The sequence below is a fragment of the Copadichromis virginalis genome, linkage group LG10, assembly GCF_057382275.1.
Source record: "Copadichromis virginalis isolate Kocher_CV1m ecotype Utaka linkage group LG10, C_Virginalis_male_GT1.1, whole genome shotgun sequence".
NCBI classification, from domain to species: domain Eukaryota; kingdom Metazoa; phylum Chordata; class Actinopteri; order Cichliformes; family Cichlidae; genus Copadichromis; species Copadichromis virginalis.
The window spans coordinates 30623886-30760766 of record NC_140627.1 but is presented as its reverse complement, the minus strand read 5'-3'; the positions used below and the strand labels follow the sequence as shown (position 1 = coordinate 30760766).

The window sequence follows — 136881 nt, the reverse complement described above, 5'->3', positions numbered from 1 at the left end:
TACGATCCTCTGCGACATCAGGGATTAAAGAAGACATTTTGTACTGTTCATATTTGTCACACTAACATGTTTCAGATCATCAATAATATTTTAATATTAGACAAAGATAACCTACGAAAAAACAAAAATACCGTTTTTAAATGGTGATTTTATTTATTAATGGGAAAAATGCCCCTATGAGAATTAGTAATCGCCCCCTAAACCTAATAACTGGTTGTACAACCCATGGTAGCGAGAACTAATAAGTCTTTCACATTGCTGTGGAGGTTTTTTTTTTTTGCCAATTATTATTTGTAGAATTAATAATAATAATACATTTTATTTGAAAGCGCCTTTCAAAAACACTCAAGGTCATGTACACCATAGGTGTCAAACTCTGGCCCGTGGGCCAAATTTGGCCCGCAACCTAATTACATTTGGCCCGCGAAGCCATACCAAATTACTATTAGAGCTGGCCTACTGGTATTATACAGCTAATATATATATTGTTTAGTATTAAGCTTTGCATGTTCCATATTCAGTTTTTCAGCAAAACGTGTTTGAGTCCATAAGAAAAGATTCATTCTTATATCTGGAGGAATAAATATATTTCAATAAATATTAACGTTAGCCCTGTTCCAGTTTTGAATTTTGGCCCACTGTGTATTTGAGTTTGACGCCCCTGCTGTACACAGTAGAATAAAAGCAACATAAAAGCAAGCAGTTTACAGCAGCGGTCCCCAACCCCCAGGCCTTGGACCGGTACCGGTCCGTGAGTCGTTCGGTACCGGGCCGCGAGAGTTGAGGCTCAGGTGTGAAATGTGTAGTTTTCAGGGTTTTTATCGGTTTTCAGCGTTATTTTGTTATCGTTTTTATCGTTTACTCGGTTTTCCTGGGTCTTTTCACGTGTGTTATGAATAAATTTTCTTTTTTTCGGTACGGTACTAGTTTTATTTTGTTGTATTTATCCGCGACACCTTAAAGGCCGGTCCGTGAAAATATTGTCGGGCGTAAATCGGTCCGTGGCGCAAAAAAGGTTGGGGACCGCTGGTTTACAGAATTGTTTTAATGTAGTCAGATTGGAGGGTTTTTGAACCTGAATGTCCTGTTTACGGTCATGCCAAAGCACCTGAATCTGGTTTAAGTCTGAACTTTGACTACACACTCTTTGCCTTCTTCTTCTTCTTCTCCTTCTTTTTTAGCCTTTTAGAGGTGGACTTGCTGAGAATCAGAATCATCTGTCTTTGGCCAAGTTTGTGCACACACACACACACACACACACACACACACACACACACACACACACACACACACACACACACACACACACACAAATAGACAGTACATGCAGTATATATACAAACTATAGGTTTTTTATGGCAAGTCTTCCAGGTGCTGAAGCAGCAAAGTGACCCTAAACAATCACACTACCACCACGATGTTTGATTATTGGTATGATATTCTTTTTCTGAAATCTGTTAATTTTACACCAGATGTAACAGGTCTTAAACCTTCCAAAAAGTTCATCTTCTGTCTCCTCAATCCACAGAATGTTTTCCCAAACGTTTTGGGGATCATCAAGATGTTTTTGGCAAATGTGAGACGAGCCTTTGTGTTCTTTTGCAGTGGTTTCGTCTTGGAACTCTGCCATGGATAGCATTTTTGCCCCCAGTCTCTTTCTTATTGGTGAATGACGACCTGACCTTAACTGGGGGAAGTGAGGCCTTCAGTTCTTTAGAGGTTATTCTTGGTTCTTTTGTGACCTCCTCGATGACTCGTTGATGCTCTCTTGCAATAATTTTGGTGGACTGTCCGTCCACTTCCTGGGAAGGTTTTTTCATTTGTGGATCATGGCTGTTACTTATTGATGTGTTACACTAATGCAAATTTTAGCATTGATCCGTATACAAATATAGGTCTAATATTGCTGATGCCAATACTTTTACCCTATAAAGGCAGCATATGTAGAGGAGAGCAGTGTGTCATGATTTATGAGATGAATCATCATTAATTAGACACGTATGTGAGAATGCTGTTTGTAGATTACAGCTCAGCATTCAATACCATCGTTCCCTCGAAGCCGGACAGGAAACTGCAGGATCTAGGACTGAGCAGCTCCCTCTGCAGCTGGATCCTTAACTTCCTGTCTGACAGACGCCAAGTGGTCAGACTGGGCAGTATCACCTCATCCCCCATCACACTGAACACTGGTGCTCCAAAGGGGTGTGTACTGAGCCCTCTCCTGTACTCACTCTACACCTATGACTGCACGGCCACTAACAATTCCAACATCATTGTGAAGTTTGCGGACGACACTACAGTGGTGGGTCTTATCACCAACGGTGATGAGACGGCTTACAGGGAGGAGATCAGCGCACTGACCCACTGGCGCCTCCGGGAACGGTGCCCAATCGAGGAGGGCAGGGATAGCTCAGTAGGTAGAGTGGTTGGGGGTTGGGTCAAATGCAGAGAAAAACAAATAATTTCCCCACGGGGATCAATAAAGTATACACTATTATTATATATACACACACGTAGAAAAACATATTTAGTATACACATTCAGTAATGCATACACTCTTATATTGTACATATATTTATTCATATAACTCTCAGATTTAGCCATTCTTATATTTTGCTTGTTCTTATGGTATTGTATTTTTGCACACCTCTGTTGCTTGTGAAGCTCGCACACAAGAATTTCACTCGCATGTCCTGTACCAGTGTACCTGCACATGTGATGTGACAATAAAAGTGATTTGATTTGATTAAATTAGCAAATTCTGAACAAATTTTAATGACTACTGTATCACTGTCAATTTCCCCCACAATAATTCATTAATACAACAAAGCACACTTTTCAGCATTTGACACATCCCACACAAAAAAGCTCACATACAGAGAAAAATAATAGTGAACAGGACTCAGGTCAACTTATTCTTGCAGAACCTCCACAACAGCCCCAGGTTCTCATGCAACACCACCCCTGTGTTAAAGAAAATCTTTCCATTCAGGAGTTGTAATCTGTAGGAAATTGAGGGAAAGTAGGTTTAAACTATAGTTACAGGCCAGAGAGTGATTCTTCATTTACACCAGAGCCAAATAATGTGGGGTAGAAACAAATGTACTTAAAACACAAGAGTGCTGGGGATTTGTAAATAGGGCAAAACGTGCCAGTCCTGGTGGTCAGGACGACTGTTTACTGCTTTATCGGGCAAGTTGAGGCACGTACAACATGGGCACACACACACACACACTCATACACACACACAGTAAAGGGTATCTGTGGAGACAGTTGTGTTTCAGCAGTGGTCACTTGTAAACAGAACGAGAACTGCAGCAACGACAGGTAAGAACGCAGCACATTTTAAACATGACTAAATTCTTTCTTTTTCTACTTTTTTTCAGTAAAAATATTTTCCAAGTTTACTTAATCCATCCAGTTGTGTCAAAGTAATGATTATGCACTATACTAAATGTGTAACATGACTGACATGCCAGTTGAAGAGTTTGTTTTGGAAATGGAGGATGGAAAGGCCATCAGGCTCAAACCTCAACCCTTTTTGGATCTTCACTCAGCAATAATAATCTAATTAGAGCTTTATGTCCCTGTCTTCCTTTTCCCTGCAATGTGGATTTTCCAGATTTGTAGATGTGGATAAATAAAAAAGTTAAAAATCCTTAACTGGAGTGGGTATTGTTATTTAATTTTAACTAAAATTACGTATTAGACTTTGTCTTTACATCAAATATTAACTTTTTAAGAAGTCATTGCTTTATAGAAACAGATTAAAACATGACACAACCTGTTTCTTGCACATACGCACACACAAAAAGTATGGTTGTGGTGCTAAGGCCCATACGTTGTTACCAAAGACCAAGTATAAGAGTGAGAAAAGTTGTCTTAGACAGTGTGACTGCTTTTGTTGTTCTAATAATGATCTCTTACTGCATGTGACTCATTCAAACTTTTTTTTCCACGGCAAAAATGCATTAGAAGGCATAGACGTGGCTTTGCAAAGTGGTGACTTCACTCTTTTACAGAAGTATAGGACTAGTTTATTGAGCTCCCTCCTGGAGTGTCTGAAGGTTGCCTGGTAACTGCTCAGAGCTAATCACATGAAAAAAAGGCTTTTTGCACTTCTGCTTGTCGGGATTTATAAAGTGCGTATGGATTAAGTGGTGGATTTTGGATGTTTTGATAAACAGATCCGGCACCTTCTGGTCAGAACAGGGTTACAGATTCCCTGTTTTTCCAGTCTGAGTAATCTGCTCCCTGTACCCTTACATTTACTAAACATGAAAATGGCATTTGCTAATGCTTCAAGCTATTTTTGACACACACTATTACATTGTAAAACTGTGTTGTAATTTGCATGTACTCATTTGCCCTAAACAACATATTTAAGCTACTTCTGGCTGCTCCTTTGCCCAAAGGTTCACTACAGGAGCTCTGCAAGTTTGATTCAAATAGTTTTATGCCAGATACGCTTCATAATGAATAATGAAGACATTTTTGTCTTTGGCCGGAATTGAACCAGCAACAGTTTAATTGTAAAACATGTTAACCACCAGAACAACTTCCAGATAAACATAATCTGCTTTCTGGGATAACCACTGCACACCATTGGAGGATTTAAGAAAAAAAATCCTGTCAGAGGAAGCATTGGTTATTATAAGAGCTTGAAAAAAGTGGGCAGCTGGCTGCTTGAGATTGTGAAGACATTTCACTTTGTATCCAAAACACTTCTGTTCTAAAAATAAAAGGCAGACAGTCCCAGGTATTGGCAGCTCGTTGACCTGCTATTCATCATGCGAGTCATCACATGAGCCAAGGTCTGGGGGGAAAAAACAAAATCAACAAACAAAACAAAAACGAGTCATTACCGTCACTGGGGGTTAAAGGTGAAACCACTGTGAGACTTTGCCCCATCCCACGATGTGCTTTATTGATGTTACCTGAAGGAAGGTGTGAGTGGGGGGTTTTGTTTGTTTTTTAAGAAGTGGGAAAATCACATGTGGTTCCATTTAACTGACTGAACTAAATTAAATACAAAGTTACAAAATATAACAAAAATTATAAAAATCTCAGAATATTACGCAGATTATATATATATATATATATGATTGACATTGGAATTGTAACTATATAACTATTTTAACTGTAGAGGATGTGCAAATGTTAAGGTTGTGCATCTATTGCACGCTCTGCTTAGTTGGATGGGTTGCAGAGAGAGATGGCCGAATTCAGGAATGATTTCCTGTGCCGTTCAGTGATGCAGATGGGCAATCTCGTAAGGTATCAGAAACAAGGTTTATGCAAGAAAAGGGTCTCCTGCACTTCTGCTAAAAATATTGCAGGTGTGACACCAGGACCAGACACTGCACAAGGGCCTTCAATGAAGAGTAAAAATGAAACTGACAAAAGGCAAGCTAAAGGGGACAAAAATATACATTTTATTACAACAAGCATTTACTGCAAGATTACAAGTTTCTGATGGTCAGTGTGATTGGGGTGGCTGTATAGGCAGTGTCGTTAGCTGATTGTTCTTACACGCTAATCACTAACTACACTACCAGTACAACCACCACACACACCAGCGCAGCTGTATTTCCTTCCAGACTGACCCGCTTTACAGGTAAATATAGATTCAGTGTTTTTCAAAGAACTTTTGGATGTTTTATCTAAAAGTCCTAAATGTTAGGTTAACTAAAACTGTTTAAGAGAGGGAGAAAAAGCCAAAACAAGACATGTTATGGCCAGTAGAGCTGGCATGAATCTATTTATTTCTTTTCAATGACAGGTCAATGTTACTTTATTCACACTTTAATTTAAAAAAGACAATTAGAGTGAAGAATTATTTAAAATATCAATTTTCACATCTTAAAAACATACTTAAACAGCATTACTTTAAATCAGGTACAAATAAGCTTATCCTTTAAAAGATGTACAAAGTGTGTGGCCTAAATCCGACATCAGCAGGAACCAGATTCTGGTTTGTAGCTTTAAGGCTAGGATCGCGATTTGCTGACCCAGTGGTACTTGTCAACACGAGGCCCAGTGAAGGTGAACGTGGCTCGATAGGATCTGAAGCCTTTCTGGCTTGAGAAGTGGGCTCCAGCAGGAGCGCCATGAGGTGGGAACATGTCTCCTGGAAAGCCTTTCCGCTTCTCCCTCAGCCAGCTCTGAGGGGCACCTGGAGAGAACTCGCTGAACTGAAGACAGGTACAACAAAGTCATTTAGAAAACCTGAGATCTCTTAGAGAAGTTACTAAAAATACTTTGCAAAGCTCTAGCTTTAAAAATGTTATTCAGCAGAATTACATTTTATTTATTTTTTTGGCTAAAAACCTGCTCCTGAAGATGGTCAATCAACTTGCACTTTCAGGAAGCCTACTTTTTCCAAGTCTCATGTTAATGAGCTTACAGAGAATGAATATGTTAAGATATAAAACACTACCATCATCATCGTCATAAAACAAGCTTGGGAGGCTTTAAATTGTCCTGCATTTCATATATTGAACTCACCCTGTAAACACTGTTGGGGTTGCTAACAGTCGGAATGGTTTTGGGTTCACTGTTCATGGGTGGGATTTGAGGGCAGAGGGTTGAAAGGCTGCTGCTGCTGGTACTCATGCTCATGCTGTTGTCTCCACCTCCATCTTCATCCTCATCTGATGAGCTTCCTGATGGGACCTCGAGACTCGCCCGTTCCACAGCTTCATGGATGCGGCGGGATAATTCCCCATCACCGCGCCGACAGTTGTCCACCACTGAGACGCAGAATGGACTGCTGTGTTCACCATACCTGCAGGGATTCAAAAGAAAATTAGAAACTGACGGCAAATTCAGGTTTCACGATTTCTTTGTACATGTACAATGACAATAAAGGGCTTTTCCATTATGAGGCCAGAAGTTCCACCTTAACACTGCTCTAAACATTTGTTCCCCCACCACTCCTTGTCCTAATGTTCTAGAAACCTGCCAGAGCTGTGACAACATCAGCCCGACTCATGTGCTTCACATATCTTTAGTTTAGTGGCAGGAAATCAGGACAAAAAAAGCTCCAGTAAGGAAGCCAAATCAGCCCTTTTCAGTCACAATCCATTCCTTCCCTTAGCAGCAATGATCAAGTACACAACTATGAATATATTAGTACATGCCCATGACAAACTTAATTACAAGTAATCCGATGCTTATTTGTAAAAATGAAATTACAACTATAGGTGTGGTAGATGCACAAGGTAAAATAGTTAACAAAAAACAGGTCATTTTATCTTCGTGCTAAATGGTTGTCAGCCAATGCAATGGTATATTGATATAGATAAGAACCTTCAGTTTGGCTGTTAACTCCTGGTGGTCTAGGAGAAGTTGAGATAAAGATTTTGTGTATTATAGAAAGACACTCGTTTTATTGATTCAACATTAGGTTTGTAACTCGCTGAACCACTTGTTAGCTCTAGCTTTGGCATGAAGACACTGCTAACTAATCATATCACCACCTGTTTGAGCCATATAAAAAAAAAAAAAAAGTTGATTAGACCAATTTATTTGCACTTTTCCTCAAGTCTTGTCACTGTGTGGATGATCAATAATTAGATTATAATTAAGCATTTACTTCAAACTCTGCTTTTAAACTGACATTAAAATAAATGGTTATTCATGTCTTAATGATATCACCATCTGGTTAGTAAGTTAGATGTGAAACCAAAAAGGACTGAGGACTTTGAAACAATGTAACCTGCAGCGTCGCACAAATGCAAGGTGACTAATGATTAAAGCAAACCTGCAGGACACCTCTCCAGGGTCGACCCACACTGTCAGCTCCTGGGGCAGGCCCAGGTCCTCGTACCTCACCCCGCTCCGCTCGCAGACCTGCTCCAGCACCGGGTCCTGTAGCCGAACACTGTTCATACGCAGACACCTGAAAAACACCGGGCAGCTCAAAGAAAGTTTTTTGTTTTTGTTTTTTTTAAATAGTGTTGCAATTTCACATGTCACCAAGATATCAAGTCCAGTAAAAATCCAATTAAAATATAGATGGAAGAGTAGTAGTTGGTGCCAGTTAAAGGTGGTTTAAAGCCAGACAATTAGGAATAGCATCAGCACATTAGTTCTTTAAATGGTACAAAAACAAACTGAAGATCTCTTTCATGAATCCTAAAATTGTACGATTTCTTTATGTCCCGAATCAAATGAGAAAATGCAGAATATTGAACTATAGAGTCGCCTGTAGTGTGCAATGCAAGCCCCATTTATTTTAATTAGAGCACAAAAAGAGGGGGGGGGGGGGGTATTTCCCACAACAACACCTAATATTACAGGGTCTAGCACCACTCAAAGTGAGCAGTGGAACGCAACTTTGTGCATTTACTCCAGTACTTTACTTAAGCACAGCTGCAATGCAAATGTATTTCTATTGTGCTGGTTTCTACTCCCTGCACCACCGTAAGGAGTCTTGTACTTTGAGTCTTCAGACCTCTCCTTTGGTTGCTCAGATAAAGTGAGCAGATTCTAAGTCAAGCATTTTTCTGAGCAGCTGAGCAAAGCTTAAAATTAACCCGCCAACATTTAGATTGATATCCATTATATTCCTGTGAATAAACCTGAGAGCTGCAGTCCTGCTTCTTACTGAGGCCAGTAGAGTGGAGCATTACAAGTGTTTTTCCAGGTGTTTTGATCATTTACAAGGTTAAATAACTCAAGTATAACAGTTGGTATTTTAAGTAAAGAATCAATACTTTCAATTACAAAGTGGGTTCATAATATTTGTTGCATTTCTGAAGGCAGAAAGAGTTTCATAACCTTACAATTTTAAAGATTTGGATACTTTATAGCCAAGTACATTTAATACAATCAGCAGCTGCAACATTAAAGTGACATTCATTAAAAATAAAATCAGTAATTGTATCAAAATATACAAAATAACATAAAGTTACTAAAGCAAACATATTCATTAAGAATTTTGACTGAGAAACATTTAACATTATTTCAGCAGCGAGACCTTTACCTAAGGATAGATACTTTACAAAACAGCTGTTCACTACAAAAAGGTTCTCAGGCTCCAACTCAGCCACTTCATTTTTATCTATACAGCACCAAATCACAACAACAGTCACCTCAAGGCAGTTTATGTTCAAAGTTAACATGCCTGCAATAACACTCTGGATGCAGTACATGTACATAAGCCACCAGTCTGAAAAATACTTAAATCATTTTATTTTTAACCATTTATTTCTGATCAAATAATCTGATTTCCTGTGGGTCCCCGACCAACTTGTCTTATAGTAAATCCATACAACTTAAAAGGAGAGTGCCAAATGGATACACATTCAAGCTTTGAAACAAAGTTTTTCCTCTTAAATTTAATTGAGTTTTAATTTTTAATATTATGTTTGGTTAACTTTTCATTTTTAAAAGGGAAGCAGGACCTTCAGCCATTTTGAAACAACCAAAAAAAAAAAAAAAAAAAAAAAAAAAATTGCTTTTGGATTACTGACCTGTAGGCCTGACCCCTGGCGGGTGCACTTGGGTGCCAGTGGTTCTTGTAGTTCTCAAACAGAAGGGAGGTGAGGGAAGCAGCAAAGCGCTCTCTGCTGTCATTGTCCAGACATCCGTATCTCTTCACCAGCCGAGCCAAAAAGAACACAGCGGCAGCAATTTCCTCCTTCATGGCGACACACTTACCGAGCACAGCAAACTGAAACCGTAATTTTAAAAAAATTATCTCTTCAGATAAAACGCATGTAGGGATCCTAGTACCACAGAAAATAAAAACATCCAGAGCAAACTGGAAACCAAACCAAACAATTCAAGCAAACATATTTGCTGCTGAAGCTCAACAGAGAACTCAGCTTGAATTGTAAGGCAGCTTCATCAAAGACACCAAAACACAAATATATCCACATGCATCTAAATGTGCAAACGCAGCAGCACCCTTCTCAGCAGTGAAACCTCACTCAAATCAAATTCTAAAAGAGTTTTTAATAAAACCACCGTTCAGCTGTGCGACCAGCTGCCACAGCTGATGCTGATTTACTTAATGACTCCTTTCAGGGTTAAAATGTAAACAACGCCCTGTCTGCACTTCTTCAATGTTAAAATGCCCCAAATTCAATGAAATGTGTGAACAGTTCTGTGCAGCAGGAACAGACTTCTACATTAAATCTGTCCATAAAGCCCAAGCAGAGAGAATATTTACATTTCTCAGCTCATCAGCACATAAGAAGAGAGGCATTTCTGATGATGGTGCAAGACTGAAAAAGTTGTTTTTACAACTTATATTTATTTTGTTGAGTCAGTTTCATTTAAAATCACTTTCACTTATTTATGGTGATACTGTTGTGCAAGACGGTTCTTAAATGTATTTTAAATGTGACTCTAATCATGCTTGTAATTGATTATTTACTTTTATACAATAAATATGTAGCTTGCAAGGAAAAAGAACAATACATATATTTTTGTTATTCATTTGTTTGGCGTTCACGAACAGCCTATTTTGTCACCTGACTATATACGGTGATATGATGAAGATGAAAGGAATAACGTGATAAATTAACACGTCTGCCACGTCATGTCTTTTCATACATGAGCGAAGCAATTGTGCCACAGGCCTGGCAAAAACCATTACAGTGCACAGAAAGCCAGAGGCGGGGAACACAGCTGTGAGATACCAATGTAAGTTTTCCAAACAGTTTATCAGACAGGTCCAAGGTTGTTGCCTCAATTTTGGGAAAATGAGTGAAACAAACATCCTTTTTTTGTACACGCAAGTGAAACCTTCCTCTAAGTAGGCCTGGAAATTATTCTCTTGATAAACTGATTAATCGGTCAACTATCCTATTAACAAGGAAATCTGTTTTTGTTTTTTTTCAGGTTTCAACATGACAAATAGTCATGCAATCTACTTCAAACACACATTTTTGCTTTTCCTTTTAACCTCACTAATAAAACAGGGATTGTCTTCTTGTTAGTTTTTTTCTGCTTCACTTACCCCATCCCTCATCCAGTCCTTGAACCTTGAAGATGTATCACTGGGGACCTAAGTAAGCTTCACAGTTGTGTGCATCACCATTGGGGTTTAGTCTTTTCCATGTTGCTGATCCTTTGATATTGCTCTCTTGCTCGCTATATAAATATCTCTTCTCATATGTGCAAAAGTTTTAGGAAGGTGTGAAAAAATGCTGTGAACAAAGAATGCTTTAAGAAATATAAATGATTGTTTATTGGCCCCAAATGTATTCTGCAGTAGGATGACAACTCCAAACAAACACCCAAAGCCATTAAGAACTATCTTCAGCATAAAGAAGAACAAGAAGTACTGGAAGTGATGGTACGGCCCCCACAGAGCCCTGATCTCATCATCGAGTGTGTCTGGGATTACATGAAGAGACAGAAGGATGCAAGGAAGCCTACATCCACAGAAGATCTGTGTTTAGTTCTCCAAGATGTTTGTAACAATCTACCAAACAAGTTTCTTCAAAAACTGTGTGCAAGTGTACCTAGAAGAATGCAAAGGGTGGTCACACCAAATATAGATTTGATGTAGATTTCTCTTTTGTTCCTTCACTGCATTTTGTTGATTAATGAAAATAAATGATTAACACTTCCATTTTTGAAAGCATTCTTTGTTTACAGCATTTTTCCCTCACCTGCCTAAAACTTTAAATATCTAAAAAAATCTCTCTATATAATTTTTAACTCTTAGATGTGGTATTAATGTGACAGCACATAACTTTTCTCCCCCAAGAGAACAAATGATATTTACCAATACTAATAAAAAGTTACTGTTATTTACTTATATCATCTACTTTTACATACATTTTTATTCATCATAAATTTTTTTAAAAATCCATGAAATAGATTTTATCAACTGACAAACACACAAAATTAATAATCACAGCTTATATTTTAATAATAAGTGAACAGTGAGTTTATATTCTGTCAAAAAAAAGAAAGAAAGGAAAGAAGAAAGAAAGATGTCTTTATACAGCAATGATACAAGCTAATCACAAATAAATGTGCAAATGATCAGTGGGAGTGAAGAGAACACTTACAAAATAAAGATTTTCTTCTGCTTTCAGACTTTAAAAGAAGACGAAAATTTGGCAGTTACAAAGTTTCATAATTAAGTTACTTTAAACAGTAAAATGATGAAATTTAAGTGTGTCAGGACCCATCAGGACAAGAAACATTGCCTTTAATAGATGAAATCCAGCCTTCAATTACATGTTTTCATGAAGTATGACTAAACAATAAAAACAATACACTACGTGTCCAGAAAAACCCATTTCCCCTGCATCACAAAGATCATTGATGCCAAATGCTCAAAATTTAACACTAAATTATTGGCCGTTAAGTCAGTGTAACAGTGTTTTAGTTTTGTTAATAAGAGTAAAAATAAATAACAACATGGCACACACCGGTGGGAAAAATTACTAGGCCCGAAAATGTGAAATAATGTGGTTGACACATAGCACCTGAACAGTCTAAATAAAATCACCCAAACAAATAAAATAAACATGTCTTGACTTCAGGTTAACTGAAGACAGTCGAATAAATAGACAAATCTACAGATTGTCACATAAGATCAGCCAAAATAAAAAATAAAAAAAAATGAAAAAATTGAAATGTCATCTTCAAACATAAAATGACCCTGTACAATCATGATTCTAAATATTTGACAATCAGAAAAGAAGAGAAACCTTTGGACATTTAAAAGCTGAACAGTTCACAGAACATTACAGTGAATTTCCAGCTCCGTGGTTTTACCGTTGGACTGTACTAGAGTGGATTTACACAGTTCTCAATTTCAAATGATCCCATTTATCTTAGACTGGACACTTGCTCAGCCCCTCAATTCATCCTGTGTCTGAATCAAACCCTCTAAATTGGCTGTCCATGACACACACGCAGCATGTGGGTGGGGCCTCTGTGGTCACAGCCAGAGCCCTGTACCTAAGATGACCATATTTGGGGTATCCACCCTGATTGACATCATTCATTTAAATTTGAGGAGAACACCCCCTCCCCCCCCAAAAAAAAAAAAAAAAAAAAAAAAAAAGACTTGAAACTTGCTGTTTAGAGCAATCTGAAGCCTGGGGTTTTGAATTACAGGGATTATTTCTATGTTGCTGATGTTTATTATGAGCATTCATCATCTGAACTGTAGACATATCACAGGGGAAACTGGAAAGCAGAAAAACAGGTTGAGCAGTAAGTGAATTACCCCACTGTGACATACATTTGTGGAAACATGAAATATGAGAGCGAATGTCAGTCAGCACTCCTGGTTTTACAGAACATTAGAAGGAGTGAGATGAAAACGTGTTCTGTAAATTTAAATGAGCTGACCTTCAACTGTTATTTATGAACAGAGCTGAACTGAACAAGTACACGACAGAAAGCCTCATCATTTACCTGTCCGAGTATCACAATCACATTTACATTCACAACAATGTGCAAAAAGTAGCCGTTATACTCAGATTTAATAAATAATTATGTTTTTGTGTACCATCCTTTACCCAAGTTAACAGCTTGAAAAGGTTTGTCCAAAGAGAATTAAAGTTAAAGTTCTTCAGTCCAAATGACAATTTGGTTTTCCAGTAATTTCATCATTTTAAAAAAAATATTAGTTTACATGTATGATGTTGAATGAATCGAAGACAATTGTATATTAACTAAATGTTCAATATTATCCACATTTACATGGATACATCTGAAAATGCTGTTTGCACATCAAAGGTTTCCATCCAAGAAAAGCATTATAAACATATACTGCAGCATATGTTTATAGTACTTCAGTATATTAATGGAAGTTATTGAGGAGGAAACAAAACAATTTAATTTAACAAACAAAACAAAAACCCAAGTTTGAAATCAGGCAGGTCTGCACTTTTTCCTTCTGCCTAGAATTCCCTGCTGATATTTTTTAATAAAAGAAATTATTAAACAGACTTAGAACTGCAGCATTGTTACTTAAGTGTGGACTGAAGCCAAAACTGAAGACACATCTTTGTTTTCAGATGTACCCATGTTATGAAAAACATCCCTGTGTAGCTGCATCTCCACCTGAGTCTTTAACCCACTCCGTGGATTAAACCTTGTACTCAGATTACCAGTGTGCAGACAAAAAATAAAACTGAAGTGCAAAAATCAGTACTCCGTACACTCAGTGCAGTGATGAGCTGTCAGAACAGGACTGGAAGAATATAATTACAGAATATCATCTCTAACAGGTGATTGATGTACAGTGTAAGGCTGTAACAGCACAACGCTCCCAGGACTCCAGGAAAACCTATTTTAAAGTGACCTCTGAAAGCAGCACGTCACACTTAGACGTACAAAGACGCAAAGTGAAACGGCTCACTACAAACTCTGGAGCACAAACTGGAAAAAAAATTAAACGCTACAGCAGTTTGAGGACAGGTAAAACCTACCAACTCCTCCTCGGAAAACTTTATTCACCATTAGTCACTTTAAAAACTGTGCACAGGACGACAGCATTTACACTGGAAGACTGTCTGTTTTACTTAGGATTTTAAAGTCAGGCTCAATTAAGGAGAACTCAGTGGGTACCATGTGCCCCGTTTGTTTGATTAGCATCATTAGAGTACACAGAGACCCAGGCTTAAGCAGGGCACTTAAACAGCTGCCTTTATGAAAATTGTGTTACGCAGTTAACAAATTGTTCCAATTAAACTACAAGATGCATAAAATTATGATCCTAATGCTCCTATGGAAGAGTGCTGCCCAAAGGTGTTTGAAAGAGACAAGCAAGCATGATAGAGAAGAGTTGAGATGCTGAGACAAAGTAAAGCGCTCTCAGGGGCAGATTATTAAGCACATGTAATTAAAGGGCAGGAAAGGAGGACTACTGTACGTAGTGCAAATGCAGCCTAAAAAAACAAACAAACAAAAAACAAAACCCAGACATTTCTGCAGCCGCAATGATTCAGTACCAGTGGACACCGTGTGCGTCTTTTAATCAAAACTAGAGGAGACTGGGTGATGCAATTAGAAGAAGAAACAGATTCACAAAATCCAATCAGGTTTTTTTTTTAAGCATTTGAGAGAAAGATGGCACAGCTATGTGGATGAGTATGACCAACGTGGTGCTGGTTTATGAAATATTAGTCAAATATAACCTAAAGAGCACGGCTGCCTATAACAGTGCTGTTAAAGGATTTTGATAAATTAAGCAAAAAATAAATAAATAATTAAAAAAAAACTGAATTTGACCAGCACCCAGACACAAAATGAGGAAGAAAAAAATGTTTATTTTAAATAAAATTTAAACAAGCAGTTAAAAATAAATGTAAATATGTCTGGTCTGTTTTACATGGGTGGAGTTCAGAGAATGTGATTTACAAATGTGCACATGTCACCGAGTAATCTACATCAACTACAGTGACTTATTACAAAGACCAAGTGCAAGTTCGGGACGGGACGCAATTTGGCACAGGAACTGAGGTTAAAAGAGGAACGATAAGGCCTTGTATGTACAGGAACATGCCTCAGGTAAAATACATCCACCTCTGAGTGTGAATGTGTCTGTACATACATTTACACTATGTACTGATTGTTCTCTTGTTTGTGTGGCAGCAAGCTCTTTGCCCACCACCGACTACATCCTAATACTGATTCAGATGGATGTGAACAGAACTGAAAAAAATAAACAAAACAACCTTTTTGTTAAGGATTGGCTGCTGCTTTGAATCAAGTACTTCTTAATAAGAGCTGATGTGCTATTTACTCTTCACAGGCTCAGATGGTTCAGATTTCTGACTGTAAAACAACAGAACAAATGAATAACAAAAACCTTTAGATGAACACAAAGCTCACTGGAAGAGCCATCATCTCTCTGTAACAGTGTCAACTCTGTTGTACCTTCATCTCTCTTATTACTGTGACTACCAGTAACAGTCACTTTGTCACGTGTACCACTCATTCGCGCCATTCCTCTGTTCAGCAGTTAAAATGAGATTTTCTGAGCAAATTTCATGCACCATCTTTCCCCTAAAACAAAGCTTTCTACACATTCTTTTTAAAATCTAACACCCTTTTTCCTCCGTACGTGCATCAGCTGTGTCTAAGAATCCTGAGCAAATAATTAGAAATTTTCACTCTGTCCTCGGAAAGCCCAAGTTTAAAAATCCAGTCATGCAATCCACACTAATCTATTTCTCATCAGCTGAGAAAAACAAAACAAAACACATTGTCCTCTAAGCTTTCCCTCTTTTGCTAGAACTACGCATTTAGCTGCCTGAGGAGTGTGAAATGGTGAGCGAAATCATTAACCACAGCAGTCTTTAAAACAGAATCAGTAACAATAAAAAACAAACAAACAAACAAACAAAAAAAAAAACCACAAACAAACAAAAAAAACAACCTTGAAATGAAACTGGTTTTCGTTCAAAGGGAGTGTGAATATAGATTTGCCAAATCGCCTGGTGCCATGCTCATGCCCCACTTATCTCTGACACAGTCCAACCGACCCACACAGTCGCACTACCGGCTCTTGTTAAAATGGGAGCTTCTTCAGCTGCTCAAAGGTGATGAAGAACTGAGAAGTATGTTAAGGAAACAGACAGTGGATTGGCAGATACAAATACTTCAATGCATTTACCTTGCAAAAAAAGTTGGTATTCAAATTGCACCAATGAAAACACTGACAGAGAGCATCATTGCCAGCACTACGATGGTTCATGGGGTAGGCTGAACAAACTCACCAAGTCCATTACTTGATTGCCATACAAGTCAATTTAATTTGTACTGTGCAAAAGTCTCAAGCCTCCTTTAATTTCTTTATATTTTTCGTTCAAGGAGCCAGACTTTCTTTAAAAGTACAGCCAGTGGCCAGCCGTTACCAAAAAAAAAAAAAAAAGTTATTTAGCAATACAAAACAAACAAAAAGAAACATACTTCACTCATAAATATAAACTGATTAGTGTGTAATTATGTTCTCTAAGAAACTGATGCATTCTCATAAATGCATAAAATGAATCCAATAAAAATACATAGGAGTGGGCACTGGTTTTGAACAGTGGCTGAGATGGACATCATCCTTCTGCTTAATGGAGTAATGGAATGCAAAGGTCGAGGAGAGGAGAACTCATAGGCATTTATGTGACATGGAGGCAGTGAAATTAATTAAGTTGAGGATAAAATAAGCTTTCTATACATTTGAACCTTGAATACAGGAGGAGCGATGCAGTTTTCGTCCTGGTCGTGGAACACTGGACCAGCTCTTTATCCTCTCGAGGATACTCGAGGGCGCATGGGAGTTTGCCCAACCGGTCTACATGTGTTTTGTGGACTTGGAGAAGGCATTCGACCGTGTCCCTCGGGGGGTCCTGTGGAGGGTGCTCTGGCAGTATGGGGTGTCTGGCCCATTGCTATGGGCCATTCAGTCCTTATACGACCGTTGCAAGAGCTTGGTCCGCATAGCCGGCAATAAGTCTGACTCGTTCCTGGTGGGTGATGAGCTCCGCCAGGGCTGCCCTTTGTCTCCGGTTCTGTTCATAATTTTTATGGACAGAATTTCTAGGTGTAGCAAGTGGCGGAAGGCTTTCACTTCAGTGGTCTCAGGATCTCATCTCTGCTTTTTGCAGAGGATGTAGTTCTGTTGGCTTCATCAGGTGATGGCATCCAGCTCACCTTGGAACGGTTTGCAGCCAAGTGTGAAGTTGTGGGAATGAGAATCAGCACCTCCAAATCTGAGGCCATGGTCCTCAGCCGGAAAAGGGTGGAGTGCCCACTCCGGGTCAGGGTCTCGTCCCTGACCTGGAGGGGTCTTGTTCATGAGTGACGGGAGAAGGGAGCCGGAGATCGACAGACGGATTGGTGTAGCGGTTGCAATGATGCGGACGCTGTACCGGTCTGTTGTGGTGAAGAGAGAGCTGAGTGTAAAAGCGAAGCTCTCAATTTACCGGTCGATCCACGTCCCTCCCCTCACCTATGGTCATGAGCTGTGGGTAGTGACCGAAAGAACGAGATCGCGAACACAAGCTGCGGAAATGGGCTTCCTCCGAAGGGTGGCTGGCCTCTCCCTTAGAGATAGGGTGATAAGTTCGGCCATTTGGGAGGGGCTCAGAGTAGAGCCACTGCTCCTCCACATCAAAAGGAGACAGTTGAGGTGGTTCGGGTATCTGAAAAGGATGCCTCCTGGGCGAGGTTTTCCAGGCATGTCCCACTGGGAAGAGGCCCTGGGGCAGACCCAGATCATGCTGGAGAGATTATATCTCTCGGCTGGCCTGGGAACGCCTGGGTGTTCCCCCAGATAAGCTGGAGGAGGTGACTATGGAGAGGGAGGTCTGGGCTTCTCTGCTTGGGCTGCTGCCCTCGCGACCCAGCCCCGGATAAGTGGAAGAAAATGGATGGATGGACAAAATAAGAAGTGGCAGGCCTAAAAACTGGAAGTCATGTCCACTGGGATTTATAACTACCCTGGTATACCATAACACCATGATATAGCCCGAGTCTAATAGGGATGGCCAAATGCTAAATTTTAAAGTACTAGCAGTTTTTTTCCATATTATATATCTAGATTTACTATTTCTGATCCTATTCCAGGTCTTTTATGGAATTAATTATTTTTCTAAGAACTAGAAATGATCCAAGTTCAAGTTTTGTTTACTTTAAAGGATACAATGATGTTCCAAGGTCCCAGTCGTAGCCAGTTAGGCCAAAATCCCTTGTAGAGAGCAAAGAAGCCTTCATTCCTCCACGTCTGCATCAGTCCATCCAATGTTCCTTTGTAAATGGGGTTTCCAGACAAAACTCGCTGGTTCATCATTCGAGTTCTGACCACATCTACAGGATTGGAGGCCAGTGCCCCCGCCAAGCCACATGCAAAACTTGAACTGCAGAAAAACACAGAATGCAGATTAACTACAGCTGTTGCCACTGCACAGCTAAAGACAGACTTTAAGAATAGTTTAAACTTACATGAAATGTGCTAAAATAGTGTCTCCCATGAGGCCGGAACGAAGGAGGTGCTTCTTTGTTATGTCATAGACAGGAAGTTCCACTCCGACAACAATAGCTGCTCGCTGTGCTGTGGGGATGACACCCTGAAGACGTGAAGGATGGAGAAAATGAATCAGACCGTAACACACTTACAGTGCAACTCAGTGAACAGAATGAAGCAAGATGGGTGCCTATTTTCCTTGGGGGCATAGAAAAGTTGCTTTTAGGCTTTGTGCTAAACTGTGGATAGATTGGACCAGATTAATTTGTAAAGAAATCACGTGAAGAGCTAGACCAGACCTTACTGTAACTTTTATGGTCAAAAACACCTTGACCTAGCTATACAGCGAAATGCAGCACTCACTCTCCACAGCCCTCTGGTGCCCTCTGTCTGGTAGATGTTGATGAAGTTGGACATCATGCTGCCTTGGAGCAGGCTGCCCTGTGCCTGCATTCTGATCTAAAACAAATGGAAACACAAAACAGTTGCTAAACTTTTGGCTCATGGATTAGGTTTAAAAACAGAAAAAGGTTCAACTATAAAGTTACTAGTATTATGTTTCATGAGTGAGTATTTCTCAGCATATCAGTGTCACAACTGCTGTTTAATAAATAATAAAGCAGTGCTTTGATATTGACAGCACACACATTCCAATATCCTAGGGCTTACTGCCAACATTAGTAGTCACCTTGAGAACATCTGTAGGGTTGGCCAAAGAGGACGACAGGACTCCAGACACGACACCGCAGAAGACGTTGATGACCATCGTCTCATCTGTCACAAAATTACACAAATTGAGTCAAGGCAGAGCCAAAACCAACCAGCAAACTAGCAAATACTAGATCATCCTATAATTAACTATGAATTGATGTCTAAAGGGTTATTTCTAGAGATAACGTAAATTTTATGAACACTTAATTCTTGCTTTGTGTATCAGTTTTGGTACACTATTGCATCTTCTCTGGGTCTAAACATCAGTGTAATTATTTAGAACAGCAACCGAGACAACTCAGTACAATTATTATTATTCTTCTTAATGTCTGTAGATTACAGAACAAAGTGTTAATTTTGCAAGGATCCAGTTACTGTATAGTGTATACAGTTTAAAATATAAATACAATTTCTTTAATGCAAACTAACTTAAAGTGTTGACTTTTTGTGACATTAACAAAAAAAAAAAAAACCCACATATTGGCATTATTTTAGGGCCTGTTTTGAAACATCTGTTGAGGAAGAAAAGTTCAATTGTTTTTGCACCTTGTACTTTCAACATCTCACATCAACGTCTGATCACAATGAGAAAAATCGACATATCAAAGAATCAACCCTTTTAAATATCTTACATCCTTAAAAAATGACAAATCAAGAGTAGAGCTCAACTGATATATCAGTCTCTCTCATTTCAGCATTAGTGTAAATGTTGATGTTGTTGTTCACACTTTTTTTACATTTCTTATAATGCTGAAAATAATCCTCATGAAAATGTATAAATGGTATTATCACAGTTCAGTGTTTACAGCTGTTTCTAGACAGATATGAGAGTTTTCTTGCAGTCCAACAGTACTAGCCATTAAAGTCTGAGCATGCGCTAAAAAAAAACGAAACCCAAAGTTGCCAAAAATAAATTTAAATTAAAAAAAGGAAATGGCCTGAAAACAACAACATAAAGCAGAATGGAGTAGGCAACACGGCTAAGCAGACAATGCATAGTCAAGTGACACCTTAATGGCAAGTTGCTAACTAACTTGTAAGATCTTTTGCTAGTAGGTGAGAACCTACCCAACCTCTGACTATTTTTCTCTTTAAATGCATACTACAGAATATTGTGTATCAACAGTAGCAAATGATACACTGGAATTATTTGAACTCCACAGAAATCATTATTAGCCTCAAAAAGAAACATTAGCCGTTAGCCTGTCTCTTAACTAGAGCCTGTCTGAAATGAAGTTCTCTTAATTTTGAGTAAAAGCTACAAAATTAGGATAGCTATTTCTGGAAGGTGGAAAGGTTAAAAATATGCTAAAAGGCACCAAGTTGAAATTACAGATTCCTATTCAGAGCTCTTATCAAGCACACAGTACTTCACAGTCAGTTTTAAGAGAAGAGAGAAGGAGAAAATCAAAGGCGTAACCATTGTTTGGCTTATCTAATTTTCTCATATTTTCTATAATCTACATTGTGCATACTGGCTTAAAAACATTCAGATGGTTGATCTCATTTGTAGTAACCAAATGTGGTGTCTACACTGGATCAAGGAATAGAAATCTGACATTAGCAGTACAACAGTGTAATCGCTGTGTTGCTTATTAAGGACAGAAATGTACACATTTCCCTGTGATTTGTGGTCTCAAATAAGGTCAGTGCAAGTACAAGCTGGCAAGTGTGCTGACAAATGCCATCTAAATTCAATTTTATTATATTTTATACTGACTTTTGTTATTTAGCATCAAACCACAACAACTATTGCCAAGGTGGCTGGGATGGTGCCTCCCCCCCCCTCCCACTTATGTCTTTGGATGACAGTTACTTAAACTAAATTAGGCAGGTGCATAAATTTGGACACCCCAACAGAAAAATTACATCAATATTTAGTAGATCCTCCTTTTACAGAAATAACACCTCCAAACACTTCTTATAGCTTCCAATGAGAGTCTGGATTCTGGTTGAAGGTATTTTGGACCTTTTGTCTTTACAAAACATCTCCAGTTCAGTCGGGTTTGATGGTTTCAGAGCATGGACAGCCCGCTTTAAGTCACACCATAGATTTTCAATAATATTCAGGTCTGGGGACTGAGATGGCCATTCCAGAACATTGTACTTGTTCCTCCTGCATTCGTCTCCCATACAGCATCTCCTTGTGCAAAGTGCGCTGAATAGTTGAACGATGGACAGTGACACCATCTGCAGGAAGATGATGTTGTAGGTCTTTGGAGCTGGTGTGTGGGTTGACTATGACCGTTCTCACCATCCTTTCCCTCTGCTTATCTAAGATTTTCCTTGACCTGTCACTTCCAGCCTCAATTACAATTGTGGTCTTCCATTTCCTCACTATGTTCCTCACAGTGGAAACTGACAGCTGAAATCTCCGAGATAGTTTTTTGTATACTTCCCCTAAACCATGATGTTGAACAATCTCTTTGAGAGTTGTTTTGAGGCTCCCATGTAGCCACTCTCAAGAGAAGATGCAAAGAGGAGAAAAACTTGCAATTGGCCACCCTAAATACCCTTTCTCGTGACTGGATTTACCTGTGTATGTAGGTCAAGGGTCAATGAGCTTACCAAACAAATTTTATGTTTCAATAATTAGTGCTAAAGGTATTCAAATCAATAAAACAACAAGGGTGCCCAAATTTATGCACCTGCCTAATTTAGTTTAAGTAACTATTGCACACTTTCTGTAAATCCTATAAACTTCATTTCACTTCTCAAATATCATTGTGTTTGTCTGCTATAAGATATATTTAAATGAAATTGCTGATCCAAACAACCAATGATTTATGAAGGAAAAATGTGAAAATTATCAGGGGTGCCCAAACTTTTGCATACCACAGTATATAAAAAGGAAGCCAATTTCAGTCTCAAACAACATCACTTTCCTTTTCTGGCAAAAAAAAAAAAAAAAAAAAAAAAAAAAATTATGCAATTTTGTGCTGTGCACACTTAATATCAAATATATGTTTGACAAATGGATAAAAGCTTATCAGAGTATCAGTATCAAAACAGCCTCTTTCATAGTTTCCTGCCTTTTCCATCCCCACTCATCTTTCTGTCCCTTCCTTCCTTCCTTACTGGACGCACTTTGCCTGTTGTTTAGCTTGCAAATTACTGCCGGGATGTTAACTCACTCACTTCCAGATGGGTCAACACAGGTGTTGTACTGTCGCTCTATTCAGAGGAAATATGTTGGAAAAAAGAAATGTCCAACTTAACCTGGGTAAAATGTTGGGACCTCAGTGTGTGTTTATCAAGGCTGATTTTGATTTTTAACAAATAAAGGACATCCGCTCAGCTAAGGTGAATGTATTTTATTCATTACCAGGGGCAAATTATCATATAACTGCTTTACTTTCAACCATTTCCAACAAACATACAAACATCATTAACCTCTTTTCATCCACTTAATCTCAAACAAGTGACAACACAACATCCAATATTTTGCAATCCAAACAAGGAAGAAAAGATTTGCAAGGGGTTTTTTCATGTTTGATGCACAAAACTAGCATTGATTGCAAACAAAGAAAAAGAATGAGCATGAAGAAATGAAAAGCAAGAGAAGCACGGTCATGCACAATCAATTTTTGGTTCACCTGCCATGGAGACTTTTATAGTTATGAAACTGCACCAGCCCCAGATTTATCGAAGGCCAAGAGCATTTTAGAAGCCGAATTTTGTGTTAATTATTCCACACTACAATGTTAAATGACTCTGATATTCTGCTGTTTGGTTTGCTGTCCTAGAAATATGACTTGCATAGTAATAAAAAAAATAAAAAAATAAAAAAATACTGGCTTTAAGTCAAATTGAGGTAAATCAGTGCACTGCAGCTTTGGTTATGCTCTATTCCTTTTCAATGTCAGTATATCTTAATGATCAACTCAACACTTGGCAAGAAAGAAGAAATGGCTGTTGTGTCTCAGGGAGCCGTTAGAGAAGGACATTTATTGATATTCACTCTGGACTGTTTAACTGAGCTTCAAAGTTCGCCTTAAAGATCATGGCAGGCTTGTAAAGAGCTCGCTTTGTGTAGCAGAGTTTTTACCATTTAAAAAATAAATAAATAAACAGCAATATTAATCTTTTCCCCTTTCTCCTGTCTAATTCCATCATGCTTCTAGTGCTAACACCACAAACCTCTGTTACATCCGTGCCCGCACCACTAAATTAGATATTGTCAGACAGTGAATACTAGCGAAGAAGACGACGACGAAGAAGGATCGTCAATAATAATGATGCCGTTGCTGGGAAAAAAATGATCAAACATCTTAATGAGTGTAGTTGTAACACATTATCTTTGCCTTACTTGGTTCCCTGTTGCTGTGCATATGCAGAGCTGCCTACATTTTAACTGTGCTGATAAAGTCCAGCACAGAACCTGCGTGAGCAGAAAATAAGCAAAGGGAGTCTGTTTAAAAACAGTTTTTCTGGAGCATCTCTATTTCAACCTCATCTATGTTTGGCCTTTACCTTTGTGACAGATCCCTATACTCTCCTGTACTATATAAGCCAATAACATAGTATGTTTAAACCATTTGGAGTTCATTTTGTAAGCTTACTGATCCTCAAGATGCAATGCAATATTACTTCAAGTATTCCAACGGTGATTTGATTCCAGTTGGAAACACAAATCCCCTTTGGAGGGGTGTCAGAAAGGGCATCGGGCTCAAAACTCTGCCAGATCAAACCATGAGCTACTTGTTATGGTGAATCCTTGTAGAAAAGGAGCCGCCGAAATATCCATTTAGTCATCATTACTGGGTATGCTGAATGGAAGATGGTCCTTTAAAAAACAAAACAAAAAAAAACAACAACAACAACAAAAAAGAAAACCCTTTACAGCAGGGGTGGGTAACATAAGAAGGGGAGGGCTGCACCATAAACAGAACCCAGTTCAGCTTTTTAGCCTCCACAACAATCCCAGATTTAGACTTTTTGTTTTTATTTCACTTTATTTTCAGTTAGTTTACTTGTCTGTGTTCAGCTTTTAATTATTTGAAAATGTTTAGTTTTAGTTTTCTATTGTTTCAGTGGTAGTTTTAGACTTTCTCATTAGTACAGTTTGGAGGGTGTTTAGATATTTGGAGAAATTTAGAAAAAGAAAAAAAAAAAATCACAACAGACGTCACAATACAAATGCACCTCTGTGTAAAGCAGGGGTAGGCAACTCCAGGCCTCGAGGGCCAGTGTCCTGCAGGTTTTAGATATCACCCTGGGTCAACACACCTGAATCACATGATTAGTTCTTACCAGGCCTCTGGAGAACTACAAGACATGGTGAGGAGTTAATTTAGCCATTTGAATCAGCTGTGTTGGATCAAGGACACATCTAAAACCTGCAGGACACCGGCCCTCAAGGACTGGAGTTGCCTATCAGTGCTGTAAAGAGATGACCAAAGTGCCACATAACTGCTTGGGTTTTCTTTTTTATTCCCCTCCCAAAAAGTCAAAGTTCTATTTATTGCACAGCCCAGTGTCTTTATATTAACACATTAACTAAAATGCTTTACATAGTTTTTCCATTTCATATGTTAAAGGGGTCAAAGATATGACTCTGAATAGCAGCATCAGTTAACCAGCTAAAATGCAAATGTAAGAAAATGACTCTCTGTCCGTTCTGTTTTTATTATGGAAGATCCAAGATAGCTTAAAAAGCATTTGCTTACTGTAATCTCTGGTTTTGGCTGAGCCCAAACTAAAATCTTACAAATCAAATGCATGTTAAAGGACATTGTATCAGTTTACTGTGAGGACAGAATAATTGTTATTCTAAATTTTATGCCGTATTAAAACACCTACATGGTTGGCCAGTTGTCTGGTTTAGCTGATTAGAGTAAATGTGAGAATACTATCAAGTTTTCAGCTGGGTTCTGTGTAACTAACTAATGAAACCCTGTGAATTAAAGACAGTCTAAAATTTGCCTTTTAAGGAGAACTTAGTAAAGGGACACAAAAAAAAAAAAAAAAAAAAAAAGAATATTAGAGTTAGAAATAGTGGTACCAACCTTCTGGCTGACTGACAAATAGCCTCTTCAGAGAATTGTAGGTTCCTATCTTGATTGTCCCATAAGAAGCCTGTCTCAAAAGAGCCGGGGAAATTCTGTGAGGAGAAGATTAAAAAAAAAAGTTTGATTCAAGTCAGTTCCTAAAGCGAGTATATATATCAAGAACTTACTTGCGTGGCTATGAATGCAAGTCAATACCATTTCGGCCTTATTAAGGATTGTGAAATTCTAGCTATTGTCTGTTACACAGAAAGTGCTCTGAAAACACCTGAATGCTCTAAAAACAAAGAGAAGCTTGTTTTTAAATCTTTTTCAGAATGGATTGCATTACTTTCCCCACGGGGCTGTCAGCTGAATTCAGCTCAGCCGCCCACAAAGTGTAGCAGCTCTGCGTTCAGTCTTTATTACTGCATATTGTAGAGCACATCAAGGCTCCAGACTAATGTTCAATTTTTTTCCCTCCCCACATCAGTAAACGTAAAAGAGTATTCACAGTGTCTTATCATGTTCAAATAATCAGCCTTTACTTGTCATGAAGTTGTTGCTGTGGCACATTCTAAACTATTTGTTCTGATGATTGCAAACAGTTAAGAAAAACCACATGGTGAACAACCATCCAGCTTTTCTCCTTCAGAAGGTGAGTACCAAAGGGCTGAAGATGAGTGTGGCTGATAAATGAGAAGCGAATGAGTCCCACACTTTCCCACACTTTTTGCTTTTCTCAGACTGCAACATCCTCAACTTGTGTCTTATTCCACCCACGAGAAATGTGAGCAGAGGAGTGGAGGCAATATGAATTTAACAGAATGAGAACATATTTGCCTCTGCGCCTCAGTTAAAGAGGGCATGTGGTGCAGCTTCATCATAAATTGGTTTGTTACTGCCCACCTACTGATGTATGCTACGATCTCAGATGTAACAGCGCTCATGACATGGTACCATTTAGGACTTAGTTAAATTGAGAAGGGTGCAACATGACCAAATGTGAAATCATACACACAAGAGCAAAAAGTCTGATTAGCAGCTTCCCCTGTATGCCTGTTCTCTATGCTCTCCACACGAATTTTAAGAATTCAAACATTTTTCAGTATGGTGGAAAAAGACCGATTTCCTGGTCACTGGCAGGAGGATAGAGGACAGAAGAGACAAGGAGGCATAATTTAGAGAACTCAGAGGACTTTAGGCTTTACTTGGGCAGCCAACCCAAGTATATTATTAATTCTTCCCGCCTTGTGGTTTCCCTAACAGCTCGCCAGCTAGCTACTCTGGCAATCCATGATATTACTGACCTTCCACCAGCTCCAATCCAAGATAGTGGAGTTGGAGTTCATCCACAGGGTGAGAGACAGCTGACTACATTGTTCAGGTATTTATGGCCACAAAGTACTTCACAAATATTTCCACTGGAGAATTTATTAACTGTGTTATTCAATAACTCATTTAAGAAAATGTGTGCAAAGAAAGGAGTCACAAATGTGAACACAGGGTTGCTTAATTATGGGTTTTTTTGGTCAGTAAGACTATAGATATTCATCACGATCACTCAAAAGGAAGGGATTTATTGAATAAGAAAAGAGTTGTTTAACTAGATTTCCTATGAACCCGGACCTCGTGCATGTGTACAAGTGGCAAATAAAATATTTTATCTTCATCTTTCTTAAACTTTTATTATACCTTACCTAACAAAAGCTAAATAAACTAAACCAAACATACTGCAGCATGGCAGGGATTTTTATTAAGGGGTAAAAATCAAGGAAAGAGATGTGTTGAAGGCCAAAAGAGAAAATTATTTCAAAGTAGAAGCAGCACAAATATTGTTTAGGCTGAAATTCAAATTCATTTATTGCATAGCCCTGTGTACAGACCCCTTGCAGCTCATATAGTTATATTTTTTTGCATATCATATATTTTTACTATATTTCTCATATGCTGTCTTTATACATTTATTATTCCTTTAAATGATCACTTATTCTATTTCTCCATTTTATATGAGCATTTTTTGCATCTGTTGTGGACAGCAAAGGAAAAATTTAGTTGTACAGGGAAACATGTTGGGAAATATTTTGTTATATGCAGATATTTTGTGCATATGACAATAACACTTTGAAACTTCAATGTGAGAAACACTGACAGTGGTGAGTTTATTTTTAACCAGTGGAGTGCATTCATATTTACTGAGGTTCATATCCCGACCAACCTAAGCTGCTGACCACTCTAACCATACGTGACCCGACTCCCTTCTACCCCCCTTCCACAAAATATCATGAAGCTAAAATAGAATACTAAACTGCTTTAACAGAGCAGCCAGCAGCAGCCTGCGTCACCCATATATGATATCAGAAGTGAGTAGCAAGTAAGACTATTTGACTGCACAATGAGAGAAAAGAAAATGAGATCTCCCTGTCTTCTAGGAACAATAATTTACCTGGGACTGTATGCACACTCCCTGGAAATAAGAGCTGGTAGGACTGAAATTCTAAGGAAATCTTTATTCAAATAACCCCCACTTAAACTTACAGCGGAGTCTTATTTCAAAGTGTATTAGCTCTCAGTAAAGCTCAAATGAAAAACACTGGCGAGGGGGGCAGTCGCTTCTCTGCAGCACAAGCAATGTAGACAGGGAGATAGCAGAATTATTTATAACATTAGAGAAAATATTAAATACAAATGGACTTTCCTACATATAAGAAATGATGGAGCCAATCAATGAGGTTTTGGCATTCCACCAAAGAGATATAAACCAGATTTTTTAACATTGTTGCTACAGAGTTAAATTTATTAAGACTTTTCTGTACATCAAATGGCCCAGAAAATACAGGAAATGCTAAGACATCCGTTAGGTAAAGCAACACAGGCTCTTTGCCAACACTGCTTATGTGCACAGTCAGCCTACAAAGGCTCAGCTGAGTCAGAAAACAAAAACGTATTAAGCAAAGACAGGAATTTTTAATCTTGATCAAGCAATAGCATTCTTGTAAACTAGAGAGATGCATCACGGAAAACCTTTCTACAGTGAAACTATGACATGTTATGCAGATCAAATGAGTGGCCTAAAAGATAATATTCCATACCCAGAGTAGAGCGCCCGAATGCCCTCCTCCTTCCCGATCCTGAACAGAGCATGGAACATGCCTCTGTAGCGCACCTCTGTGTACTGAGACTGACCTTGGACCTGTAGTCTGGTCTTAGTAAGGTCAATGGGAAATGTGCCTGAGAATGAAAAATAATGATAAATAGGGATTAAAAACACATTTTATGTGGTTTATTATTTTATTTTATTTATTTTATTATTTTAAAAAGACTCAGAATACAGAAACAAATGTATATCATGTAGCTCTATGTTCATATCATATACAGTAAACATCAATCATGTTAAAAGAGAAATCTTCTACTGAAGTCAATAGATGAGTTCTACAAGAGGAAAGATAGTGGTAGAAGCATAACTTCCAGAAAGTTTATTTTTGGCGTTTAAAAAAACAAACAAAAACAAACAAACAAAAAAAGATTAGTCTGAAATGAACGCCTCAAAATTACATATTGATTATGACAAAACTATTATTAACAGTTACTTTAATCAGCACTCAAACCACAGATTATTCAACAGAATTAAACATTTACTTATTGTTTATATTAAAAAGAAGCATGTATTTTTTAGTTGCAGAACTTCTCATTCAGTTGCAAAAAAATAAACAAACAGGTCCATGTAAAATGGACTAACCCTGTCAGAACCGAGCAGAGAGTAAATCTGAACTTTTATGGAGACATTTGAGTGAAAGAATATGATGGGCTGAAAGCCAAAGTGTTGTTAAAATTTAAGTTTGAATGCCTCCATGGCTCTTGCTACTGGTTACTTGCTCTTAGAATGTCATTGTGTTATTAGTTTTACAACCCAATTCTAAGCAACATGTATTTAAACACAGGAAATGTATTTTTCTTCATTCTTTAAGACTCTAAATAGAGCAACAGATGAAATGTTTTAATTTTGTCTCATGTTCTCTGGGGAAAAAAAAAATAGAATAGCCCTTTATTGTCACTGTACATGTACAATGAAATTGGAGGTGCTCCACACCAACTGTACCGGAACAAAATATATAAATAGTAGACAATAGGATTAAATAGCAAAGAGTAGCTGATGAAGAGTGATTTAAATGGGCTTTTGCATGGAGCAAAAAATCTAAATATGATTTTGAATGTGATGATTGTGTGAGAGACACAAACTGAGGCTAAACACCAGACTTTTGTCAGCACTCAACAATCTGGACTGAACTTTGTGAATGCCACACACCTACGATTGCAGAATGGGGAACACAATTATCACCAAATGGCTTTGACATTTTCTCTGCTACATGCACCATTTCCCTTTTTGGAGCCAGTGTTATCTGTAGTGATGCATTTTCCTACAATACTGGCGGTTAACCATTTGCATACAACGCGCTCTACTCGTGTTACATTAAAGCATATACCCCCGACTCCCAAAAAAATATATACAAAAAAAAACCCAAAAATACACCTGATGGTCAATGTGTGGATATTGCGGCGCACCACGTACCGAATTCTGCGACAATCGAGGCCATCCCTCCGTAGATAAACGGCTTCCAGTTCAAGTTGGCCATCTCCGTGGCGGCGGCTGCTGCTTCCACCTGCTGCAGCCCCGCTAAAAATAGAAGAAGACCACCCAGACAGAGGTCAACGCAGTGCTGCCACCTCAGACAATACAACATGTCGACAAACATTGAGGTAAAAGAGGATGCTACAGATCAACGAAGTGCCTCAGCATCAGCATCCCAGCATACTGCGCCGGAAAGAGACGCCCCGCAGTATCGAACGCGGTGAGGAGAGCCGTCATATTTGTTGTGACCCTACTATTGGCTTATAATAAAGTCAATAACATTTTCGGCGTCTTGATTGGCTGGGGTGCAAGAGGCGGGCACGGAATGCGTTACCGATAGCAACAGTGCCAAGAGAAATAAATGAAGTTATTTATTATTACTACTAGTCATAGAATGACAAAGAAGCTATTTTATTAATGAAATCTAAATCATATGATGATATATACAGTTTTAATCATTTTATAAAATGGTCTTTTTTTTTTCTTTTTTCTTTTTTTTTTACAGAGATGATCGCCCACCTGCTTCCAGCGTTCCGCCTCGAAACAGATGGCTGCTGCTAGGCTAAATGCTACTTCTAAAAAATTACTAGCCGGTCTGTTAGCAAATTTACCAACTGGCAACCAGTTACTGTCAAACTGAACGTACCTGTGCTGTAGATAAAGTCCGCGACCTTCTATGCAGCTTGGTTTCCCATGTGTCAGAGAATAACTATGCATTGACTTTAATAAAATGCCAGCGGAAAACTTCTCACCTTTCGTTAGCTTCCCATTTACGCTAGCGCCAACTGTGGCAGAATTTGTAAAAACAGGATTTCCGTTAACACTTTCAAAATAAAACGCCTTTTGTCTAACTAAAGTAATCAAGCAATGTAATTTATGTCGTTACGGTTAAAGCAGTGTTTACACAAATAAAACATAAATAAACAAAGTAATGCTAAATGTAATTTCAGGTGGCTAAAAATGAAAACAGTGATCTTAAAATAAAGTTTCATGGAATAAACAATTTTAAACTAGTGATTTAGCTAGGCTACTGATGGTTTACTGTTGTTGCACTTATTTCTAAATGTTTATTGGGTGTTCATCTATACAAATATATAATTAACCACCACAGCTGATAGATCTTCAGGAAAGCTGAATTTGTTTTATTGGAGTTGTACTGTGGAACAGGTCTTCCCCTGAACAGTGTGAAACACGTAGTCATACAAAAGTAAGAAAAGTACATAGTTTTCTAATATCTTTTCAGGTAGCACATTAAATTAAAATCCATCCACAGCATTCAAACTGTGATATATTTAATCACACCCTAGCGTTTTCATCATCATATTTCTTTAATGAACCCTTACTCCTTTATCTTTGTGCTCTCAGTTGTATGGCAACACATATTCGGCATTTTTTTTTCTTGCGTGTTTGCAACAGATGAGAGACTCCATTCTCAATAAAACATAAAATCGGCAACTTGAAACAACCCAAGTTTTTATTTTTTTCCGATTTCTTAATGAAATTGATTTTACATACGATGCAAAGTTTTCTTTCTTATTTTATTATGATTTCCTGTTGGATTCTTTCACACCTAACTGCTCTAATGCTAAAGTGTTTGTTTTCTTCTTCTTCTGGCTGCTCCAGAAGAAGCAGCTTGAGGTTGACATATCAGATCATCTGCCCCCATCTCACCTAATCCATATCCTCGTCTTTGACGCCAACCCTCTACACGTCCGCCTTCACTACCTCCTCTGCAGTCTTATTTCCCTCCTGCCTGGCAGCTCCATATTCAACATCCTTTGTCCAGTACTTGCACTATCCCTCCTCTGTACATGTCCAAACCATCTCAGCCTTCTCTTTGTAACTTTGTCTGAGCTGTCACTCTGATTTACTCATTTCTAATCCTTTCATTCCTGATGTAAATCTTCAGCTCTGCCTCCCGGCAGTGCTACCATTTCAAAACTGTACATCAGAGTAGGCCTCACTACCATCTTGTAAACCTTCCCTTTCACTCTTTTTGCTATCCTTTAGCCAAAAATCACCCCTGACAGTCATCTACGCCCACCTCCTCGACTCTGCCTGTGCTCTCTTCCTCACCTTTCTTGTGCATTGTCTAATGGCTGTTGGTTTGCATGGTTGACCCGTTGTATTTAAACTTACCCATGCAACCTAACTACCTTCACTACCTGCAAGTGTTACAAAATAAATTCACTCCCATTACTTTAGCATTAAAAAAAAGTACCCACCCCCCTCAAACTGCATCTGTTTGTTGCTTTAAGCACCTGAGAGTTGCTCATCAGGTAGCTGCACAGCATGAAAACATACTTCCATTAGGGACACAAATAAAAATGCTGTGCACAAATGACATTACCATTCAAAATATGACACCTGAAATTTTTCATATGATGAAATGTTGATCTACAGTTTCACTTATGTAATAGGAGTAAAGGGCATAAGGGCAACATGGTTCAGCTAACATGTCTAAGGCTTATGTTTCTTGTACAACCGTGGCACATATTTGCAATGAATGAGCCAAGTGTTACTGCAGTGTTTAAGCTTTAGTAGTTAGTCCAGGTTGCATTCACTGGGTTTTGATTATGATCTACTGTCTTGTTTTTATCATTCTCTTTCCTTTTCAGGAGCATCATGCTCCTCTGTTTCTTGTGGATTTTCCTGCATTTTGAACCTGTGAAGACAGCACTTACATCACAGGATACAGTAGAAACAGAACACAAAAACAGCTCTTTGGTAGTTATTAGCAGAGGGAAGAAAGTTTGCGCTTGCATTTCAAACATTACAACTCACAGAGCCTCCCGGAATTTAAATCAGCAAATTTTCGGCTACCCAGATTCTTTTATGTAAATAAAAAAAACTGCAGTAAACCCCTTAAATGCTTTTAAAAGAGGACTGCTGATGTCCTTTCCACATCACTCACATGTCAAACAGCAAATATCCACAATGCTAAACTTCATCAGTAGAAAAATATACATTGGCTAGGTATTCTTCTCCTCTACATTTAAAATATAGTTGGAAAATATCAATAATAAACAAAAACGGGCAGTTGGAGCCAAATTCAAGGGAAACTGAGTGAATGGAAACACTGCAGTCCGAAAGTTTAGGGATGCATTTCCTCTGTTTCTTCTTCTAGAGGGCATTCTTGATGAAATCCAGCCTTACTTGTTCAGGCACAGGAAGTGGTGTGGAATCACAGAGTGGTGCGCAGCAGCCGAATGGCTCGCTGGTAAAGCTGTTGGACAACTGACACCAGATTCCTAAAGGAGAAAAGACTGAGTTTGAAAAAAAAAACAGGATGGAGAGAGAATCGCTCCAAAATTTAGTGTAGATTCACTTCTTTAACACTACGTCGTACATACTGGTGACCTGTGCTGCTCTTTCAGATCTACCATCTGAACATCTGTGTGATTTTTAAATTGATATACAAATTGTCATGACCAGTGACCACTGATCAGTAGTCACGAGTACCATTCACAGAGAGTTGGCTGCAATCACACCATTGTAGGATGGTGAAAGATGTACCCTTTGGCCCCCTCCTCGATTCAGAGATGGTCTTTCCCTTTTCACGTAAATGGCCTCCTTGACTGTCCGCTCAAACCAGCGTTCCTCCCTGTCCAGGATGTGCACATCCTCACCACTGAAAGAGTGTCCACTGCCCTGTAGATGTAAATAGACTGCAGAGTCCTGGCCTGACGAGGTAGCTCTTCTGTGTTCTGCTATCCGCTTAGCCAGAGGTAGTTTGGTTTCCTCGATGTATAAAACACGGTTTACAATTTGCATATTAATTATCATGACACTGACCTCACAGTGCATTGCTAGTCAGTGGGCTGGTTTCAGTCATTATGCAAATGTAGTTTATAAGGTTGGAAACCTGCAGTCAGCAGAGACTGAAGAAGTCACATGGATGAGTGACGAAACGTTTTCCTACTGAAACCGCTACGTCCAGATCAACAGAATCAACCTTTTGTGATTTCCTTACCTGGATGATTGAGCATAGTTGTTAACAAAATTCTAACGATACCATCTGAATGTCACAGATATTTAGACTCATCAGACCAGGCAACATTTTTCATCTTCTGCTGCTGTGTTGTGCCTTTCGGGATGCTTTGCAAACCTTTGTTGTGATGAGTAGTTAGTCACGTTACTGTTGCCTCCCAATCAGCTTGTAGCAGTCTGGCCTTTTCCTCTGTCTGATATCAACAAGGCATTTACCCCTGCTTTTTCAGACCATTCTCTGTAAAGTCTAGACACGGTTTTGAGTTAAAATCCCAGTGGATCAGTAGTTTCTGAAATAGTCTGACAGCAGCAACCATATCATTCACCTTCAGAGTGACTTAAATCACCTTTTGTCTCCATTTTACTGTGCGCAGAATGCTGCTACTATGTGATTGGGCGATCAAATATTTGCAGTGATGAGCAGTGAGTAAACAGTGAGTGTATGTTTTATGGATACTCACTGATGCAATCCTGCGGACCACCAAGCGTCTTTGTCTTTCCTTTGCCTTATTCCCCCCCTTCCTTTAGCACTCCAGCATGAAGGCAGTTTATAGCTTAAGCAACTATTTTATTCAGACCCACAGTGGAGTGAAGATTACTTATTTACTTTTTTGTGTGTTTCTTTAGAGATTAGTCTGGATTAGAAACTGAGCCTACAGCTTAGCTGCTTCTAGCACAGGCTATAAGGGGTGAATCAAAGATTAAGCAAAATCCTTTGACATAATGATTAATATGTAAAGCTTGAACTTTTAATTGCATTCCTCTCCCTCATTTCCTGTCATTTAGCTACTGTCTGGTTGTTGTAAAGCCATAAACATGATTAAAAACATTATTTAAAAAAATATGTATGAGGTTACTCCGCTGTTTTTCATCTATATCAGGGGTCAGCAACCTTTAACACCCAAAGAGCCATTTGGACGCGATTTCCACGCAAAAGAAAACACTGGGAGCCGCAAATACTTTTTGACATCTAAAATGAAGATAACACTGTATATATTGTTTTTTTACCTTTATGCTTTGTGTAAACAATTAAGGTGTGTTGCTTAAATCCATGAAGTACAGAGAAAATTACATTTTATTTATGTAATTAACACATTTTGAACTCTTAAAGAAATATAACAAAAGGAAAGACACCCAGCTGAACTAAAATAATCCATGTAGGAAACAAAAACTGTTGTGAGCCGCCACCCTTATATCGCCTTTGGGCTTTTGGAGCCTTGACTTGACTTTTAAAAAAATGATTGGGAATAATTAGCACAGACGTTAAGGCGCCTTGTCGCCTTAACGTCTGTGTTATCTATGCTGTTGTGTTGGTATGTATTGGGCTGTGCGCTTTAACACCGGCTGTATATATACCGGCTGTAAATATGCTCTCTCTGTATAGAGAGAGCATATTTCTCCTGTTTTGGCTTCCCTTCACTGGTTTCCTGTTAAATCCAGAATTGAATTCAAAATCCTGCTCCTCACATACAAGGTCTTAAATAATCAGGCCCCATCTTATCTTAAAGACCTTGTAGTACCATATCACCCTATTAGAGCACTTCGCTCTCGCTCTGCAGGCCTACTTGTTGTTCCTAGAGTATTTAAAAGTAGAATGGGAGGCAGAGCCTTCAGTTTTCAGGCCGCTCTTCTGTGGAACCAGCTTCCAGTTTGGATTCGGGAGACAGACACTATCTCTACTTTTAAGATTAGGCTTAAAAATGTCCTTTTTGCTAAAGCATATAGTTAGGGCTGGACCAGGTGACCCTGAATCCTCCCTTAGTTATGCTGCAATAGACGTAGGCTGCCGGGGATTCCCATGATGCATTGAGTTTTTCCTTTCCAGTCACCTTTCTCACTTACTATGTGTTAATAGACCTCTCTGCATTGAATCATATCTGTTATTAACCTCTGTCTCTCTTCCACAGCATGTCTTCTATCCTGTCTTCCTTCTCTCACCCCAAGCAGTCGCAGCAGATGGCCCCGCCCCTCCCTGAGCCTGGTTCTGCTGGAGGTTTCTTCCTGTTAAAAGGGAGTTTTTCCTTCCCACTGTCGCCAAAGTGCTTGCTCATCGGGGGTCATATGATTGTTGGGTTTTTCTCTGTATCTATGAAGCGCCTTGAGGCGACTTTTGTTGTGATTTGGAGCTATCTAAATAAAATTGAATTGAATTGAATTGAATATACATACAGCAACCGTGTGTGAAAAGTAGTCAATAAAGAGATGCTGAAAAGCATGTTCATGGAAACATCGTCGGGTCTGCCGTGATATGTTTACAACGGGACTTCTGCTCCTGAACCTCTGCGCACAGCGTCTGCAAATCGGGGCTGTACGAAGTCACTTTCATCTTTACGCAGAACTGTAAGCTGTCGTCTGTGAGGCGTGAGCGGTGTTTGTTTTTAACATAGTTCACGGTGGAGAACAGCTGCTGACATAATGTGGATCCGAACATCCAGAATTGTCTTACCTGGGGTTGAAAGTCTCGATAAATGCACGGCGTTTCGGTGGGTATATCGGCTTCCGCAAGTGTGACGCTTATTTTGAGCGATCAAAAAAAATAATAGAATATAATTTTATATTTATATTTCAATATCACAATAATCTTCCAGTTTAGAACTACAAGTTAAAAAAGTACTAACAGAAATAAAATACACTTCAGCTACTTACTTAAAAAAAAAAAAAATTATTTTCCCAAACCACGCAGAGCCGCACTAAAAGGACTAAAGAGCCGCATGCGGCTCCGGAGCCACAGGTTGCCGACCCCTGATCTATATGAAAACGCAGACTTACCGAGCTCCGGCAGAGAAGCAGTTGTTGCGGTTTGGATGGAGGCAGAAGAGCGAGGCCACGCAGTAAACACAGCACAACAACATGGACAGCAGGCGCCTCTTTAAAGACATCTTCAGTCTGGCAAAACACAGAAGCAACAGGTAACACTTGAAAACTTGGCATTCACCTCCAATATGCTGTTTACACACGGGGTTAAAAATTGCAACAAAAAAAGTAACATTATTATTATTATTACATTATAAAGTGTTTCTTCTTTAGAGACTCTAAGCTTGTAAAACCTGTTCAAATATCTAATCTTGAATGCTACATTCTATAATTCATTCACGTATTACGGGTTTTACGGAAGCCCCAAATGCAATTTCATTGTTCTCTGACAATGACAATAAATAAATAAATAAATAAAAATAAATAAATAAATATTAAATGATGGAGGGAGTGTGAAAAAATATATGTGACAAATGTTATATCATGAGCTTAATGCAGGAATTCAAAGTCTACTGAAGGTCACACTGTTGTGTATTAGCCCAAAATCCCCTGTCCTCCATCATCCTGACAGCATCACTCACACAACACCATCCTAACCTTAAGAGTTGTTCTCAGAAGAAATCTTTACTGACAGACTGATATTCCAAAATTTAGAAAATCCTTGCTTTGGTTGAAAACAAAAAAAACTCTGAAACTCCTTCAAATCAAACCCCAGATGGAGAAAATCCCTCGCTGTGACTGTAGGAGTATAAACACAATCAGAGCTCCCTGGGCGGGAGGGCTGCTGGGCACTGGGCACAATTACTGCTGACCCACGCTTTGTTTTTGAACGGTCCTGAAAGGTCTAGCAGGAGTGAATAACATTCTCACATTGTGTGTGTGTTGGAGCTATTTTAGTGTGTTGAGAGGGAGGGTTGCATGTGATAAAAGAGAGATTCTTTCCCCTCAGGTTGCTGTGGACTAAGCTAGTTGAACCTGTGTCCTGCTGGTGTGGGCTCACAGACGAGGTGTGACAGCAATCAGGCTGGACTGACATATTCAAATCAGGTTTTGCAGAGTACATATAAATAGTTTTACAGGACTCCTGTCCTGATCTCTCTGTTAGCTTCATTTGTCATGTATAACATGAGACTGTTCACACTGGACATATGGAAGTTGTAAGATGATGATTTTAGAATCACTGATTTGTCGGCCTTGGAAGTATCAACAGAGGCTTTTGAGGATAACAAAACAGTATAGACCCAGTGATTGTGTCACATTAGGAACTCTGCACTGCTATTGGTTCTCTGTTCTGATCCTGCAGGAGGTTTGCAACTGTGTCTACGGGCTCTTATGTCTGTCACATGTACTTAGTGTAAATATGCGCTCATCTGTGAAGAGAACAAGGTGCCAGTGGCACACCTGCCAGTTCTGGTGTTCTCTGGTTGATGCCAGACAAGCTGCTCACAGACCAGTATGATGCAAAGGTCCCGCTAAAGGATGCTGGGACCACAAGCCAAGCTTATGCAGTTAGTTTCCTACAGTTTGGTTAGAAACATTCCCATGAGTAGCCCACTGCCGGTCATTTTGTAGGCCTCTGACAGTGTGCCTATGTTCTTCCTTGCACATAAGAGCAGATATGGGTCTAGGCCTAGCCTTGTTGCCTTGTGTATTTATTGTTTGAGTCTCCCCTTTCTCTTTGTTTTTACTGTGTATGCCCTTGTTCTGTCTTCCTTGATCCCACAATTTAATTCTTTCTTGCCCCATTCCCATCTTTTTCTTAGACTTTGTTTATTTTCTCTTTTGTCATCAATAACGTGCTTTTTTCATTAAAACTGTCTGAAACTCATTGCCTGCTATACAATGACGAGGCCACAAGCAAAAAGCAAAATTAGAAAGAAAAAAAAATCACTAGGAATAAGAAAAGAGCAATGGTCTTTGGTCACTGCTTGTGAAACCATTCCCCCTTTTGGGGGTTGGCTTCTTGTTGCTTCTGTGGCACACCTGTCATTAATTTCATTTACATTAAAAGCAGGTGAAGTGGATTCATACTTGTTTATGCTCCCTAGCTGGACAGATCCCTTTATCCCTGAAGCTTAACCAAACATTAATTTTCATCTTCCTGGATATGAATGTCAGCATGCAAATGTAACATGCAATAGATAAAACAGGAGCTTCAATAAAGAGGCCACAACAGATTGTAGGTTAACTGATTATAATTAATAAAATGTATATTAAACACTTAACTTTCTTATTTCTTAAGAGTTATCAAAGTCCTTTGTTTTCCAGCCAGAACTCCAATAAACCAAAACTAATAATCTGCAGAATGAAGCCCAGCAGCAGTCTTCACACCTGCTGGCAATCAACCTACTTCTCAGTTTGTGCCTCTTATCTGATTGGCTGTTGCCTCCTGTCCGGTTCCCAGTTTTCCCAAGTCACAGCAACATTTTCCTGTTAGCAGAAAACACAGGGTACTCATCAGTATAAAAGGAATTTGATTAGTTTTGCAAAAACCATAAACAAAATCTGACTTGAAAAGTCTTTGGTGCTAAAGTTGTAAAAAATTGCAAGAAAAAGTAATAAAAATAGTTTGAAGTGTTACAAGACAGGCTGAATGTAAAACTCTGTACTAAAAATTTCATTGCAATCTATCCAACAGTCACCTTGTTGTAGTCTAGACCGAAGGGGTGGATGGATCAGCTGATGTAAATATTTCATTGCATGCACGGTACCCCCCTTCATCCCACACCCCAAAAACATGCATGGCCCTTGGTGGACAAACAAAGAAGCAAATACTTGCATACTAGCAAATACTGCACAGTTGTGAAAAATAAACTATGGAGTCACTTTTTTTATTTTGATGTTTTCCCTCTCTAAAAACTCTGTTGAGTAAGGTGAAAGCTCAAGTGGGGTGCTGTTTCTGGTGACTGATAATATGTCAGTAATTGTTTTTTTGTTTTGTTTTGTTTGCATAAGGAGACAAGATTTATTCCATCCATATATTCTGGCACTGTCAGGGTTGGTTGAAGGAGGACTCAAATGCATGACTTTCTGAATGGAAAAACCGTGTTTACCATGAAAAGAAACTATGAAACAGTGCCAATAATCCACAGTGCATGCGTTCCTAATCTGGATGCCATGATTCTTCTCGTTGATACGTGGTGATGCTTTGTCCTCCTTGGTGCCTATGTACAACAGTGTGCTGCTCCCACCACACATTTCCGCAATCTACCTAGAAACAAGAGATGCCGCAGTGAGTACAGTCCCATCCACCGGCTGACAAAAAACACTCTAACCAATGCAGCTTAGTAAGGCATTTATGGAGACAGATAGGGGAGAAGAAGAAGAAGTAAAACCTGAACGTATCATGGAACAGGCTGTGCTAGTTTATCATCATGACACTGTGACTTGTTTTTCATTAAACATTATTTGTTTATATGTATAAATCTATGACTCTTTGAATCTTGGGAACAAAAGTACCATAAGATCACCCCATAAGGAGGAGATTGGACTGAATGAATGTGAAAATAAATTTGCCTAACTTAACATTTAAGTTGCACTAATAAATTTTCAATAAACAAAATGACTAATGAATGTGATTTGGACATATCATTGTACACTGAACCTTTCTATCCAGTCTTTCTATATATCTAAAAGCTCCTGCAAATTCTGATGCTAACTGCAAGTCTGCAGCTGAGTCACTTACACCTCTCGTCTCCAGAACTTTTAATGTGTACAGTGCCTGCTTTCAAAATCACTGCATTGTGAAAAATGAAGCATTATTTAATGAAAACTCTCATCAGCACATCTGAAAATGTAGACTTTTATATATATATATGTATATATATGTGAGTCACACTGAACTCAGCTGCAAACTTAAAAGTGATAACTTCTACACTTCTACACTCAAAAATATGATTCTGCACCCTCAATAAACATGCAGCAATAACTTTGATTAAACACAGCTGAAATATATAAAATCTAACGTTAATATATTTAAAAATAATAATAATCATTAAGGAAATGTGCCTTTTTGGCAGTACTTTATTAAAAACATGAAGCCTGTTACACATTAAGCATGGGTAACAGGTAAACAGACTATGAAGCTAATCATTACCATATTTTGATAAGATTTGATCGCATTATAGTGATATTTTTCTTCAGCTGGATATAGCTGCCATTTGCAGGTTTTAGAAGCTGGTGTGATGCCAGGTACTGTTTGAAGTGTGTGCAGAGAGAAAGCATCATTAGTCTGATCTATTTGTGTGTGAATCCTAGTGGAAAATTGTCCCATCAAGCCAGATGTCTCTCCTGGGGACTCTGGAGCCAAAATAGGATGCTAGCCAGCAGGGTTGGAGTTCAACTAAGCCCATTCAGCACTGCACATTAGCTGCTTCTGCTTTTAATGTTACCGCGTCACAGGTAATGATCAACAGAAAAAAACAACAGCTTAATTCTTAACACAAAAGTCTGAAAATGTGTCTCTTTTCAGCTCCGCTGTCACACGTCCCCGTGTTATTGCACTTCTGGACACTCAAACAATAAACCTGCAGTCCACAGGGCAAAATTTGCTTGGATACATGTGGTGATAATATGCTATCACAGTACTCTGAAATGTAATATAATGTATGCTGCTGGCTTTTTTATGGAGGAGCAAACTGGATGAATCAACATAATCCAAACCATTGTTTTGCTTACATTTTAACTGAAAAGTAAATATCTACTTTATGTGGTTTGTTTTGTTTTATTAATGTTGCTCACAGTTAATTTCCACATGTGCATCCTTTTACTCTCTGTAACACTATCACCAAAAGGGAAAAACACCCCAGGTGCTCAGCAAAACAACACATTCATTTATTAAAATAGGAAAGATATTTACCATTTTATGTGGTAGAAAGTTTCATTATAAATATGTTAGGAATATTAGCATTTTTACATACCTATGATATCTATAGTTACAGTTAAATTGTTCAAATTTATGGGAACTTTTAAGGGTCTGTTTTAGGTGGAAGCTCGTTTCCTCTGCCAAAAAAACCCCAACCTTGTTTTTGTTTTTTGCACCTCATTTTTCCCTCAATATTGTCAAAATTATCTACACTGATTTACAGATGTTAAGCCCAAAATTTGTCTGGTAGATGCCCCAATAAATGTTTTCTTTTCCACCCATGAAAAGTTTCCATACTTTAAGATTTTGTTTCTGAAAAAGCGCTGTAGCAAAATAATAGTTATTTGATGTAACTCCAGTTCCGGCATGTGCTACAAAATGTAGCTGTTTGCTGTCACCAGAGGGCAGTGCCAAAAATATGTGCAACAACCAGTAATGTGTGTTCCTCTTGTTCATGTTTGGAAGTCATAGGCAGAGAACATCTGTATGAAACCAAGTCTTAGAAACTCTCTGCTTTTGGCAAGTGATTGAGCATTTAATTTAATTCCATTGTATTAGTTATTTAGGTTGGCACCAAGTCTGGCTCCACTCCTCCAATAACCACAAGTAATAGTGAGCAATAGTACTAATACCCGAGCCAACAAATTTACAGAAGTACAGAAGTTTTATACCTTAGCTTAGCTTTGACAAATGTGCTTCACAAGTAGCGATAAGGTGGGAAAGCACAGTTACTAGGATGTGTGTTTTTCCTTTAGTTGTTTTTTGCTATAAATAGTGATATATATAGTTTAAAGTTGAGTTAAAAGACTGTATTACACAGCCTCTTCTTACATGTTTCTCACAGTCGAACTAAAAAGCTAAATCTTATTTGGTGGTTTACTATTATTAGTTACTCACCCACTGTAAATGATTTATGTCTTCCCTAAAAGGAAGCTTTAGTGCTAACCTGCCCTAGTTAAAAAAAAACAACCCTCTCGATTAAAGATGATAAATACAATAAAGTGATTATGAAAGTAGGAATCTTCCGGCATGGAAGAGAGAGAATGAGAGAAGAGGGGAAAGCTGGGACAAGGTTCAACCACAAAGAGGCAACAGCAGCAGCGGATGAGCAGTGAAGGGGATATATGTGCTCTCTACGATGGTGTGTGTGTGTGTCTGCAGACTGTGTGTGAGAGGGGAGGGGATAAGAGAGACCTGCTGATATTGTTGCATTTCTGTCCTCCTTCCATTAGTTGAAAGGATTTTAAGGATACAGCCGAGTTTGCCGAGATCCAATGGATGCTTTTCAGAACAAGCTAACTCTCTTAAAGTTCTTTACTGCAAGCTAGATTCATTTAATGGGGAATTGTTGAGAAGATTCTTCTGCTTGCGGTGATTGAACGCACGCTTCTTCAGTTTAGTCACATTTTTAGCCACTGGACTGAGTACTGTGATATCTGATGTTTCATTTGGTACGTTAAACAGCCTAAAAAAAGTTCAAAACTTGTTTTTAAGGATCTTTGCGAATTTTTTTTTTTTTTGCTAGATTCACGTTTTGTGTTTTGACGTACAATGACTGTAAGAGTTAAATCTCTGATTGTGATCACAACAATATTGGCCCATTGCAGCTATACACTGGCTTTGTGAATTTAACCGGACAAGCATACGTCTTAGCGCCTTTTAGGATGACTCCTGACAACATAGGCTCCAACCAACCCACAGTGACCTCCTTTGACCACTCCCCTTGGGTGATGGGTATGATGCTCAGCGTCGCCTCTTCCCTCATCATCTCCACAAACCTGCTCGTGGCAGCTGCTTTACTTAAGCTACTCCTCAAGAAGTGTAGCCAGAGCTGGTGCTTTGTCCTCAACTTGGCACTCGCTGACAGTCTGGTTGGCGTAGCCATCACTGGCCTGGCCACAGAAGACCTCAGCAGGAATGTCAGTCTTGCTGATCGTCCCTCAAACACTACGCCTTCCACTGGCCAGGACAAGACCCGCTGCCTGCTGCGAATGGCATTTGTGATATCACCCTGCATAGCATCCATCATGTCCATGTTTCTCATCTCACTGGACCGCTATGCTGCCATCAAGATACCCCTGCGATACTCGCTGCTGTCTGGGAAGGGGACGGCAGCTGGAGCCTTGCTGGTTCTGTGGATCATTTCACTCACCATGGGATTCATGCCAGGTGAGAAACAGAAATGATCAATCAGTGTGTTGAAATATGCAGAGGACTGTGCTTTTATGTAATCTAAAGGCATATGTAAGAAGGGGCTATACAAGGTTTAGACTCTGGATTTGACCTAAGAGTTCAAATGCTCCTCTTTGAAATTTCTACCTGGAAAAGAAAAGGCCCAGATTTAGTCACTGCTCCAAAACTGTAAGTTCAAATTATATACCACTGGACTTTACGGATGAGAAACACAAATCACAAATTTACTTTGTATTCACCTCGAGAGTCCTCGAGGAAGGCTTTTTCAGGATGTTGCAGATCACATTGAGATTGCCTGTGTGCACTTTTGAGTGTGGCTTCCTTTTGACCGATACGTTTCTATCATATGAGTATTCAGGGTGTTTTACTCCCGTAATGAGAGGCCTACAAGCATGCACGGTAAAATTTGAACAGCTGCAGTCCAGTGAGACAGATCATGTAACTCCATTGTTTCATTCCTCTCCAATGGCAAATCTAATAAGTGGCCTCTTGCAAGTGTTCCATTCATCTAAACTGCAAAAGCAACAAAAACTGATGTCACTGCTTAATATGAAACTCTCAGTCCAAGCTTTTGTTTCTGCATGTTCTCCTCGTGTCTTCTTCTTCTTCGGGCCTTTATGGTCGCCACAGTGGATCATCTCTCTGAATGTCCTCCATCACTACATCCATGAGCCTCCTCTGAAGCCTCCTCCTCCTTTCCTCCTGCACCACTGACCTTTCCTTACCACCTTCTCTTCCCAGAATTTCTCCTTAGCAGTCCTTTGCACTTCCTGATTCATTAACTCCTCCATCCATCATCCACTCTTTCATTCATCAGAAACGAGCCTTCTATTTTCTCAACACACTCTCTTTACTTGTTAGCAAGTTTATCTCTATTCTTAACCACACTAACCTGTTACACGTCCTTTGCAGCTTGATGAATCTCTCCAGAGAATCAATGGAAGCCATTTTTTTCCTTCCTTGAGGTCAAGTCTCAACTCATTTAAGCCTTTTACTTTCTTTTTTCCACCACTCTCTTTGCTTCTAATTCACCTGGTCTCCTGCACACACAACAGCACCAGAGGCAGTTATTAATCCAAGTCCTGACCGATTTGTGGAAATCTCATTCTGAATGATTTGCATGCTTGATTTGACCAAGATCTTATGCCCGATGCTCTTCCTGACACAACCCTCCACATTTACCCTGGCATGGGATCGGCACTGGGATTACACTGGCTTGTGACCTGGTTGTTTGTACTCCTGGTGCGGTGCTAAGTACCTAATTTTTTAGTATGAGCCCTTAAATACTGTTTTTCTACCCATCTTTTAACACTGCTAGTGTTGTTTTGAACAGATAGCTTAAGGAATACCAATTAGATGAATGCCTAATTAAGGCCCTGGCTGGTGCGGACCTGCATGTAAGGGTTTGTACTGGCCAGATCAATCAACCTGATGCAAATACACAAAGTTAATGTGATGCAAAACCCTGCCAAAGGCTTTTACATTCTATTGCATTACATTCAGCCGGCCTACGTTTGGAGGTAATGCACCAAGAAATGCAATTATGTGCTGTTAAAGGGAGAAAAAAAAAGACTCAACAAATGTAGGCAATGCAGGGTTGAAGTATTTTTATAGAGGATACTTTTTCATAGAAAAAGTGCAGACTCATTGTACTGCACATATATTTTTCCCTTCAAAACAGTCACTATTTTCTTGGAGCCAGTGTAGTGTTGTCTCCAGGGTCAAGATACGCTGCAATACTATAAAAAGAAAGGAAATGAGTTATTACAGTCACCTTGTTATTTCTAAAATGTATGAAGTTTTTGCATTGTTTGATTTGTAATCTGAGCATATCAATATATAAAGAATATATTAAAAAAACACCTCATGTCCTCTTGTCCTCAGTTATGGTGCGGCAGCTGCAGGTGGAATCAAGCTATGATGGCTTCTGTGCCTTCTTCTCTGTGATTCACAATGTGGCCATCGTCATTTTCCTCAGCGTCGTCTTTTTCCCAGTGCTCGCCATCTTCATCTACATCTACCTGGATATCCTGAAGATCGCCAGCAACCACCAGAAGCAGATCTGCCGTGTCAGGCAAGCAAGCTCCTGGAACGGTGACCACCACAGGCAACATAGCCAGCATCAGCCTCACCATTCATATCTGAGGATCAGTTACTGGAGTCACGTCAAGGCCCTGAGGACGGTGGCGGTGCTCGTGGGCTGCTTCTTAGTCCTCTGGTGCCCCTTCTTTGTGGTGTCCATAGTGCACATTCTTTGTAAAAGCTGTGCTCTCAAAGCTGTGATTGAGAATCATATATGGCTGCTGGGACTCTCCAACTCACTAATCAACCCTATAGTGTATGCCATTTGGCAAAGGGAAGTGCGGCTGCAGTTGGTAGCCATGTTTTCCTGCATTACAGGCAGCTCATTGGCAGCCAGAGCAACTGTCACAGAGAGAGGCGACCCACAACCAAATGTGCAGACTCAAGCCTCTGCTTCTAGAAGAGACACACTAAACCCTGCACTCTTGCAACCAATCACCAATGATGAAGCTCATGCAGGACCACAAACGGCCACAACAAGTCTGTGAAATAAACTGGGAAACTCGAGATATACTACAAAAACACATGTGAATGATTCTCTGAGGGATAAAGCATTGATTAATAGGCTTTGTAACCCCTGAAGTACATTATTATTATTATTATCACTAAATATGATGCTTTTTTTAAGTACCATATTTGCACCTCAGGCTTCAATGTGATTTCACCCAATTCCTTCAAGCCTGACTACGAACAGGCCACGGAGCTAATAAAGTTCAAGTCAAAACTTTTGCTTTCTTTGTTTGTCTAATTTAATTATTTGAATTATGCTATAGTTCTGATGCATATTTGATCTGCTTAATCTGTATAATATTTTGGCAGGGAAAAAAATCACAAATATCATCTGACAGTAAAGGGGAAATCAGGTTTATTATGTCATCGGTTTTAACCATATATTTATTAGTTATGATAAATTATGAAAAACCAGGGTAATTCCTGAAATATTTAGGAGTGAGGCCAGTACTTCTCTTTGGTACTCCCTGTGCTGAATGACTGTAGGAGGGAGAAATGTGAGCACAACAACATTTATGTATAACTTGGATATTTATTCCGTTGCTCCATGTGAAACGAGGGGTCAGAGGTCAGTGATAGCAGGGGGCAGGAAGTTCAGTGCTTCAGTTCACAGACTTTGACGTGCACTCCTGATAAGTCTGGAGGGGTTCAGACCAGTCCCAAGATTAGAATGACTATAATTACCGAATATTTACGCCCTTTATGCCCACTTACTGCAAGCCTGATATTCCACAGAGACTCACAGAGGACATTGTCTGTGTACAGCCTGGAGAAATCCCACAAGGACGTGGGATGAGAAGCCTGTTAGAAAGTCAGTATAGAAGTCTCTGGAATCTCCTGGCTCTCTATAAATGACTTTGATGTCACACCGTGGTTTGTGGAGCCATGTTTTTACTTTGATAATTTCTGCCAACATCCATGTCAGTTTCTTTAGCCAGAAGTGTTCATATTTAGATGACGGGGTGGAGTGCTAAGTTATCAGACTAACTGATAATTTGTCAAAATGCTGATAAAATACTGGAATTTCACTCACAAACTCTGGAGCACATCACAGTGGTCTGGTTAGGTCCTGGGTTCAAATCCACCATGTAGCTGGGGCCCTTCTGTTTCGAGTTTGCATGCTTTCCTGTGCCTTAATAAGCTTCTTGAATTGGATGGGCAAAAGAAGGTGGATGGATGAAACTGCAGCACAGAAAACTACAGAGCAGACCTTAGTATTACACAAACAGTTGTCCCACAGGTAGGTCCTGGCAGGAGGGACATGTGTGCAGTAGCTAGCACTACCACCTCACAGCAAGAAGGTCCTGTTCTCCCTATATCGGTGTGGGTTCTTGTGGTGTACTCAGGCTTCCTTCCATCAACTGGCCCTTGATGTAAATGTGATTATGAATGGTTGTATGTCTCTGTTAGTTGGCCCTGTGATACAACCAAGGTCAAGAGGTCGACCAGTGATACAGTGTTTACACTTTACCTTTCACACAAAGCAGCTGTACCAAAAGGACATTAGCTTTTTACATCAAAACTTCACTACAGAACTTGGGATAACACAACAGTGTTGTGTAGTGGGGCTCAGGTGATCGATCCCAGTCTGTATGTCTCGGGCAAGATACTAACCACACGTTGCTCTCCGATGCATCCATCGGAGTATGAATATGTGTGAATGTTAGATAGGAAGCACTTAGAAACAGCGTAGAAAAAAGTTCTTGGGTGAATGTACAAGTTGAATGTACAGCACAAAAGCGCTATATAAGAACAGGTCCATTTACAACCAGAACATGTAGCAGTCTTCAGTTACAGTGACCACACAGTCAGTTAATGAGCTGAAGTGCTGCCACTGTTATTACACAAGTAGTGCAGTTAGCTCTTAAGTGATTATTAAACTGGCAACATTCACAAGAGTCTGAAGAATTCTCATCTTTTTAGGACCTAAATACTCTTAGTTGCTATAAAATCCTTTTAACCATCATTTTGATCATTTTACTGACAAAATCTTCAACTGGATAAAGATGGAAATTTCCAGATTTATCACAGGAAAAAACAAAATTGACAACCTTATCTTGCATTTAAAATTACAGCCTATGGCTTTAGATATGCAGCATCTCTTTGGTGAAAAGTAAACTGAAGTCATACGGATCATAAACAACATGCAGCTGCATGTCTGGAAACAGGCGGAACTGATAACGTTATCAATTCTCTCGGACACATTTTGTTTTCATCCTCTTTTATTACATCCATGTAATTTCAGCTGATGACTCTCAGATAGCCGATGAGCCGGCTGTTTTTCGGAGTAGCAGCTATTGCAAATGTAACATTTCATACCTGGATAACTGTTCAGTCATGGAGACTTCCTTGTCTACTTAAATCTTGAAATTACCGTCCACTTTACATGTCAGCAGTCTGTATCAACAAGGCAGTTACACCAGCAAATGTCAGAGATTTCAGCATGAGCTTAGATAGCTGACATTTACTTTAGACTGATAGGCTGCAGCATCTACATTAAGCATAATAAGCTCAGCTAAAAATCGGAACAAATATTTGTCATTACATCATGCTGCTCTGTGCCAGCATGGTCACTCAGATTACTTTTGCCGTAGACATCACTCATTATAGTTACAGTGAATGTTAAAAATGGTCATTGGTGGCTGACTCTGAGAGACTCTGTCAACGTCCTTTTTTAGTAGCTCTAAGGCCCAAATCTCAACTACCACAAACTTTAGTTCACCCTCCTTCTGTTCAAAACACATAAAATTCCCACTTTTTTAAGTTTTTGTTCTTTACATACCGAGTGTGTTTTTCAAATGCGAATTTATCGTGTTACGTACTTACACACCCAAACATGAACTTCTTGATGAAATAGGAATCTCCACATTCTTCCTTTTTTTGTTTAGACATTATGACCAACTTATAAGATAAGATAAGATAACCTTTATTAGTCCCACACGTGGGAAATTTGTTTTGACACAGCAGAAAGTGGACAGTGCAAAAGTTATATAGCAAAAATTTGAATACAATACAAATAATATACTGTACACAACTGTACAGAATAGAATGGAATAAAATAAAATACTATATACAGTAGAATAAAATAGAATAGAATATACAATAGGATAAAAATAGAATACAAATTCTATATACAACTGAGTAAAAATACTCTTTCTATATTATTATTATATTATTTATATTAATATAGCTCGATGACTTTATTTTTTGTCTTTTGAGGATGAAGTTGCTGCAAAAAAATGCAATCCTTTCAGTGTGTATACACACTGTAGTATGCAAGTTTGCATCTGAAAAACTCTGAAAAAACAACATTTTGTGTTGTTTTTTTCTTTAGACATTAACGTGATTTCACATGAGCAGAAAGTACTTTTACAAAAAGAATATTAATTAATCATATAAAACAGCAATTCTATACTGGGGACCTCTCCGGGGTTTACACAGATATTCTCCGCCCATTCCTGCAACCCTGAATGGGATCAGCAATCAGGGACAGAATAAATTTCGGACACATCAAATCTGAAATCTTTATTACAAACAGCTGACAAAAAAAAAAAATCAAAAACATGGAATTAAATACTGTGTGGATTATAACATCATGGTGGGATTATTTCAAACAGGAATGCTCTTTGAATCTATAAATACAGCTGAAAATTCAATTCAGAATTAAAAACCAAGCAATCAAATAATCTGCACTCTTTAGTTAGAGCCTGAGGTAGATGTTTAGTGCCTCTTTGTATGTTTGTGTGTGTGTGTGTGTGTGTACATGTTAAAAGATCTTTGTGAGGACAGAAAATTGGCATGCCACTGTACTTGTGAGGACGAACAGTCACTTATGGAGACAAAATGCCTGTTCACACAAGTTTGAAGGTATTTTTGAGGCTCAAAATGTGGTTAAAGTGTCAGGGTTACTATTAGGTCATGGTTAGGTTTAGGCTACGGGTTATAGTATGGTATTCATTTTTGATGGTAAGGCTAGGGAAAGCATTATGCCAATGAGAGTGAGGACCTCTAAAGTCCTCCAAAGTAATCCGATTACTTTTTTAAAGTAACGGGTAAAGTAAGGGATTACTATTGCAAAAAAGTAATGAGATTACTGTTACTTTCCCGTAAGCACGCTGCATTACTGCATTACTAAACTGTCGTGATTTTGTTTGTTAGAGTGTCACATGACAATGATTTACGAGCGACATCCGTGGCAGCAACAGACGTGTGTAGATCAACAATGGATAATATGGAGTGCAGGAGAGAGTTTGACCATGCAGCATTTAAAGCATGGACGTACTTACATTACTTTAAGTTTTATTCCGTAAAAAGTGACAAAAACATTAGCGTCTGCTGTACAGTCTGTGTGGGAAGAAAGCTACTTTCCACAGCAAAAACTTGAACTTCAAATCTGAGCAAGCACCGAGCACGCTGCCACGGGAACGTGAAATTCACAGAGAAACCCCCGGATCCTCCCACTGACGTGACACTGGTCCTCACTAAGATATGAAAACATTTGTGCGTGTGTGTGTATGCATGCATTAGCTAGCTGCACTGCTGCTGCCTCTACGTCCTCAGTGGGCTGAAGAACGGGTGCCACAGTGCCTCCTCCAGGGTGATCCGTCTGGACACATCATATTCCAACATGCAGCTGAGCAGATCGAACAACTGCCTCTCCTCCTCGTTCTGCGTCTGCATGTACAGCTGAGAGACAGAAATAATCAGATTTCCTACAGCTACCAGTCCCAGCTCACAGCTGAAGCTGACTGGTTGATGTGAGTGCCGGGTACCTTGAGAGGTCGACAGTGTTTCCTGATGTATTCATCGTCCCAGTTCAGACACTCGCTGTGCACATAATGCTTCTTCCTACACAGATTACATGCACAGTGTTTATATTCAGTTGCAGACAAAAACACTCTGTCAACACACACAACACACTACTTCAAATTACACCTGGAGCTGAGGAGAGCATATTCACAAAAGAGATCATGGATAAGCTCTATATCACCATTTGGAGACCCTTGCTGCTAAATTTCATTTTCCTGCAGATGCACAATCTTTTTAATCAAAGTGTTATTTTATATATTTTTTGTTCTTTGTGCACAGTTCCTTGGACAGTTCTTTAGAAAAATGCTGCATATAAGAGTTGTTTATTGGCACATGCACAGTGTCTGTTTGCACAAATGAAATGCAGCATTTCTGCCATGTTTAATATGATTTCTTTTGGATTTCACTGAAAGTGTCTCTGTCATCATCTGCATCTGTGGGTGCAAATATGCATTCATTTGCAGACTATGGGGAAATTCAGCTGAACTTTGTGCTATATGAAAAGTTACATTCAGAGTATTCACCTCAGTGTTCAGGTGTATGTAATGAAGTGCTCTTTCAGTATGCAGTGCAGGCTGAGTGCAGGAGTGCCAGTTAAGGCACTCCTGCACTTAACTGGGACTCAATTAGGGATGCTTTTATGCAGCCTCCATGGGTACGAACGACCTATGAGACCCTGAGAATGGTGCAGAAAACCCTTTGGGAAGGATCTTTGTAGGGGCAATGCATAATTAGACTGCTCTATGAGCCCTTTTGTCTAGTCATGGTTTCATGCCATGTTCTCAAATGTCCTTAGTTATCATTTGTTGCTCTTCTTTATTCGCTCTCCTATTATTAGTTCTGTGTTTTCTCTTGTAAGTTGTAAGTATGACTTTTCAACAACCACAGTCCTCCAGCTTCTTGATTTCATTTGTCTTTGACATCAAAATACAAGAACAATTGATTCACACGTGTGTGTGTGTGTGTGTGTGTGTGTGTGTGTGTGTGTGTGTGTGTGTGTGTGTGTGTGTGTGTGTGTGTGTGTGTGGCTATTTGTGTAGCTACCTGGTCTGTTTGAGCAGATGTGGAGGGACCGGTCCGAGGACTTTCTCCATCATGGCCAGATGTTCTTTACTGTCATGGGTCTGAAACAAAACCAGCAGTTATACTACTGTGTGTGCGTGCACGTGTGTGTGTCTGTGTGCGTGCACGTGTGTGTGTCTGTGTGTGTGTGTGTACCAGGAAGAGTGCGCGTCCTAGGTAAAACTCCATCATGACACAGCCCAGACTCCAAACGTCACATGACTGGTTCCAGCCCAGACCTGAAATGTAGATAACTGAGCTTAATTCTCTGAGTGTTCATGTAGGAGTGTGTGTGCATGTGTCAGTTGTTTGTGTACCAAGTATGACTTCTGGAGCTCGGTAGTAACGCGTTGAAACCAGGGATTCATGGGGTTCGTGGTCAAATGTGGCATTGCCAAAGTCCACAACCTTCACATCAAGACTCCTCAGCCTCTTCTCCTTACACTCCTGACATAAAAATGGACGCATACACACAAACAGGAACACACACACACACACTCTCTAGTAAACATCCTTCATCACATAGCAAACCTTAAAATAAAACCATGACGTGATATTGCACTCTTACCAAGTCCTCATTATACTCCAGGTCATAGTCAGAGCGCACAAACAGGATGTTCTCTGGCTTCAGGTCTGTGTGGGTCAGTTTGTTACGGTGCAGAACTGCAAAACACACAAAAATACACAATACAATTGTGCATGAAATCAACAATTTTTTAAACTGAGCAACACAGTGTTCGACTGTCCCTGTAGAAGGCAAAAAAACCCTTTTTTTTTTAATGAATCAGTAATTTTGCCTGTTTGTCAGCTACTGTTGATCAAAATAGTGGCAGACAAGCTAACAGGGTTACGCTTTGTTACACTACATTAGTTTTGATTTCTCTCCTAAAATGATGTAAAAACCCACAAACAATAAAAAAGTCTTTAGAAACTAAGAGATGTTTCAGTCCCAAGATTGCCAACGTAAACAGTCACCTACAACGCCCAGTCTCACAGAAGTAAACACCCGACTCACAGCACACAGCTTTGAAGATCTGGAAGGCCATGCGTCTAATCTGCTCCACGCTGAACGGCAGGAACTCATTCTGTCGGAGAAACTCAAAGATACTGAGGCCGAGCAGCTCGAACACGATGCAGACGTGGCCTTCATGCTCGAACCAGTCCAGCATCCTCACGCAGGCGCTGTCAGAAGACACGATAAATCACTTTAATAACGCAATCGCTGGAGATTAGAATGAGAAATGAATGCAAACAGCAATAACACAGCTATTCTTTCCTGCAGCCCATCAGTTAAACAAGAAGAAAAAAGATTTAACTGAATGCTGTCAAGGAAAAATGTAACCCCCTGGATTTCATGTAAGCTACACTTACAATCTGTTATCATCATCCAGGCAGTTGATTTCCTCCAGCACAGCGATCTCAGACCTCGCTACTTCACAGAAACACTCAATGTTCCTCACTATCTTCACAGCTACGTGCTCATCTCTGTTGAACAGACACACGACATGCAGAGGTGTATATGAGGTTTAAAGCTGATATGGACCTCTGAATGTTGAAAACAAAAAAAAACATATAATCTCGAAGCACTAGAAATACCCAGCAATTCCAAGGATTTTTCAGCATGCGTGCTTACTTCTCTCTGTCTATACACTTCACTACTTTTCCAAATGCTCCTTCTCCAAGTGCAGAGACAACTTCATCTGGAAAGGACAGACAGATATTTATTTGGATCACCAGTGCAGTCCAGAGCAGAGCACTTTTAAAACACTCTAAAACACACTTCCTGCAGCTTCTGACTTGTCACAAACACATTTGAAAAGTCAACTAGTCGCTTTCCTTTCATTCTTCTTCCACAGCCAGACGATTGTGTGATGCTTCCAAATTATGGCATAAGGTTCAGTTCAAGTTTAATCACAAACCATTTGGTTAATTTTCAGTAATGCATTCCAGCAAATTAAAAAGTGAAAGGTTTAGCATCCTGGACTAAGTGCCTGAGAGTACATTTATTGTACAAAAGAGGAATTGAATTAAATAATAAGCCAGTTCCTCTGTACCAGTGAAAGTAGTCAGGTGATCACGGTAACAGGAAACTATTTCTAGAGTTGCTATTCTGGTGTCAGTTGCCCTTTTAGAAGAAAAAAAGCATAAGGGGAAAGGGGGGGGGGAATGTGATAAGTACATCTTTCTTTCATCACGAGGCCGATGTGGTAGGCCAGGTGGCCCTCTTCATCATCCTCACAGCTCTTTCCCCTCTGACCCTCCTCCACTTCATCATCATTGGCGCTGCCAGCGTTGTCATCAGCCTGAGCGTTGGTTGTGTTTCAGTCAGATATATGGATAAGAAGCAAAAGAGAAAAACAGAGTGTCAATTTGAAAAATGTCCATTTTTTCATAGAATTTAATTCCAATAATGGGATAGTTTGAAATCATAAAAGACTCAGTTCTGTCCTTTTTTATATATTAAGATAAAATCATAGAAGTGTTGAGAAGCCATTAGATTATATAAGAAATGTCTAGCAAGCTAAAGTTTTCCAAACAGCAATTTAATTGCCGATGTTCTGGGATGTGTTCCCATTCAAAATAAGACGAAAGTTCAACTACAAAAATATATTTTATATACAGATCCTATTTCATCGACTGAATCACAGTGGATTATTTGGGGTAATCATATTACACAAGACCCTGCTGTTGCCATATTAGATGATGCTCCTAGTTTTGATGGGTTACTCATTCACACCTGTTATTTTTCATCTGAATTAGCAACAAATAATATAATGTAATGCACTGTATATAATGTAATTAATTAACTAATGTTAATGTACTTAACAATAAGGAAAAAAAGCCTCAGGCAAACTTAGGGGGACTGAGCAGAAAGAAGATTATCCAACCAAGTTATGAGTTTCTGAGGTGGTGCGGTGGATGCACTGGTTGAAACTTCCAGTCTTTGTATCCGTTTGTAGATCAGGTTTGGAGTCATCGCCATCTACCAAAGGACAGAGAGAGAAAGACTTCAAAACAGTTCCAGGAAACACAGACAATAATTAACCTGTATGAGGATCACAGTAACAGATATTATTAAAGGCCAAAACCTAAGAGGAAATAGCGTTACCTCTCCAGTACTCGGAGTTGTCATCCTTTCTGCCCATTGCAGTGTTATCAACACTCTACCTGACTCAGGCCTCTTCTCCACACTCTGGTAGTGTCTGCAAATGTAAGGAGAACTTATTTTCAAAAAAGGCTTTGTGAAAGCTTTAAAAAGCAAAAAGGACATTTCGCATTTAGCTTCACAGACTAAGGAGTGAATCGCACACTTTAGCATTAAACTTTACACACACGTGTGAGGCAGCGTTATCGTACTAGAATTTAGGAATGACAGGTGCCAAACAAACCGGTACAAACATTATCGATACAAATATAGAAATTCTTTACTGGCACATTATCAGCATTTTAAGCTTAGGATCTTTTACTCTTACATGAGGCCAGTACAAATTCCCACGAGGCAGTGGGAATGTAATCTTGCACTCATGTAATATATATGTTATTTATGCATATTTATATTCATGATTTTATGAACTGTTTTTATTTATGTAAAATGGTTAACGGCAGCAGTGGAAACTTGAGTGATGTAGCTTTTATTAAAAAACCAAAAATCTCTGGTACTTTGAATAGACTACTTTGTTCGTGAATATAGATTAACATTTATATCACCAAAGTAGCGAACAACATTAAAAATGCTTTCCATGAGTAGAATATAACACAGACAACATGCTTTTCTGTGCTGGTAAACATAAAGTGCTTCTAAAAATAGTCAGGAGCATTATAATTTACTGTTGCTGCACCTGAATGAGAAATTTCACTCCTAAGAGTGAAGTGGAGAAACTCTTCTCTGTTTTTTGGAATAATATAGTTGCTCTCCGTGCTATACCTCATATTCTTAACTTTAAGAACATGAGGTATAGCACACAGTCTCAAGGGTTTTGGTTCTTTATCACTGACCTTTTAGAAAACCCTATATTAGGATGTTCTGTGCAGAAGGTGAAGTTAGGGATGTGTAGGTAGCATGATAGCATAATGGTCCATGGGAGATTGTGACCAGCTGTTTAAACATATAAACTGAAAGACAAATCCTTCATGCTTGTCAAAATATGCAGTTTCTTAGTCAACTAAGAGTAGTAGAAGCCCCAAGCTTATTCAGTCACTCAGAATAAGTGAAACTTCTAATAGTCAAAACTACTGCAGTGTGTTTTTGAACTGCGTCATGAAATAACTGCATTTTGGTTTCGCATATGAGACGTTGAGGAGTTTTGCTCTTGAGGGGCTTTTAGGTGTTCCTTTGCAGGGTTCTCTTCCTCCCTCCTGAGACATAGATCTGTCTCTCTGTGCCCGTCTGGGTCGGCTGTCTCTGATCGACTGTAAATCAGCAGTGAGGATGGCTCACTCTCACTGACAACATGTAGGACCGTTGTCATTCACTTAAGAATATCCAACACTCACTCACCAGCCACTACCAGGAGCACAGAGTACGCCACTCCTAATTACTGATAGGCAGAATAAGAAACCAATACAGCTGAAGGATAGGGCCCAGTAAAAGTGCAGCCACCAAGACATGATCTATTTAAAACATGCTGGTTTACATAAAGGCAATGCCAGTCATTTGTGCCTGTAGTCATCTGTATAGGGATTGATTATTTTTGGCTAGGCAGTGATTTTATTATTACCCAATTGCTTATTTTCTCTAACAAAACTAATTTAACTCTATTTTTGGACATGAAAAACAAAATCTTCTTCTTAGAAGATCTTCTCTTACTGCTCCAAACAAAATTCACTGCCTAAATTTTAAATCTAGAACAAAGTACAAGGTGTTCCTGATCGGATGTGCTGACAGTGTGGGTCTTGTTTTAGCCATATGCCACATTTTTACAAGCTAGGAAAGGATTTCAAATTATATTGCGCACATTTTGATGTTAAAAAATTTGGACAATAACTTAACCCTGACCGAATATGGTTAACACCTGATGTTAGGAGGTCAACCATGGAGGCCTCAGACTGACAACACCGTTGGGTTATGAGGTGCAAATAACACTTCTTGAAACACAATAACTTCCTAACAAAACACAATGGCAAAATATTTTTTTAAAAGCTTTTTTGTTTTTGAGTTATTATCTTGAAGTGTTCTTGTGCAAATACAAACTGGGGAAAGGAAATGCTGTTTGGATTAAAATCAGGTCAGAGTTATGGTACCTTGTTACTGTAAGTAAAAGGGAAGCTACTTCCTTCAGGAATGATTAAAAGAAACAGCTGTTGACTGGATATAAATCAGGAGGCAGTCAGCAGTCTGAAGATTTAAGATCTCTGCAGAGGGCTGCTTTGTGACATCAGCCTGCTTTCTTCTTTACTTCTAATAACAATTTCATAACCTCAAGAGTATTTGTCATTTGAAAATTACCATAAAATGCTCTCTGGACAACTGCTGAAACAGCCAAAGTTGCTAAAGTTGACTTTTACTGTGTTCCTTTAAGTTCTATTCCTTTGTACCCTTTTTCTATATTACGTAATAGGATAAATTTCAATCTGGATGGTTGAGATAGGTGAGTGACTGCTTTAATTGGAGGGGATTATTTAGTTCAGTTCAGTTGTAGTTTAACAGGTCATCTGATACAGCTGAAAATACACTTAGATGAAATCTAACAACAGCTCTAACTGTGCTCTGAAAGCTGTCCAGACCACAGAGCTCCAACAATCAGCACTGTGTCTGCTAACACACTGCTGCTGTGTACAGTCCATGCATGCGACACACTAAGAATACTGCAGGACAGAATGAGATTCTGTCTTTTCACACCACAGGTTAAATAAAGCAGCAAAGTGAAATGTCACAACACCATGGCTATGAAAAAAAGAAATAAAAATTCTGGTTGGCTGGTTAGCTTATTATTGTGCGTCATATAGAGTATTGCTAAAATGCTGGATGTTTATATTAAATGTGAACTAAGCTTCAATAATGAAAAAAGCTCAGACTTACATTGGCTCTAAATGCTCCTTCCAGACTGATTATTATTATCATTATCATTATTATTATTATCATTATTGGCTCTGTAAGCACAGGAAACCCACCCCCCTTCAAATCTGTTGTTTACAAAGAGCATCCAATCAGAATGAAGCTGGCTTATCTTAAAGGGGGTAAAAGGATAAACCATTCCAATGCCCAGTATAAGATACAAAAGGATTATTATTAACTGCAACTCATGCTGAGTTACTTCAGCAGAGTTCAGGAATAACTACATGTAAACAAGTTCAAATTCCAGTGTAACTGTGAAGAACCACATCTTACCTGGGTGCTAAGTACCAATGTACTGCTTCACTTATTCCAAGTTAAAAATAAAACCACTGCATCCAACTCTGTAAGTTATATTGATGTTTTTTTTTCTGTGCATTTATCCTTTTCACAGTAGTGGACATAGTTCTTATAATTTTCATTTTAAACATTTGGTGCACGGTTCATATTTTTTACTTGCATTGCAGCCTACTGCATATCTCCATCAGTTTATAAACAGAAAATATTTTATAGATTATTTTTATATTTTAAAAGTTGGTATTTTAAAAATTTTTTGCTTTTTTTTTTTCACCCCACGCCCCCATTGGATGTTTGTCACTGAAGCAATAAGAAAAATTCCTCGACTGTACAAACTCATTTAGCTATAAAAGTAACAATTTAAGAAAAAAAATCAAATCGAAATAAAATATAATAATATATATGATATAATAAGAACCATACATTATTGTTTGAAGTCAATAATAAACTACTTTAAAAAGCAACATTTGTAACAATTTGCAAAACAGTTAACTGGTTACAACAGATTTTGCAGTGTTTAGTGATAGTGATCTATCTGCTTACCTGTATTTGGAATTGAAGCTGTGGAGTCTTCTGCTTCTCTTCTATCTGCTTTTTGGGCTCTTGCAGGTCTGTTCAAGCAACTTATCGTCCTCTTCTTTAGCTTCCTTGGGCCACTATTCCACGCCCCACCAAAGCAACACAACCACTTGTTGTCACATGGCATAGCTGCCAAAGAAGGAATGGGAAAAATGGCGTCCGTGGTGCAATAAAATATTATGTCCTTCAGGAAACCAAGCCATGGACATTCCGGTATACTTCAAGGCAGTAAAATCCTCTGCCAGCTGTAATGAAAAAGGACACGGGGGCTGCTCCTGCCTCGACCCTTGGCCTCACCCCGTAAAGGCTCCTCTTTCATCCTTCAGGAGAAAACATAGTGTACTGTGTCTGAAACTGTGGATACAGGATGATGCAGGACATTAGGTGATGTACTCTATGAATGACATGGGGCACACGATCCACCAGCAAATCATACATAACTGTGGTTCCATGTAAGCACAGTGCCACATTAAGGCTTGGATCCACAAAACGTAAGCTATTACTCACTGATACTGTTTTAGAGCAGTATCTTTTATTTTCCGATCTTTAAATTAAATGTTGCAAAGCTAATATAACATAACAAATAATAATAATAATAATAATAAAGTCTAAATACAGCAAATAACAACAAAACATGTTGAAATGTAAGCATAGAACCAGAGTTATGTTTGATAACTACTACTTCGTGAGGTTAAAGTTTTCTCTTGAACACTTAACTTTTGTTGGTATGTGCTGACAAACCCAGAAACATGAAAACTGGTTATTCATTCTTCTTGGGATGCTTTATGAGTAAAGAGTTTGTTTTTGGTTCATTTGACAAATTATCATAGATGAAGGACTAAAGGGGATGACATGCATCCAAAATCAAAATGTGGAATAATACCACTGGTTTAATACAAAGACCGACTTAGAGTTCCCAGAAAGTCTAGAACTAATGTTATTATATTGTCAATCTCACTGCTAAATTAGTTGCTAACAGGTTTGTTCTGCTGTATCAGATTGAATTTAGTTTACAGCCTACATAGCTCTGCACTAAAGTGTGAGTGTGATATTCAGTCATCTCTGAATCTTAGAATCTCTGGTCTGATTTAAACCTCTCAACCTTTTAAAAACCCAAACCCCGTCACAGTTCTTGCATATGGTGTTGCTCAGAGTTCATTTCTAGGCCCATAGTTGATTCAGAGGGATCATAGAAGGATCACCTTTTTTCACTGCTTCACAGATGACTGTTCATAAATGCGCTAATTTAAATAAATCCTGTAGTGTTGATCATCCTGGGTCAAAAAGAAATTAACAGCGTACATAATCAAATGAAGGAAAAACCAACTGATGCTTAAACATTAGTAGTTAAAATTTATGTTTGGCTGTTAAAATATCTTAAGTTTTACAACTAAATTTTAGAACGACACAAATACTCCTCTAAATATGGTCTAAATGCGGTCTTTTCAATTAGCTGCAAATGTTCAGGGTTTGTGCAATGATGTCAATGCTGGATTTGTCCAGATGAGCTCCATTTTATTACCTCCTGTGATAGAAATGTTGAAATTCCTTTAAAAACGTCAAAAAAAGCTGCAGCTGCTACTTGTACACATCCAGTTTCACTTAAAAGCAGCTTTATTTACATTTAACACAATGTATACATAAATATTGTAGTCCAAAATATATTTAAACCAGTCTTGTTTATTTGATTCACAGTTTAAGATAAGATAAGATTTAATGAAACCTGATAAAAAACGTATTTAATTGGGTAAGAGGACATGAAAGCGCACTGTTGCATCACTTTGATACTGTTTCACGCCCACCACTACTTAGATTTCTTTTCAAAAACATTCAAAGTAAAGATATCCGCACCTTTAACAACTGACATTCTTCAAATTCTGAGACAAGAACATGACCGGAGGCTCACCTAAAGAGCTTATTGAAAACGATCTCATGGAAAAAGTGAGCGTCAGAAGTCATTCGAGGAACAGATGGAGAGAGGAAAGGAAGGCTTCTTGACATGGAATAAGAGGTTTTACTTGGCACACATGGAAAATCTGAGGCACTGGAAAGCTGCGTTAGTAGCTCGAGTAAACTGAACTTGAGAACAAACGCTAAAACTATTGGCCTTGACTTTTAACTGCATTGTGTGACAGAGTAATCAGTGAATGACAGGATTGCTGTATATATACACTGCAGCTGATGAGTACTCGAATGGGGACAGGTGTGCAGTTCAGAGCCTAAAACGAGCTGAAGGAGCCACGCCCACAGACAGACAGAAGGGGAAACGGAGACTTTTGTCGTGCCAAAGTAGGTATCCCCGACAGAATTTGTTTCCCCTGTGCTGGGAGCACGCAGGAAGTACTGATGTTTTCATTTTGTGAAAAAGTGAAAGATTAGTATCATTACATTACCATTCAGTTAGAGGGTTACAACAGAAAATTATATATTTATTCCCCAGGGGGTATCAGATGGGATTATTTTAATAAACCATAAACATTTTGGCTAATAACTATTTTTATTCTCCTGTAACTTTACTATATAAAGAGCTAAATCCTCCAAAGTTTCAGGAGTAATGCGTCATAATAAGAAGTGTTTGTGAACGAAAAATCTGCAATGTGGGATACTGTTTGTCCGTGATTTACACAGGGGGAACAAATTGTGGCAGGATCAGCCTGATATTATTTGTATCCCACTATAACTTTGTTGTATAAAGAGCTAACATCTCAAAAATGTCAGGAGTAGTTAGTCATTATAAGAAGTGTTTGTAAACTAAAAATCAACAATGTGGGATACTGTTTGTCCGTGATTTGGACAGTCCAGCGTATGCTCACGACGCAAGGGGAAACAAATTCTGTCGGGGATACCTAGTTTGCCACGACACCGGCAATAAGTCTGACTCGTTCCCGGTGGGTGATGGGCTCCGCCAGGGCTGCCCTTTGTCACCGATTCTGTTCATAATTTTTATGGACAGGATTTCTAGGCGCAGCCAAGTGGCGGAGGGCTTTCACTTCGGTGGCCTCAGAATCTCGTCTCTGCTTTTCACGGATGATGTGGTTCTGTTGGCTTCATCGGGTGAAGGCCTCCAGCTCGCACTGGAACGGTTTGCAGCTGAGTGTGAAGCAGCGGGAATGAGGATCAGCACCTCCAAATCTGAGGCCATGGTTCTCAGCCGGAAAAGGGTGGAGTGCCCACTCCGGGTCGGGGATGAGTTCCTGCCCCAAGTGGAGGAGTTCAAGTATCTCGGGGTCTATGTAGATAACTAGGAAAAGTGAAAACTTCATGGTTCTACTAATGTATAGAGAGGAAGAAATTATTTTAGGACTCTAACAAATACTATAATAATACATATGCTTTATGGTTGCCTCTACTTTAAACTTTAAATGGTTTCAGGAAAACTTATACTAACCCTAGTTTAAGCCTCAGACCTTCCTGGTTGACGCTAACAAAAGCTAATGTTAGCCTCTTATTTGGGCTGCTAAAGTAAAGGCTTTTAGCTAGCTGACCAGCATAGATTAATTTGGCGATTAACAGACTAGAGTGGTAATATTATTGAAAGTTTATTTTCACCTCAGCACATTTATCATTATGTCCATTCTGTAGCACATAGAAATGTTTAATTAATATTTGCAAATAGACACATTTTCCTTGTAACTGTATCTTTACTCCAAGATTTGTTGAAAATGTAATTTATGTAACGCTGAGCAGCATTTCAAGTATGTTGAATATTTTTGTACTTGTGCTAATGTGATTGTGCTAATATGATTAAATAATAATAATTATAACTAAATAAATAAATAATAACTATATCTTGATTGAAGTATAATATAAGCACAGTGCTGGTGTGCAGGGGTGTTATATGCCTTGTGGGGGATGCTGTCATATTATAAACTGTAATGTCTGTATCAAGCTTTTAGGCTAATATATGCAGAGATATATGTGTCTTTCTTAAAAATTCAAGTCCTTAGAGATTATTTGAGAAGTGGATCAACACCTATCACTAATTGAACCACTCTAAAACCTGCAGTGGAAAAATGTTCCTTATTTAGTCTGTGAACACACACTTTGGTTTTCCAGGTCAGAGAAATGGCCAAGGAAATCTGGTGATGATCGAGCTGGTCTCAGGAAATGAAGAAAAAGCCTGATCACCTTCTCTACAAATACAAGGTGAGTTTAATGTTGTGGTTGTTTAGTTTTTCAAGGTATGTATCTTAATTTATTTATAAACTGCTTATGTTGCAACAGCATGTTATTTGTATGCAACTCTACGTGTATTATAATCCTTTGTATTTTTATTCATTTTTTAGCTTAAACATAAACAACAGCAACAAAAAACAACTTTTTAAAATGTCTTTTTGTTTCTCTTTTTTTCCTCTGAATAAGTTCCTGTATGAACTGAACAACTCAGAAAATCTAAGAAAAAGCTTATTTGTGTATTTTATTTAAAGCTCAGATGGAACTTGATGGACTAAGATGCAGGCTGCATTCAGGACTTTCTCACACTGGCATATGAAGTCGTACCAAGAGAAAGTGTGCACACACAACGTGTCACTTTGTGCTTGCTCTTCCTCTACCCTCTGGTGTCACTTTGTAATCACTTGTCTTATTATGGTCTTATTTGTTGCAGTTTAGGGTCTGTGCACATAAGCAGAGGTTTTTGCTTGGGAAGTAACTGTGACCTCGTTTTCAGAGGCTTCTCTAACATTTAGTGGTTGTGCAAATATGTACTTTTTCCTCTACTTAAAGTTAAACAGCCAAGACAATTTGAAAACAAACAAAAAACAAAAAAAGGTGTGCATTGAGGATTTTGAACTATGCTGTTTAAGTGTTGTCACTGCTGAGGATTTGTGGACACAGATGATCTTTTTTCACTTAGCCGCTGTTTACAGTTTGTCTTCATCCGGACAAGCGCTTATTATTGTACTTTGCCCCTCACTGAAAATATCAGTTAGTGATACAGAAAATTTAGTTTTCTGTTTGTTTTAGCTGAAGGAAATGTCCATAAATAGTACAGAGAGTATACTGTAAATCTACAGAATTTTCCGTTTTATCATTTATGGAAAAGTCTGTCAACTGCCACAAAAAAACAAAATAAAAATTTTTCTACTGAACTCTTTATTACAGTGTATAATTTATCAGTTTCTGTTTTTTCCTTCATCCTAAAGACTTGTCGTTCATTCAGGTGTGCAGACATTTTTAACCTGATATTTTAGTCACCTGAATCTGACATTTCTTTTATATTTAGAACTTAGTTTGAGTTCCAAAATCCTATTTTATCTTAAAATTTGGACTTTTTCATTGTATATTCTTCTCTTTTTAGCCAATAATCAGGCTTTAAACTTTATTGAAGTTTTTTTTAGGAATATCCTTTACAGAACAACAAGTTCTGAAATGTCAATTCAATTCTTTAAAACATAAAGTCCTCAGTAGATAATTTAACATATTTCCTGAATAACATGAACAGTTTTCATTTACAATTTAACAACAGAACCAGTATATAAATAGTCTGTGTGCTATATTGTATTGTTCTTTATAGTATCAACCCACTGGACAGTTTATGTGATTGATATGTGTGTGTGATTAGAGGTTGCTGGACTAAGGAGATCAATTCTTTTTTTCTTTTTTTTCAGAAAAAGAAGACAACGAGCTCCTGGTTAGCAATATTTCCACGCATGTGATTCATTACAGACATGCAGTCATAGTGAGGACGTGACACATTTAATTTAGTGCAGAGCACAGACACACTCTCTCTCTCTCACTCACACACACACACACACACACACACACACACACACACACACACACACACACCACTTTCTAATGAAGAGTGTCCTTTTCACTGCCAGATGTATTGACAGACAGATGTGAAAGCTCTCAGCTGTGATTAGAATATAGTCAATCAGTCACACAAACCAGCAGAGTTACAGTACGGCACGAGCAGACAGACACGGATACAACTGTGTGTCGCAAACTGGGAATTTTGTGTTTGTTATTGTGTTTTTTTATTTTTCTTACTTAAGGCTGCTTGTTGTCTCAGAAAAAGTGAGGAAGTGATTCAACAGGGCTAAAAAGCTTTAGGCGTGATGGCTGTTGGAGATTGTTTGGCTTTCAAACAGGTAGTGCTCGACTGCGTTATCTGGCAGCATCTGAACATGTTAACATTATGGTTGCTTTTAGGTTGGGGACATAAATCTTACTAGACTGCATCTAGAACCATTTACAGATCAATTTTATAATGCCATTAACCTTTGTATACTGTTCATATTTGTTCATGAATCTAGTTCAGGTGAGTTGTGACCCAGGCCAATCATAATAAGTCATTTTGAATCATAGATTGATTTAGAATGTAAAAATAGCTCGTCTGACATCAGTAAACAATTGTTAAAGTCTAATTAATGTTTCCAAGAGCATCGAGAGTGTGTTTTTTAGGATTTACAACTCTTATTTTCAGTGATAAATGTGTATTTTCACACATCATTTTACCTAAAACATGAAAAACTAACTGCCATAATGACTTTAAAGTAGTTTTTTAAAAGCGAAAAGGGAAGAACTTTCTGGAACTGTTCTGTTTTATTATATAACCACCACAATCATTAGACACTGTCTTCACTGCTGTATTATAAAGACAGTCCTCGTAAGTACAATCTAGAATTATCAATATTAGTTTGCTTTTTGCAAACTAGTCTGTACATTTAATGCGGTGTTCGGAAACCTTGCATGTGTGGGACTTGCACATCTGTTTCCCACACTCACTGAAATGGCAGCACATTAGTGGCTCTAAAATCCATCTGAACTTAGGCCTGGAACAGCCCCAGGGGAAAGTAAAGATTTTATTCACATTTTGGATACTTTTAGGAAAAATCATCAAATTTCAGGATAAAAGAATGACACTTAAGGTATTTTTAGTGCTGTCAAATGTTAAAACAGGTCAAAGTTTGCCTGAAAATTATGAATAAAATAATAAAATAAAATAAACTGGTCCACCTACACATCACTACAGCATCATTTCAACAGGAGCCCCTGGCCCTACAGCTGAGACACTCTCATACAGATTCTGTGTAACATTAGATCTGTCCAAATGTTGGATGGTTTACATTCGGTCATTCATATGACCACAAGAGGGCCCCTTTATACCTGTGGCTGTTCAGCCCCCTTCAAAATTGACCACTCCTTTTTTGTTTTTGTTCTCGTGGGGTCAAGCTTGACTGTAAAGTTCACATGTCCACATTCTTTTGATGTATTAACCTTTAGGCAGACAACTGTTTATTTGATTCCTTGTATTGAAAAAGGCTCCAGGAGTACACTGTACATTATATCCTACATCAGGCCAATGAAGCTTATTGAATTGGACTGTATTGCGAGAGAGGCTCCTCATACTTTAATGGAGTTCAAAAGTTGACTGGACCGGACAGCCTCTCTTACTTTAATGTCTGCTTGAATCATGGTACCAGTGTGTGTGTGTGTGTGTGTGTGTGTGTGTGTGTGTGTGTGTGTGTGTGTGTGTGTGTGTGTGCGCGCTCTCTGCAGCAGGCCATACTTCAGCAGCAGCAGAATTTGAGCCAGATCATCTCTCTCTCTCCATTTCTCTGTCTCTCTCTCTCTCACCATCAGCTGTGATTACTTTGGTAAAACAGCACTGCGTCGCAGTGAACCAATTTTCCTAATGCACAGCCTTCACGCACACGCAGAGACTATGGTTATTGATGAGGTAAATGGGGAGGGGGCCAAGTGGGGGCATACAGACTGCTGGGAAATTAAGAGACAGAGAGAGAGAGAGAGAGGGATAGTGGGAATGAGACAGAAGGACAAGCTGGATGGGGACAAAGGGAGGGACAACGAGAGATACAGATAGAAAGGGATGGAGAGGAGGAAGAAGAAGGAAAGGGCTGGCAATGACGTGGACATTAAGATGTGTAGACTGTAACTGGAGCGAGACTGCAAGATAACGAGCAGATAAAGCAAAGGACGTGAAGAGGGAGACGAGGAAGGATGCAGGAATAAGTATTAAGATTGTGTCTTTTCAAATAGAAGATGGAGTAGTTTGATTCTCTGGTAGGAGGGACTGAAAATGGGGAGGGGGATAGATGGTTTTACTTTTTAACTTCTGAAAGAAAATATACAATTAAAAAGAAATGCAAAGGGAGAGACGGGTGGAAATCATACTGATCCGTTGATAGTCATCGTGAGATACAGGAAGTAAAGTGAGACGTTTCACTCCTGGAGGTAGTGATGAGTTCATGGGTGTCTGAGGAAAAGGAAAAATGAAGACTGGACGTCTTGGGCTCTGGATATAGAGAAATCTGCTGGGGTAATGGCTGACATTACCCCAGAAGTTCTGCAGGGAGAAAACAGCTATTTGAAGAAGCTTCATTAACAAGCAACTTGGAACATTTGGAAGGTTGTGCTTGCTATGCATCTTTTCATTTGTGTTCACAGAGCAGAGATGGCTGAAAAAATGTTGCCAAAAATTGTGATTGTTTTTTGTTTAGGTAGCCACAACCTAAAATCAACACAAGGTGCTCAAGCCCAATGAAGATTTTCAAAGGAAGAAGGGAAAACTATTTTAAGAAGAGCATGAGAGATGAGCTGTCTGCTTGCAGAGGTGGGAAAGAGTGCAGTATACTGGAACTTCCCTTTGCTTAATGTCCAGTAGTATCCACTAGAAATCTAATTTAACATGACAACTTTAAAGAAAAACAGACTCCCTCCAGGAACCTCCCATAATGTGTTTGTCCAGCAAATCCCAAAGCTGAAATCTTGTACCGAAAGAGGCTCTGTAACCATGAGATATCATTCCATTTGAAGTTAAAATCTCACACCCCTCATCTACGAGAAACCTCTCCTTCAGACACATGTCTGTTTACAGATAGGAACAGCAGCTTTACAAGATTCTTTGTCGAAATTTTTGTCAATCAAGGCCAAGTTGAGGTTTCCAGGAGTTTAATATCCCTCTGGATCTCGTGCTTTGGTTTAAACTTCCTTTTAAGGCATTTGACGTTACAATATCCACCAAGAAATCATCTTCAAAAGGAACTGAATCATTTGGATCCTGTATTTAAGGTTTGATATCTACTTGGACTTCTTTTCAAGAAATGTGTGATTGTCTTTACATTTAAGAAGGAAGCTCTTTGTAAAAAACAATTCAAATGACATATAGTATTAAGCTTCTGTCACTATCAGGATCACTTTTTTATGTACATTTGATACAGTATTCATCAAGAAATTGAGGTCAATTCTTCATCAAATGCATCTCTGCAAGAGTTTTCACTAAAAAAAGACCAAAGTCTATACAACAACATGTGTTTTGTGGTCTTTGTCCACCAACAATGTCTATTTCTGAAGTTTTTTTTTGAACAAGTATGAGCTCTTTATGGTGTGCCAAGAAGTTCAAAACTACTCTACTAACTAAAACTGGGTAGTAATAGAAGAGGAAAACAAGAAGACACAAGAAAGAAAAAAATTCTCTGAAACTTCCCAAGAAAGCTTCCTGCTGGGATCTGGAATTTCATATTAAAAATATTTCTACCAGAACTTCTCTTTAAGCAGTATTATCCACCAAGAATCTAAAGTTTACCTTCACTCAAGGACATTTCCAAGATTGTGTATGTCATGGTCCACGTCCATCCAGAAATACCCCCCATAAAGGTTTTTCCAACTCCTTTTGAGCTACCAAGATGTTCAAAACCAGACTGAAATCCTGCTAGATGAAACTGGGTGCTGATAGGAGGAGGAAGAGTAAGTGCAACGACAGCAAAATTAGAAGAATCTTGTTTTGTATGTTTGTTTTTTCATTTTTATGCAACTGCACTCTCCGAAATGCTCACATTCAGTTACTAGTCTTCAAAAAAAATTCCTCATTGCCGTGTGAAGTTTGCGCTTCGCAGGAGTGCTGCAGCATGGGACTCAGCTGCTTCAAGTCCTGGAAGCATGACAGTACGGGCCACAAAGGTAAGACACACCAACACACACACCATCGCTAATCTCTCCCAAACTCCAGCTGTGTGAGTTAGTGTGTGTTGCCCTTGAGTGACACTTGTTAAATGCTGAGTCAGGGTCTTCAGATTCAGGTGACTGTGTGTGTGTGTGTGTGTGTGTGTGTGTGTGTGTGTGTGTGTGTGTGTGTGTGTGTGTGTGTTTTAGTGTGCTTCAGACATATGTGTCTGTGTGTTTCATGTGACTTTGAGGAGTACAGACAGTGGAGCATGAAAGGATGAAAGGATGAGAGGAGAGAGGAAAGCGTCAAGAGTCAGTGATTAAAGTGGGGAGATGTCTCTGTGTCCTGATGCTGGTTATATCAGAAGGTTAATGCATATTTGAATGGATGTGACACTGCGGTATATATATAGATACAACAGTGCTGCTTTGCTGAAGTCCAGCTTACACAGGATTACTATTCTAAAAATACAACAATGCCACAATAGAAAATATAGAATTTCCTCAAAACAAAATTGTGTTCATCATTATAACTATAAATTAAATTACTAAAAGAAGATCTAGTCTGCTTTTGTCTGTAGACGTGGTTGAGATAGCCTGCTGAAGTTCAAAATGTGGAAGCAACTTGGAACTTGGCATGGATGTCAATGCCAGACAGGCTGGTCTGAGTATTTCAGAAACTGCTGATCTTCTGGGATTTTTCTGCACAAGCCTGTCTGTAGGGTTTAAAGGGAACTGCCTAAAAAAAGACAAACTATCCAGTGAGCAGTTCTTTGGGTGAAAATGCCTTGTTGATGCAGAAATCAGAGGGAAATGACTGTTTCAAGGTGATAAGAAGACGACAGTAAGTCAAATAACAATTCATTACAACCAAACTTTGAAGTTAAGCTCAGCTAAGAACAGACACCTGGAGCTACAGTTTGCAGGGACTGACCAAATTCAGCAGCTTTGATTTCTGCTGTGACCTTTGGAATTGTAGCATCAGACTGTGATGTAAGTCACATGAAAGCATGGATCCATCCTGATATTTTCTTTGCACACTTTGGGTCCCTTAGGACCAACTGAGCATCACTTAACTGCCACAGCCTAGCTGAGTATTGTTGCTGCTTAAGCCCATTCCTTTATGACCACAGTGTACCCATCTTCTAATGGCTGATGCTTCTAGCAGGATAACACACCGTGTCACAAAGCTCACTGTACTCAAATGTCCTCCACAGTCACCAAATCTCAATCCAGTAGAGCACATTTGAGCTCATCATGGCATCAGCTGCATGAATTTTATCACATCAACATGGACCAAAACCTCAGAGGAATGTTTCCAGCACCTTATTGAATCTGTGCCACAAAGAATAATCGTAATCCAGTAAGACAGGCTGCTGCAACCCCACACTCTACCACAGAAGCTCCGCCCTCCTGCTGCTCCAGTGTGTGTTCATGATGGGCAGCCAATCATAAGAAAGCTTAAAGGGAAGAGAAGGAAAAGAGATAAAACAGTTTGATTCAGGAAGTCGATGCACAGTGAGGCTGCTCCAAGGCCCTGTATAAAATATATGAGGATTATTGTCAACTGTGAATAAAGCAATGAAGGTTTAGTAAAGAGCACATAGAAGCAACTAGGTTTTTTGTGTCCAAGCCAAATCAGACTTTAAAGGTTTTACTCATCAAGTGTGGAGAGGTCTAATGTTAGTATGACAAAGTCTGTCATTTGAGGCAACATGAGGCATAAACAGGAGATCAATCTATGTGGCAAACAATCAAGGAGCATCAATAGAACCGTCCAGCAGTCACACACAAGGAAATAAAAAAAGTGGGGAATCCAGGAAGACCTGAATTACTTTACTACAGTGAATACAAGATGATCTGCCATCCGAGGAAAAGACATCCGTGGGTAAATACACTGAGGAGACCAATGACTAACTGGGCGCAGGTGTGACAGCCTAAACCCAGCTGAAACTAATGAGGAGGGGCGAACGATAACAGAATAAAACAGAACACTTTCAAATAAAATGACATCAACCCAATATCACACCATTATTCTGCTTTTACAAGTGATAATCATTAAACAGCATAAGAGAAGTGCAATAAAGTTGTTTTTTTAAATTATGATCTGATGTTTTATAAAAGTACTATGAGGATAGGTAACAATATCTGGATTTATTATAACAAGTCCAGACTTGACCTGAGTAAGCTCCTTAACATCTCCCCATTTGTGTGTTTGTAGGTAACAGAGATGTGTTGGCCAGCCCAGGCTCCTATTTCTTTTTATCCAACAGCGCCGGTCAGGGTGACGAGTGGCTGAAGAGCCTTAACAAGGGTGTCTGGATCCCTTTCACGGGTACATATATTCATTGGCTTTATTTCTCATTCTTCACTGGTACACAGCTTAAAAATATCCTGCTTTCATTTGGTTTTGCTCGATATATATGAAGGGTATCTGAGATTAAGGATTGAGATGTGTTGTTATACAAACACAACACTTTGGCGCTGTAAGCATCCCAGATACAGTTCATGCATGCATCCCTGCCTCCTCTTGCTCATGTTGTCAAATTGACTCTATGCGACTAGAGCTATGTGATGTGCAAGGTCACCTACAAGTCTTACCTAACACTGTAAAGTCTTATTATTGTTTATGATTTGAAGACTCTTCAGAGAGAGCACTCAGTAAATCTTTCCCTCTTGCAGGGGTCTTTGGTCAGCGCCTGGAGGAAACGGTGCTGTATGAGCGGCGTTATGGGGTGCGTTTGGTTCCTCTGGTGGTGGAGCAATGCGTGACCTTCATTCGAGAGCGAGGTCTGCATGAAGTGGGCTTGTTTCGCCAGCCTGGACGGGCCAGTTTAGTCAAAGAGCTGCAGGAGGCTTTCGATTCAGGAGAGAGGCCATCCTTCGATAGGTAAAGTTCCTCTCTGAATGTTCCCTTTGCTTTTCTTCTGATCTGCTCTCTTAAGATAAAACGTTTTATCTGCAGTAACACAGACGTCCACACGGTGGCATCACTGTTGAAGCTCTACCTCAGACAGCTGCCTGAACCGCTGGTTCCTTACAGCCACTACCAGGACTTCCTGCTCTGTGGCCAAAAGCTGTCAAGTGACCGCACACTGGTAACTGCACACTGCACCATCAAGCAGTTTGTTTGATTAAAAGCAGCTTCGCCCCTCTGGAAATCTGCACTCTTATTTTAGCCTTCAGTGGTTTAACATGTCACCTTGATGCATTGCTCTCCTTTTTCTTTTAGGGTTTGAGGGAGTTAAGAATTCTTCTTCATGAGTTACCAGTTGCAAACTTCAACCTGCTCAACTTTATCTGCCAGTAAGACCACCCCTTAATAATAATAATAGTAAAGTAAGAATAATAGTCAAACCGAATGAGTGTTTTTTTGATTAGTCTTGTCATGGGTACTGGAAATGTGTGTGTGTTTGTGCAGGTTTCTGACTGAGGTCCACAGTTACTCCTGCACCAACAAGATGAGTGTCCAGAATTTGGCCACCGTGTTTGGACCAAACATCCTCCGAGCCAAAGCTGAAGACCCACAAAGCATCGTGGGAGGTAAACAGGACATGAACACTTGTGCCATCTGTAGATTTTATTTTAAAGGCAGACACAGCCTCCAAGTCTGAAAAGAGAGTAAATGCAGAAATGCCATAAACCGTCATGATTTTTATTGGCCACAAGGGGGTGACTCTACTACTCGTGTCATGGGTATGACCTTGATGATTGACCTGAAGATGAGTTTCTCACTAGTCACTTATTTCAGATATTCTTTAGTACAGCATGAAGCTCATTTTTAAAAGTTATGGTCCCATATTTAGAGTTAAATGGATGATAAAGCAGGGTAAGCTTTAGGGTGTGTCTTCTTTGTGACTGACAAGCAGAGATGGGCAGTAACGCGTTACTTTTTTCAAGTAATGAGTAAAGTAAGGGATTACTATTGCAAAAACGGTAATTAGATTACCGCTACTTTCCCGTAGGAACGCTGCATTACTGCGTTACTAAAACCGTGATTTTTTTTTTTGCAAGAATGTCTCATGACAGTGACGTAAGCAAGTGCGACGTTTGTGACAACAGCTGTGTGCAGATCAACAATGGATAATATATCGAGTGCAGCGTTTAAAGCGTGGAAGTACTGACCTTACTTTAACTTTGATTCCATAAAAAGTGACAAAAACATTAGTGTCCGTTGTGCGTGGGAAGAAAACTTCTTTTTACAGCGAAAAAAACCCCTAAACTTCCAAGCAAGCACCGAGTGTGCAACGACGTAATGGGAAATGCACAGAGAAACTCGCGGATTCGTCCACTGACCGCTGCGGCACACCTGCACCAGGGTAAACCTCCGCCTACCCCACTCCTGGTTTACAGGTGAAAATAGAGCAACAGGACCACTGAGTCTTTGATTTTATTTATTTTCTGCTGTGTTTTACTTGCATCTATTTGAAAGAGTGAGTGTAAACACAAAAAATATTTTATTTTATGTGCTGGATTGGGCAGAAAATAGATTTACATATTAAACAAATTTCTTCCAGTCAGAGAATGTTGCATATAATTAAATTTTTGCTTGATGCATAAAGTTAAAAGATTAAAACTAATAAAACAAGTTTTAAAAAAGGAGACTTTTCCATTTGATTACATTTTGTATGATGGATTATGCAGAAAAAGTAGAATTGAGCCGAAAGATCTATCGCTTTATCACCTCTTCAGGTTGTAAATCGTGTTTTTAAAAAGTAACTAAGTAATTAATTACTTTTGAAAATAAGTAATCAGTAAAGTAATGGGATTACTTTTTTGGGGAAGTAATCAGTAATTAGTTACTGATTACTTTTTTCAAGTAACTTGACCAACACTGCTGACAAGTCACTTTCAAAACACCAAAAAGCCAGAATATACACTGTGGAGTAGCTTTAATAAATATCTTTATAAATATCTATATATATTGTATTGTGTGTATTTTTATGTATTCCTCTCATTGATACATAGCTATTTTGATCGATACTTTTGATAGCTCTTTTAATTACTAGTATTTTTGTGTGTATGTGAGTTTTTAAGCCACTTTTATCTGCACTGTAACAAAAAATAATTTCCCCCAGGGATCAATAAAGTATTCTGATTCTGATTCTGATTCACTTGCCGTTGGTTGATAGTCACCAAAATAAATGTTGTTGAATCTTTCTACAATCACAAATAAAGAATCTTAACATTAATCTTAATATGTACGGTATGCCAAGGTTTAAATGATGATGTCATCGTTTAGAAGTGTAATTCACAAATTAGTCAGCTGCATGACTCCCTGTTTGCTTAGCTGTGATGCTATTATGCTCCATGTGCTGCAGCCAGTGCTTCTTTCTTTCTTAAGTTAATATTAGAACACAGTGAGCAGCATACACACCCGACTAGCCTGATATAATAGTGGTCATCTGATTGGTCTGACTGCAGTGAATTTTCTAAGGTTGTGAACACAAGCAGCGAGGTCTAATGAGAATATCTGTCTGTGCTCTAGGTGCAGCGCTGGTCCAGGTGTTAATGTTAGAGCTGATCACAGAACACGAGTCTCTGTTTGCAAAAATTTCTCCACCCATCTATGCCCGCCCAACTAGAAGTTCACATGGATCTCCAAGCGCTCTGAAGCAGCCTCATCTCCACCCGTTTCCCTGCCCTCGCCAGCTGTCTTTGCCTCTCATAGCGGAGCGTTTCAGGGAGACGGGACAGCCTGCTGCAGACGCAGAGAGCTCCAGGTAAAACTGACCTGCTCTAACAACTTCACCATCAGCTAACAATCGCAATGTGGAAACCTCACAACTCAAAACTTACACTGTCTCTGGGTGCTCTGGGTACCAAGTCACAAATAGGTCCTAATGTAAGGATTAGTAATATGTCGATAGACACAAATTTTAATGACAGAAGACATCTAGGGAGAAGCTACACCACAAAAACAAAGGCCAGGGAAGAGGAAAGACACACACACACACTCATACACACACAAGGCATTACTCAAGGACAACATTTACACAGAGGGCGAAGGACTGACACTTCCCACGAATGGAAAACAGATGACACCACTGGCCGAGTGAGAGGAGAAAACACAATTTACAGGGAGGAGGAAGAGATAGGACAAAGCTCAGAGGGAGAAAGGAGCAAGACACAATTCACTTAGCAAAGAAAAATATGAGGACACATTTCAGATACAGAAGATACAGGAGGATGGAGAGAAGGGCGGAGCTCACACAGACCCAAAGAGGTAAAATAGAGAAAGGCAGGGCTGTGACTGTCAGACAACAAATGGCAGCTAAGAGAGGACACGAATCTCCAGATCCAAATCTAAAAGGTCTGGAATGAGACAACAACAAACAAACAAGAGACAGGTTTGTGCACAGCTGTAAACAATAGAGATCATGGCCAACTCATGCTCACTGTCAACATGTCAACTTTGTCAGTAGCCACTGGCCTCAGATTGTGACGCGCTGGGTATTTCAGCCTAAACCTAGCCAAACCAAAGTAGGAGCAACTTAAAGTGCAATAAATAGGTGTAAAGAGGGCTCAACAATTTGGCTTCTGGTTCTTTTTTGTGGAATTCTGTAGTTTTGTTGTTCCTTATTAAAATCAGTGCCTCAGAAAATGATGATATTTGGGTATACCTTGATTATTATTGTAGGGTCTCTAGCTTACAATATAAAGCATCTTGAGGTGGCTGTTGTTGTGATTTGGTGCTAAATAAATACAATTAAATACAATTAAAATATGACGAGACCGGGTTTCTAACCAAGCATCAACTTGTGATGTCTTGGGAATGAGAATATGTGGCTTCACCCACACCTCACCTGCTTGCCATAGGTACCTGTCCTCTTCTGTTTTCCTCCAGACTCTTCTATCTAAGCCTTGCTCATGTGCTTCCTGTGCAAGAGATGGATCCCAGATAATCATCCCCAGTCTTTGTGTCTATCCCAACAACCTGTTCTTCCTTCACATCTTTACTTGCATTCTTTCATTGTCACTTGATGTCATTAAAACTTTTAAAGTTTGCAAGAAAAATGATTTCAGCTGCAAGAATGTGCCTCAACTTCAAATTCTAACTTTTTGTTGTTGTTGTCTAGCTGTGCCTTCTCAGCTGCTGCCAAATCAGACTTGTCTTCCGGTCCGAAAAGGAATCTCGGACATCGCTACACCTCCTCCCACCCGGGGAACTGTTTCTACCCCACACCCTCCTCCAGTCAGCCCACTCAGCACCACTCTGACAGACATAACGTCGACTGTCACCAACATAACACTCACCAAATAGCACCCAGTGGAAATGTTCAAGCCTCTGAAACCAGCTTCCAGGTGCCAGAAAATTCTAAGCCCAGACCAGAGCTCATGGGCTGGACCAAAGTTTGGCCAGGCCCAGGAGAGGCCAGCTCTGCTTTCTGGAGCTCTGCTGGTGCTGAGGAAGAGGGTGCAGTGCCAGAAACAGCCAGTGGGGGCAGCAGTGAGGGTCAGGAGGAGAGCACCCCTTCCGCCTATGACAATCTGAGCAAAGTGTCTCTACACCCACCAATGATGGATGTCACTGATGGACATTTGAAAATGAACTCTTCCGGAGGCCACATTGGAACTGGTGAAGATGAGGCAGAGCTTGAAGAAGTGGAGCGCACGAGGGATTCCTCTTCATGGTCTTCCTGCGAGGTTTTACCATTGGATGAAAGCAGTGATGATGTCGGTGTAGTTAGTCCAGTCAGAAATGGAGGGTTGCCTTCAAATCAGGAAGCAGAGAAGGAAAACAGTGACAAAGACGATCATGAAGATAGCAACGAGGATGATGATGAAAACAGTGATAACGACCATGACGACCACACCCACCACCCAAACTCTCCAGCCTCGGGTTCAGTACGCAGTGGCAGCCCTCTTAGTACAGGCAGCTCAGATGTCTTCCTTCCCTCAGGTTCTCCTGATCTCCAGGGGGCTGAAGATCATCTACAACCCAGGGACACCCACTCACTCCTGGATGAGCTGCGGCAAAGGATGGCCCAGCAGAAGTCTGAGTACCAGACCAGGATACAGAGGTGAGACACCTTCAGTGTATTCAATTCAGTTTATCTATATAGTGCCAAATCATGTTGCCTGAAAGCACTTTAAGATGAAGAGCCAACAATAATGGAAATCACAACAATCAGACAACCACCTATGAGAAAGCACTCGTCGACAGTGGCAAGGAAAAACTCCCTTGTAACAGAATCAGCATAAATGATCCTATATAATGTGTGGCGTGCCACCAGTGTTTGCTTAAAGCCTTCACCACGTTTTATGGTGTCTCTGCAGGTTGGAGCGCTGCAATGACGTCCTTGAGAGGCAGGTTGCAGTCCTGCGGGCCAGCCTGGAGCAGCAGAAGCGCAGCCAAAGTGTTGCTGAAATCAAGATTCGCAAGATGGAGCGAGCCAAAGCAGACGCCGACCGCCGAAACACCAAACTGCAGAGAGACATGGAGCTGTTTTTCCAGATGTATGGAGATATCAGGAGAAGTGAAGAAGACAAAAAAGGGAGAGTAGGAGGGAGTATCTGAAGATGTGTATTGACAGATCTGGATAAGCCTGCAATGGAGGGCACTAAACAGTGTGAAAGGAGGAGGGGGAGAAAGACGCTCTCAGCATGGACGTCGACCTTCTCCAAGTTGAAAACGTCACAGATGACCCACACATATGAGATGCTTGGATTACGATGTGTTATGACCACATGTCAGAGAATTCCAGCTTTGTTCACTTTTTGTGTCCATGTAGTAGAGGGAACACTAATGCTGGTCTTCTCTAAAACTATGCTTAGGTGGACTGCTCGATCTATCGCTGCCCAGTTACTCGACTTTCTTCTTGGATTTTCAGGCTGCTGCAGAGTCACAGATACACCTCAGAGATATTCTAACACGAGCTTCCTGACGTGGATTATGACCTGACATATGAGGAATATGTCAGGATATTCAGAAAGACAGAACTCAGGTGACAAACAAATGTAGGACAAAGACTGTTTGTGTGGAACAATGTGGGACGCATAATCTAAAATTTTGATATTGATTTGACTTTCCCAGCGTTTCCTGCTGAGTAAACAGTAACCATAAAGAGAAGCTAAAGTGGTTTTTCAGTGATCATCTCTAGGTTGTTGTTGGCATGCATCCATAAACCACATAGATCTTTTTGAACAAGCTCACATGCACTTTCATATTTTTCATCCTACAAAATTAAAAAACCTTTCACCAAAATGTCTTTCATCAAAGTGAGCCGGTATCAACTTTGTTGTCCTAAATGGAAAGACTGGTTTGAAATAACATTTGTTTCACAGGTCAAATCATCAGAGCAGTCTGGGTTACTTTGTAAAGATCTCTGAGTCAGGTGGACCAACACTGGCTGACAGACTGTTTTACGTCATGTACGGACTGGATGTGGTTAAACATGACTTCTGTTTTTTAGGGAACTAGACTGACACACGCTGCAGGAAATCTCTGAGGCTCGAGATGCACTGCAACAGAAGCAGAGGGGAAATGTTTTTCTTTCTACAGTGTAGTGTGCCAAATAACTTGAAGACTGCATGATGATGCATTTCCAAATAACAATAAAAAAAAACAAAACTTGTTAAAATAAAAACTTGATTTTTTTTTTCTTTGTTGCCCGTCAGTCAGCCACAGACTTTCTATAAAAGGAAGATGTAGCACTTCTTCAGAACTTTAAAGATGTCAACTGAAACAGAGTGGATGTTAACTGAACCTAAACCCAAACCTTAGATGGGTTACAAGTTGGCATCCTAACATCCACCAGCTAACAAAAAGCACCAACAACAGCTGTATATAAAAGACCGTAGTTGTTTCTGGATCTATAAAAATTAAGCTAAATTAAATTCATAGTTATAAAACCGGAGACCACTATAACTGTAAATGGATCTATAATTGCAATAAACACTGCTGTTGAGTGTATCGTCTCAATCAGGAGTTTAAAGTCTGCAAAATGTTCATTTTAGAAATTATGGTAACATTTAGAGCTTAAAAGCACAATAAAGCAGAATGTGGGAGATAAACAACTATTAAGTGATGTCACTGTGCGTATATAACGGTTTTTATTTTAGATATAAAATGAACAGATAAATGTAACTGTTCTGGCAGGAGGGTCCGTTTAAAATGTTTGACGAAACAGATTTTAAACACACACAATGAACACTTGACTCCTGTGTGGCTGATGAGAGTTTAACATTTATTCAGGAAATCCAGGAAAACTTCTTTGAACCATTAATTGGTAAAAAACAAAACAAAAAACCAAACAAACATTACTTCAGTCACTACTACAGAGTCACACGTACATACAGAGGAGGTTCGGTTCTGATGCTTCGGTCTGGAGGAAGATTCAAAGGGTCACACTTTAAACACAAACCACTTGTGAACATAAAAATAACAGCAAAAAAACAAAAAAATAGCTACACATCTAACAACAGTGTGGCGTTTGCTTTTGTGTCCAGGGTTGTTCACACAGGACCAAAAGGAAACAACATGTGACTAAACACCACAGCAGAGTTACAGGTGGCAGATGACATGGACTTTGAACTTTCCACTTCATGAAATCGTCCACTGCTGTGTTACAAAACACGCCAAATCTATTCCCAACAAAGGGACCGTTTCCACTTCATAACAAGAGTGCATCATCAGTAACTCCAACCAGGATCTACCTTTTCATTTAGCGGTGGAACTACAGCGCCCAGTATTTTCTAAGAAGCATAGCATGCATCATCCTGCAGAGACTTTGCATATAACATCGATAATTACCAGTAAGCTAGCATTGTAGGACCACTAAGAGAAGTAAAATAAAACCTTGCATTACATTTACTTCCTTGTATATTAAGGCCTTTTAGAGATGAAGAACATTTGTTTGCACACTGTTGCAACTGGGGAGAACACCCCCCCCAACAAAAAAAACTGCCAAAAGCAGAAAGAGCATCGGTGAAGGTTTCTGCAGGATGCTCACTGGGCACACATCAGCTAATAAGCACTAACTACAAACAGGAATTCTTCCCATCGTTTAGCTTTTCTTCCTAAATTTACTAAGATAGTTTTTTCTCATACCCAAAAAGGGAATAAAATCTTTTGCAAAAGAGGAAGTGGAAAAAAAACAAGCAAACTTCAATCTATACATTAAATATCCCACAAAACAAAACAAAAACCATTTTCTGCAAAAGAAATAACTGGAACGTTTGAGGAGCCTGACAATTTTCCTGAGACAAAACTTGTTACAATATAATTAGAGAATCGTTGTCTGTTTATTTTGTCTGATACTGAACTGCACCCAAGAAATTTATTATTTATTCATCCCAAAATGGAAGAAAAATATTTTAGTGACAGGCAGAACATATCAGAGGAAGCTTTAGCATCGTTACCCTGGAGGGCTGCGTGACAGCAGAGGGTCTGGGGTTGAGTTAGAAGTTATGATGAGGATAAAGTGCGTAAGTATATGATACATATAAACTTGGATCGCAACCATCTTCAGTTTCAGCTTCAGCTTCACCAACATAAGCTCCTCACTTCATTGTGGGGTGATTCATGCTGACCTGGTTGGTCAATGCGTTTGATTTTACATCCAAGAAACACTGAATATGCATCACGGTTTTCTTTTTTGTTTTTCAAATGTATATACCATGTTTGTTTTTAAATGGGAAAGATGGTGGACAGCACAGTGGTTATCTTAAGTGGTTAGAGCTGCTGTTAAAAGGTCCCATGAAATAGTTTAAGTTCCACAGTTGATATTTCAAAAATATTTACATAAAGCTGCTCACCCCCAAATCTATGGAGGAATGGGAAAAGTCATTACCAGCATAATTTCAGGTCAGAGACGTTTAAGCCTTTGGATAACGGGGGGGGGGGGAAGATCTAAATTGAAACATGATTGCAAGAGTTCTTCTCTGGCAGGTCAGATGATAATCAGTCAGTTAGTCAGATTTACTGGTTCACTTTTATTTTGAGGCAAAACCACAAGCTTGGATTAACTGACCAAAAACCAGATTATTACAGTAATTAAAGGTCAAACGTGATTAGGAGGTCTGTCTGTAAATTGTGATGTTTGACCGTCAGTTTGGGTGCTTAGCTTACAGCTCAGCCACCCTGCCACCTAAATTAGACTAAGTGGAGGTTTGTTTACAACGTTCTCCATCAAACTCCTGTGTGGCAAATAGTGTTGCACTTGCAGATCCAAGGCAGGTACTTGGTGGGTTAAATTATGGCTTAACGACAGAAATTTATACAGGACTGTTTAGGCAGTGCAAAATCTGTTGGATTTATATTTGGAAGAGTAACCGGACCTCGTTAATAACCTAAATACGGTAACATTTGAAAAGATTTGGACTTAAAAAAAGAAAACAAGGAGAACTGGAATACACTGAACTAAGCACGAGGACGTCATCATTTCATGGGACCTGTGGTGTCTGTGCGTCAGGCAGCTTGCGTTCTCAGAAGCCGGAGGGCGTCAGGATGTTCATATCTCTCGGTTTGAGCTTGTGTGTTCGGGTTCCATGCCGCCGACCCTCCACCGTGGGAATCTCCATTGTTGGTGGAGACACCTTCTGAATGGAAGCGCTGTCGGCCAGTCGAGCCTGCGTCTTCATCACCTCCATCGGGGTCGGCTTCTGAGCGCCACGGTACGCCTGCAGAGCAAAGCCTGCTGGGAAAAAAAGATGATAATACAACTTGCAAGAGGCTCAGAAGGTGGTTGATATAAAGTGACAATATTTTAAAAAATTAAAAAATAAAAATCAATACATTTTAAACATTTTACAACATGTGTCCATAAATAACGGTTTCTTTTTAAATTATTATCTCTTTGAATTCATTGTCAGAGCCAATTAATAAAAATAAATAATTCCCATTATAACACAGACACACAACCCACACCACCAAAACCCCCAAAATAAAACAAACACACCCAAAACTACTTCTCCATCTTCAAGAAAACCCCCTCAGCCTAATTTAATCTCTTACCCCCCCCCCAAAAAGAAAACAAAAAATAACAATAGTAGTAATAATAATAATAATAATAATAATAAAGAATCTGATTCTCCCACCACACTATAAATATAAAGCAGCTGTCTGTTTTTTTGTTTTTTTTAACAAACTCTATAAAAGTTGTGAAATTCTGAAAGAAACGTCTTTTGAAAGAAAAAAAATTCTTTAAGCTGTAAAAAATCTCATTCACTCAGGTCCCTGCAAACATTACTTTTCTCGGGTTACCTACCGAAAGTCATCCTGGGAAGAAGATTTTAAAAGTCTCTGATTCAAACTGAACATCCCACATGTAAAGACCTAAACGCAGTTTCTCAAAAGTCATCGGTGAGCTGTAGTTTTATATCAATGCAATGAAGAAATCTCAGCTCGCCATTGCTAAAAGTCAATGACTGATCAGTCTCTCAGGGTTGTCAGCCCTGAATGTTGTTCAGTGTTTACTGTCAGTCTGAAGTTCATTCAATCACCCATTAACCCCACTCCTGGACTGAACTGGTCATATGGGCCTTTGTTCTTCCATAGTGAGGGGTTATTTTAGTTTCTTACCGCAGCGCTTCATGTTTGTACTCTTTATTTTGTTTATTGAATTGAACACGTCTCATGGGAATTCTGAGGAGAACCTTTTTCGAGTTTTGTTTACACAAGACAAGCAAACAGTCAAGTCATTTCCACAGGCTTCAAACTGAGGCTGTGCTGTTACCTGCAGTTGTGGAGTCTGATCCCAGGTCAGAGGTCGACTTATGGACAGGTGGTCGCGGTCCGAAGACACCCCATCGTTCCACTACACCTCCTCCTCCTCCTCCCCCGACGTCTACTCCAGCCATGTCCAAACTGCTGTTGGAGGAGGAGGCAATACTGAGCTCTGAACTCGAACTGCCGAACCAGCCTCTTCACAAACACACAAAGTGTAAACACGGTTAGGTTTTTAGCATTTATCACATTGTTGGGTTTAGATGGGCAGGCTGATAACCTGAGGACACTGAGTGTAAGTGTGTGGTTGTACCTGCGCTGTGATTTAGGGGAGCTGTGTGGTGTGTTGGATGGAGTGGAGTGGGCGGAGGAGCTCTGGCGCTCTTCCTTGGCCTCCATGCTCTGGATCTGGAGTTTCTACAATAGAAATAACAAAACACACTGTAAACCTTTGACCTCTGTGAAAATGTAACAGTTACTTTACTCACTTTGAAACAAACATGCTGCTTGCAGGGCAAATGCTTTTATTTGTATTGTATTTATTTTTATACCAGGGACAACACATAAATAACACTGCATTTAAACAAAAATGCAACCGACACAGTATATGTAGGACTTCTAGCCACAGCTAATTTGCAGACTATGACCCTGGTTAGGCTTTTTAAGGATTTGTAATAACAAGCAACTAAGGCAGAACACCCTGAAGCACGGGAAATTGAAGAGAAAGAGGAAGTGTTTGAAACAGCAGTTCCTCCAAAGGCAACGTCAGGTCATCATTGGATCCTTGCTAAATCCAGAATCAATATTTAAAATCCTCCTCCTCACATATAAGTACTTGAATAATCCTTCCCCATCTTATCTTAAAGACCTTGTAGTACAGCATCACTCCAACAGAGCACTTCTCTACAGTGTTTAAAAGTAGAATGGGAGGCAGAGCCTTCAGCTATTAGGCCTTCTATTCTGAGGAAACGGCTCCCAGTTTAATTTGGGAAACAAACACCTTCTCTACTTTTAAGATAAGGCTTTTGTTAAAGCATATAGTTGGGGCTGGATCCAGTGACCCTGAATCCTGTCTTAGTGACGCTGCAATAGGTCTAGGCTGAAAGAGGTTTCCCATGATGCACTTCACTCGCCTCTTTCACTCACTAAGTGTTTATACACCTCTCTGCATTTAATGATTAGTGATTATTAATTTCCACCTCACTCCTACAGTGTCACTTTTGTCCCGTCTTCCTCCCATCATTCCCAACTGGTCGTGGCAGATTGCTGCCACTCTCCGAGCTTGGTTCTGCAGGAGTTTTTTTCCTGTTAAAAGGGAGTTTTTCCTTCCCACTGTTGCCAACTGCTTGCTCATAGTGGGTTGTCTGATTGTTGAGGTTGTCCTCTCTGTTATTGTAACAATATAAAGCACCTTGAGGTGACTGTTGTTTTAATGTGGCATTATATATATAAAAAAAAAAAAATTAAATAGAAGTTTCTTCCAAATATTATGGTCTCCTGCACGTGTGCACGCGCATTGGCTTCCTTTGTTAGTTTTCGGTTCCCTGCTGGGTATCATCTATGTGCAGTCTATTGTAATATCATTCTAAAAACAGCTGGAGCCCTTTGATAATAAACTCCCACTAAAACAGTAGAACTGGTGAGCCAAACAAGAATTAAATGATACAGCCTAAAACCAGTAACAACAGGTGCAGCAGCTTACTTCTGATGATCACGAATGGAGCATTGGATACGGCCATAAATGATTTTTTTTTGGTTTAATGCATATTTGCTGATGACTGGCACTGGTCTTTTCTCAGTGGGAATTTATGGATTCTGTTCCACATTGCACATTTAATTGGTGGAAACAGTTATGCGAGCAATCTCGTTAGCCATCAACCAGGTTGGTGGCATAAAGTAAAAATTCAATTCAAGGCTGATTTAGCAACCATGAGAAATAATCAGCTGCATTTTGGGTGCACACGGAATACACGTGTGTCTGACCTGGATTGTTTCGGGCACGCGATGGTGATGTCTCGTTTCCTCAGCAGTGAGGCCTTTGTGGGGTGTGTAGCCGGTGTCAGAGAGCCCTGCCGTCTGCTCAAACTTATATACGCTATCCTGAGTTTGCTCTGAAACAGAGAAAAGCAGTTTGATTCTAATGTGAATGTATTTTCATGCACAATTATTATAAATTCAAACAATGAGTAAACAAGCTACTTTGTACCAGAACTTTTTCTGTAAGTTTGCACATTTTCTTCTTCCAAATTAATCCTAAAGTATTTAATTAAATTACATTGTCTGTACCACTTCGTCCAGTCCATGATGTAAAATTATTTCTGCTATAGTATTTGATCAAACTTGTCAAGAACACTCACTCAGATAAATGCACCCTTAATACAGAATATCATCATTAACAGGAGTAACATACTGTTGATGAGAGAATTCATGATGATGGAAGAAGCCTTGGTTTTCACCACAGCTTGTGGTCTAGAGGCTCCAGTGTCCTGCGCTGCAGACTGACTCGCATCACTCTCATCCTCCTGGTGAGAAAACATCATCAGCACCCACGCACTGAAAATACGGGCAGTTTAATAGTAAAGCAGCGTGTGTCACCTCAGCCAGGTGTGTGAACTTCCTTTCGGGTATGATTGGTCGTTTCCACAGGTTGTTGATACTGATGTCATGAGGCGGTGTGGACATGGGGGCCTCCAGATTATCGTCATAGCTGATGGCACGCCGGGTCATTCCGACAGGAAGCTTCATCCCACCCATCCCAGATCCCTCGATGGCTGCAAACACAAAAAATAATCCCAATGGGGACTAAACACCAGCTCTCCCTCGTCTAGTGCAGTCTCCAAAATCATTCTGAGATGCGTTTTAGCAGGATTTCCCACATTCACTGCTTGAGATTGTGGTTCAATCTTCATATTGTGTCAGACTGTAGCCCTGAAGCTTACCTACAGGTTCATGACAATGCATGTCCCCTACATGGTCAGTTCAGACATAAGCTGACCTTTTACCTGCTCAGAACACGTCGTGTTAGACTGTGCAGTTGTGGAAACGCCACAGCTAATTATCTATCATGTACCCTGCCTTCTGCCCTCTCCACCATGCCTAAAACACATGGATTATTTAAAATACTATAAATATTGCTAAGGCAGAAAATCCTGCTGTGTGAGAAAAGACACCCGTGGATACACCCTGACCCAATTCTCCCAATCCCCCCCCCCAAAAAAAAACCAAACAAAAAACAAACCCAAAAAACATGTTTGGTATATAAACCTTAGAACAGTGCGCATTTATAGGTTTTCTAATGTTTACATCATATTGATTGACTGTTGAGAAATATCTGCTACTGCTGGAAGTTCCAGTTTCAGGCAAATGTTGTGATAAGCATCTGTTTTGTTAATGTTCGTGTCAGGAACAATAATAAACCATAGTACATACAGATATTAATAGTTGATGAACGTGTGTGATTCAGCGTGGGACTCACTATAAATGTGTTAACTTGAAATCTGCTCAGCTGCGTTTGGTGGGGAAGACAAAACAATGTGTGCAATCCTTTTATATGTGAACAGGAAAATGCTGAACTTTTTGCACATTAACATGCAACTGAGAATTAATCATACGGCATCCTGGCAGTTACCCTATTCACTTCATCCCAGTGATGTGAAATGAGTGGGGAAACTATTTTGGACCTACAGAAGTTACAGTCTATTACATCAATTTACTAATAAATCAGTATCTCAGTATATTTGTATATGTGTCTGTTCTTTGCCTACTTCGACAATCATTTAGCTTATCAGCTTCAGATAGAGAATGTGGTTGCCGAGGGGGGCTGAGAATGGTTGTTTGGATGAGCTGCTGTAAGCTGTTCTGTTACCAGAGATATCTGGAGAGCAACTGCTCAATGCACCACTCTGTGTGCAGGGCATTGACTCCCAAACTGTAGGGTGGGCGTGGAGCCACTGTGAGTGCCTTCATATGGACAATGAAGTGGAAAACATGGAAGTGAAACAAAGGCAAATTATTTGATCATTTTTTAATTCTCTCCCTGTAAGGATGAGAGATGCCAAAATTATGCAATTTTTCTCAGCAATATGCTGCAAAGACAAGCGTGCTGATTAGATATTCAACTTCATTTTATTCAATTAAGCATCTGTGAAGTATGGTTTGCTGCTACAAATCGAAGCTTAAAATATGCCACATTTCTCCCCAAGTTTCATTTATTCTGCATGACTCATTTATAAAAAATATCATGCTTTAAACTAAACTCTGTAGAAAAACAAAAACAACTCCTGATCTCTTAACCACAACTAAGAAACCATGACTGGCAACAGTCACATGCCAACAATTTGCATTGGGAGGAAAACTTGAACATATGCAAAAAATAAAATAATGAAACAAAGCTCAAAAACTGTATAAAGAGGAGAAAGTTACGAACGGGTTGTTAAAATGTAACTTTCAGGAGCAATGACGTCAGAAAGCCCGTCATTACCCGCAGCAATTTTCACACCTTAAAAAAAACGAAAAAAACAAACAAAAACAAAACACTTTCGTAAACATAGTTAATGTTTGCAAAGAAAAGGTAAAAAAGGTATAAACTCAAATCCATGTCCTCTCTTAAACCTGACCTTGTTGAATTAAATCCACCTGACACTTTTGCACTTAAGCAACAACTGAAAATTAAATTTAAAAGCATAATTTAAAATATATAAAGTCTAAAAATATTAAGCCAGCACTGACTTTTTGTTTTGACCCGGACCCAAATGACAGTCTCCCGTGTTAAAAAGGGTCCATTCATCCACCGCAGCCTGCTCCTTACACTGCTTCTCTTTATATCAGCTCACCTGACTTCTGAAGGCAAAACTTCAGAAGAACGCCCCCCACCCCACAAACATCAACCATGTGTTAGAAAGCTTTTTCAAGTTTTCCTTTTGGTAAAAAGCCTCGAAGATAATCATCTGTAACATGTTAAAAAAATAAATAAATAAAAGGGTTGTGTCATCTGTGGACACAAAATATTGCATTACACACCCACAATTACCACTTGCGACACTAGTTTTAACGTTTTTAAGGTTATGACATCTCAACTATGTGGCTGGTATGATATGTAGCGCTGATCCTGGAACAATATTAATCATCCAGTTGCAGGAACAACACAAACATGGGGAAATCCAGTATGTCATACTGGCACCATGAGAACTAAACCGTAAACCTAAATGTAAGGCTAAGGGTAAGTCCAAAAAAAAAAAAAAAAAAGAGTCTAACTTTTAACTTTGTCTAACTGACAAATGGCTTCATTCATGTTGCTTGGACAAAGCTTGTTCAACCACCTTTCAAGCAGGAAAAAAATGATTCATGTAGCCAACAACTGCAGGTGTCCTCTTATCAAAACAGCAACTTCATGATTGCCTGCATGTTACACATCTAGAGGAAATATACTTGTAGCTAGAAGTATTAAAACAAGGCTTACACTCTTCCCAAACAGGCAACAATACAACGAAATAAAAGCCTTATTCAGATGCTTCTACATAGCTGCAAGCGCACTATTCTTTCTGCATACATGAACAGAATGGCCCAAATCTAACAATGGAAAACTAGTCCTGACTGAAATTTGAATACTCCTGTCATAGGAATTACTCACCTGGTAAATCTCCAGAACCAGACATGGTTGGAGTAAAGATGAGGAACAAGTTAGACCAGAATAGGACCTAAAAAAGAAGAAAGGAGATTCAACATGTGTTTTTTCCATAAATATTTACCCCCCTCTGATTAAAACAGCAACTCATAAACAAAGAGTAGAACAGTGGTTGACAGGCTCCTACCTTCCCGTTTTGCTGCACTGGTGTAAACTAGGTGGTTTGGTGGGTTTTGTTATGATGGTTGGTGAGACACACAGAAACGCCTCTGGCAATGCATTGTGGGAGAGCAGCAAGGCCAGCAGAGCAACTACAGAGACACCAGAGTTCAAAAGGTCAGCTGTGAGAAATTTCAGTTTGAAGGCAAACCCTTGTTACACTAAATTAAGAGAGGTTGAACATCCTTCGTCGAATACGACAACAATACTTTATGAAACTGTAATGTTGTAAAAAATGTATTTTAAGGCATGAAAGAGCGCAAAACCAACTATAATCTCAAAGTGAAAGAGAAACATCTAGTGCTACCGAGAAAGATAGTGAAATGAATGAGCACAGACCATTATCCTGTTCTGTAACACTGACATAGCCACCGCTTGCCTGCAGGATTATTCCAGAGGATGATTGCAGACAGGCTGCATTACATAATCCCTGCTGCAGCAGCAAGGTGCATGCAACACCGGTAATGACCACTTCAAAATAAAAGCTTAGATTTCAATCAGGCACACGCTGAAGGTTTCCTTAAACACATATTTCCTACCACATGGAACAAAAACATGCACGCCATACCCTCCAACACTGTAAACACGACGGCTGGGAGGATGCAGAGGTGACTGACTGGTGATCTTGGAAATAAACAAACTGCGACCTCTTCCGGGACAATTTCTCAAACTATCATGCAGAAATTTATCTGTCTAAGAATTTCAATCACATAAAAGAAGCTTAAAGCAGATATATGGAGAAATCGTCACAGGGTTAGCCGTAATAAAGGCCACTGCCCCTGCACACGCAGAACTCCACTGAGGAAATTCGTATTTTATAGTCTAATGTTATAAAGGTAACCGCCCCATGCCTGTACAATTGCTTTTGGGATAACATATTATCATGATTTTAAATTCAGAAGCTAATGAGCCAATAGCATGCCATGAGATTCCTGCACGCCGATAATGTGCAGGTCAAAGAGAATAGATAGGTCTATAACAATTTAGCACAGCTTCACTAAAACTGGTGCAGTTTGGCACGTTTTAAACCTTCCCGAATTTGAGAGTGGTTGTTACATATTCACAAAAAGCCTAGCACTGAGTTTTTCACGTTTACAAAACAAACCAAAACCTGCCGCATAGTTCAGTTATTTATTTTCTGAGTGGAGTCTGGCGGAACGAGATAGCGGAACCAGTCTGAGCTGGACAAAAAGACACAAAACAGCTGACGACTGACGGTATTTTAAAACGGTTTTATCAGCAAAGTTAGCATTGCTTTGTTTGCCTTTTCTTACCGGAGGTAATGACGGCTTCAAAGTGACGATTGAAATATGGATGACCCTCCAATGTCGACCAGCGCGCGAAGAGAACAACAGACTTGTTGGGTAGCAGCCATTATTGGGTTCGATAAATAACAGCCGCTTCCTTGACGGTTCCCTTTGCTTGTTCTCGCGCATTCTCATCTCATCGCGAGAATTGGCCATCACACGTGTGCCTTTCCGTACTTGAGAGGACACTGTCACAGTCATTGGGTGTAACGCAGTACCTGTAACAGTACCGGTAACTACAAATAAAAACAATTTCTACTTCAAAAATCTTTTTTTTCTTTGTTATGTTTTATTAAAATAACCTCTTATATTTTGGAGATTAAATATGCAATAAAAATCCTAATAATTATCTCAGAAAAGTGTTGCCTGCCCACCTCTCCCATAAAGGGAATTTATACATACAACAACAACAACAACAACAACAACAACAACAACAACAACAATAATAATAATAATAATAATAACATTTATTCAAATAAATATCTTGAAGTTGCACAGTAAATATAACTTACAGGATATATTACACCAAAAAAAAAAAAAAAAAAAAGTCCAAAAGCTACATCTCAGACTCTACAGGTTTCAGTTAGCATGCTAAATGTTCATGAGAGGGGAATTAGAAAAATACTAAACAAGTATGGTTTGTTTGGGAAGGTTTCAAGGAGAAATCCTCTTCTTTCTCTCAAACTACAACAAAAACAACAACAACAACATGGCAGCACAACTTAGGTTTCCAAAGTTACATGTGAGCAAACCACAAGACTTGTGTGACCAGACCAAAGTGGAGATGATTGGCTACTGTCTTAATTCAGTAAGCCAGCAAAAACAAAAATAAAATAAGGGCAAACATTATGAAATAAATAGTATTGTTAAACAGAAAGGAGACAAGAGGAGAGGAAGTGAAGAAGAGAGTGTGTGGAGAGTGATGATTTGTGACAGACAGCAGCAACAGTGAAAAGAAAGGTTTACAACATGGTAGTGAGAATTGCTATGATGGATGGTTTGGAAATGGTTTTTACACTTTGAAGAAGACAGGAAGTCGAGCTGGAGGTTGCAGCGGTGAAGATGTTAGAATTTTCATTGGAAGTAACCTGAAGGGGGAAGGTGGATACATCAGAGGGACAGCCCAGGTAGAGCAGTTTGGTGACAAAAGATAGAGAGGCAAGCCTGAGCTGGTTTGGACATGTGCAGAGGTGGAACAGAGGAAACACTGGATGTAGGATGCTGAAGGAGGACACGCAGAAGGTTGGTGTGGCACAGGAGGATGCTAGGGATAGGGCGGGATAACCTGATGATCAGCTGTGGCAACCCAGTATTACAGGAAAGAGTGCAACAGCATGGTTCAAGATAATGCATCTTATTAAAGAGTTATATTATTAAATTGTTTAACCAGCATTTAAATGCTAGAAGCAAAGAAATATCTGTTATTTTGAGTAAAGGCAAGAGAAATAATGCTACAAAGATTAATTTGCAGAGTTATTATTATTTTTATTTTATCAAGTCTCCTTTTGTATAAATTTAAAAAGAAAGTAAAGTTACACTTTTCAAATATGTGATTATGTAAATCAGGGGTCACCAACCTTTTTGAAAGTGAGAGCTACTTCTTGGGTACCGATTAATGTGAAGGGCTACCAGTTTGACACACACTTCTCAAATAACAAATTTCCTCAGTTTAACTTAATTATGTGTTATCATTAATAATTAATGATATTCATCTATGTACGGACACTAATTATGTTAATTATTTTTCACCATAATTATAAAGAATGCAATTAGGAAACAAGGTAGGAAACATAAATATCAATATGCAACGCTTTATTTCTATATATCTCTGCAAGTATTTACATTTTGAAGTGATCACTTCTACAACATTTTCACTTACCACTAACAAATTTTAACAAATCGTGCACTGTTACATACATTATTTTTGTATGTATGTAACATACAAAAAATCAACTTTCAAATTTTACAGAACTTTTCACCAAATTGGCAGCATTTTAAAGCAAATTGTCACATGTTACACTTAACAAACACATTTGTTTTTCAATAATTAAATTAAACTTTGACATGACACTGTAATGTTGCCACTGAGAACATCTAATATGGCTTTCTTTGTCTGTTAGTGGGAAACCTGGCATTGCATGCTGTTCACCAGTGTGTTGTAATCTGGGGTATAACTTGACACTGCAACTCTGAGTGAGTCTTGCAGATGTGCATCGGAGAGGCGTGTTCTGTGTTTGTTCTTGATGAAGTTCATGTCAGAAAAGGCTGATTCACAAAGATAGGTTGAACCAAACAGGCTGGCAACCTTCATAGCTGCTGTGCACACACCACTGTACTTTTCTGTGTCAACAAGGCACCAAAAGTTTGGTGCACCCAGATAGGCTTTGAGGTGGACGTCATTTTGCAATGTTACAATTTCGATTTCCACCTGTCCAGCATCCAAGCTGAACATTGAACTTAGTTGCTCAGCAATGCATGTTGTGTCCACATTCATGAAAGGATTGGAAACAAATGAGACACATGGCTCAAGCTGATCAAGGTCACAAAACCTGTTCTCAAACTCTTGACCAAGTCGGTTTATGACTTGAGTGTACTTTTCTGCAACTTTGTCAAAAGTCTCAGATGCAGAAGCATTGTCTTTCAGCACCATCTGCACAGAGGGAAAGTGCAGCACCTTTTTTCTCTGTAAATGCACAGAGAAAATGTTCATCTGGGCTTTAAATCCATTTAAAGCACTTATCATGTCAGCAACAGTCTTACCTTTGCCTTGCAGCTCACAGTTCAAATGGTTCAGTTTCCCAGTAATGTCTGTTAAAAACACAAGGTCAAGTGTCCACTCAGTGTCCTCCAGCAGAGATGTGTCTTCCCCTTTGGATTGCATGAACTCCTTGATTTCACCCAAAAGTGACAAAAAACGAAGCAAAATCCGTCCCCTGCTGAGCCATCGGATTTCCGTATGTAGTAGCAGGTCACCATATTCAGCTGACAGCTCCTCCAATAGCACCTTGAATGTTCTGTGCTGTTTAGCTCTGGAGCGGATGCTGTTTATGATCTTCACGACGGGAGTCATGACGTGCTCGAAGCCGATCACCTTTGCGCATAACGCCTGCTGGTGAATGATGCAGTGGTAATGCATGAAGTTTGGGAACTCTGTGTCACCTTTACAGTGAGCGATGAATCCCGTATGTCGGCCGATCATAGCAGGAGCCCCGTCGGTAGTCACTGATACCAGCTTTTCCAACGGTACCTTTTTCTTCGCGAAAAACTCCTTCACCGCGTTATAGATGTCAACTCCCTTCGTTGTTGTCTTTAGCAGCAGTAGTGTCAGAAGTTCTTCTTTTGTGGAGAAACCATCAAATACCATCCGGATAAAGACCATCAGCTGTGCTGTACTGCTGCTGTCGACGGACTCGTCACACTGGATGCTAAACCAACTGCACTTTGCCAGATCCTGATCCAACTGATCGGCCAAGTTCCCGGACATAGCCGACACTCTTCTAACAATTGTAGTTGCCCCCAGCTGGACATCAGAGAGAGTGGAGATTACATCGTTTCCATATTTCTCGTCTTTAAGCACAGTTTTTGCAATTATCATCATTGCTTCTTTGAAATACTCCCCGTCTAAAAATGCCTTCTTTTTCTTAATCATGAAATGTGTAGCTCTAAATGAGGCTTCGGTTGCTTTTTGAGAGTTTTTCACCGGTCTCGTGAAAAAAGACTGCTGTTTGCTCAAACCTGCCTTTAATTCGCGGGCCTTTTCCGCTCGCAGTGTGCTGCCCTTTGGGTAGTTAGCATGGTAGCTTGTGTGACACGTTCGGAAATGTCTCTCCACGTTGTGCCGCTTTGCCGTTGCCACAGTTGCCCCGCAAATGAGACACACGCATGAATCTTTCACAGAGGTAAAAAAGAACTCTTCCTCCCATTCACTGTGAAAATTATATGTTTTCTTCCTTTTTTCCGCCATGTTTTCCTCATCTCCTCACCTTTGCCTTTGCTGGTCTTCACGGCAACTGTTTCCGTGGAGACCAGCTAGCACTAAATATTAGATCATGATCTAATATTTAATAATAAACTTTTTTTATATATATATATTATCTCTAACAAATTAATGCCAATGCAATTGTGATAAAAAAAAATAGCAAGAAAAAATAAAAATAGATGCAGCTTACTGGTAAGTTGTTATGGTGAGCTATTTTTAGAACAGGCCCGCGGGCGACTCATGTGGTCCTTGCGGGCGACCTGGTGCCCGCGGGCACCGTGTTGGTGACCCCTGATGTAAATGTTAATAAAAACACAGCTAATGAGTAAAAAATTGTTACAAAACTAATAATACTGCAAACACTTCTACACTCTGCCTTTGGTCAAATATAATTTTACAGCCGTGCTGAACATTTTATGCAACCAATTTCACATAAACAAAAACTAAGCAACATCTTATTGTCATGAGTTTATATATACTCACTGATTTACTAAAACCTGTGCTTACATTTGAACTTACATTATGTGTAATTGTTTTAGTTGTTCAGTGTTTGTCTGTAACATAAGTGAGTGTTTGTCTCCGCCTAGCGGCTGACTTGCATCATTTTTAATGTCTAACTTCACTGGCTACCTGCATTTTCTTCAGGTACAGCCTATATTACGGAAGCGTAGAGCTGCCACCCAGGCAAAAGAAAAATACAAGTGTATCACGTTATAACGTGAAAGGTTTATTGTTCTAACAAGATACTTTTCCTGTTTGTACAATATACTATCATGTTTGTACTATATACTTTTCACGTTTGAACAACATAATATCACGTTATTACAATATACATAATTATCACGTTCGTACAATATAGGATCACGTTCGTACAATATAGGATCACGTTCGTACAATATAGGATCACGTTCGTACAATATAGGATCACGTTCGTACAATATAAATATTATATTGTACGAACGTGATAATTATGTATATTGTAATAACGTGATATTATGTTGTTCAAACGTGAAAAGTATATAGTACAAACATGATAGTATATTGTACAAACAGGAAAAGTATCTTGTTAGAACAATAAACCTTTCACGTTATAACGTGATACACTTGTATTTTTCTTTTGCCTGGGTGGCAGCTCTACGCTTCCGTACTATATAAAGTCCAACCTGACATACAACACATTAATGAAGGGAGAACACCTCTTCAGCATTTAGCACAGGTGTACAGGTAAAGTGTTTGGCGGTGTTGGAGGAGCATGCAGCACACATTCCCTGCACAGCCAAGATCAGGGCGTGGTGGTAACTCGTTTATTACAGGTTACAAACTATGTGGCCATTGAGACGAAGCGCAGTCAGTTTGAACTTTGTAGGTCGTGAGCAGCGTTTTCGCCCTGCGCCCTCCCACTTTGTGGCGCGCACACCAGGATTTGCATACAGAGGAGTAGAGCGCCCGCCTCCCTCAAGAGTTTGGTTTTCCTTTCCAAGCAGTACGTTTCTGACCAGACTTTGCTCGGCAGAGGTGGAAGTTAAACTCGGGTGGATCGACTCCTCCGCCCAGCCAGCGCTGACAGACCTGCTCTGTTTTATCCCGCTGTGCGTTTTCCCCACTTCAGCTGTCGCTCCGTCGGTTTTGTGACGTTCTGGGCCGATCCATCAAGATGTCTCAGATGAACAAGAAAACGATCACGACGACGACCAGCTTCAGGAATCTACAGGCCTCTCCGGAGCCGATGGTTACAAGGCTTGTCTCCCCCAGCCCTGTGTTCTCCGGGAGCTCCGTGTCGTCGGTGACACCGATGTCTCAGGTGTCTCAGGTGTCCGCGGTGCCGTACGCGGTAAACGGCGCAAGCTATGGGACGTTGCGGTACCTGGTCCCTGTGCAGCAGCAGCAGCAGCAGTCCTTCGTCCTGATGCAGCAGCCTATGATGCAGCAGCCTGTGATGCAGCAGGTGGTGTCCCCGATGTACCTGCAGAATATGCAACAGCTGAGCATCAGCAACCAAAACGACTACATGTACCAGGATCTCAGCATGACAGAGGTGAGGTCATGCGCGCATTCAACCAGTATTCCCCCCACAACTCTTATTATTTAGTCAGTTCAAAAGTCTAAGAAATACTGGGAGTCAAACCAAAAAAGGAATATGGTTTACTGACAGCAACTAAGAATGAAGATTTCTTAAGATATGTTATTTGCAATACCCACAATAATCACCCACATTAAACTCTTCTTTGTTGGTGTGATGCAAAACACCACAGAGAGTTTCCAAAACATGAGATCCTTGCAGAAGCTTCATTAGAAATCAGATATCTTCAGGCAGCACTTTCAGGGATTTCTTTTTAATATAAAAATTACTTTTTTCCACCACTGCTTTTATATTACTTGTGTTTGTTTTCCATGTGTGTTTGAAATTAATCATCTGACATTTTAATGACCACTAAATAACTCATTATTGGTTAACACAACAAAACACACCTTTCAACTTTTCATGTATTTTGAAATGTATTTTCTTTGGACGCCTGGAATGTAAATGTGTCTCTAAAGCACATTCGGTTATCTTCTGTTATTTACATTAGATATAAATAAACTAGACATTTTTCATACTGTTATACTGTTATATGTTTGCATTTCCCCCAAAATAATTTATTTAACACAGTACAGTGGGCTACGTACTGACTGATTTCACTCACTAAAACTAAGCGTTTTACCCATTAGAGATAAAAACACAAGCATAAAATGCTAAATATGAGTATCAGTACAGATTTGGTGGTTTTGATGCAATATACTAGATCTTGTGTTGGTATAAATCAGTTTCTGCTCACATATGGCTGTTAAGCATCTTTAGATGGGTGATTGGTTTAAGTTGCAGTCAGCTATCAGAGCAGGGAGGCTGCTGTGTGCAGATAGTATGGGTCAGCCATCAGGAAAGCATTAGCCATGTAAGCATGTTCCTAATATGGCATCAGCTTCTCATTTCTCTCACTGTGCTGTAAATTTTCTCAAGGCTGAGGTGATGTTTGTGCAGTTGAAGACACTTTTTCTGATTTGCTGGCATGAAGGAGGAATTTATATTTTTACTATGTAAATATAAAATTGAGCCTTTCCCATTTAATACGGACGATCGTGGCTCAAAGAGTTGGCAGTTTGTCTTGTAACCGGAAGGTTGCGGGTTCGAGCCCCGGCTCGGACAGTCTCGGTCACCTATCACCTACTGGTGATGGCCAGAGGGGTCGATGGGGCGATATGGCAGCCTCTGTCAGTCTGCCCCAGGGCAGCTGTGGCTACAACTGTAGCTTGCCTCCACCAGTGTGAGAGTGAATGAATAGTGGAATTGTAAAGCGCCTCGAGGGCCCTGAAAAGCGCTATATAAATGCAATCCATTATACTGCATATTAGTGATGGGAATTCTGGCTCTTTCGGCTTGGCTCACTAAAAAGAGCCGGCTCTAAGGGCCGTTTCGTTCGCGACCGACACATCACTACTGCATATGCTATTTTTTTTAAGTGGGGTTTAGCAGAGTGAAAATATGTCATGTGTATCGCTTCATTAGATTAAAAACAATATGCAGAGTAAAGTAAATATCCAGAATAAAGCCAGAAATCATTTAGTTGAAAATTCTTTAACATTATTTTATGTCTTTAAAGAAATGCATGAGTACATAAATACTTACTTGTATTACAGCAAGAACTTCTGTTAATTATATACAAACACAGAGAGCACAACCAATCGCTCACATTGAAGCTACACATGGAGGTCGTCGTACCGTGTCTGCAAAACATCTTCTAGAAGGGGGCTAGTAGACTTGTTGAATAACTGTTAGTAGTTGAGGTGGGGGTCTTTTCTTTAGATTTAGATACTCTGATTACAGTATTTAGTTTCCTTAACTGATTACCCAGTAAATTATTGCTGTGCTGAAAAGGCAGATAATGTATGACCCAGATGTTCAGGCTTCAGGCTCCTATTAATGCTCAGGTAAAGGCACTTTTTTCTGCTCTTAGCTCTTTATGAGGTCAGTTAGAAAGGAAAATAGTCATCTCAGGCACATGACTCTGGCTGTGAGAACAGCAGCACCATCCACTTGTAGTTAAAATCATCAGTTTGTAAGGTGAAGCCAATTAGAAGAAGCCACGGGCTAACTGATGAATAACTTTAATGGTGAAGTATACAAAGCTACTATAGTAGAGGTAAGAATAAAGTGCTTTAAATGTCTTGCATTATCTCCCCACATTTATTCAAGGATTAAGGAACTTTTGCCAGCTCGGCCCATTGCCAGTAAAACAAACAGCCTAGAGCTCGGTCGCTGGCAAAATACGATATGGCATCATTAGCAGTACGTCCTCATGATCACTACCAAGTGTGCTCTAGGTCTCTTGAGTTTTGCCACCTGAGTACACTCAGCCTGAGCTCCGATTTCTCTGAATCTTAATCTTCCTTGATCATTTGTTGATTTACGAGACACCGGTGTGGTCCTCCAATTCCCAAAGTCTTGCCAGCGAACATTTCCCTGCTCCAGTAATTGCTTCCTGAATATGTTGGCCTCTGTGCCTGCAATGGTTTACACAAGGTTTCTGCTGCAGGCTGAAAACATTTGAATTATATCAGCTTTCTACATTTTTATCTGCCTCTTTAATGATGATTTTATTTCATATATCTAGCGTCAAGTGCAGCAGAATTGAAAAACTTCCTCTGCGTCTTTTTTTACTTTGGCTACTTACAATTTCAGGCTCATTCTGCTGCTTAAGCCACTGCATTGAAAGCTAAGTGCTCACACCGTGTGTGATAAAGAAGTGCTGCCACACCCCGTCTGACTGCTGAGGCGGCACGCCCTGACTTTTGAAGACTCATTTATTGTTCCACCTGATGGGATCTACATCTGCTCAAGTAGACTCTGGTGATCGAGTGTTTAACTTCGTCTTTCGTTTTTTTAATTATTGAAGGAGCTGAAGCTGATTTGTTGTGCCAGTAACTTACAGGACTTTCACTTTAGAAAAAGCTGCCATGCTCTATAGTTAGCTCTTAATGACTGGAGGCTGTGCATGTAGTATAGTAATGTAGTAGTACTACATGCTGTATTTGACCGTTTATCATTTTTATGTTACTCTTGGCACTCGTTTGCATTGTTTATAGTTCAAGTAATCATCAAAGGTGTTTGTTAACCCTTTATTGACCAAGATTCATAAAGGCCTCAAATACCTATTTTTTATCTTGGCTATAAAATTGTAAAAAGATTAAAATCTCATCATTCAGGAAAGTAAGGGAATAGAAGCAGACATAGTAAATCTAGGCAGAGGGGATTCGTTCTGTGTTCAGACAACAATACCTTCTGAATGTCTTGCGCTGTCATTATACACTGATTATTCCCATACAGCCTTCTTTCTTAAACTGTTTAATTTTGTCTCTGTTGGAAACGGTAATGAAGTTGCAGTCATTTAAAGAGGACTTGTAAAATGGGCTTGCTAGCAGGCCCATGGTAGATAAAGGGTTAAACATCATTTTTGAAACAGTTCGTTGTCCAGACGTCTCACTTTAATAGGACTGACTGATTAGGAATGGGAATTCGAGTAACTTACAAGAGCATCCTGGAGAATTGCACACAACATATCACAATTCAATGCCTCAGTGGGCAAGAAAGGAAAAAATAAGAGCCACAAAGTAGGGATTCTCATGGGTAAAGCATGTTTCATTTAAAATACAACATCTGGCGCTGGTGTATTGGTGTACCGATTTGTTTTCTGATTTTTAAAGCATTGCAAAACTTTTAATTGGCGTGTGCATCCGTGTATACTTTTATTATCAATAGATTCATGGGGAAAAATAGCTGAGCATTTCAGATTTCTACTGTGTCTTAGCTGCAAACCTCATGACCCATGGACCGCTTTTTGTCTAATTCACAGCTTGTTTGCCTCATTGGAATGTATTTTGATTTTTACTGGCTCGGATTCAATTTTTGGTTTTGTTAATGCCTTCAGAGTGAAAAAAAAAAACAAGTGTCAACAATTCTCACAATGTCAGGAAGCCCTTTTTTAAAATTTCTAAAGCATACAAGGCTAAAGCAGCTGTATTCAAATTTCTGGCATGTTGTTGCTGGGTAGACGCCCTCAAATGGGAAATAATAAGCTTTCTAATTTTTCCAAGTTGCACTTAACTTCCCAATGAGCTCCATTTATTTTGCACTGTTATTTATTAGTGCTCTGAACTGGATATCCTGAAGGTCATGATACAAAATCACAAATTCAGATTTATTTAAACACACTGTATGTTGGACATAGAGTTTGTATACCATGTAATTATTTATTTGAAGAGTACAAGGAAGAACCTGGGAAACGAATAAGTAAAATGGGGTTGAGTGTTGTAGGACAGTGAGGCCATGTTTGGGTCTAGCAGAGCAAGATTCATGTTACTAACGGGCCTCAGCTTCTGACTGCTCTGATGGCTCAGTTTCAGATTCAGTTTTTTCTACTAGTGGATTCATATTGCATCACAGAGTGGTGCAGCTTGTTTCAAACAGGGCTTCTCAAAGCCCAGTATAAGATAAATGATGATTATTTTGATGGGGTTCAATGGGTTTTATGGGTGTCCCAAGGACTGAGGTCTCTTGTAGTTCTCTTTATGTCTGACAGTCTCTTCTTTCTTCTCTCCCTCTTTTGCCAACTGTTTCAGAGCACCAGCAGGAAGTCTTCATCTGTGTTCAGCCATTCAACCAGTCCTATCAAGAGCCCTGCGACAAGTGTTGAGGAGGAGGTAAGGACCTCACATTCACCCAGTCACAAAAGCCTCCTTACTGGGTACAAAATGCTCTATAAAGCAGAAGTCTCTGTACTGCCTAAGCATTAGCTCATCACCAGGGATGGGTTTTTCAAGATTCCGATTCCATTTTCGATTCTGTTTAACGATTCGATTCTTTATCGATTCTTTTTTTAAAAAGGAGAACACTAAGGTCGATTAGCTTAGAACTTTGTTTTATATCTTCTCTTTGAACAAGATAGAAATTTAGAGGTAACATGGCCTTACAAACCCAGCAGTGAGATCTTAAGAGATCCACAGCCTACGGCTCTTCAATGGGTGTCACAGGGTCCCCAGGAAAAAAATTGTAAATGTAAAATAATAAAATAAATATTCTTCTGTAGCAATAACAAAGTATAACATAAATTATTCTGTAGCAATTACACAAGAATATCCAGTAATGTCCCTGCCTACAATTAAACACATTCACTTACCGAAAATCGAGGGCATCTGCTGTGGCAACCTTTGACCACAAACTTAGACACTGCTCGGTGACATTCGTCTATCCTGGCCTGAAAGGAGACGCTACCGGTAGACTGCAGCGAGAACTGCCAGCATCTGAGCCAGACTCTGTCTGTCTCTCTCATCATAGTCACCTAAATGCACAGTAATGGCAGGTTTTGTAATAAGGCAGATCGCGCTAACATAATATGCACTGTTAGTTGATTATTTACCTGCCGCATTAATGGGAGAGGACGTGCGAACGTTACCGCTGCTGCTGGGTTGGATTTCACGAGTCTGGAGCGAATTAAAAACATGACATTCATTTAAGGTCATCATGTGTTTTGTGAGCAAATTCTTTTGCATATTCGTAGTGTTTCCTCCCTTAAATGAAATATCTACTTTGCAAGTATTGCAAGTTGCCCTGTTGTCATCCGTTCTCGTAAAGTATAACCAAACTTTTGAGCCTTTGAGCCGCTTAGCGACATGTTTCCTGCCAGGTAAATGACGCTCCGCAACGTGGTGACGTCATTCGGGGCGACTGGAATCAATAAGGGAATCGTTTGCAAAAATGGCAAACAATTCCAAGGAATTGGAACAGTGGGAACCGGTTCTCAACAAGAACCAGTTTTCGATACCCATCCCTACTCATCACTGATTTTAAAGCTACAAGAGCACAAGCTTCAAATCTATTTAAAGTATATTTAGTTTGTTTCATGGTGTTAAGATGAACGAAAAGTGCAAATAATGATAAGAATAATATTTGAAAAAAGTCAGCAGCAATAGGAATACAGGTCGAAACTCCACCAACAGACATTTCATGTCAGTGATGAACACATCATTAGGCAAATGAGACTGTAGCTTGTTATAACAAGTCAGAGGTGGGTCCATTGTCTGACAGTGTCATTTCAAGATTAAAAAGAAAAACTTAGAGAGAAGAGGTTTTGCACCACACCACAGTCTAGTTCAACAGGTTCATGCTGCAAGCATTCAAGAGCAAGGAAACCCCCAAACTGTGTTTGACATGTAAACGCAAAGGATGGACTGCATTACAGTTATATACACATTAAATCAACAGTAATTCAACATAAATGTGAAGTTGTGAGGCAGAGAGTGACTGGACAGTTAAAACGTTTAAATCTATCTTTTGTTTCTGCCGCATTTCAGCGAATATTTAAACATGTACATTAGTTGTGTGGTTAGAAACATGCTGCACATTGATGTCTAATCACCGAAAGACTGTTTGCTTGTACCTGAGCATCAGCACTGATGCAACAAAAAAATAATCAAAATTTAAACCCAAAAGACAAGACTTCAACTTGTTATGAATCAAATTATGAATTTGATAATCTGAACACAGAAAAATCTGATCATAGTCCAATATTTTTGATACAACAATTGTTGGTTTCTGTCTGTAGTTACAGACACTTTGAAGTCAAAGCTGTTTCTTCAACATGAAAATTGAAAAAGACGGAAAAATGCAGAAGGGGTGTGGAGTTCGTCTGTCAGTTAGGCAGGGACACACCCATCAGTCTCAACATGGGAACACTAGTTCATCAAAGTACAGTAGCATAGCAAGTGTTTTCTGTTTTTTATCTGGTTTTGTTTTAAAATGAATTCAGCCAGGGGCAACTCATTGCACATGCATGCTTTCTGTGCAGGCAGCAACGCCCTGCTTTACAGTCACACTGTTATCACAGCACTTTGTTCGTAATCACAGGACCAGAAACGGTCACAACATTGACAAACCATGCTGGGTGGGTGTGAAAATTGAGGTGTGTCTGGCCACTTCCCAGAGGCCTTTGCTGTAGGTGGATGCATTCTTTTGATTTGAACCTGCAGTGTCATGTATATGGCTGTTGTTACAGGAGGGAGGATCTTTGATTTATCGAGCTGGTGTGGCATTTTTTCTTGGCACAGCCGAAGAAAATCCTGTGTATCTAAACACACTGTTAAGTCTGTTAAGTCCACTAACAAATTAATCAGCCAGTCCACAGTTATGTAATACTTTATCACTGACATATTTCCACTTTTATGACCTTTGACTTGTTTATTGTGAAGGTAAAGCTGCTTTTGACCACTTGATAAAAAAGAAATGGCTTGTGTAAATGAAACCCTAGTTAACTATTCCAATGCTGTAAAACTTTGCAATTCAACAAATATTGTACCAGCCTGATTATAGGTAGCTACATTGCCTTATAAGCTTACAGCATTGTCATTTGCATGTTTTGATAGTCTGATGAAAATATCACAAGCCACTTTTTATCAGCATCGGTGAGGCCCGTCTGGTCAAACTCATTCACTTCCTGTGTTCTTTCTTTGCTTTTATGACTTTTTCATCTTTTTCTATGTCTTCTTTGGTATTTTTGTCTTTTTCTTCATTTCTTTTCACTTAATCTTAGAATAAAATGGTTTGATATGAAAAGGTAAAACTTCGTAATCACAGTCTTTGCTCATACATCAACCATCTGCAGAGTGTCCTGGAGTTACCCCTGCCTCTAATCTGCTTTCGCTCCAACTTGCTCGCAGCGTTCTTTCCCGTCAGCTCGTCAGTGACAACTTATTACTAATCAGCTTTTCTTGACCTGCTTGAAGAATTCTTTCTTGATGATTTCATTTTTAGTGAGGATAAAGTGACATGAAGCAAATTGTGGTTGACCTGACTTTTTTTTTTCTCAGAAAAAGAAATGTCTGTCAGTCTGCTCCTGACTTTAATGATGGTTTTCATTTTTAACATTTTTTGAAGTCATTTGAAGCCACTTTGAGCACAAACGCCACTCTTACTGTGTGACACATTCTTGGAAATTTGACTAAAACATTTCTCAACACACAGCATGTTTGTAATGAACACGGACCCACCGGTGAGGCCGGAAAGATTGGAGGGCTAAAATTGTCCATCTCCGTGGGAGGGGAACAAGTTCAGAAAACAAAACCCAAAACATGATGGATTCTTGTAGTGTGCAGAGACGGCTGGAGTGCTGTTGAATGTCACGGAGGCCTTTTGACCTTTGTTATCTGAGGACTGAAAGACATTCCCTGAGCACTTGAGAGCGGTGGGGATTGGTTATTAGATGCAAATGCAGATGCTAATTGGCAGACTGGTCATTTACCTCTCACCTTTTTCCATATTCATCATCAGCCATAGCGCAATGAGGCTGCACAGTGTGGATAAGAGGTAGAATCTGAAGCGTAAAGGGAAATTCACCCATGAGCTGCAACCTCCAGGCCTGAAAAGTGAAGCCAATGCATACCTGCTAGAAACTGCAGTTCTGCAGGCTGACTCCAAAGGCACATCAATCTTGTTAAAATGCCCATCTATACAATAGAAATATGCACACTTAAAGCACGATACAAAGAGCTGTAAAGGGCTTTTACTTTAGGGTAAGGTAACATATATACATTTAAATACTATGATCTGACTGTTAGATGCACAGGCGGTTACCTCACATCTGTTAGATTCTAACAGATGTGAGGTAACTGCCTCACATCTGTGTAGGTTCTACATCATCCAGGTAATCGTTGAGCGCTTGAAATGAAGAGAACTGGACTTGTGTGTTTCACCTCTCATCCAAAAGGCTTCTTCAGTTCTAAATGAACTGATAGAGAGTCCCAGCTACTCTTTTTGGAGGCTGTTCACATTTTTGTTTTGGTTTGAATGAAGTCATGTTTCATAGGCTGTACAGTGTGTGACAGCAGCAGATAAAATGTTTCCAAAAGCAACACGACGCGACTGATTAACAAAGAGTATCAGTTAACCCTGAATGGAAGGTGTGGCATAACTGAATCTTCTCAAGATCAAACTCTGTTTTGTAGATCTGACTTGTATCAGGCGCCTACAGAGAAGAAAATGAATATAGCGCTTCCTTTGCACTGACCAGGTAACCATTACCGCTGTGACCTACATCATGTTTGTCACCAGCCAAGTCTCGGCTTAAATTCTAGCGATAAACACGGGAAGATCAAAGGAGAAAAAAGTTGCCGGACCAGTTTTGAAAATGTTACCCACAGTGAAAAAAAACATTTAACCTATTCTCTCTCACACACACACACGCAACATAAACAGACTTCCACAGGCACGCAAGGGACGCTTCTCTAAAATGCATCACTACCTAAAATGCTGCTGTCACAGAGCCAATCAGCGTGCAGTGACCGTAGGACACTCTACACCGCTCCACTGCTTTGCATGCAAATGAAAGTTTACAGTTGCAGGTCTGTACAGGCTGAAGTCAAAATTCTATATATTAGCATATTTATGACCTGGGAGCGGGTTTGACTGTGACATCTGGTGCAATGAAACGCAAATTTCACATGGTAGCAGATTCATGTGTTACATGAAGGCCCCAGCTTTTGCAAGGTATAGTAAAAAGCATGTCTGCACATGTGTTTCTTGCTTTATTCGAAGCAAAATCTTGTTGCTTGAGGATAGGATTCATTTTTATTAAACAGAAGGGCTTTTGTCTGTGTGGCAGTAGTTTTGGCCTGTTCATTCACCCTGCCAGGTTCATGTTTTCCCACTTTTGTGCGAAAGCACTTGGATTACCTGCACGGAGCAAGTTTTAGAGCATAACACGGTTCTCTGACGAACGAGAACAGGGGTGCAGCTAAAGAATGTTTTCATAATTACTCTGATTTTTTCTTCATGAATTAATGCTTATGACAGAAGATGTTGCAATCAGTTTTTTAACAAAATAAAGAAAAAATGAAGAAGAAAAACAGTTGTCCAAAATAAACAGATATGAGCTTAGAATAACAGGGGAGGGATCTTAAGGTTTGGAGACTCCATCTCAAAGGTCATCTTAGGGCAGATTAGCTCCAAGGAACTCCTGTTCTGACTTGGATGAATGTTGGGAAGGAATGTCGTAATTGTTTTAACTTTGAACCTCAAATTTAACATATTTGTCAAACTGTCTCAACCTTTATGTGTCAGTAGAAGGACGAGGAGGGTTTTTACATGTGTCCCACAGGACCAGACCGTTAATAAGGAACGGTACTGTGGAGTCCTCAGGGACAACATTTGGCTGTGGATTTGCCTTCCTGTGAATTTTTCATGTGCTTGCATGGAGTGATTTAAAAATAGCAGCAGGGCTAGAACGGGTGCAGAGGTGCACAGAGACGACCCCGAAGAGGAGATCTGTCTGATTTAATGACTTATGATTCAGCAAGCACATAGTAAATTCTCACATAGTAAAGGTCAACGCATTAATGTGTGGCTTTATAGTTTCTCTTAGGAAGATATCTGATGTGGAAGCAACATTCAGCATTTTTTCTGTCTTTTACAATGGATGGAAACTTCTACATCTCTGATGCCGTGTAAAGAATCAGATTTCAAGGATTCCCTGAAGTATTTCGTGCTCTGACAAAAATTCTCTGCCAAATGAAAAACTACAGGTTCATGGGTAATTAAGCAGGATGGTTGTTGACAGACATGTTTGGTGTGGAGGATGCAGTCTTTGCGACTATCTTCTGTGAATGTGATTAGCTGTGTTTGAGCTGAAGGTTTCTGAAGGTTTATGCGCCGATGCTTCCTTAGAGGGTTTTTCTCACAGCTGTGTGGTATGTGAGGTTTTCAAGCCTAATTATAGGATGGTGAAGAAGGGAGTCACATTGAGGTGAAGCAAGAATGATGATATCATGTTTTAAATGTTTAAATTTAAGGAATCTCTTAGGAATTATCACTGTCCACTTTTTTATCTTGTTAAAAAGATCAACAGCTGATCAAACAGGTGATCCACACAGATCCAGCCTGTCTGACGTGAGTTTCCTGTCATTTTTTCTGCAGTGTCAACTCCTTTCAAACATCAGCAAGTTTCAAAGAGCTGAAATGCATCATGTTTTTTATCATGAGTATACCATCTGCTCCTCAGTCTTCTCTGCTGATAAACACCCACAGACACAGAGTTATAACCTTATGCTGCAATCACTTTGGCTTCAGTGAGGTTTTCAGTTGAGTTGACTTCATAGTCAAGTTCAAGTTTTCAAATTTTTTCGTTGTCAGTGTCATGTTTTATTTTTTCTTTGAAGCTAATGGATTATACATTTTGTTTTGGTTTGGGGTTGTGAAAGTTGAACTGCCATTAAATTAGCAGATTAAAAGTCATTTATCAATTGTAGTTCAAAAAGCCGGCACAGCTATGTTGATCTCATTCATGCTTGTTGTCTTTTTTTCTCACAATTTATTGAAGGCAGATAAATGAGAGAAATACAGACTGGTGATCTGTTCAGAGTGAGCCCCAGCTTTTGCCCTCTTCATATCCAAAAGCCCAGAGATGTTTTTGTAATTATAGTCATTATTTGATGTACACGTTGTGTAAATAATACTTTCTGGTGTAGCTGGATTCTTGTAGGATATCACTATCACATGTGAATCCGTCTTGCCTTCAAGACAAACTGTGGTTTGGCTGGCCTTTTTTGTTTTCAGTGACTGAATCCATCTTCACGAGCATGCACTACATGTCAGTGCTGTTGCTGAGCTACAAAACTGTGGTTCATCCAAGCATCTAATCATTAAGGTAACACAGTCTGTACCTGTTAAAGGTCAAACTTAATAGTCATAATCACAGAAGCCCCTGCACTATAATTGGAAACCCAACACATGCAGTGTTGCCAGCTAACAAATATCCCACCTGTTCAATGCATCCTGTTGAGTTCCTGTTTTAGTTTTACTCGGTGGCTTCCAGTGTAGGAGTTATTTATTTCCTACTGAGGGAATCTGAAAACTGTGGACAAAACTGTGAACTAAAGGTCTGGCTTAAAACAGCATTAAACTCTATTGTAATAATATCCCATTTTAATGTTTATTTTTAATAAGATTAAAATGTCTCTTGTCTCACTTTTGTGAATGAAGGATTTTACACGTCTGATGTCTTTAAAAATTTAATTTAATGTTTGTTCAGGCTTGCCAAGATGTCGACAGATCAGCAGGTGTCTCTGCCGTTCACATGATGGCCGATTGCTCAGCAGAAACTTATATATGAGTCTCAATAGGAAGTTCAGTTTAGGCTGTTTCAGTCTGCCAACAGTAGATGGCTATGTGCAAGCAGCTTTGCAACCCACCTTCACCTCAGTTCCACATTTTAATGCGGCTTCTGACTGTTCCTGGCTCAATAATTCATAATAATTTAAAATTATTAAAATTTATTAAATAATTTAAAAAGTCTTAAAAAGACAGACTGAGTCATGCATGATAAGGATTTTTTCTTCAGTATGCACACACAAAGGCACTCACAGAGACTCACACAAAGAGGCTTGTGTGGTAACGTGACTCTTCTCTCTCCAGTAACAATCTCTAGTGTTTCTCAGTCACTCAGGCTTCTGAGAGCCTGTGTGGCTCATGCACTGACCTGCACACACACACACACACACGGACGCACACACACATTGACCAGAAGGCCTGCCATGGTGAAGAAGTGAGGTGATGATGTATTGAGTTACTGCTCTTTGTGGAAGCTCCATTCATAGCCCGTGACAGTCAGCTACTGAAGGCTGAAAAAGTTTTGTTTGCATTCAAAACAGGAAGCTGCTGCCTTTTCAACTTTTTTTTAACCACGTTTACTTAAAATACCTGATTTCTTATCACAGGTAAAAACAATCTTATCTCCAGTTAAGAAGAAGAAGAAAATCAACCTGGAGCACCTCAACCATTTGAGATGGTAAACATGAAACGCAATTACCCTCATACTGCTGAAAGGCTGTAACTAATGATTATTTGCATTAACCTGTAGTGACATACTGACTGGTATTATTTTTGAGTAGCTAACACATTTTTAGGCTTTAAAATAGCACAAAAAAAGTGAACATTGTAACAAACACTGAGCATTGAGCTCAGGGGTCAAGTTTAATTTCAGGCTCTTTGAGCAAAAAACTGGATTTTTGCTCAAAGAGCCTTAAACTTATTGACCTGATATATAAATGTATGCAATTTGAAGATTTTGTTGCAGTTTTATATCTTTTTGATATCCGTTTGTTTTTTTGGTTTTTTTACTCTAAGACGTGTGGGAAGTGGCTTTAAAAGACTGTTGAATTAGTGTGTGGATCCACCGTGACATTCATACCAGTTGTCTGTCGTGCATTGTGAGAGATTTTATTCATTGGAACTACCCACATTGCTACCAAGCTGTATGTGCATGTTTACAGATAAAAGAGATCACAGATCAACTCATTTAAGTCACTTTAAATGGGACTGGTGAGTGTAGCTGTGGAATATAGTTTATTAAAAAAAGGAGGATATTTACACTTTTGACACTAACCTGTGAAAACTAATAATATTATATAGATTACACGCCATTACCAGCATGTCTGCTGATAGCAAGCGGCTTGTTTTAGAGTCGTGTTTGTGTCCAGAGTGATCTGCCCGTCAGTCATTTCTACACTCCTTTTCTCTGCAGACACTCCCACCTCCACGCTGTTATAGTTTTTGTGTAGCCGCCTCATTCCTTTTGTTTCCCATTTTTCTCTTACTGTTTAAGAATTAGAAACAGGAGAAAGTAGTGCCAGTCTTTGGCACTGCTGTGACCTTTGAGCTCTGTGTGGGATCATTAACCAACCTCGAGGTTTCACAGTGTCTAGATAGGATTTACAGCCTGTCGAATACCAGAGTTGTGCGTCATCTGAGTCGCTTGTTTTTTCTTCCTCCGTGAGAGCTGGACCTGTTTTAATAAACAAAATCGATCTTTGTGTGATTTATTATATAAAAACGTGCATTTTACTTACTGTTTATCATGCTTTTGTGCTGCTTTCATTGTCTGTTGTGCCTCACATCTCATAATACAATACAATTTTATTTATATAGCACATTTAAAAACCAGATGTAGGCCAAAGTGCTTCACAGAAACCAAATAAATACAAGTAAATAAAATAATAAAATAAAATAGGTACAAATAAAATATACTAACAGGTGGGAGACTTAACTTAGTACGTAACACAGATCATGCGCATGAAACTTACTGTGGGTTTTTTCAGGATTAGAGGGATGTTTATATTTTCACTTTGCAAAAATTAAAGATAACATTGAGATAAGCCTTTCTTTCTGTTGAGGGATTAAAGTTTTGAAACTTCAGCAGTTTTTTTGGTTTAGTCAGGCTTGTCTCACACAGGTAAGCGATTGTCTTGCATTTCTGGCTTCCCAGAGCTTGTGAGAAGTTACCTGAGCTTGTTGCTGTCTTTCAGGCATTTAAACAGTTTCACTACATGTGTTTTTCTTCCCTTCTCTGGAATTTCCTTGACCCTTATTTTAACAATAGTAACACCCACCTCCTGTGCCACTGTTTCCTGATAGGACTTACACAGCAGTTTATTATATGAGCCATGCATAAAGGAAACCTGCCGCATTACAACCAAGGTTCCCACTGGTAGTGTTTATGTACCGTATATGCTGAAATACTAGTTCATCAGTAAAAGCTGTAAATTATGATGTAATCTGTTGACACAACCTTGCAGTAATGTCTTTGTGTATGTGTGCAGTGTTTAATCGTGTGGAGGGAAAAAACTATTTTTTGCATGAATTATAGAAAAATCCTGCAGAGTTCTTTTGTTTGTAGTCTTGTGTATGTCTCTTTTATGAGCAAAACATTTTAAAACACCTTTCTCTTTAGCACTGTGCAACACAGTATTAGTGAATAAACACCTCTCTGACAGTGGTGAAAGAAGCTGCACCTGTAGTGCTCTGTGCAGGACCTGCTGACTCTCCAATGGCACAATGCTTTGAACTTCACTTGGTGGGAAATTCCAGCTTGTGATCTTCCCTCGAGCTTGTGTGGAATCTGGCTGAACCACTTTGCTCAGCCACGGTTTGGATGTGTAGGAAGAAATATCTTATCTTATCCTTATCTTTGTTTAGTCCAACGTATTTAGTTTTAAAAAGAAATTTCTGAGTTTACCATTCCGGAAAGATCATTCACGCAGGTGTTTTTAAATAAATAAATGCAGAGAAATCTTTAAAAAAGTCCTAGAACATAATAAAGTAGCTGTTTTTGCAGCTTTAATGCCATGATTTTCAGTGTTAGCGCCAGTGTTGGTCGTCAAATAGGCCAAATTGCTGTGTTTAAATACCGGAGTTTAAAAGTGCCATAAGTAGAATTCAACACGTAAAAATACTTTTTAAGTAAGAACTGGAGCGTTAGTAGTGGAATGTACTTTAAAGTACCAAAAGTAAAAAGTACTCGTTCTGTACTAACAGAATGCATAAGCAGGAATAGGAATTGTTTTAGCTGTGGTGCCAGACTCTTTATGTTGATGCTGGCATTCTCACAGATGTACATTGCAAAACCATGACATCACACTCATTGCAACTTCTGTGCACCCAAGTCACAGGTAGGCCTTAAAAAAACCTGCTAGTACATACTGTGCTCAGAGTCAGGCAATAACATGATCACACTGACAGTAAAAACCTGTGTAGGGTTCTTTTTTCACATAAAAGTCAGGATGAATTATACCTGTGAACTGTAAAAAAAAAAGAAAAAAACTGAACAGTATGTGCCTGTTGATGAGTCTTTATTAGTTTTATTACTGTTATTTATAAGGTGTTATTAATTTAATTGTTAATACTGAGCCTTTAAGCAGTGGTGGAAAGGGTGCAACTAGTAATTTATAACATTAAAAACATGTCAGACAGTTCAGTCTAGTTTTAGTTTTACATTTTAATGCATGAAAAAAAGTTAAAACTTTAAAACGTAAAACTCGTCACAGTTTTAAGTTTTCATATTTTTTAAGTCAAAACTTAAATAACGGGAACATCACCTCCCTGTTTGCTCTTTGAAACTGTAAACAAAGAGCCCCAGCTGTACGTTACTTTTTACTAAGCAATTTTAAAATTCACCCTCTTCCGTTGTGGCGAAGAGGGAGCTGAGTGTAAAAGCGAAGCTCTCAATTTACCGGTCGATCTACGTCCCTACCCTCACCTATGGCCACGAGCTGTGGGTAGTGACCGAAAGAACGAGATCGCGGATACAAGAGGCAGAAATGAGCTTCCTCCGAAGGGTGGCTGGCCTCTCCCTTAGAGATAGGGTGAGAAGTTCGGCCATTTGGGAGGGGCTCAGAGTAGAGCTGCTGCTCCTCCACATCGAAAGGAGCCAGCTGAGGTGGTTCGGGTATCTGACAAGGATACCTCCTGGGCACCTCCTGGGTGAGGTGTTCCAGGCATGTCCCACCGGGAGGAGGCCCCGGGGCAGACCCAGGACACGCTGGAGAGATTATATCTCTCGGCTGGCCTGGGAACACCTTGGTATTCCCCCGGATAAGCTGGAGGAGGTGGCTGGGGAGAGGGAGGTCTGGGCTTCTCTGCTTGGGCTGCTGCCCCCGCGACCCGGCCTCGGATAAAGCGGATGAAGATGGATGGATGGATGGAATTTTAAAATTGTGAAAAAGTTAAAAAACTACAGCTTGACTATTCCTGTAAAATCTGTATCCCTGTGAAAATGCCTGCCAAATATTGTATTAGTGAAACATATCTCTCCTGTAGTGGACAGAAAGTGAAATTAGATATAAAATCAAAGTGCAGTTATTATGTTAATGACTGGTTGTCCATGTACATAATAGCTCTTGAGCAATAACATGTTTAAAGATTTAATATGACAGTATCGACTCATTTGGTTCATCTTAGTTTTTTTCTCCTCGTGTGTAAACTTGAATGAAATATTAATGTCTCGAATTATGGGCAAAACACAAACATGCCTGAAAAACCATTTAGTGTTTTTTTCCTCTCAGTCACTCTCTGTTCCTCTGTAAATAATTATAGCCACTACTTGGGACTTTCCCTCAGCTCAAAAGATTCAGAGATGAGATTGTCTTGTTGTAAGATGTCACTGAAGGTCTGGAGGGTTGAGTTGTGAATAAGTGCTTTTTAACAGCCAGCATTTTGCAATTCTCTGCTGTTACATGCACATAGCTGCAGCTGACAGATGTGTTTGGCTTTGATTGAGTGTAGTTTGGAAGTGCAGCATGGTGAAGGCCAGCAGGTCAGGGAAGCCCCTTCAGCATTTCAACACAATGGTTCTTCTTCGCATAAAGCCATAAAGACAATTCTGCAGAAGTATTTAAGTGTCCTGCACAGTCTTGACCTTAACCCCATCAGCTTCAGACATGAACTGGAATGCAAACTGCCAGCCAAGCCTTGTCTCCCCACATATTTAAGTAATCCTTATGTAAATAAAAGAGTGCAGCCTCCTGGTAGTTGGCTTTTAACCCTTCCTAGAAAGTCCTCTCAAGAATAGTGGGGCCTTTGAAGCAGCAGTTTAATAAGCTGCAATTTTTAATGTGTTTATTTAACCTTTAAAAAGGTTTAAGATGTCGTTTAGTGCAGCTGTGATTCGGTCTGCTAAGGATTTCTTTTCTTTTCAAGCGTGATCCCTGTTGGCAGGTGTTCAGCATGTAGCTGAGAAGAAAATTTACTTAAAGCACAAAATTGCATTCCTTACAGTTATCGGCTGAGAAACAGACAAAAGATGACAGATTCATGTCATCATACTGACTCGTCCTGAATTGCTTTGTGTGGCTTATTTCCTGCTGTCTTTACATTTGTGTTAAATCACTTCTGGTGATTTTCTTTGAAAATGTTTAAAATACCTTTCTGGAGCAAGAACCAACAGGTTACCTAACAGACTTATTTACTTTACTTGTGATCTGAACGTTATTTACTCATTGATTGATTTGATGTGTGCTGTCCAGATTTGCAGAAATGTCTGCTTTCTCTTGAATACGATTCAGTGTCTGTTTCCGAGAGCCTTTGGCTAACTAACCATGAAAAAAGACTGAAAAAGGACTTAATCATGTCATTCGGATAAAACACAGTGCTTATGGATCTGTTTCTGTCCTGGTACTTCTAGGTTGAATTGGAGGTAGAAGAGGAGGAGGAAGAGGAGGAGGGGGATGCTGTAGAAGTGGAGGAGGTGGAGATTGTTAATGTCATACAGTCGAAACCACCTCCAGTGATAGAGAAGATCTCAAGGAGGGAGGTGAGGACTGAGTTGAAGGAGATACCAGAGCCAACAAAGCTGGACACACGTTACTTCGGCGAGCTGCTGGCTGATGTCTACAGGAAGAACTGCGACATCCACTCCTATATCTCCGAGCATGTGTCCAAGATCCGTGGACAGTAAGTAAACTTTAGGCATTTAAGTTCACATCTACATCAGTGTACACACAAGATTAAAATTACTTTATCTATTTGGTGCTAATTTACAAAAACAGCTACCTCAAGATGCTTTATATTGTAAGTTACACACCCCACAAAATTAGAGGGAAAATCTCAACAATCAATACATCCCCTATGAACAAGCACTTGGCAACAATAGGGAGGAAGTACTTCCTCTTAACAGGAAGTAACCTCTGGCAGAACTCGGCTTAGAGAACGGCAGCTTTGCGCCTCAACTAGTCGATGGGAGTGAAGGAAAAGAAAAGAGAGCATAGGGAGAGGGGACAAAAGCCACTATAAGAGAGAAGACAGTAATAAAACACATGGGGAGTGAATGACGTGAGCACAGAAGAAACCTTCAATGCATCATGGGAAGACCGCCAGCAGCCTGAGCCATAACTAATGGATGTTTCTGGGTCATCTGATCCAGCATTAATGATATGCTTCATTCAGTTCATTTAAAAAACAAAACAAAACAATATACTTTTTAATATTTTTTTTTTACTGTATAATCATAAAAGTAGATAAGATGTCTGTCGTCTGAATTCAAACTTGAAGCTGTTTTCAGAGGAGAGGCTCCGCCTCCCATTCTAAAACTTTAAGAACCACTGAATAAACAAGTAGCAAATGGCCTGTTCGTGCTGGTGGTTGTGAAATGAAAACGATGCAATCCTTTTATAGCAAAGTAAAGTTTGGTAGTTTTAGCCTGTTGACATATCTTGTTCTTTGTTGCAAATTTGGATTGCTCAACTTCTGATTGTGTAGGAAGAGTTGGTGAAGGAACAAATCACAGCAAAAATGACGCGTTGGTCAGTCAATAAAATTTTTCCTCTTCCCTTAAGTGTTGCAGGAGTTCCTGCATTGGAAAAAGGAACAAACACAGACAGATTTCAGGTATGATAGTAAGATATGGTACTAATCCTTTAAGATATAATGGAGCCTGATTATTCAAGACTTTGTAGGTGAGATGAAGGATTTTAAATTCAGTTCTGGAGCCTACTATAGTCTCTCCTTCTAGACTGTGTTTTTAAAAAAAAAAAAAGCCTGATAATAAGGAATTCCAATTGTTCCAGATGTGTGGACTAGTTTCTTAGTATCACAGGATGTGACAGGATGTTTCTCATTTTAGGAATATTTTTGGCGTGAATATAACTGGGTATCATTTGCATAGCAGTTAAACTATATGCAGTGTTTTGTAATAAAATAGCCTAAGGGAAGAGTCTTCATAATTTGAGGTTAAATCCAAGCTTACATTTGATTTTTATTTAATTTTAGCATTTTAACCTCTATTCTTATATAAAGCAGATGCAAGAACTACTTGAAAAGAATGAGTTTATGAAAAAAACTCACACAGCGTTCTTGCTCCCTGTTTCAACTTCTTGCACTGCTATTTAAGCAGTGATGTGAAATGAAGACATCTATTGTCTGGTTCTCAGACATGCTCTGCAACACTTTTAGTGCAGAATGCAAAGCTGGCCATGACCTAGTCAAAACACAAAGCTTTTATTTTGTGTGATATGCTTTTAAAAAAAGAAAAGTTTTAACTGAGAAGTATGGATTTATTTTGAAGAGGAAATTTCAAATATCTTACTCTGGAATAAGTAAAGTACCAGGGGACAAAAGGAAACCCCGGTCCTTATTACCAGACAAATAGCCTTTCGCAAAGAAATCTTCCATTTCTACCAGATTTTGGAGTTTAGCACAACTGAGAAACATCTGTGTCATGCTTTGGTTAAATTACCCAATGCGTCATGCTCCACTGCATTAGAGGGAGTTGTCTTTCAAACCATTACGGAGTTGTTCACCTCCACGTTATGATGAAACCTTTCTATCATGAGGGGAGGGGCCTCCATGATGACTCCAGTCCACACAGACATGAAAAACTAAAAAACCTGTGGGAGATCTTTTACTGACACCTGCACGATCTGCAACCCCATCGTCAAGCACCAATCATCTAACGGAAGAATTGTTTTCATTCCTCAAGTGAACTTTGAGAGATCAGAACAACGAATGATGATGTGTAATTTTATGTTGGATGTTTCTTTAACATCACACCTTTCTGTTTGTCCACGGAAAGGTGAGATGTTATACGCATACATCGTTTTGAATTGGACTGCTGTACACCATTTAGATAAGCTGTGTGAGATTGTCATGGAGACAGACACTGGGTTTGGCAGCTTGGATTAGTTTCATGTGCAACATGCTCAAACAGGTTGAAGGCGAGTTTCGGGTTGGCTTCTCTCGCTCGTAACTCCCGCAGTTTCTCGTCTCTGATCTCCTTACAGTACCTCGCAGTTCCCCTTCAAATTCCCAGGTGAGGTCATGCAGTACCTCTGGTGAAGCCCATTCAGATATCCACACACCCAGCATGTCGCTCCCCATTTTATAATCAATATACTAAAGATGGAGATGAACCACAGCACTGGATCTATACAGTGTGTGAGCACTGTTTGCAGCTGCTGTGGGAGACAACAGAACTGTGGTGATCAGTGTCACCTGCAAACTGTGTGATTGCTCTGTCATTTGGGAGAGATTCAGTGCTTTGGACACGAGTGTGACAAGTTGGAGTTTTGTTGGAGATGGTTTACATTAAAGAAACAGGAAAGCATTTTCAAATCAGATTGAAAACTTGATCAAAAGATTCTTCGTGCTGTGTTTGAGCTGTGCAAGAGTGATAATAGCATTCTGGATCACGTGTTTTGGAATTTTCTTGTGCTTTTGGGATTGCTGACAGTGGATTCTGCAGTTTTTGATTTGTATTTTTTTAATTGTGTATATAGCTGTACACATGTTGTCTGTGAATCATAAGGAGTGCCTGCACAGTATGTACACCTGAAAACGTAACCTGGTACAGCACGTGTATTTTAAATCATCCATGCTGATTTTGCACATGTTCACCGTCATCAGTTTCTGCTTAATTTTCACATCACTCTGCATGTTAGTACAGGAAACCAAGGTAAGAAAAAAGGATGAACTGTAGGTCAGGTTTGCTAAAAAGGCCAAAGGGAGTGAAATGGAGCTCCAATAAGTTAACACCCAGTTGATTCATGAGGTGTGGGTGAGTGAGAGGGTAGCCATAACTTTTCACCTTCCTGCCAACCACCTACATGTCTCTAAATCACCGAGCACAGATGTACTTACTTGTTCCACACTATTGTACGTGCGCTGACTCACAGTCCAGACTAAGCAATTAGGCTGAAATAAATATCACGCTGACAAGTCTGATGAGATTCAGGGTGTTTTCATATAATCAAGAAATGTTTCCATGAAAAGCTGAAAACCTCTTTAAAATGCTGCAGCTGTCATTAGCCAGATCGCACACCTTGATGAATATGGATGGGACAGAGGAGCTAGTCAGAGTGGCACCAACAGGCGCTCCTCTGGGCACACAGGAAAACACACGAACTTATCCACACATAGAAAAGCACAGCACCAGGAAATGATCCTAAGATTTCATGTGACCTTAAGTATGGTGCCTAATCTCAGTATGGTCCTAAATTAAAATTTTCAACCATAAAATAAGTTTGTGCACCAAAAGGAGCCCAAATCGTTGATGCATCATCAGAGATGAACAGGTTTTTGTTCAGATAGAACAAAACACGCCTACTGGAGCTCTTTCCAGTCACGCTGTTTTACTCATTGTTTTCCTTGCTTTGTGTTCCAGGAAACACCAGATGGATTTGGGAAAAGATTCCATGGTGAGAAACAATCTTCCATCACACAAGTAACTGATAAGTGAATCTGAGGAGATCTCAGAGAGACACAACAACATTAGCTGCGGTCAAAATGAGTCACAACCTTGAAACTAATCAGATTTCAGACATTTTCTGCAGAATATGAGAGATTTTGACTAAAGTCCTCGGAAACAAAAACTAAAGTAAAAGTGTTTTTTTTTGTGATCAACATTTTATTGATTTAAAACGGGGTTTGGGGGGGGGGGGGGTACAGACATATACAGCACAACTGTAAACTGCAGTAGCAAAGCAAACATTAGTCACAAGGCATAGGGACAGCAAAGAAAAAACACAAAAACACAAAGTTAAAACCAATTATTGCCTCTTCCAGGAGATAACTCTGGATGAGTCAAAACCAATAACACGGATAAGACATCGTCTCCAGAATGATTCCATACAAATGTCAGGACTGAACCATTGCCTCGTAATAGTCTTCTTTGCGGATGTGAATCCAGCGAACAACATTTTGCATTGTATTTGTTTTAAGGAGATTTCAGAGGTATCATTAAGGAGACAAAGACCAGGATTGGGAACATAAAAAACTTCCAGTACCTCAGATAACACAGAGTTCACAAAGACCCAAAAATTGGATACAACAGGACAGTCCCAAAACATGTGCAAAAACGTGCCAGGTGATGAATAAGTAAAAGTGTTTTTGTCATTCTTTAACTTCAGGTGGATAAAGAGGAGGTGGAGGCTTTGATTCCAAAAGGAGCTACTGAACTGACCAAGCAACAAATGCGCTACCTGCTACAGGTAAGTGACAGACAGAAAGATTCCAATAATACACAAGTTTAATTAATAACACATTTTGCTATCAATGAGAATATAATCCCACAAATTCAAGCCTGTCACCTGACGATGCCTGGTCTCGTCTTATCTGAGAAGCTAAGCAGCGTCAGGCCCGGTTAGTACTTGGATAGATGGGAGCTGGGATTCCTCCAGCTGTCTTAGCTAACCACATGTCTTAGTTAATTATAGGCTGAATTCCAGCCTTCCTCTTATTTAAAAGGTTCTTGAAAGAAACAGGACTAGTGAAGGTTAGCTTGATCTTCTTATGGCCTCTGACAGTGGATTCAGCTCTGTGTTTATCCTGTTAGACCTTAGTAAAGCGCTCAATACTGTGTATTGGACCTCATAATCATATCCAGACAAGATCATTAATAAGGTCAAACTAGTTACCGTTTGAAATTCTGTCTGTACCAGTAGCATCTGTGTTGGGCCGCCTAAAACAGCAGAATATGTGCTTTTTAAATAATATTTACGACTGCAAAGCATTGAGCTTCACACCTTTGTTTTTTCTGTCCCCTCTCTGGTGTTACCTTCTCTGTGTTTGTGTGTCAGACTCGTCTCACTGCAGATAAGAGCATGCGTCTGCTGCTGTCCACCTTCAACAGTTTGAGAGAGGAGCTCATGCACATGTCGGAGGACCTGCGGGTAAGAAGGAGAAAAACACTTCAGACAAGTCCCAGCTCAGTCACCATAACTCAGACACTGTCCTCTGCAGCACAGTGCTTGGTATCTGGATAAAAAGTAGGGTGGATCGGCTTTGTGTCTTCTTGGAATCTTGGAGAGAAACTGGAACCGCTAGTTTGACTCTGCGGCGACAGCAAAAGAAAATAAAAAACTGTGGTAACAAACACAAACAGGAGTATAAATCAAAGCTGTCAGATCATCTTTAAGCAACTGAGAAAACTCCAGTACATGACAACAAACAAGCAAACATCTCCTAAGAAAGAAAGTCAAAGAAAAAATGCTAACACTTTATAATATTGTAGGGGAATAAATATAGTGGTACATTCAATATGCTTCTATATTAAACATTCAAATTTCGGTATTAATGGGTTTAAGTCAGGAGTGTAAATGTGACCGTAACATCAACACCTCATGGTTCTGCCATGTCCACTTGAACCTATTTGGTTGATAACGACTTCAGTGTAACATCAGCACTGAGGGAAGAACATGACAGAGGGTGTGGTTACATAAGTAACATTCAGATCTGTACAGCAGCGTCTGTCAGGGTAGAACAGTATGCGCCCAAAGGCTTCACGCATCGTATATGAGCTTTTTCACAGGGGTGCGAGTTACTTAAATAGTTTCAATTAGACAGGCACGTACAGGACACCAGAAAGATAGTATCAAACTATTAATGAGGTGTGGTGAGTCACATTCATTGTGCTTACATTTCTGAAGAAAAACAATTAACGTTTTAAACTGACAAGGAATCAAAAATGCAAATGTGTGTTTTCTCTGATTCCAACAACAAGCCCAGCGTAATGACTAATCTGAATCCAGAAGCAAAGAAGAAGGCATGTCAGCGATCATGAAGTATATGATTATTACTGTTAAAGATGTGATATGTCTGTCTGATATTACAGCGTCTGGAGAGTGAGAAGGACTCTTTGGAGAGAGATCTGAGTTTCAAAACAGACCAGGCTCGGCAGTATGACTCCCTCCTGGCGACCGTCCGAGAAAACAACAGACAGCTCCAGGTACTCCACGTGTGTCTGTCTGTTAGTGTGTGTGCCAAATATTCATGAACAAAATTTGTTTCTCCAAATTGTGCTTGGAGAAACCACCGTTTTGATGAGTAACTTGTATTTGGTTTGTTTCATAATACCACAAAAACACTGGAGGGGAAAAGAGCCGGTTTAATTCCAGTACAGTTTCTTTTAATGTCAGTGTCTACATACAGAGACAGAACCCGAACTATCAGACAATCATGAGCAAGCATGGCAGGGTTTTGGAAGAGGAGACCTGCAGGCAAAACCAGGCTGAGGGAGAGGCTGGTACTACAGTATGAAATGGACCAATGAGAGGCTACAAAATTACTTTAAACAGCCAAAATTATTAAGATTTTCAGTGTCAGAGGTTTCTTTTAGTGGCCTCTCTCTGCTTAGCAGGTAGAACTTGGTTACCCAAGGCTAAAAAATATTAAATTTTTTGTTGCCTTTATCTTTAGGTCTCTACACCAGAACAAGCTACTGTAGTTTACCAAAGTGCTTGCAAAGCCAGCTGTCAGTCAAAGTGCCCATGAGTCCAATATACAGATGTAAAATTAAAAATTCACCACCATAGTGTTGGCATCCAGTGATGGGGGATCACAAGCCAGTGTGCTCCTAGTGCCTGTTCCCTGCATAAATGGAGAGGGTTAAACGTTTGCGTTAAATCAAATGTGCTGATCATCAAGAATGAGATACTGGAAATGGGAGAAAATGTGCTACTGTTGGGTGAAGACAGAGGAGGAAAGGCAGGTGTGTAAATGTGAGATTAGGGACACTAAATGTAGGGCCTGTGAGTAGTAAAGGGAGAGAGCTGGTTGATATGATGGCGAGATGAAACATAGATATGTTGTGTATTCAGGAGACAAGGGTGGAAGGGAGGTGGATTCAAACTGTTCTACGATGGTGTAGATAGGAAGAAAAATGGAGTAGTTGCGATCTTGAACCAAGACTATGTGAATAGTGTTGAGGTAGAGAGAGCGCCAGACAGGGTCTAGAGTTTCATGCTGGAAATAATAAGAAAATATGATGAATGTTTAAAGTGTGTCAAGGAGCTTGCAAAGAAAAGCGTCTGGACTTCTTTAAGTTGCTTGAAGACGTTTCACCTCTCATCCGAGAAGCTTCTTCAGTTCTAAGGTCAAATGGTGGAGAGTCCCAGATATAAACCTAGTGGGAGTGACCCCCCACAGAGGGAGAAAAGGACCCCCTGATGATCCTCTAATCGCCTGAGCCAAGGTGTGAAACTGGGCGTGGGTCCCAATCAGCCAGTTTCGGGTGTGTTCATTGTGAAACCTGGCCCCACCTTATCATAAGAATTCCTGAGATCAGATGGCCCAGGATGTGAGTGGGCGTTAAGGCGTCTGGGAAGGGATCTCAAAACTGGATTATAGATGGCAGAGAGTTGGTGTCGTAAACCCCCGCCTCTGTTCAAAGATGGTCGCTCACAGTGGACATAGATGGCTTCTTTCACTCCTCTTTCAAACCATCTGTCCTCTCTGTCCAAAATGTGAACATTGGCATCCTCGAAAGAGTGTCCTTTGTCCTTAAGATGCAGATGGACTGCTGAGTCTTGTCCTGTGGAGGTGGCTCTTCTGTGTTGTGCCATGCGCTTGTGAAGTGGCTGTTTGGTCTCTCCAATGTAGAGGTCTGAGCATTCCTCACTGCACTGTACAGCATACACCACATTGTTAAGTTTGTGTTTTGGCGTTTTGTCTTTCGGGTGAACCAGTTTTTGTCTGAGCGTGTTGCTGGGTCTGAAATGCACCGGGATGTCATGCTTGGAGAAAACTCTCCTGAGTTTTAAAGTGTGTGCCCCACAGGTTGGAAGTCAGTTGAAAGAGAGGATTTCTGGACTAAGTGTTAGAAGAGAGTCTTCATTGAGGAGAGAGTGGTGATTGGAGCGGACTTCAATGGACATGTAGGTGAAGGGAGCAGGGAGCAGAGGAGGTCCTGGGTAGCTATGGTGTTAAGGAGAGAAATGTTAAAGGATACATTGCGGTTGTTAAGAGTGACTGCTGTCATTTCCACTAATAGTCACAGAGAAGTATTTTACTACAGTTGAAGGCTGTGTGTAAAAAAATCAAAAAACGAACTTTACGTATTATCACAACACTATGAAAATTGCCAGAAAAAAAGGCGATTCCATTCTTTCACGCGTGCCGACTATGAAAACAGAATTCCAGAAATCCAGAGTTTTCTGGAGGCATGTTTGCAAAGACAACAGAGAGCTATGACCTGTTTTGCCTTCAAGCATGGGCAGGACTCAGTTGCACTCTTCATAGAAAGTGTTTCATTGCAGTCACTGGCCAGCGTTACTGTGCAAATAGTGGAGATGTTTCACTTAAGGATCAAAATGAGGAAAACCTGAACAACCCAGCTATTTTTTTTAATCTTTGAAAATGTGTGCTGCTTCTGTGAATCTATCTGCATGGGTTCATGTATCAGAGAAGGAGAAATGTAAGTAGCTTTGCTACTTTTGCTTGTCAGTTCATCTAAAAAGGCAATTCTTTATTTGGAATGAGGACACGCAAGATGTTTGTAGTGATTCCTCAGAGTATGGATTACTGCATATGCACAAATAGCAGGTCGACGTTGAGGCAAGAATTTGACCTTCAGTTTAACAAATAATACTCTTCGACACAGTCAGGTACTGCAGTTTCTGACTGTGTTGGATTCGGGCGTCTACATAGCGTCTATGTGTGTTGTCTTTCTGCAGCTGTCTGTGAAGGAATCCCAGGCCGCCCAGCGTTCACTGGAGAGCCAGATCATGAGCAAACAAAGTAGCGACTCGAATCGTGACTTCAAGCTGAAAGAGATGGAAGCAAGAATGAAAGCAATGGAGAATGAGAACAAGATGCTCCGACAGAAGGTAAAGCTGGATATGCTTTTTTCCCCTACATCTCTTTAAATAAAGAAAGTTGTGCAGTTATTTAGCAAAATGTGTTTTTGAAATCTTTTGTCTTTTTGTCTTGTCTGTCCCTCCTATCAGCTGGCTGGACAAGGTAGCAGCTCCACCTTTCAGATCAAAACAGACGAATTATCCCGTCAGTACAATGAGCAGCTCAGCACCTTGACTCGAGAGAAAGATCGGGAGATCGAGAGGCTGAGGGTAAGACAGGAAGAACTAGATTCTCATCAAAATGAAAAAAAAAAAAAAATAGACCACAGAAGTTTGGTTTTCAGATAGGTAAGTGGCGAGCTACAGAAGCTGCACAAAAGTTGATTTGTCGCCAAAGATCTGCCTGCCTAATATTGCATTGGTCCCTGTTCGGCTGCCAAAACAGCCCTGACTCATCGAGGCATGGACTCCACTAGACCCTTGAAGGTGTGCTGTGGTATCTGGCACAAAGATGTTAGCAACAGAGCCTTGTAAGTCCTGTAAGTTGCGAGGTGGGGCCTCTACGGATCAGATGTGTTTTTCCAGCACATCGCACAGATGCTCGATTGGATTGAGATCTGGGGAATTTGGAGGCTTGTCGTTGTGCTCCTCAAACCGTTCCTGAACCATTTTCACTCTGTGGGAGGCCACATTATCCTGCTGCAAGAGGTCACAGCCATCAGGGAACATTGTTTCCATGAAAGGATGTACGTGGTCTGCAACAGTGCTTACGTATGTAGTATGTGTCAAAATAACATCCACATGGATAGCAGGACCCAAGGTTTAACAGCACAACATTGCCCACAGTGTCACAATGCTTCCTGTTTGCCTGCTTCCCATAGTGAGTGCTGGTACCAGAAACCATGAAATAATGATTAATGTTAGATGACGGTGCATCCCGGTGCTTGTATTTAAGGAAGGCATTGTTTTTCGCTTGCACGTTGTTGGCAGTTTCAGTTGCATGTTATAGGCCAGAAACATAAAAATATATCTTCTAACATGCTCCCAGTCGTAGTCTTACCTAAACTCATTTTTTTTCCTGGTTTGCTCTCCGTCTCTTGCTCTAATCTCTCCAGACCCAGATAACAAGGATTCAGACAGAGGTCACCACTGACAGGTCGTCCTCAGAGAAGAGTCTTCAACTGAAGATCACAGAGCTTCTCACCATGTTGGAGCAGCAGAAGACCACCATCTCCAAACAAGAGGAGGTCTGCAACACACAACACATCAACACTGTGTTTAATTTTGTGCCAGTCAAAGATGGAAGACTATCAAAAGGATCAGTCGAGACAAACCGGCGCTCTCAGAATCAAGAGACTAAATAGAATCAGCTGGATATTATATAAAATAGCTGTTTTTCAGTTCGTTTTATAAAGAATCTGTTAAACCTTAAATACAGATCAAGTATTAATTATATCTGGAGACCTGGCTGTGATGAAAAGCAGACCAACAGGTTTGTAATGATGGACTAAAACAAAGATGAGTGGGTACAGCTGCCTGTGTTCAACTTTGAGTTCAAATAGCCCCACCTCTAATTTCCACCCTCTCACAGTTGTTAAGAAGAGGGAAAACCTATAGAAATAACTTTTTTCTACAGGCTCTGACCCTGCCTGTTGCTGCTGTAAAAGTTTGGTATTTTGACACTAAAAGCCATTTGGGAATGGAGATGGAGTCAGTTAGCAGCCTCACGTGGCCATTTGAGGTACTGCAAAGCCATTCAGTTTGAATTTAACTAAAGTGGGGTTATTTTTCCACACAATATCAGCTTCAATATCAATATAGTCACAAAGTTTAATACTGAGATCTGCATATGCGGAAGCAGTCTGATTAGATGTTTCTAGGTAGAAATAGGCTTTTTATATGTAGAATATAAACTGATAGTGAAGGTAATGATTTTACCGTCTGCCATTTTTCACATCCGAAAAAAAGGGTAACTTGTGAAGCTCCTGTGAGATCGTCCGACTCATTCTGTTCACTGATCCTGCTGTGTTTCCAGTTAAAACCAGTCTGGATTCAATTATGTGCAAACTGCAAAAGCAATTTTAGTAAACCACAATTTTCCTTTATCACCATCAGACTTACTACATTTTGGATGATCAACAGATTTGTCTTTAGTCATGCAGAAACAAACTGAATGCTAAAAATGAAGTTTGTAAATGAAGAAAACAAAGCCAGCACCTTTCAGGTCCAACTACATTCCTCTGACTGAAAGATGATAGTTAATTTAATTTCAAAATCTGTTGCTTTCATTCAAATTCTGTTCTTTTCATTCTAATTCTTTTCTTTTCATTCAAATTCCGGTGCTTTCATTCTATTTTTTTGTTTTCATTCAAATTCTGTTGTTTTTATTCAAATTCAATTCTTCTCATTCTAATTCTTTTCTTTTCATTTTAATTCCGTTGTTTTCATTCAAATTCCCGTGCTTTCATTCTAATGCTTTTGTTTTCATTCAAATTCTGTTGTTTTCATTCAAATTCTGTTGTTTTTATTCAAATGCTGTTCTTCTCATTCTAATTCTACTCTTTTTATTCAAATTCCCGTTGTTTTCATTCTAATGCTTTTGTTTTCATTCAAATTGCGTTGCTTTAATTCAAATACTGTTCTTTTCATTCAAATTATTTTCTTTTCATTTTAATTCCCGTGCTTTCATTCTAATTCTTTTGTTTTCATTCAAAATCTGTTGTTTTTATTCAAATGCTGTTCTTCTCATTCTAATTCTACTCTTTTTATTCAAATTCCCGTGCTTTCATTCTAATTCTTTTGTTTTCATTCAAAATCTGTTCTTTTCATTCACATTCCGTTGTTTTCATTCAAATATGATTCTTCTCATTCTAATTCTGTTCTTTTCATTTTAATTCTGTTCTTTTCATTCTAATTCCATTGTTTTCATTCAAAATCTGTTGTTTAACCTCAGGCGCGTTTGATTACCTCAGGTGGCTCACATCACATACCAGCGCAATTAAAACTGCACAAACTGCAGGAAATAGTTTTGCTCGACATTCATTTGCTGTGAAGTTAACAGTAAAAAAGACTATAAATTCCATACCATGTGTTGGTACTCGAGTTCCATTTTACTCTGACACATTTAAAAAATTGCCTAAATGAATGCAAAGTGACTGGAATGAGTGTGAGCTATCTGTGTGGAGCACAATGTGCCGTTTAACTGACGGCTTCTTGTGGTCCTCAGGAGATCAGAAGGCTGATGCAGGACAGGAACAGCAGCTCCAACAATGTCACTAAGACCATCATCACCAAAAGGTACGAAATAACTATGACAGATTGCTGCCAGACAAGATAACTTTATATCAAGTTAACTTATGTTAAGTGACCCTTAACTCTGCTGATTCTACTGACTGAGTTCTTGCTAGCTCATGCTGAAAATGCTTTGAAGCAACGTGACGTGTAGGACTAACCCAGCAACCACAGTCAAAGCCTGACGTTATCTTCTCAGGTCTTTGAACGGTGGGCATCTTTTACATAAGGCAGGTCATTAAATGTGGCACTGAAAGACACCCATTTGGACACACAGTAAAAGAGTGGGATTTATCTTAAGTGGAATGACATGAAAACCAAACCTTTAATAGCCTTTATTCTTGATTTTTAATCACAAATTTCACAGGAGTACTTGTACAGCTTGCCGGTGTGGCTCTTCTTAATTAATGCGATTATGGAACGTGTTGTTTGGCCGAAGAGAGAAAAAGGAGAAAAACACAATAGAACAAAATTATTTAATCTATTGTGTTTTGGGGAGATCTGTTTTTTTAAACTGCCACCTATTACACTTTCAAAAAGATAAGTGACAGTTGAATCACTTGAATGCAGTATATACAGACAAATTCTAACCATCCACGTGACTCACAATCTGAGAATAACAACTAAATGTGCGTTTGCAGGTACAGGAACCAGTACCCGATCCTTGGTCTGCTCAGTGATGATTACCAGGTCACCTCACCTGTCAAAGAAGACAAGACCATCGTCATCGAGAGAAGTGGACAGATGATCAAACAGGTAAAAACAGGAGGCGAGAGTGAAGGGTGAGAGTGAGCAGGTCACTTTCACTGAGCTGCTCTACATTCCACACTGATTTAATGAGCGACAGCAGTGCACCTGTACATACAGCTGCATTAAAAAATATTAGGTTTGTTGAAAAAGAAATTACCAAAAGTTCATATGTTCTTGAATTTACATGTATGTGTTTATAATTCGACGTGATTTGAACTGAGATTCTGACAGAAAAACTGACAAACTGCACAAAATGTAAAGACTTTTGTGGGACTTTAAGTTAATTTTGCAGATTTACAACCTGATGCAAACAAAAAAAACTGACAAAGGTGAAAATAAACGAATAAAACAATCCACATGTGGGCACACGGCTAGATTTTATATCAATTGATTGTCAAGCAGCTTCATTACATGTGCAACAAAGTCTATCATCATTATCGGCTCTTAAGTGACAAATAGAATGTTAAAAAGGGGAAATTCAAACTTCAAACTTGGAGTTTATTTCATGCATAATGTCAAATCTTAAAAGAGTTCAAGTAAATCAGTGTTCATTATTCAGAAATAATAAATATAAAAACTGCACTTTTTGCGTGCTGTGAAAGCAAGATATCTTATTTTATTATTGACCTACACTGTTTGAAGTTTTCAGCTAAACAGCAAAGCCCTGATTATACTGTCTGTGTCTGCATGTGCCAGTTTTCCCGTGACTACATCGACTTGTCAAGTCCTCCTGCTCATATCTGAGATTGTTTTTATTTTTCTGATCATGAATTGTAACATTAAAGTATTTTGCAATGAAGCAGTAAAGGAGTAATCTACTGTGAAGGAATGTGATAGTCGGGACTCTGAGAATCCGTAAGACCGAGGCTGTTCAAATTGTGGAAACTGTGTTTTCTTTGCATCTTCTCCATTAAACAAGTGAAGCGTTTGCATATTTAAACTGAATTATAACAGCTCTACCTGTTTTTTTTATTTTGAAACAGGAAATCATTACAACCCCTTAAAGACACACTGCTTCTCTCCGACAGGAATGAACTATGACCAACCAGAAGATCCAGATGTCACCCCCTATTCCCCTGCATGCTCCTCCCCCTCCCCTCAGGGCTCCCAGGGATGGTGGTGGTTGAAATCCCCTTCTTTGCCCCTAAATTTGGGATCTTTGCTTTGACCAAATTGTTTGGGGTGACAATTTTATCAAAATTTTCATTTTTTTTCCTTGTAACTAATAAAAAGGGAATTAATAATCTACTAATCACAGGCCAAATCTGATCAGATGATGCTACAGCCAGTTATGGATTGAGGCACGGGTAAAAAGAGTCACGACAACTGGGAACACGCTGAGATTAGAGTTGAACTGTCCGACCTTTATAACCTCATTCTGCTGGTTTCACTAAATTTAACATTCAGTCTTATTTGGTTTGACTCTGCACTTTAGCACATTAATACAAAGCACTCAATGGAATCACTAAACAAGTGATTCTGCAATATACTGCAATACAGTCATCTGTGATACCTCACAAAGTTGGTATTTAAAGAAGAAATGGGAAAGATTGTACACTATGACCTGAAATTTAAAATCTTTCAGGCTTAGTCTGATATACAAGAATATTCACAGGAGATTGTATTGTGATATATTGCTCTGTTGATGATTATCTGTCCCATCTCTACCCAGCTGGGGCAAGATAAGTTTGGATTTGGTTCCACGTGGATGTTTGTCTTCCCATGCTGTAAAATTCTTGGATGGAAATAGTTTAAGTTTTGTTTCTAAGGAAGTAATATTCTTATTTATTTCCCATTTTCTTTCTAGAGGAAGGAGATTGTTTGAAATATATATACTTTATATGCTCTCTGTTCAGTTTATTAAGCCTACCTGTGCATCCTCATGCATCATAGTACAACGTGTCCGTTTTTGTTCATTCTTTGAACTGGCTGCACTAGACAGATATACCTAATAAAGTGACTTCAGTATTCTTAACTGTGAACACTATGAATAAGCTTTTCTAGAAAAGCTCTCCTGACAGAGGTTTGCAAATCTATGCTTCTGTCTAAACACGAGAAGTTGTAAAAGAAACTGTCAAATCTGCTTAATTACCTTTGAAATCACTAAATGTCAAAAGATTGGATCAACGAGACAAGAAGTCTGCAGCTAACCGAAGGAAAACAATGCACCGCTGTGGAACCAAATGCTAAGTACCAAAGTGTCAGCCTCCAGTTGTCACCGATGTGTGTTTTGCCAAGACTGGTACCATGTAGCATGTAGCATGCAATCCTCCTCAAAGCCACCACAGCCATTCTTGCCCAGGGGACGAGGAAGTGGATGCATTTCTATGACTGCTACTCTGCATGTAAATATTTGTGTATATTTGTAAGCTGGGCGTGCTTAGTGTATGATCTCTCCAGTGCGCGTGTGGAATAATCCCCCTCTGCACTGCGGTTCTCATGATCATTTAACAAACGTTCTTAACGGGTAGTTTACTTCTGTTTAGTGCTAAGTGACTGTTTTTTTTGTTCAGTGCATTTTACTTTATTTGTAAGTTTTCTATGACTCAGAGGTGAATGGGTTCACATGTAGCTTTCATGTGCGATCTCGGGTTCGGGGTGTGTGATGCCTCACATTCGTGTGAGAAAATTCAGGCTTGATTGGATGCCTCCAATCAAGCCGCCCAATGCGAAGCATCACATTGGGCGGGAGGGTGGGAGGGGAATATAGCTGGAACTGAAGCATGATTTTGCGAAGGGGGGGTGTTAAGATGGTGCAAGAAGATTTAAAGCACAATATCATATAAACTTTATGCCCGAGTCTGTTTCTGTTTCAGCTTCTTTTTTCTACTCTTCTTACATACAAGCAGAAGGCTTTGTGTCTACTGGGTAGCACTCATACCCCTTTTCCACCGATGCAGGTGCCCAGTTGATAGCCAGTTCCGTGTGTTTCTACCAAGGAAAGACCAGTGCCCATGCCAAAAAACCTGGCATCAGAACGGCACCACAAAATTTCCCGGCCGAGAGTTGGGATCACTGACATCAGTGGTGTGGGAGGGGCTACCACAAGAAAGTGAAGAATGATTGGTAGGTACAGCCCACAGTTTCTGGCTGCCATGATTTTCTTAAAATAGAACTTACCTCAACTCCCTGACACTACATAGTCGGTCCTAAAACCTGTTGCATTGTGGTGCTGAAGACAGAACTGGCTCAACACTATTACTGGCACCAGTATCAGATGGTGTTAAAGAGGTATTGAAGGCACTGTAGCCTGCTTTACTGGCTCATCAGCAGCTTGTGGTTTACATGAAATAGAACACGGAAACTACTGACTTTAAACTGAGGCTGTGTATTTGTTACTGCGCCACAAGCTTAAAAAAAAATCTGCTAATAACCGAATGTCAGGGTTGGATGGTAATAAATTATATTAAGGGCAAATGTATTTGCAGAACTCAAAAGAAAATTCAGAATTTTAAATGTATGATTTTAAAGTAATTAAACAGTTTTTGGATTAGATTTGTTTTTCTGTTTTGAATTTATTGTAAGACAGTTCTAATGAAAAAAAACAACTTCCATACAAAGTTAATTTTCAGCATAATCTGACCCAAAATGATGAAAGCATAGAGAAGGTCCAGTTATTGTTTTCATCCTCTTTTTAAAAAAACAACCACCAATCCGTGATTGTCTACTAAACCTGCTTATGTTGTCGTTGATTTGTATTGTAGTATACTGATGCTGATGATGGGGTATAAAATACAGTTAATGATTGTTTGTAAGTGATATAGACAACAGTGAAGTAATATTACAAGATCTTTGTAAAACAATGTGTAGTTCTTCCTTTAAAGAACAGCACAAACTGGCTACAACCCGAATAGAAAGACGTGAGAGGTAAAAGTGATGGTGACGCCTCGACTGGCAGCTTTATTTAAATGCATTTAAATCAACTCCAGTGCTCGAGAGCTACTTTTCCTTTTTTTTACCCCAACACAGCTGAATCAAATGATTGGATTATCTCTTCAGCATGCCATCAAGTTTGGCAAAGGCCTGGTAACAAGCCATTCATTTGATTCAGGTGTGTCGGAACAAGGATGCATCTAAAAGCTGCAGGACAGTAGCTCTCCAGGACTAGAGTTGGACACCCCTGATTTCCTTTCAGTGGTACAAGCAAAACAGCAGTCTTGACCATCAGCAGTGAAAAGTGGCTTTATGCAGAGCTGTAGAAATAAAAGCATTTTCTTCTCTTTGATCTTTGTTCTTTGGCCAGTCTCAAATATGACTTCTACTTTACAATCTACTGTGCTGAAAACTGAAGTCACCGCTTTGACAAGTCGAGACGCATGTTTTACGGGTGCCATTCAATAAAACATTTCTTGAATATGATGAAGGCAAGCTGAGGAGCTGTGAGACACACGTTTCCTTAATTCTGATACTTGACTTCTTGCTCATTTGGGTACTGAGGTTCTCATATCTGTTCTGTTCTGGTTGGAGCTGGTTTGTGCTCTTCTATGAAAGTCCAGCACACACATATTGGAGTATTTTACTGCAAGGAATAACTGATGAGGTTTAGTTTGTGTATTTTCAATATTTTGAGGGAATCATCAACCCCCAAATGCTCCTAGCTGTATTTGGTGCTTATGTATCGAGCGCACCAGTTTTCGTTGTGGTAAAATGCAATGCAAAGCAGGTTTTGTACTGATCAGTAAGGCTTTTAACAAAGTGAACTTAAAACAGGGAGTGTAATGTCCCACTGGAACACCACAGTGAATAAATGAGCTCCTGCATACCTGTATATTCTATTAAATGTCACAAATTAATAATGATTATATTGATATATCAGACCAATTTATCTATAAATTGAAAACATCTCCATTTCTGAGTCCAAACTTTAAAGAAGTTCTGAAGTAGTACTAACCCAAATTAAGTACGGCTCCTCTTGTGGTTTGCTGCTAAGTAATTTTACTGATCACCTGTTTTGCTGTCCCTCTAGTGCAGAGGTGCCTCGAACTCTTGAGGCCTGGAGTTCCCCACCTCTGCTCTAGTGTGTACAGGACTTGCAGCGTATAAACTGTACTACAGTCTCTGACTATTACATATTACATATTCCTCTCTTTCTGTCTCCTTGATTGTATATTTCTGCAGTTTATCGTGTCAAAAACATGTACAGATTTTTTTTTTTTGCTGTGATGTGGTCTCAATGAGTTTCACACTGAACTGAATTCCTAACTATTTTAGTGTGTGCAACACATTCAGGTACTATAACTGGTTTTACAGGCTGCAGCTCTGATTTATAGCCTACTGAAAAAAACGCAAAGCCTCACACAGTGTCAACCACACTGCAAAAACACTCCTTGCACTAAACATCTGATTGACTCTAAAGACAGAAGAGTCGCCCAGTGGACACTCAGCTGCATTTCTGCAGGAAGCCTGTAAAACGATTTTTGACTTTGTGGAACCTGAAGTGCCTTAATGTGTTTACCATGTTAGCTACACGGATCATTTTAAACTTTGTGGTAACGGCTCTCTGATCGCCAAACGAGGTGCCTTCATTTGCTTGCTATCCTGATTAAACCCTGCCTTTCTTTTCCAGCAAAGGATCATCTGTGTGTTGAGCTAAATTAATTGGTTGTAGCTAATATGCAAAAAGATCTAAATGTCTAAATATATTTTCATATGCAAACTGTTTTCTTTATTTTTTCATTCCGAGAGAATTTGCCTCAGTCCTGTTTCAGCTGAGGTGGATTGCAATTAAAATGAGTAATATATCTTTGAAGAAGTGCACTTGTGTTTGTACTTAAATTAAGATACAGCCTGAACGAAGCATTTATCAGATTATGGTCTTACTAAAGGGTCAGTTCACCCAAATGAAAGCACAGGTGTCTGACTTCCCTCTGTCCACACTGCTGGCTTTCACTTGTATGTATCTGGACTTTTTAAAAATCTATTCAGACTCCCTGTAACAAATTATCCAAACCTGAAGCTCCACATACTGGGTTAAGAAACAGAATACAAGTCACTTAAACTGGTTTAAAGTCTACAATGACAAGGATAAAAGCAGCTCTTTTTACTTTAAGCCCTTAAAGTTGTTTCTTTTTTTACTGTCTTCACAATAGAAAAGCACATTTGTGCTCCTTTCCCTCCTTAAAGGGTATAAGAATGTCAAAACAACTGTATTAGTACGCTCATCTTCAAGTCTCATGAGGCTGCTGGTCCAAGAATGGTCAGCAGGGGGAGCCAGCTCCCCTGAGCAGCTCTCTCTCCACTTGGGGTCAATGAGTGGAGCTGATGGAGCAGAGAGACAGAGAATGAGGTCATGGCAGCTCTGTAGGGCTTGGCTCACTTGGCTGCTAGTCAACCATTTTGACTTCAGTCAGTGTTCTCAAAGCCCACATGGTCGCAGAAAGCAGAAACCATCTCAGAGAACAGTCATTACTGGGAAGTTTTAATGATTACATGCAAACAGGATTAAAGCGATCAGACTACAAATAATCGGATTTTCTAAATTGTTTATTATTATCATCTGATTTTAGACTCTGAAAACATGTTACTTAATGGGCAGGACATTTATTTAGGATTTTGTTTGCGCAGATTAAAGAAACTTTTTTAAGACTTTGGTTTCCCGTTTTAATATTACTGTTTGTAAAGCACTTTATCCTGTCTATTTATCTTTCTTTTTCTTAGCTAATCTCCAAGCATGGAATTCTATTCGCTGCAGCATGGGCTGAATATTATTTGTTCTGACTGATAACCATGCTAGTTTCATGATGTGGCTCTCCGTGTTTCCTCTTTGCTCACTGACACATTTCTTGACTCGATTATGCAGCTCTTTCCGTGTGGGCATTATGAATTAAATATGAGGAAATATATGGAAAAAGAGAAACAAAGATGTTATCCAAACCTGGGTTCAGTCACAACAAGTTCCATTTTCTTTAAAATAATTTTTCAATGTGCTGCACCACAGAAGAAAAGACCGAGGAACAGAAACTTTAATTTTGCTAAAACAAACGTCACCGGTTTAGAGGTTTGATTATATGCACTAACACAACTAACAAATGAATAATCAGCTACAAATTAGCGTTTTTTGTATTAAATATTCATTAATAATTAGTATTAATAATGTTAATAAACCAGGGGATTTAAATGTGAATTCATGCAAATCATAAGCTTAAATACAATTTAAACTTTATGGCCATAAAGTGCATGAAACTGTATTTACCTTTCCTTTCTCTGATGTCAGCAGGACAATAAAAGTTAATGCTAAACAAAGACTGTAGCTCTTACAAAACTGAGTTGTTGTTAACAGTTACACACGCTTGTTTTCATACTTGGTTCATAGTATGACTTGGCAAAACATTCACCTGCTCGTTGATTATTTATTATAATACATTTAAATGAATTTAGTAAATTCTCATTTATCAATGCAAACTTAAACAGCTAGCCATTTAAACATCCAGCTGATTCAGAGCTAGTAAATTTTCCAGTTTCCACCAGCGATTTGCAAACCTCATTGGAACAATGTTGCTGAAAACAGGTGTTTATTAATTCTGGAGGAAAGACGGTTGGTAAGAATGAATCACAACAGTGTCAGTTTGTTGTAAACTGAAGTGTTCTTTGTTGTATTTTAAATAGATGTTGATCTGCCACAACATCAAAACCACATGTCTAATATCATGTAAATCTCCCTTGTGCTGCAAACCCCAGTGGTGTTTGGAACTGAATGGATCCTTTGGCCTAATGTGGATTGGAGGGTGGGCCTTGAGGCTTGTTTTAGTACATCCAGAGATGTGGGGAGTTCGGAGGCTGGGTCAATGTCTTGGACACTTCATCGGGTTACCTTAGTCGTTCCTGAGCATTTTTCACAATGTCAGGGCACATTGTCCTACTGGGGGAGGTCCTTACTGGTGGGGAATGCTGTAGCCATGTGGTGTGGGAGGGTGGGAGTAGTGGCGTCAGGATGCCTGGACCAAGCAGAACATCAGTTTGTTACAAGATCATAAATGTTAGTCACCGACTGTAGCTTTTAATGTTGTCGATGACTCATGTGGGTTGTAATATGAGTATATAGGGAATTTCTTGTAGTAGATTTAAAGTTATGTAAACATTAGATAGTAAAAATTAAGACTAACAGAAAATTTAATCAAAACTCCTGTTTCAACGTTGTACTGACCCATCCATCCTCCCTGACCTCCACTAGTCCTAAAAAGGCAATTTCTGCTTCTCTTTTCTCAATGTTGGCTTTTGTCATAACATAAACACTGTTCACCCCCTTGCATTTGCACAATTATTTTTTTTTCTATGAAAATATAATCTCATGCCACATCTCTATCAAATTCAAGCTTATGCATCATGTACAAACACACACACTCTCTTTCTTTTTCTTTCTCTCTCTCTCTCTCTCTCTCTCTCTCTCTCTCTCGCTCTCTCTCTCTCTCTCTCTCTCTCTCTCTCTCTCTCTCTCTCTCTCTCTCTCTCTCTCTCTCTCTGTAAACCCAATATCCTCTGAGGCCCGGGGGTTTCAGAGTGTAAAGGCAGTGGAGAGACAGGAAGAGAGTGACTGCATTATCCACATCAAAGAGCCAGTTATCAGCCATAATCAATGTTTTCCCATTACGCACTCCAGTCATCCTTTCTCGTTCACTCTCTCTCCCTCTCTCTATCTCTCTCTAATCAGATCAATATGCTTTATTGGCATGAATGGATGTACCTTATGAATATTGGCAAATAATGGTGAATTAATCAGCAAGTTGCCAATATACAGGAGGAGGATGATAAATGTTTGAAAGTAATTTGGGACTCTTTTGTAAGTTGTACTTTTGGCTGCGAAGTATAAATACCACATACTCTGAGGGTCTTGGGGTGTAACGTTTCTTCTGAGACAACATCTGTGGTCGAGAGGGGTATGACGGTCAACCAACTTTGTTGACTCGCTTCAAATTGGTTGACTGTTAAGCAAAACCTTTGAGAGCAGTGGTTTTTCAGTGGGCCACAGTTCCTCTTGCAGACCAGCCAGGAATTTGAACAGCTTTGATTCAGCTAGGTTTCAGTACACTACCCGTGTCAGAAGGGTCAGTGGCTGATTATTGGCCAGTATATGTAAATGGCTATGGCTTGGCAATCTTTGTGTAGCACCTTATTATTCCATAGTTTGATGGTTGAAAGAGGCACAGTTCCACTTCCATTGCTGTGATAGTTGAAACATTTGTTGTCAAACCATTTTACTACAATCACCCTCCAGGAGACATATAAGCAAAAGATCCTTTCTTCAGTC

At 39.5% G+C, this 136881-nt stretch overlaps 8 protein-coding genes and 1 long non-coding RNA gene across 17 annotated transcripts; 4 read left to right on the top strand and 5 right to left on the bottom strand.

Moving 5' to 3' along the window:
* Positions 1 to 5730: 5730 nt before the first annotated feature.
* On the bottom strand, positions 5731 to 15160 carry btg4 (B-cell translocation gene 4). Its single transcript, XM_085471034.1, has 4 exons — positions 9480 to 15160; positions 7766 to 7903; positions 6508 to 6787; positions 5731 to 6194 (listed from the first exon to the last, which is right to left on the bottom strand). The coding sequence occupies exons 1-4, from the start codon at positions 9650 to 9652 to the stop codon at positions 5991 to 5993; spliced, it is 795 nt and encodes a 264-aa protein (XP_085327160.1). The 5' UTR covers positions 9653 to 15160; the 3' UTR covers positions 5731 to 5990.
* Positions 15161 to 15237: 77 nt separating this feature from the next.
* On the bottom strand, positions 15238 to 31107 carry slc25a14 (solute carrier family 25 member 14). 3 transcript variants are annotated; one of them, XM_085471032.1, is made up of 9 exons: positions 31030 to 31107; positions 30218 to 30322; positions 28740 to 28878; positions 25669 to 25763; positions 19638 to 19723; positions 19313 to 19408; positions 18928 to 19052; positions 18629 to 18842; positions 15238 to 16543 (listed from the first exon to the last, which is right to left on the bottom strand). In XM_085471032.1, exons 2-9 carry the CDS (start codon positions 30279 to 30281, stop codon positions 16502 to 16504), a joined length of 861 nt encoding a protein of 286 aa, XP_085327158.1. In that variant the 5' UTR covers positions 30282 to 30322; positions 31030 to 31107; the 3' UTR covers positions 15238 to 16501. The 3 variants fall into 3 exon arrangements, with proteins under 3 accessions (XP_085327158.1, XP_085327157.1, XP_085327156.1); XM_085471031.1 differs by having other exon boundaries at positions 30924 to 31095; XM_085471030.1 differs by lacking the exon at positions 31030 to 31107 and having other exon boundaries at positions 30218 to 30470.
* LOC146700787 (uncharacterized) lies at positions 30432 to 31009 on the top strand. Its single transcript, XR_014922610.1, has 2 exons — positions 30432 to 30497; positions 30783 to 31009. It is a non-coding gene; the product is annotated as an uncharacterized LOC146700787 (long non-coding RNA).
* A 12442-nt stretch (positions 31108 to 43549) lies between the features above and the next one.
* gpr119 (G protein-coupled receptor 119) lies at positions 43550 to 46648 on the top strand. The gene is made up of 2 exons (XM_085471428.1): positions 43550 to 44054; positions 45963 to 46648. The coding sequence occupies exons 1-2, from the start codon at positions 43550 to 43552 to the stop codon at positions 46646 to 46648; spliced, it is 1191 nt and encodes a 396-aa protein (XP_085327554.1).
* Positions 46649 to 50177: 3529 nt separating this feature from the next.
* LOC146700784 (dual specificity protein kinase CLK4-like) lies at positions 50178 to 59561 on the bottom strand. Its single transcript, XM_085471028.1, has 13 exons — positions 59434 to 59561; positions 55651 to 55744; positions 55430 to 55524; positions 54721 to 54844; positions 54175 to 54241; positions 53913 to 54026; positions 53557 to 53723; positions 53110 to 53204; positions 52859 to 52988; positions 52698 to 52780; positions 52524 to 52603; positions 51443 to 51518; positions 50178 to 51356 (listed from the first exon to the last, which is right to left on the bottom strand). Exons 2-13 carry the CDS (start codon positions 55685 to 55687, stop codon positions 51219 to 51221), a joined length of 1206 nt encoding a protein of 401 aa, XP_085327154.1. The 5' UTR covers positions 55688 to 55744; positions 59434 to 59561; the 3' UTR covers positions 50178 to 51218.
* An 11930-nt stretch (positions 59562 to 71491) lies between these two features.
* On the top strand, positions 71492 to 78328 carry LOC146700783 (rho GTPase-activating protein 24-like). Its single transcript, XM_085471427.1, has 9 exons — positions 71492 to 71519; positions 71603 to 71716; positions 72064 to 72271; positions 72347 to 72479; positions 72614 to 72687; positions 72803 to 72924; positions 74870 to 75104; positions 76461 to 77405; positions 77662 to 78328. The coding sequence occupies exons 1-9, from the start codon at positions 71492 to 71494 to the stop codon at positions 77900 to 77902; spliced, it is 2100 nt and encodes a 699-aa protein (XP_085327553.1). The 3' UTR covers positions 77903 to 78328.
* A 1222-nt stretch (positions 78329 to 79550) lies between these two features.
* LOC146700781 (putative monooxygenase p33MONOX) lies at positions 79551 to 94203 on the bottom strand. 3 transcript variants are annotated; one of them, XM_085471026.1, is made up of 9 exons: positions 94183 to 94203; positions 88861 to 88984; positions 88680 to 88746; positions 85646 to 85821; positions 85461 to 85572; positions 85034 to 85161; positions 83364 to 83467; positions 83061 to 83248; positions 79551 to 82022 (listed from the first exon to the last, which is right to left on the bottom strand). In XM_085471026.1, exons 3-9 carry the CDS (start codon positions 88702 to 88704, stop codon positions 81811 to 81813), a joined length of 945 nt encoding a protein of 314 aa, XP_085327152.1. In that variant the 5' UTR covers positions 88705 to 88746; positions 88861 to 88984; positions 94183 to 94203; the 3' UTR covers positions 79551 to 81810. The 3 variants fall into 3 exon arrangements, with proteins under 3 accessions (XP_085327152.1, XP_085327151.1, XP_085327153.1); XM_085471025.1 differs by lacking the exon at positions 94183 to 94203 and adding an exon at positions 90167 to 90329; XM_085471027.1 differs by lacking the exon at positions 94183 to 94203 and adding an exon at positions 90167 to 90329 and having other exon boundaries at positions 79551 to 82019.
* Positions 92316 to 93794, bottom strand: LOC146700782 (general transcription factor II-I repeat domain-containing protein 2B-like). The gene has a single exon (XM_085471314.1). It carries the CDS (start codon positions 93792 to 93794, stop codon positions 92316 to 92318), a length of 1479 nt encoding a protein of 492 aa, XP_085327440.1.
* Positions 93521 to 129619, top strand: pof1b (POF1B actin binding protein). 5 transcript variants are annotated; one of them, XM_085471024.1, is made up of 13 exons: positions 93521 to 94098; positions 100833 to 100913; positions 114215 to 114483; positions 118187 to 118220; positions 118932 to 119012; positions 119601 to 119693; positions 120635 to 120748; positions 123474 to 123626; positions 123747 to 123866; positions 124712 to 124843; positions 126823 to 126893; positions 127529 to 127643; positions 128334 to 128582. In XM_085471024.1, exons 1-13 carry the CDS (start codon positions 94069 to 94071, stop codon positions 128379 to 128381), a joined length of 1341 nt encoding a protein of 446 aa, XP_085327150.1. In that variant the 5' UTR covers positions 93521 to 94068; the 3' UTR covers positions 128382 to 128582. The 5 variants fall into 5 exon arrangements, with proteins under 5 accessions (XP_085327150.1, XP_085327146.1, XP_085327147.1 ...); XM_085471020.1 differs by lacking the exon at positions 93521 to 94098 and adding an exon at positions 95607 to 96213; XM_085471023.1 differs by lacking the exons at positions 93521 to 94098; positions 128334 to 128582 and adding exons at positions 95609 to 96213; positions 128666 to 129619.
* Positions 129620 to 136881: the final 7262 nt, after the last annotated feature.

What these genes read in the sequence shown, in the direction of transcription:
- btg4 (XM_085471034.1), bottom strand. Translation starts at nt 9,652, where the DNA reads ATGAAGGAGGAAATTGCTGCCGCTGTGTTCTTTTTGGCTCGGCTGGTG. An exon ending in GCCAGGGGTCAGGCCTACAG is followed by an intron (nt 7,904 to 9,479) that starts GTCAGTAATCCA and finishes GGTGTTTTTCAG; the next exon opens with GTGTCTGCGTATGAACAGTG. An exon ending in ACCCCAACAGTGTTTACAGG is followed by an intron (nt 6,195 to 6,507) that starts GTGAGTTCAATA and finishes ACCTGTCTTCAG; the next exon opens with TTCAGCGAGTTCTCTCCAGG.
- slc25a14 (XM_085471030.1), bottom strand. Translation starts at nt 30,401, where the DNA reads ATGTTTGTCGACATGTTGTATTGTCTGAGGTGGCAGCACTGCGTTGAC. An exon ending in ATTCGGGCGCTCTACTCTGG is followed by an intron (nt 25,764 to 28,739) that starts GTATGGAATATT and finishes TTCTCCTCACAG; the next exon opens with AATTTCCCCGGCTCTTTTGA. An exon ending in GCACCAGAGGGCTGTGGAGA is followed by an intron (nt 19,053 to 19,312) that starts GTGAGTGCTGCA and finishes TCACGTCTTCAG; the next exon opens with GGTGTCATCCCCACAGCACA.
- gpr119 (XM_085471428.1), top strand. Translation starts at nt 43,550, where the DNA reads ATGACTCCTGACAACATAGGCTCCAACCAACCCACAGTGACCTCCTTT. An exon ending in CACCATGGGATTCATGCCAG is followed by an intron (nt 44,055 to 45,962) that starts GTGAGAAACAGA and finishes TCTTGTCCTCAG; the next exon opens with TTATGGTGCGGCAGCTGCAG.
- LOC146700784 (XM_085471028.1), bottom strand. Translation starts at nt 55,687, where the DNA reads ATGGGCAGAAAGGATGACAACTCCGAGTACTGGAGAG. An exon ending in CCTCGTGATGAAAGAAAGAT is followed by an intron (nt 54,242 to 54,720) that starts GTACTTATCACA and finishes TGTCCTTTCCAG; the next exon opens with ATGAAGTTGTCTCTGCACTT. An exon ending in AACACTGTCGACCTCTCAAG is followed by an intron (nt 51,357 to 51,442) that starts GTACCCGGCACT and finishes TCTGTCTCTCAG; the next exon opens with CTGTACATGCAGACGCAGAA.
- LOC146700783 (XM_085471427.1), top strand. Translation starts at nt 71,492, where the DNA reads ATGTTTTATAAAAGTACTATGAGGATAG. An exon ending in TAAAAGTACTATGAGGATAG is followed by an intron (nt 71,520 to 71,602) that starts GTAACAATATCT and finishes GTGTGTTTGTAG; the next exon opens with GTAACAGAGATGTGTTGGCC. An exon ending in CCCACAAAGCATCGTGGGAG is followed by an intron (nt 72,925 to 74,869) that starts GTAAACAGGACA and finishes TCTGTGCTCTAG; the next exon opens with GTGCAGCGCTGGTCCAGGTG.
- LOC146700781 (XM_085471026.1), bottom strand. Translation starts at nt 88,704, where the DNA reads ATGTCTGGTTCTGGAGATTTACCAG. An exon ending in AGTTCACACACCTGGCTGAG is followed by an intron (nt 85,573 to 85,645) that starts GTGACACACGCT and finishes TTTTCTCACCAG; the next exon opens with GAGGATGAGAGTGATGCGAG. An exon ending in GCGTGCCCGAAACAATCCAG is followed by an intron (nt 83,468 to 85,033) that starts GTCAGACACACG and finishes TTTCTATTGTAG; the next exon opens with AAACTCCAGATCCAGAGCAT.
- LOC146700782 (XM_085471314.1), bottom strand. Translation starts at nt 93,794, where the DNA reads ATGATAATTGCAAAAACTGTGCTTAAAGACGAGAAATATGGAAACGAT.
- pof1b (XM_085471020.1), top strand. Translation starts at nt 95,833, where the DNA reads ATGTCTCAGATGAACAAGAAAACGATCACGACGACGACCAGCTTCAGG. An exon ending in GTGTCCAAGATCCGTGGACA is followed by an intron (nt 114,484 to 118,186) that starts GTAAGTAAACTT and finishes TTTGTGTTCCAG; the next exon opens with GAAACACCAGATGGATTTGG. An exon ending in AAAACAACAGACAGCTCCAG is followed by an intron (nt 120,749 to 123,473) that starts GTACTCCACGTG and finishes GTCTTTCTGCAG; the next exon opens with CTGTCTGTGAAGGAATCCCA.